Raw genomic sequence first — 121,713 nt, 5'->3', positions numbered from 1 at the left:
GCCTTTATACCCCTTCTGTGCAAACTGTAGCATGGTAGCAACAATATATCCTTGAGGTCACCTTTATGCAGGATGTTGATCTTTAGTAAAGATTTTGTAAATACTTGTTAAAGTGAAATTTGTTTTAAGTATTTAAAAATAAGTTTGCTTGTAAATGATAAACTATGAACATAATAGACATTTACTTATTCTGCAAACACAAGCAATTTTGCTGTGGAAGTTTTGTCTGCTTCAGGGCTGCAGAACTTGCCTCTGAACTCTGTGTGTGTGTCTGTGTGTGGTTATGATGTATTGCTAGAAAGGGGAATTCAACTTGTTTTGATTAGTTAAAGCCTTTATGGTTAAACAACTATTTGCAAATTGGATTTCTGCTAAAAGGGAGGAGTTACAGCAAGAGATTTTTCTTTGTGAGATATGACATTGGAATATCAGATGTGTGTTCTTCTGTGCAGTTATATTTTGTGTGGTTTTAATTCAATAAATACAAAAATATCAATGTGTCTCTTCATAATGAAGTCAGCCTCGTTCTAGTCTGGTTATTGAAGAATGGTTTGTTTAGTCACGTGAGCTGTTAGATGATAATTTCAGGACAAATAATGTCCTTTACCATATAGCTCACCCTCCTAAATGAGGCCTGTGAGAACTATTTGATCTAGTTGTGCAGTCAAGCAAACTGTATTAAGATTAATATGAGCCACAGTGGTAAGCCTTCACTGTTCTGAGAAGAGGTGCCAATATGCAAGTCTGCAGGTGGACTCCACCTGAAGTTCAGGAAGGCAGAGTGCAGACTGCATTCACTCTTTGCCCTGAAGTTAACATATTAGCAAGTTCTTGTCAAGCATCCTACAACTTTTCCTCAAGTATTCAATAAACTTCACAAAACTTCTGTCAGTAAAGACTTGACAGATCTCCACTGTGACAGATGCTGTTTCCTATATATCAGCTTATTTATATAGTTTATTGCTACCTCAAAGCAAAGACTTTCTGTAATGTTAGGATGGAAGCAATATAGGATGTTACATTAATTTACTAAAACTAGAAATAAAAATTCAAAACTAGACAGGAACTGGTATTTCCCTCGAGCTTGCAGGAACTCAGATACCCCAGGCTCATTCAAATCATGTCTAGCTCTGGTCCTAAAGAGGAGGTCTGCAGTGGCACACAAGTTAATAAGAACAAGGAAAGCTTAGAGTGAATAAAAGGAAGCATTGATTTTTTTCTTGATGAGACTAGTGAATTAATTTTAGGTCTTGTATCTTTCTATAATTGGAATTTGTATCTATTTCTTACAGGATAGTAATTTCTATTGTTGTCAGCTAATTTCGGTAGGACCTTACCAGAGCCAGAATAAACTACTTTTCCAAAGGCAACCCCAGCTTCAAGCCCAGCTATATTTTACAATCCTACAGAACAACTTAATCCTTTTCTACTAAAGGCCTGCTACTGTAATACCCTCCCCTACACAGCACCCAGGACCAGGGTGCTTTGCAGAGCAGGTCAGAAGCACAGCTTCCCTTGCCCAGCAGGCACCCTTCCTGCCAGCTGCACAAGCCTGGCCAAGCTCCTGACAGAGCCACGTTTCACTCCATCCTTCCCAAGAGCGCTGCTGTACTCGTGGGCCAGAGGACTTTGAGGACAAGCAACAGAAGATCGGTAACACCATTTACATCTACTGTTCCTGACTGAAAAGGCCACACAGAGGCCAAGGGAAGAAGCAGCTGGGCCAGCCTGGAGACATGGCTAGGCAGAGACCCACCACCCCACATTCTTAGATTTCAGCCCAGGCCCACAGCTCAGGCCAGCAGCACGCCAATCGACCTACAGCATCTCTGGAAACCCCACCACACCAGCACTCAACATGGCACCACTGCAAAACCATTAGCATAGCCCAGTAGAGACATAACCCATCTGTTCCACACAAACATTTCCCACAGGGAGGATTTCAACGCTACCGTTAACTACAACAAAGGCTGCCTGCAAGAGGCCCTACCTTGCGGGCTGCGGCCTGGAGCAGGCCTCCACTCCTCGCCTGCCCCACAGATGCTCTTCACAGTGCCCTAAGGGCACACCGCTTGGCGCAGGGCCAGAAGGGCCTTCATATCTGCTTCCATGCCACCTTCTTGGGCACTTCCAGCCCCATTTACCAGAACCACAACAGCCTGCCACAGCAGAGGCTGCTCCTTATGGCCGCAGGGCCTCCCAGCAGGCTGTGGGGCCGGCCCAGCCCAGGCACAGCTGGGCCCTCACGAGCCCCCGGCCGCCTGGGTCCCCTCGGTGGGGCGGCAGCTGCGGGCGACCCGGTTTCTGCCCGAGCGCTAACTAGGCAGGAGCCTCTTTGTCCTGCAGCCTATTGCAGTGTGGGCGAAAAGTTAGATTCCATTGTGTTTAATTAATGCCTGTTCCTGGCTTAGGGTAGATAGCTGTGGCGTTTCATAACCCCTGGGGCACCGAATGCCCATTTTTTATGTATAGGTAAAATATTTTCAGAAATTGCTTTACCGTGCCTCCGCAAATTTCTGGCACCCCTTCGCTGGGGGGAGGGCCTGCGCCCCCGCGCCACGGCTGCACACACCTCCCAGCGGGCGCCCCATGTACCCTGGCTCTGCTCAGCCCCACGCAAAAGGGGGCAGGTGAGAGAAAATGGTGCCTGGAAATAGTCTATCTGTAATACATCCAGAGTGATTCAAGATGGAGTTTTCCTACTCTGTAAAAAAGGGTTCTTAAGACTCTGAAATAATGAATGTTCTAATACCTTAATCCACATTGTCATATTATTACTCAATAAAATGACAGTCTTTCCTGTATATTTTATGTATTTTTTATACATTATCCTGTATATTTTGCTTCTCACTCTGCCTTTATTCTTCCTACACTTCTAACTTCATTATTTCTTTATATATTTCTACCAGTCCTACAACGTGTGGTTTCGGGCTGGAATAGGGCAATTTCAGAAGAAGTGAAGAACACAGTGCAGATAAATTCCATGTTTTGCAGCTATTCTGTGGTGGGGAACCTGCACATTTGTAATTTTGTTTACATATTTCTTCAGTCAGAAAAGTCAAAACCTGAGCAGGCTTGGACTAGGATCTTTTTAAATGAAATGTGGGACATATCTGATAAAAAGTTTTAATTTGGGACTCATTTGTAGTGTGGCTGGAGGCCACTACACCCCTGTAAATCCAGCTCAGTCAGCCATCAGGTGCTGTAGTTGCATCTAACACTCTTGGAGGGGCATCCGCCTTCCTGCCGACATCGCCACAGACTCCTACTGCTCCGTGGCACAGGATGTCCTCAAAAAGCTGGGCAGCGGATAGAAAAGATGGATTCTCCTTAACACACAAAAGCAGCCTTGTACTACTGTAGCTTGTAGTAAAGTGTTTAATAAAGTACAGTATCAGAAACAATAGTCTAATAGAAAAGCTCAAAAGGTGAACACCATCTATGTTGTATTTGTTACATTTTCAGTGATAACTTAGGGAGTGAAAGATTTCTGAAGGATCCAGCAGAGATACAAACAACACAGAAACTGATTTTTGTCAGTTCAGAACCAGAAAAGTGCAGGTGTTGAAAATGCCTTTCTCGCCAGGAAAAAGGAAAGCACTGACAGAATATGATTTACTAAATATGTAGTAAACACACTAGCAGCAGATGTCCAATGCTCATGTGCTCCAAGTGTTCCCTTCAAAATACAGACTGATCCGTAGTGCAGGTTGAAATTCATGTCGCTCGTTTTGATTTTATTTAGCATCGAGTTAGAGCCATTTAGAAATGCAGGGTGATTCATCAGGCTGGCTGTGTTCTTACTGTCTAGTTCTGAAAGGTGTGATGTACTGGTAGATGTTCATTTGATGTACCAGCAATGAAACCAGTATTTGAAGCTTTCACATAACAAGTTTAATGGGCTTGGGCAGGATGGGAAGTGAATCCAGTTTGAAGAACCATAGCGCAGATGATTGCTCATCTGTCCGTCAGAGGGCTTGCTCTGTTCTCGGCTAGTCATCGGGTTGGTCTAATTGGTGTGTGTATGTACCCCAAGTGATGCAGAGCAGCAGGGTAAGCACGAACAGGTCCAAGAACATGCATACTCTGAACTAGAATCAGGTCATACCCATTGTTTGGACTTTTTTCTAAATGATGTCAGCTATGCTTTGTTGAAGTTATAAAATTTGCAAAACTGAGAGGTTAAAAAACTTGCACCAGTCTTTTTGTGGACACATACTGTTCATAATCACAGGTCACTAGTTGATGGCATCTTTCCATCAGTACCAGACTCCTGAGAGGCCAAATTAAGAACCTAACTTCCAAGGAAAATTAAAAATAATGTTATACTACTCATTATACTGACAGGAGAAGAAAGTTTGGGTTTTTTTCTTGAAGTAGCATTTGGGGAAGGAAAGTTTGTCCTTTTTGGGTTTTTAAGTGCAGATCCTAGATCACTACCACATCCCCAGCTATAAAGGTCTATGGTTAGTCATCTTTCTCCTAATTTCCTTCATAAATCCAAACTTGGGAAACAGTCCCCTTTTCCAGTGTGATAGTCACATAAGAAAGTAAGTCACAAGCTGTTGCAGAAAATAACTCAGACCTATAGGGACAAGAAGAAATTCTGATCTTTGGGAACATTAAATAATAATAATAATAATAACAATAATAATAATAACAATAATAATAGAAGGTTTAGAAGAGAACAAATACACTGATTCAAAATAACAGGAATTCTTTTTTCCTAATTATTTTCTCTAAAGTTTCTAAGGAACTATTTTTCAAACAGGAAGGTTACATTGACTACATTTCTGGATACAGTTTTTACCCTAAAAAAAAAATCACCATTAGTGACTGATACTGCAATTCAATGATCCATGTCAGGATGTGTATGAGCAGGCAGTGACGTACTTTTTGTACGCTAGAAAGCATTCATTGGCTTATGTATCATCAGTTTTCAAATGGATATGCTGTTACACCTCATTGCTATCACATTCATTTAATATTTGTTACCAATAATGTTCTGTTGATAATATTCAGTTGATAGTTTACATTTTGCAGGGATTCCAAAGTTTACTTCAGTTGGCTAAGAAACATTGCTCAAATCTCCTCCTTAATCTGTGCTGAGAAAATGAGGAAGGAAATTATTTAAGGAAATGATGTAACATTTACAGAACTTTGTGCTGGGCAGGCAGAGCTGTAAGTCAGCATCTCCCTTCATTAGCAGGCAGATACCAACCTCTGCATCAGCTAATATTTTTTGACTCTATCAATCTCAGAAGTATCATGAGTTTTTTAAAAAAATCGGAGGAAGGGTAACCTCAGTTATCAATTAAGAACCTGTAAGTAAAGAGAACAGGGCTTTCCTGGAGTTCATTTAGACAAACGACTGCTACAGGGGATAAGTTGCAGGACAAAACATTTTTACCTTTGATCTTGCGTCATGAGTTCTTCATACATAAAATTAACTATTCATTTGAATATAACAGATGTCATAAACCATTCTTAAAACTCTCTAAGTGGAGGAAGAAGAATGAGGGTGACATTTTTGTTTTCCTTTTTCATCCTTTAGGAGGTACCAAATTCTTGGCTAATGATAGCATATATATGCCCAAAAAATAGTTTTCCAAAGCAATACTGCTCAGCACAGATCAGAAGTCAGTAAACACACCACAGCCTTGATATTCAGAGGTGCTGAGATATGATGGGTTCTTTAAGTTAAGTCTTTCCGAAAAGCAGGGCCCATCTTCCTAAAAACATCTCCAGTTGCAAACTCCCCTTCCCATGCAAAATGACTTGGATTGCATTCCTTTTTTTTTTCTTTGAAGAAAGTAATAGCTATTTACACTTGTTAATCAGGCTACTCACATCAGGAATTCAACTAATTATGCATGCAGAATCATCAAATGGTGCACCAAAGAGAATGTTTATACATGCTGAGTGAAGGAACAATGGGGAGAATACAGCTCTGTAATATGGAAGGCAGCTGTAGTGTCAACGATGTATCAGTTAGCTAAGGACATTATAGTCCAAGTTACAGAATACTACATAAAGAAATAAAAAAATGTCAAGAAGAAAACAGGTATTAGGATTTAAAAACAAGATTTCTGGATATAAAATCATATTAAGATTAATGAAAACTTTAATAGGTAAATTATTTTCAAATACTTTATTCAGAGAACTATGAACTATTTTCTAATAATGCCCTTTACATATTTGCATCTATAGAAAGCTAGTGGAGTGAGAGCAAAAAGATGTAGCATTAAAAGAATTTTCCATCAGAAATGATTGGTTTATCTACAAAAGTAAACCAAATAAAAATAATAAATCAAAGAGAACTTCATGTAAATATTTACCCTGTCAAATAGAGATCCAGTGTCAGAATTTGGCGTTTAGGGTTGATTTGCGAGTGTAGGAAAATACAGTATGCAGTCAGTGTACGGAGTACTACAGCTCTTCATTTCTGTCTAGAAAGTTGTCAGTACAATGTAAACAGAGCATTTCTAATGATATCCTCAAAATAACAGATCAGAAGTCATTGAGCTGGGAGTGGGGGAAGCTATACTAGTTTTCTACATGTTTGGTAGCCGCCAGCTTTTTACAGGCTGCCATATATGCGTTTAATTACATCAGCCTCTTCCTTGTCCAGGATGCCCTTGTCCACGTAAGCATCAGCTTGCTGATCAATGAAATCTCTCAGTTTTGAAAGATCATAGTCTGAAAAATAAGAATTCATTTGCACAATGAGTCATTGCCATTATACTGCTTCAGCTAAGAAACAATGTCATTGTAAAGTTTATCCAACACATGCACTTTATCCAACGTGAAGGGAGTTCACTCGAAGTGCAACCTGTGAAAACAATTTAGAAAAAAAACCACACCTGCACAAAGTCTTTTTACATGTCATGGCGCTTGCACTGTTCAAGAGGAATAATCATCTCTTGCTCTAGATTGCTTGCTGGAAAATGCTAAAGTAAGAATATTCTCTGGTCCAGAGATTTATGTTCTAGTCTGCATGCAAAAGCTGTTCTTAAAACCCTATTATTTTCACAATTGTCATGGGTTCAAAAGAAAGTATTAAATTGACTGTTTCCTATTGAAATCCTAGTAAAATTCTCACTTACTACAAACACCTGTAGTGAAAACTCAAGAAAGCAACTTCCTGAAAATAAATCGAGATAATACAATTATTTAGCTTGATACAGAACATAATATTCTGACGTGAACAATATTGCAGTGAGTACTCTTCATGACAGTGTTAATGTCAGGGTGGTCTCTGACAATCTTTGTATGTCAATCTGCAATACAGTGCTGAAAGACTCTTGCTCCTTTTCTGATAGATGGTTGCATCTATGCGGCATGATTCACACTATACACACTAAATAGACTTTCCCTGTGCTGGAAAACATCACTGTTTTCCATGTAAAGAATTCTACTTTCAAATAACTTAAAAAGGTAACCTATTGTGTAGTCATAACTCTGGCAACAGATCCAGTATATTCACACAAAAACACAATACAAGTTTCAGTTACATAATTTACTGCATAAAATGTAAAGCTTAATTTTTTAGAATCACGAGTTAGTAGTCTGGAAAACATCAATATTTTAAGGGTTCGTACTAAGTTAAATGAATTAATATCTTTCTCAGAAATAGCTACATCCTGAATTTTTCAGTATAAATTACTTATTCCACAGAAGACCCTTCAGAATATATTAATACTGATTTTGTAATGTACTCCAGTGTGTATCACCATACAGCAATAAGTGGAAGGACCTTCTTTCAAACTGCACATTCTTAACAAAACAGGCAATAATGGCTTTCTGTCTTTTTATGATTGAGTGACCAAAATTGGATAGAAATAGAAAGACATTAAGAAGCAAATTAATGCTTATGATAATTTTTATAACAGTATCAGGCAATTTCAAGTAAGTAATACAGAAAATTGATATTCAAAACTCTCCACTCCTGCAGAGGTGTCCTCTCCGTGTCTGAGTTAATAGGAATTTTTCTGTTTGCTCTACTGAGGCCAGGATTTCACGTCTGGTCTGTTACCAGCATCACTTAAAAGACTGTAATCTGTTTGGCTCTTCATCCTATCTGAGTAATAGGAACAAATAGCAATTTCATAATAAGGTTAGGAGATTTCATTCATGTTGACAGAATGAGAGTCTCCAGTTAAAAATACCATGGAATGGAAATGAATTGAACAACAAATACTAAATTAGTATAATATCCACATTATTCACAGGAAAATTCCTGAGCTTATTTTTCTTGTAGAATAGTATTTACAACTCTAAGATGATTACATGAAGATGTGAAGGTTTAATTACGAAATATTCTGTATGGGATTACACCCATTAAGATACTCTCCGATTCTGGCTAATTTGTATATCTTGTGGCAATTAAATTTGGGTTTTTTTTCCTAGAAATTGTTAACTGTTAATTTCTAATACTTATTTACAACCTATTAATTTGGGCAAGTAATTAGGAAAATCAGCTTTGGTTTATATTCACCTCAATGGCTGCAGCATTGAGCTGTGAAACTGCTACAGTAAACAAAGTGAGGTCTTATTTGCATATTCAGATCAAGCCATTTACCATTGCAATTAATCATAGAATTTACTTTCATTCCTAAATGGCTACTCTTAGTGTTATGAACCTATAAATTACATTAAAAGTATTTTGTGAAAAATCCGAACATGCTATTTGCATGTATTAGTTAAATGACTCACAGTTAAGTGCTGTGGAGACTAAATGCAATAGAATACCCAGCAGCTGACGTCTACTGGTGGGAGCGATGTTAATTTACACAGGAGAGGAGCTGGTCTTAAAGAGCACCGGCTTCAAAGATCCAGCCAGGTCTGGGAGATACTAAGGATAGACCCACAGAGCCTATATACTGTATATATGCAGAACAAACTTTGGACACAAAAAGCAATCAGGCCAAAATCTAGGCTTTTAACATGTTTCTCTTTAAATCATCCAGACCACTCAAGTTTACTTGCCTTCTTAAGAGGCAATTGATATTTTTAAACTGGGAAAATGCAAATTAACATTTCCAGGGTTATTAGTCATTGAATGAACAATAGTTTCTACTGAAATCCATCCAAAGTTAAGGATCCACAGACGTTTACCTGAAAAAAACCTAGACCTCTTCAAGTATATTCAGTGAGTAAAACAATTCATGAATAGGGGTGGAAAAGACTGGCCATTTTAATGCACAAATTACTTTGCGAATCACTTTTCCGCTGGCTTCCAGGTGCTAACTGGAGTTGGAGGAATGATTGATGAGCACATCGCTAACACCTAATCTTGTTCTGAAGAAACACGGTGCAATGCATTCACGGTTAGATAAGCTTACCCTGACTGCACTTCCTTTAACATCATCCCAGGAGAACTGAATTAGCATTTTACGAAAATAAAAAGTGTGGAAAGGCACAATAAAGATAATGTATCAGAAGAGTAAGAATACTATTCTAATTTTGTCATAACTCACACTCCCTTTAAGGCCCATTTCCATTGCCAGAGGACAATAAAGATATTTTAGTGCAAATGAAAATTCATCTACGCAGAAAGCGTACATCTTAATGCATTCACAGGCAGAGGAAATGTTATTGATCTGCAGTCACAGCCACTTTCAGGCTGCAGTAGTGCAGAGGAAAGTTTACTATGAAGAGGAGTGAGGGGCTGCCCAGTCAGTATGTGTTATACAGAGAAATAATCACACTTGACTGAGATCTAATTACTGTAATGAGTACACTGATAAAAAGAAACATTTATTAGAACTGTCAGGAAAACTCTTGAGCAGATATGTATGCCTGCTGCTGACTGCCATTGCTGCCGTTGTATGGAAACAATTCTAAGAGGGAAAAAATGAAAAAAAAATCCTTCCTATTATGGCGTTTTTATATAGAAAAATGAATGTGTTGGGCTGTAGGCACGCACACATCTCTGAAATGAACTTCATATACACTCAATTCACAGAGAGGGTGGCTAGATTACCCAGAGCTAATCTCATCTCAGATCCTCCTCTGCTTGGCTGGTGCAAGAAGGATCCTTCTCGCCAGGTGCCAGTCATACCCCAGGGATGGATCCCTTGGCTAGAAACCTTCACTTACAGAGCAGGTGACAGCAGAAGACCCAGCAATGGCAGAGAGAAGGGATAGGAGGCTGGTTTTATGTGAGATCTTCAGGGCAAACATGATATAGATAAATAAAGATCTGTGAAAAACAAGCTAGAAATCCTGCTGCTGTTAGCTCCCTCCCTCCAGCTGTCATACAGCCCTGTCTCCGAGGAAGAGTCAAATGGTGAGGCAGCTGGTGAGCATACCCCGTGCACTGCTTCCGTCACTGCTCCCCTTCTACACAGCTGTGTGTCTGAGCGCTACAAGTCACTGGAGTTGATTTGGGCTGTAATCTAATATATTACGGTGCTAGTGACATAAGTTTGTATCTTAACTATTATGGTTATGAAACAAAACTCATTGCTATTTGTGATGGCATGCACAGGGCTAGCCTGATGCTCTGAACTTTTCTAGACACATCCCGACATTTACAATACATTTACCTCATGTATAGGATCATAATTAAAAGATATGTTGAACTAAGAAATGAAGCACTAGACAAAATTTACGCACTGCTACCTGGTGACATGCAGACCACCATGACCATCTGGACAGCACATGACTAATTTCTAGCTGGTTAGTCATTGTGTGTTTTGTGGCCCATGGCTGTTTGGGCCAGTTTACAAGAATTTGCCTTAGTTTACTATTTTCATTCATTGATTTAACTTTTACATGACCTGTATTATTTAACTCTAACATTACTAATTATCACTATAATCTAGAAAAGCACAGTTTCACATTACCATTATTTAACTTACAACATAATGCTAAATTATACAACACAATTTAAATTACATGCTTTGTAATATATAGAGTGCCCACCCCAATGTCAAGGCTTTTTACTTCATACCTTCTTTGTTACCTTGTTTGTTGTGTTTTTTTAGCCATTCTATGTTCTTCCTGATTGCTTCCAAATATGCCTCAGCTTTCCCTAGAGGAAAGGATGAGAGAGAAGTCAGGCACTTATATCAACGATTGATGCAGCTTGATTAACTAAGTGAAGTTGGTCACAGTGAAGGCAGATTAAAACTATTCTTAGTTTCTTTTTCTTTTTAGACAGAGTCCTGTCAACTTTAGTCAGGCAAAATTCCCACAGATGGCTAGCAGGTTTTGTCTGTGCATGATTAGACATCCTCAAATTTAGGATCATGGCTTTTTTGACCTTTATACATAACTTTTGGTGGTATCCACAAATACCGCATGTGTGAACTAAAGGCAACCTGTAGCTTTTTGATCATAATAATTGTTCAGCAAAGATGAAGCTGTTAAGACAGCAAGGAATGACCTAAATAAGACTAAGAGCTTTGAGTATCTCCTATACAGTGTCAGAGAACTCCTCCATTCAGTAGTACTAACAGCATACAGCAAATCTAAGATGTGATATTTTGGAAAGACAAGCTGAAATACAGCTACTTGTATTTACTGAGAAGAAGGATGTATTAAAATTACCATGATAACTCCTTGTTATAGCTGAAATTTTAAAGTGATGGCTATTTTTGGACCAGAAAGCTCACAGGACAGAATTAGTTCAAGGATTACCTAATAAGGCCCCTAAGGAAATATTCCAGCTAATGGATTTTGAATTCTTAACTTGGCTGCAGCTTTATTGATGTAATGTTCTTACATTTGTCAGGAAAAAAACCCTAGTGTGATTAGCATCTAGAAGGCTGCTACTGCCAACTATGCATGTCTGGTCCCATCAGTAACTGGATATAGTATTAGAAATACTGCAATTTTTGAGCTGTGAGTGCAGAGTTAGCTTTATAATAAGTTACTCTGTGAAAGAGCAAAGGTTATTGCATGATGAGATAAAAAACTAAACACGGATCCTATTTAAATTTTTAAAAAGCTATTGGACTGAACACTTTTCTGAAAGTAAAGGAGCATAACCTGAACCAATCTGAACAGACAAATCTTCAATAGACAAGCGAAATATATTATTTAGCTCCTCCCATGGGTATTGAGACAATTTTTCTTTACTGTGAAACTAGACAGCCATCTTGAGCTATTTTCCTCTTCTATGCTCAAATAACCACTGATGGAAAAAAGGCCACCTTCTATCTGTGAGTGGCTAATAATTTACATGTCTGCACTGCCCACAGGACTGAAGCAGGTGGCCAATGAACTATAAGCTACTGTAGCCTTGATTACTGCAATTCATTAACAAACATCTTGCATTGAAAACACATGCATCCAAAAAAGTATGAGCATAAAACAGCATCAGTGAAAAATAGATTCTAAGCAATTTTTTTAAACCAACTGACTACAAAACATAGATGCTTATGCTGAATCCTTAGCAGTAAGAACGCACTGAAAGGTTTCTGCCCCAGCAAACATCCTCCTTCAAAAGTTCAGCATTCATTCCCTGACAAATCTCCTGTCTATACATCACTTCCTAAGAAAGTCCATCAAGTCTTAGTCAATGAAATGTTGATGAACAATTTTTTGTGTGCAGGAGGGAGAACTTAGTCTGGAGATGCAGCCAGACCATGGAACTCACTCTATCAAAAGACATGGCTGAGCCAGAAACATTATACTGTAACTGTCACTTGCCAACTAATTTCTCCAACTTTCCTTCCCCTCAGTAAGTTCTTCATCCACACACTGACCTAGAATGAACCCACTACTGTGTTGTAAGTTTACACACCAACCACTTCTAAGATTCACTTTTTGTACAAGCTGAGAGAGGCATTTAAATATTTAAGAGCTGTGCTGGACACCACAGAAATGCTTGGTTATACAAGATTAGCTAAAAGTATAGCAATGCTTGTCTTTGGTCTTTGGGACACAGGTTCTGAAGTATAGTATAAGCAGGCACACTGTCCTCTGCAGATTTGTTTTGAGATATAGCTGCTTATTCCTCGAATACTGTCTTCAGTTTTGGGCCCCTCACTACAAGAAGGACATTCAGTTGCTGGACCGTGTCCAGAGAAGCTGGTCAAGGGTCTGGAGAACAAGTCTTATGATTTGAGGCTGAGGAAACTGGAATTGTTCCGTCTGGAGAAGAAGAGGCTGAGGGGAGACCTTATCGCTCTCTACAGCTACCTGAAAGGGGGTTGTGGTGAGGTGGGTGTTGGTCTCTTCTCCCAAGTAACAAGTGATAGGACGAGAAGAAATGGCCTCAAGTTGCACCAGGGGAGGTTTAGACTAGATATTACGAAAAATTCTTTACTGAAGAGTGGTCAAGCATTGGAACAGGCTGCTGAGAGAGGTGGTGGAGTCACCATCACTGGAAGTGGTCAAAAAACATGTAGACGTGGCACTTCAGGACATGGTTTAGTGGGCGTGGTGGTGTTGGGTTGACGGTTGGACTTTATGATTTTAGAGGTCTTTTCCAACCTTAATGATTCTGTGATTCTATGATTTGCACCCCATGGGCAGAGCGACTTCAGCTAGTACAGTCTAATGTAGCATGGAATGTGGCATTATGTGTCATGCTGAGGCAACTAGGATAATAAAAGTACCACTATGCTAAGTTTGCTTATTGAGACAACAACTTACTGTAATAGGTTTTCAAAGTTATGTAAAACAGGTTAATTGCTGATGACCCTTAACCTCTGACAGTGAGTAATGCAAATTATTCAACTTTGCAGAACTTTTCAGTACCTTTCAGTACCAGCTTGTTCTAACACGAGCTAGAGAAATCAATGGCCTCACTGAGAATATTGAATATCCTGATGATCTGATTTCATTGAAAAGCCACAGATGCAAAGAGGCAGAATCTCACTGCACTACTGTGTCAAAATGCATTTCATACTGCTCTCAAAAGGGGCTATGAATTCTGTGAAAGATTATGGCCTTACTCAGCAAGGGATATAATTTAATATATTTAAAAGTAAGCAAATAAGTACACTTGCGAATCGAGCTGTTGTGTACTGACTCCAAGTAACTATAAACTGAAGATATTTATGCTAACACAATGGAAAAACAATACCAAAGATAGTAAAAGATTCCAATGACTTGGAGCATATATATGTAGCGAAAGCAATGGCTATTTTGTACCTCTGGGCTCTCCACTGTTTCCTGCTGCAGTTTGTTCTTCATTTTTTGTAGAATCCTTTGAGATTTCATACTCCTTTTCCATTTTAGCTGCTTCTTCCTTCGTACTGTCTGCTTCTTCAGTACTCTTGTCTAAAGAAATTAACAATAAGAGCAATTTTGTATCAAATGTACCAAAAGCACTTCTAAATCACATCAGTACAATCTTCAAGAAGTAAAACAATTTGACTGATGATTGAGGAAGAACCTCATTGGAGTCTGGCTCAAAGTGGTTTCTAAAGGTCATCTCTACCCCAGACCTCTGGAAACAGGAATGCCTGTTTCTGGTCTTACAAACAGCAGCTGAATACAAGTGATTAAAATGCAATAATATTTAGTTCATAAAGGCACATCCCTTTGTGCAGAGAAAAATGATACGAAATCTGCATTCACTAGATCCAAAGTTGACAAAGAATTATTGTTTTATCATTTAAGTCTTAAAAATCATTGATACAGCTTGCTTCCGTATATCTGTAATGTCTGGACTCCACTAAAGAAAAGGACAGTGAATATACTTCTCAAAAATGGGACAATTAAGTAAAAATTCCTCTCTTCTTGTGTGTTTAGACATCCAAACTGTGGCTACAGGTCCTTGAGGGACTGTATCTTTAACTAGCAGTCTGGCTTCTATAATTAGCATGCTTTTAACCGAATAGCTTAAAAAATGTGTTATTCCAGGACAGAAAATTGTAGGATAAGTACCTGTTGGTAGCTTTGTTCTAGTTTTAGTGGAAGGGCTCTCAAGCTTCTTCTTTGTCTGCTCAGCTATCATTGTATCTAAGTTTTCTAGAAATCAAGGCAAAACAAAACCAAACCCCAGTTATTCTTCAACAGATATGATGCAGAATCTATACTATATTCTCCACAACACCAGTTTGAATAGTAAGTAGAAATCTAAAAGAACAGTCTTTATCCTTGCCTCTGAAGAATTATTGCAGAGCCAACAGTAAAAGAACAAATAGCTATATGGAACTTTGATCAATCTTACTTAAAAAAAAAAAGAACCACTAAATCATGACAATAGGTGTACCAAATAGAGCCAATATTCATAAAGAGAGCAAATGTGTGCATATATATTCTAATTATTTAAGTCACATAAGTCACAAAATATAGATAACTATCTGTAGCAATTTATTCTGATGAAAGCAATGAAAGGGTTTAATTAACTTCACAAAGTATACAAGACTATGAAATGTGTTCTTCATCCTGGTGGGAAAATATTATCTCAAACTGATTATCTGTCTGGACTTTATATGGTTTCATTGGAAAAGAAGTCTAATAAAAGGTTTTAAATTATATGTAGATGAAATAAATATGTACATTGAACTGATTAAAACAAATATTTTTTTAAAGTTGCTGAGGTCAAGTATTTACCTGAAAATCCAGTAGACAGCTGTGGCTATGCATACAGCCCTAGAAGTCTAGAAAATGTTTTTCTATGCAAAATTCAGAGCTGAACTCATCTAATTTGAAAGTAAAAGCACCTTTTTCATCAAGATGGATGTTTCAGATATATACATTGTACGCTTACATGGGAAAAAACCCAACACTTAATAGATATTCACAAATACAGATCATCATACAATCTGCCATAATTCCTCAGTCATATTGTGGACATGTCGTAGAATTTTTTTCGCTTTACCAGCTTTTTTAAAGTTTCAGTTAAACATAGACCCAAAATTTGATAGTTGTCAGCTAGTTGGTGGGCTATTTTGAGAGACTTCGTTTTGAATTGTCGAATTCCCTTTATATAAACAGCTAAAATATTCAGTATGAGATGTGTTAACTGTGGCAGAATAGATATTATAGGGCTAGTAAGTATTTTAGATCATATCTTCTGTGTAAGGCCAACATTTTATCCATCAGCGGGGAGCATTTTTTTCCATCAGAAAGATACTCAGCACTGAAACCTAAAGATCAGTTTTTTAGCAAGTGCATTTCTCTTCATGGCAGATCACCATAAGCAATTCTGCCTGCCATCTGATGAGAAATCACATAATCCTGTCTGCCTGAGTCCTCTATGTTTTATTATTTACATAAAACTAAAACGCAGGCAGTTTTTGTTGGCACCCTGCCTGATTGCACCCTGTCAATTCTACATCACATTAGGGTTTTTTTTGTGAAAACAATTTTCATTTGGTATATATCCTTTTAATGTGATTTCTGCCCTTGCCGTATGCTCTAAACTAAGCAGGTCTGGGCTGGGTTACAAGCCGGATCAGACATGCTGCTGAAGAAAAAAACAAGCTAGAATTACAGTGGTGGTATTGATGCCTCACTAATCACTTGATCCAAAGCTTATTGAAAGGACTGTAAACATTCCTTTCAGCTGAGCTTAAGATACTATTTTTTACCCTGATTCAGTATCATCCTAGTATTCCAGCAGGAATACAAGGATTTCTCTGTTGCAAGAGGCACAGTTTTTAGGATAAGATTATACAGCTAAGAACTTAAAAACCCTTTGTAAATTCAAGTGAATAGATTATTCTCCTTCACTAATTCATGCAAATGCAAAAATCTTGCTGACTTTAGACTTTAATCTAGGAAAATATATTATAATAGGCTTAATTTTAAGTGTAAACACAGTATTTTAAAATAAATAGGAGTATTTAAATGTTTAAAATGCCACACACATCTAAGTGCATTGATGCGTAAGTGCCTTTCATGTTCTGTCTTAAAAGTGTCTGCATTTAGGCACTACTACAGTAAGATTGTAATAGCAGAAAACAGACCCCACCACAAGATGGATTTATAACCCACTTAGACATCTTTAGATTTAAATGTCTGCATACTGATAATATTTCCAAATGTTTTTGTTATGTTGATAGACTGTAGTGTTTAAAAGTTGTACACATAACCACATACTGCATGTGCTACTGAAGGCAATAGGATTTATACACCTCCATTATTCAGTTACTTCTATAAATCCCATCAGGAATTCTGCAGTTTCTCGGAGTTTTTTGATTTGGCTAAAAATTTCATTTGAGTTCAATATATGAGTAACAAACAATATTTATTACTACTTTGTCAAGTACAGTAACATGATAATATGCATTGTTTTCCAGCCAAATGCATTGAACAGCTACATCTGTATATGAAGTATAATATGGCAACATTGACCACTAATGATCCAAGCTTTGCCACTAAAGGCAGATTGAATACGGTAACAACTATATTCCATTTTCAAAGCTTTATTTTGTCAGTAAAGATATGGACAAGTTTATATTACAGGCCTTTTAATAAGGACCACAGGAGAAATACTGAAGCTATCTTGCTAGCTGCATGGCATGTCAACATGAACCTCAAGATTTCATAAGCAGCTGTATTTTCTGCGTGACAGAGTTAACTGTGTAACCCTGTTCATGTTTACGGGGACTACCTGGTGTACCTACATGTATGTCATAAAGAGAATGTTACCAAAGAATCCCAATTCTTCTTGAACGGGATTTATTGCCCTTTTTTCCTCTTCAGAATGTACATCTTGAACAGCTGGTATTGTTTCAAAACATGTTTGTACTTGTCATATGTGGCTGGGCCAGGGCTGAACAATGTTTGCTCTGAGTTACACTGATGGAGTGAGTCATCTTCTGAAGTAAGATGTGCCTGGCCAGCAGCTAAGCAACTGCGTGTTGTATCTGGAGGTCTAACAAGAATTGATTACTTTTCCGGTATCGTTTCCCTAGCAACGTAATTTTTACAGAGGAAGAGTTCAGAAAAGTACTGACCTTTCCACAGAGCCAGCCACTTATTTGAAATGGCTCTAATTAAAACAACGGAACAATAGCTACTGAGCTAATAGAAATGACCTACGTTGGCAAAATAGGTCACTCTGGCGGCCGGCTTTCCGCAGAGCAGTATAATCTCATCACTCAAACCAGACACCAGGAGCCAGAAGACCTCGTTTCTGCCTTGCCTCGCTTCCTAACCTGCTCTTTGATCTGGGATGACTCACTGAAGCATCCATGCTGCAGGAGGGCTCCTGTTTCGAGTACGCATTCTGAGACGTCCTAGGCCCAGTTTCTACAGGTGCTACACCCTGATAGATCCTACTAACTGCATCTGAAAATGCAAATTCACAGCACTTTTGAAACTCTGATGTCCTTCAAGTTGGGCGTCCAAAAATCTGAATCGCATAAATGCAGAGTGCTTATCTTTACCCTGTGAGAATGCACTGTGGTAACACCCTTTAAATGCACATAAAAAGATACTGTGTGAAAAAATATTATGAGTTAAATGATTTTGTTCCTATTAGAGAGGCAGAAACTAACGTACCTATCTGAGTATTTAATGGACTTGGTAATGAAAGCCTGAAATGGACCCTTCTCTATAGACAGACAGGTTTGCAGTGTTTTCTGGACTCTTGCAAATTTTCCTGCAAAGGGTTTTTTCATCTGCATAATTGCCTTGCACCCAGGAGGCAGTTTCACATTCTATCCTCATCAAATTGACTTCTGAAGATGAGATTTCATGTCATTAAACTTCCACAGAAAGACCTGCTTTGCTGTTCTGTTTTCATACAGCGTAGAAAGGCTGTGTTTATTAAAAGAGAAAAAGGGATGATCATGCTACCTGAAATCAATCTTAACAATACCTAAACATGAGTTAGTTTAATGAGTTCACACACTACAGTAGCTTCAGCCAGAAAGCTTTGTGCTGATGGCTGCTTGTATGAGATGCACATATTTCAGGCATTAAAAAAGCACAGATCTCCCAAGGCTCTTCTGTCTCCTGCAGTAGATGATCTGTTAGAGTCTGTAAGGCCTTTTTCCATCTGTGACAAAACTCAGGACATCTCAGCATTTGCTTGTGACTATTCTGTGGGGAATAGAATGACTGATTAATTCTTTGGGCAAATCCTCCTTTTAGCTTACACGTCCAGGAACTGTCACTATCCAGTGGATTTTCACCAATGTAGCCAAAAGCAGAGTTTGACCTTTAGTCAGCTCATACATGTATCATGCAATATGTCACATAAACTGCTTAAACTGTGACAAGCAAAAGAAATCCCTCCATTGTGGAATTACAGATGGGTCTCAGCCTTGCAAATCTCCTGTTCCTTTCCAACTCCCTGCCTTACATGTCAAGATATGGCATTTTCTTTCTGAATGTTCCTGTTTGACTGATTTGTCATGATGGTGTGTCTGAAGCCTAATGCTGCCATGAGGAATGACATGTCAGGTGACAAACCCCAGGTAGTGGCATCACTTGTAAATGGATTACAGGCAAGATGGTCACAATGATTTGAAATAAAAGCAGCAGCAGTATCGCTTGGCAATCAGATTAAAAGCAACTCAGGAAGTAAAACACAATTAAATTAGATTAGTTTGGAGCTGAACAAAGCTCTGACCAACTCTCCTTTATTGTCCTTATTAAATTCCCTACCTCACAGACTATTTCTCAGATTTATCTTTTCCATATTCTACAGGCATTTCCTTTGCATTACTCCACATCTCCTAGAGCTGGGTGGTGCAGTCCTTTCATAATCCTTTCCCATCCTGAGGCTGCTACATGGCCCGCACACACATTTAAAGTATTTTGATAGCACGCACTTTATAAGCATGATGGTTTGGGACTGAAGCAGCACACAGCCGCCTTTACTGCAGGAGTGGGATGGAGCTTAGTTTTGAAAGTTCAGTGACATCTTCTTTACCCCGCACCCACATCATCATCTCAAACCATAACTTACAGTCTCAGTGCTCAGCTGCAACAGAGAGACACTGAAGTCAGAAAGCAAGGGGTTTTTATGCAGCTTTTAAATACAGTGAGAAAAAATATAAGCATTGCGCTCCTTTCTTTAGAAACACAAGCCACTTGGTAGGATGCAAACCCTAGATTTTCAGAGTAAGCACTATACTTGGCAAAAGAGACACTAGAGGAGATGGAGATTTCTTACAAAGTACCCAGTTGGGAAAGCATAGAGGAGGCAGTGAAGGGAAATGGAAGAAGAGGCAATATATTTGCAAGAAATAGCTGCAAATTTAAAGGGTAGTTAGTGATAAGCAAAGGAATGAATTGTAATATTTTAGTTTTGGTTCCTGTACACGTGATTTGATAGTCACGTAGTGTGGTGGGAAAAAGAATTAGTAAAACTAAAGCTACTGGATCTCTCCCAGAAAGATACCTGAGAAAATTTAGATCCTATGGATACTGGAAATACTAAGCTCTCACACATATTGCCACTTTCAGGTGATTCCCATTTTACTCTAGGGTGTACTGGTCCTGTTTTTTAAGAACTGTGAGGTTAGCTGTCATAGACTGTTCACACCATAGCTACCCATTTTTTTTCTATGCAGTGAGAGTCTGAATGGGGAAAAATAGGAGATAAGATCTAAGCAGTGGGGGCAAAAAAACATTCATGTGTTTGTGCAAATGCAGAAGTAGGATGGGACAAACATGGATGAGACGTGGGATGAAGTTACAGAAAGCCATAAAATTGCAGTGGGGTCTGCAATCACTGTACTTCCTAGGTTCCAGTCTGGGACCCTTGCACACTCTCTGTCCCCACATCCTTTTATCTGACCTCCATGCAAATTCATCTTGGGTTTAACTATTCACATGTACTTTATACCATCACTGCGGCTCCTCAGTATTTGACACCCTGCCCCCATCTGAGGTGCCCCCGATTTCTACTTTTCGGATACGTGAGAGTCCTTGATCTTCCTAAGAACAGTACAGTATACTGGCATCTGTGTCACCTTGGTTCATCAGATACAAAATAAGTAGCAGAGAAAAGAGAGCTGCCTGAAATTAAGTAACTCCCGCTGGCAGCTGTATGCATCAGTCACATAATAAAGTAATACTGGGCAAGGAAGTCACCAAAGGGAAATTCAGGCAGGGAAAATCGATTAAAGATTTTAATGCTTATGAAGAAAACCTACAGTAGCAACGAAGAGCCCTTTGAAAAAAAAGACATTAAAAAAGAAAAAGGAGGTACTATGCATGAACAATTCCCTGTATGAAATAATGTCAGTGCCCTTCATCTCCCAGGTCAGAATGAGGAAAGGAAGGAAAGAAGGAAAGAACAAAAGGTCCACATGACACTGTCCATATATCACTGGCAGCCTCTGGCACTGCTTTAGCCACACCTTTCCTCATCCCTTTCAAATCACACAGTCTGCATCAGGGAGCATCTGCTTCTGGAGACAGCGAGTAGGGGAAGGGCGATGCTGGTCTGTGCTCTGATCTGCTCTTTGCCTCACATTGTTGGCTCTGTGCCTGTTCTTGCCTAACTAAACAAGTATCAGGACCAGATCTTTGGCCTGCGGCATCTGTGCTGATGAGAACTTCAGGGATTAGACACAGTATTCCTCCTCTCCCAAGAAAAGACCAGGTTGTCTCTACTATGCACTGGCCTGTGCCAGGGAAATTGCAGAACGTTGCCGTCATCAGAAGTGGAGCTCTGGAGGCTACCAAGCGTGAATGCGCGAGCCAGAACAGCTATTCCATATTCCTGAGCATGGAGTGGCAGGGACATGTTAAAAATCAACACAGGGGACTTTCTGCCTCCTCTATTTCGCCTGGATTTTTTTTCATGCAGCCTCAATGTGTCTAAAAGAGAGTGTTACAGTAAAACAATATCCCAACGGTAACTTTAGAAAAGGGCCAAGCTAACGTGCGTACGTATACCTCAGCGGTAGCTCACCAATGAACCATCCACCTCCCTGTTGCTAGTGTGTCCTGCAGTTTGGTTTTCCTTCCAATTGTCCATGGAGAACAAATGATGAGGGGGAGAAGAGATAAACAGAGACATCTGTTCATGCCCATTTCTAACCGACACAATCTCCTACTCAGTCATGGGGGAGAGTGTGGATTCTGACAGTGAGTCAGAGCCAAAGGGAGGCGGTGTGAGAGGTGGCTTTGGTTTGGTCTATGGAAGGAGGCAGCTGTGACTCAAACAATGCATACTGATGAGCTGGAGCAATTTCTCTGTTTTCCCTCCTAATTAAAAGGGGGTTTGCTGTGGTCTGTGTTGTACACTGTGGCCCCAGTAAGCTAAATGCTCTACTACTGAGAGGTGAAAAGTGGGATCTCCCTCAGAAAGAGCAAAGCTACAGGGTGCTTAAACTTAATTTTCTTCCTACTCCTTTGGCTCTTTCTCTTCTCCAAAGTTGTTCAGTTGTGGAAGAAACAGAAGCCCTGATTTAGAAACTGAAAACAAAATGACCAACTTCAATCATAAGATGCAATAAAATATGCATTATACGCAGTATCATGGTGAAGCTTCTATATATCTGTGAGGTAGAGAAGTACTGATTGCAAAAGTTCTTGCCTCATGCACTAGTCAATAAATGAGAACTCCACACAAGAATACAATGTGCACATAACTAATTCACATTTCTAGGGTAACAGTTCATTGGATAATACAACTTTAATTTGCTTGGGGTGGCAATGGATAAATTTGCTACAAATCTACTCTTGTAAGCAGTGTGCAGCAGGAGAATATAATCAATGTACTGTGTAAAAAGAATCCATACGTACACACTGGGCCTCTTAATAATTTGTCTATCATCTCTGAAAGCTCTATTTTTGTTACGGTCCACTAGGTTCTAATTACAAATATTTCCTAGAATCGTTCTAAAAATCACCCATTATTTTGGTCTTATTACTGGGAGATGATTTATAAATGTATCTGAACAAACTGGCAGAAACCATTTGTTCCTGCTTCTAAGCTGACAACAATATTATTAAAATAAATGTATTACAAAACTATAGCTTACTTTACATAATTACTATAAAGAGAACTTTTGCCAGGATGGTAGTGGACTGATGTGCTTTCATTTTAAAATTAGCTAGATAGTCTGACATACACAGGCACTCAGCACACAAAAAATTTCTCTTCTTTGTGTGGTGTAGATGAAGGTTTTCCTTAATATTTATCTGGTCTGTGACAGAGGGCTCTGAAAGAAAAGCTATCAGAGTAAATCTCCACTATGACACTACTCAACAGACAGAAGGAAAATGAAGGAAAGCATGATACAATTCACAAACTAATATTCAAACAGTACAAGTATCTATGCAATGCATTCCTTATTCCACTCTGCTGAAATCAAAGTGAGTTTTACTATTGGCCTGAACAGCACTTTTTCCCTTGAAGCACTCAGCACCATGAAGGATATAGTCCTTTCGGTTCTGCATGCAAAATTCAGTATCAGCTATTTATGCAACAGAAACTGTATGAAGCCATGAATAATGAAATATTTTATATTGAATCAGTCATAACTTCTTTGAAAGCTGCTTGCTGCTTTCCAGTGGTCATTATGTGGAGGGATTCCAACTCTTTCATTCCACTCCGTCACTGCACTCTTGCCAACAGCAATCATTGTTTCAATAACTGTCCTAAGTCCTCCCAATACTCAACCTGTTCAGTGATAACAGCCTGTGTCTCTAGAGGGTTGGGGCAAGCAAGGAGAGTTCAGCTGTTTGGGCAGCATTTGCTGGATGCTGACAACGAACCCATAGGTGGATAAGTCGATACCACAGTTGGATCTAATTCACAAGCCACCTGTGGTCCTGTGTCATATGATTGATTACATTATGCTTTCTGCACCAACTATGTTTGTCCATTCTTTTAATTGCAAAAATGATTTTAAAGCAGCTTTCCATCTTCAGAGGGCAGATAGGCTTTCTAGAAAGATTTCTGAAAGCTTTTGAACAGGCTAGAAACATATCATGAGGTTTTCACTCCGCAGAAAAAATTGCTACATCAAAATACAGCGTTCATAGTTAAGAAAGAGTGATAGAAGATGGTGGCATTTTGCCACCAGCAGGGCAATTATCAAATATGATGGATTTCAGCTGAACGCACATTTTGTATCAGTTTGTTACAGCCTCTCTTTAATGCTTCCAGAGCTATACTTTCTGAATACATACTGTAAAAGGTAGGCGGTACTTTTTCTCCTCTATCATACATACGGATATGTTGGTTTTGGCTTTCTGGATTCTGTGTTACAGCTTATATTTAGCATATGGAAAGCTTGTAAAGACATATTACATAATATTGAATATGTGTACTAAAACACGAACTTCCTCTTCCTTGCACTTGTGTGTGCATGTGTGCTTTTCTTGCACCACACTGCAGATAGATCCTGTGTAACTTAAAGCTAAACCTAATAACATCATTCTCTGCAGCAGCAAGATACTTTCCCCTAGAGTAGGGTACAATGATGATGACATAATGCTGTGGTTTCCAAATCCCAAACCAGCTGTTACTGGTATATGCATTCAAATTCAATGTCTCTGCATCCGTGTGAGAGGCGCAAAAGCTTGTGACTTGATTCAGTAAATTATTTATTATTTTGAATGTATAATTCAGGGACATAGCTTACACATGGCTTCAGCCACAGAGTGGGGAAAAGTAATTTAGGCAGTTTCCTACTGTAATAAGACATAGAAAGCATATAATCCATCTGCACAGACCCAGCAGTATTTTCCACCAACTAGCATGGAATCTGCTCGCCAATTCTGGACTAAGGGAACAACTAAAAGCTGCCAATTTTTTAATTGTTTCTGCTCTCTAACAGACATTCATACTAATTCCTTTATCTGCTATAAATAAACACAGCTGGGCATCAATCCCCTAACCCAAACTGCACCAAGAAACACAGTACGTATTCAAATATTACTGGGTATATTATGATGTAACTTTTAGTTGAATAAGGGTGGCAATAAAACTGCTGCCATGCTTATGGATACTGCAAGAAGCTAAGATTTTCCTGTGCTTGCTGTTCTTGAATATTTGAGAATATTAGCTCAATAAATGAAGGTCAGCTTTAAAGTTATTTCTCAACAGCAAGTCTAAAAAAAGAATACCACAGAAGCAACTTGAGACCTATGAGAAAGCTTTTTCCACTACAGTAAGTTGCTTTGATGGAGTACAAAATCCATCTCTGCATAAATCACTCATTTGCAAGGCAAAGTCTGGATACATCAGTTGATAGTCTTACTCTAAATCCAGTCTAAATCAGACTTCTGAAACTCTTAACCTAATCCCTGCCCTCTGTACTATGTCATCACGGCAATTTGTTTCCAGGGTTACAGTATTTATTTACTCAAAGTAAAGCCAATGTGAACAACTGCCCTGAATTTTAGCAGGAAAAATGCATCCCTAGTGTAATTCCGTTATCTGAGTGGTCTTGCATCAGGGATGAAGTTATCTTATTAAGTTTTGGCACAACACTATCAGTGAGGGCAACATCTGCTCAAGCCATATTATCTTCACTTGTAGAATGACACTGAGAACACTCTGCTTGTAATCAACCATTTCTTTACGTGCATCTTTCCTTAAATGTACAGGCAGACAGAGAAATAAAGAGCTGAAGTGTAGCATAAGTTGTCCAAATATTCCAAAATTCAAGGACTTTTCACAGCAAATAAAGGGATAATCTGGTCAGAGTTATAATGAATTCTTTAGAGAGGAGGTGCAACCATGCACTGAATGTGAATCATGATCCACGGGATTTTCTGTAGCCAAGTAATTGATAATCAATCCATACAGTTACAGTTGCATCAATCAATCATGTATCTGCAATGGCCCTTATCAAACAAACCAGCAGAAGTCATGAAAGATCATTGCCAGTCCTACCTCTGTGACAGGCTGATTTATGAAGCTGAGAAATTGCCCTGATGTAAACAAAAACTTCTCAGGCTAACCCAGATCATGAATAACTTCAGGAAAATGAAAGGGTTGTGCAAAGCATATGCAGATAAGCCCTTCTTCTGCAGCTTTGTTTGTTTAACTAGAAAGGCTACCATCAGTTAATATAAATGAGTTTGTAAAAGCCAGGAGAAGTGTGTGAGAAAACAGAACAAAACACCAAAACCAGGCTGTTCCAAAATCCCTCTTCAGGAAATTATAACAATTTTACAAAATCTGCATAGCCACAAACTCTAAAACGGATCCAGGAAAGAGTGCTTCAAAAACTACTCCTGTGCCAAGATGTAACACTTTCCATAGGTGGAAGGAGTTTTACTTGGTAGAAGACCATAGCATTAGCTCTCGTCTACTCTAGCTACTTACGGATGACAGATTAAAGGTGCTGAAGTGCTGGATTCTTTTTGGAAAATGCAGGTACGTGATACACCTCAATACACCTGAGCAAAACACTAATCTTCCCCTAACATAAAGTCATTGAAATCAAGTGCGCTTCACAGGTGTGAAAGTGGAATAATCCTCTAAATACATATCTGATAAATAACCTTTCCTTCATTAGATGGAAATATTAGAGCAGTATGGAATTCAACATTGCTATAATGAATGATCAATCATTTAGAAGTACAGCTTTAACATTTTGAATAAACAAGTCTGAAACAGGACTCAAGAGCAAAGAAGATGAGAATATAATTATCACGGTTGGTAGAGTAAGAACATAGCGTGAATAACACTGTTGCCTAAAGTATGTACTCTCACCCAGATAGGAAACCCCTTCTTCTGGTGTGATTGTTCCATATTTAACCATCATCTTCACAAAGTCAATCAGGGTTTTCATAATCGTTATCAAGGTCTCTTTCTCTTTTGCCTCTGTCTCTGTGTGAGGGGATAAAGCAAAACTAGTTAAAGACATCAGGCAACTCGGAAAAACTCAGTTCTACAAACTCTGCACAACGTTCATGCATAAAAAATGACCTACTCACTAAAAAGAAAATGCTGTGCTGGATTATCAGAGAACTATATAAGTTTCCCTTTAAACTGCTCCTGCAAAGTACAACTGAATATACTTCAAAACTTCAGGGTTTGGTTCTTCTTTATAGCTTTTTATCTTGAAGGTCTATGTTACGGAAGGCAAATGGTATTAATTCCATTTTACAGATAAGAACACTAGACACACTGAGATGAAGTGACCTGACAGAGTTCAAATTGCTGGGTAGAGGGCAGATACAGGCAGAGTTTTCTACAGTCTCTGTCATCTTCTTTTATTTGTCTGTGAACTATTCAATAGACCAGTCTGGTTCTGTATGAGGAATACAGCTCTGAGATCCTTCCTCCTACAAGATCCATGGGTTCAATGACAAAAATATGAAGCGTCTTAAATGTGATTGTTATCGTGCACAAGACCATGATTCAGATACTGGGAAAACATGATATTACATGGTTGCGAGGATCATGACTCCAGAATAGGATAGAAACAATGATTTTTCGTTATACAAATCCATCTTTCTTGCCCATATGTATCTCTGACTAGCCTCACGATCACTGCTTCTTAGCTTTCTTTTTCCACTGTGTTTATCTGCTGAACAATATTACTGTTATTTCTGTATTAGCAGCATGAAACTCCCCCATCACACAGTTACACAAGCTCTTCCTGCACCCCAGGTTGTCACTGAAGGACCCAACAGGGGCACTGTTAGACAGGGACAGTCAGAAACATACTCCCAGCCTTGGCAGAGCGCCAGCCCCTTTGGAGAGATGCTGAACAGGTTTTTTATTGCTGTTTGCAATTTAACACACATCTGTAGGATGCAAATGAATCCCCTCTCCTCCAGCTTGATACAAGCCGGCAGGTGAACAGCATAAAGCAGGATACATGGCAGAGATGGGACCTGGTTCTATTTGCTTGATAACCTGTTAAACCAAACATGCCTTTCTGCTTTGTGAGTAGAAAAAGGAGAAGAACTAGCATGCAAAACTACCATGGGAAAATGAAAAGAACAGGAAGAAGAATATGAAGTTTGTAGATTGGACTGGAGCAAAATATGCCCTCAGGTTTTTCATTCTAGCTCTCCACTCAGGTATTTATGGGGAAAGTTTGATGAAAGACTAAGTCTTCTGCAGGACAAGGAATCCACAAAATAAATTGTTGCTGACTGCCCTGGAGAGAAGCAGAAGATATGCTGGCTGCAGAGGGTGAGAGTGGGTGTGCAGTAGAGCATGCTGACAAAGGGGCTGTGGCGAGGTGCCACAATCTTGCCTGCACTAACTGGAAGGCAATGATGTCTAGCACCGGAATAGGAAGAGACGTGCAGAGCTTTCATTGCAATAAACAGCAAACATGTGGTTTGTGAAAAGGCTGGGAGGCTCGGGCTCATTTACTGGTACCATCACTGTAAGGATTCTACTGTGGCTTACTCGTATCTCTGTTGGCTTAGAAGACACGGATGTTACTGGAAAGATCCCTGGAGAAAACAATTTTCCAGTTTTTCATCATGCCCTTACAGGAATGAAAATAATTCATGACTCCTGAATCATACAGCACAAGATGGGAAGGGCTGCGTAGGTCACACAGTTTGCAGTTCTCAGTGCTGTTCCTCCCAATGTTTTGCCATACTCACTACTCAAATCAGTTTCTGTTATGCATCTTAGAGAACATTTTTAAAGCACATGGACTCTTGCAACCAGGGAAACTGTGGGGAAGGGAAAGGGAAAAACAGAAAGAATCTTAATTTTCTAATTTTTTTCCTAAATATTCCTGTGAACACATGATGAACTTACCTGAGTTAAGACTTTTTAATAGTGCGTAAAAGTTTGGAAAATATTGGAGGTCTTCGAAATTATCTTCAGAAGGCAGCTCGTTTCTTCTTTCCAGGATATTAGATGATGACCATGTGTTATCCAGTGTATCATCAATTTCTCCATTAATGAAACTATCCTGATCAGCTTTGCTTTGTGTCTCCGCAAAAGACATAAAAAAATAATACCTATAAGAACATTGCTTTTGGTGATAGAGTTAATAGAGCAATAAATAGTATCATAATCTTATGTCAACATTTTCCTAATCACAAGGTGAAGTCTATACTATTTTCTCAAAGTTATTTCAATTTGGCATCTGGATTAAACCTCAAAGTAACTCACAATTTGTTTTTCTATCTGATGGAATTTCTTTAAGAACATATTTAGTTTCCAGATTAAACTAATTATTCCCTAAAGCAAAGCAGTGTATTGGTCTGCTTGTACCATTTGGCAAGTGAGTCAAAATGATTAGCTAAGAAATTACCATTCTTTCCTGCTGCTTTTCTTTTGTATCACTGTCTGCTCTGCTTGGAGGGTAATCAAAATCTTCAGACTCCTTCTCACGATCCTTTGCTTCATTTGCAATTAGCTGTTGTAAAACCTCTGCCACTTCATCTTCCAGGGTATAGGCCTGACTCTCTGTGATCTGTTAAAATATTTGTGCAGAGTACTTATAGAATATTGTGTTTTTCCTAGATTAAACATCAAGATGAAACCTGAGCTTTGTAAATAGGTTGCTTCAAATATGTTTGCTTCAAACCTGAGCACAACCAAATTAGGTGTAATACCTTCACTGATGTGTGTGTGTGTATACATGTATACATAAAGACATATATACGTCTATATTTATATAAATGTATATATACACGCATCCAAACATGTGTGTATACATAAAAAACACCCATCCACACATACAGCCTCCAGTAGGAAAACAAACCCAATAGAGGGTTTAACACAGTGGAGTCCAGCTTGAAAGATGGAGCTGCAAGTGTGGTATACCTATATGTCTCTATATGTGTGTGTATATATATATGTTCTGCAACATACCTATGTACAATTTAATAACTACAACAGAATACAGTATACAGAAAAGGAAACAGCAAATAGCTTTCTACGGCATCATCAAAATGTTTTCTCTTTGCTTCGTAACAGCTGTCACTTGAACAAGAACTCTACCATGCAGCTGTCCCACAGCTCCCTTTCTAATCAGTGGGATTCCGCATGCAATAGCTAATTGCAAAATCCAGTGCAGAAAAGATAAAGTTAGTATTTTAAAATATAAGGATCCTGTTTGTAATGGCTAAAACCACGGAGATATCCAGAGGTCAGAGACAAACCCAGTCTTGCTAAAGATCTGTAACAAGGAGAAATGCATCCTCAACTAACCAGCATCATTATATGTCCACTGATGACAATAATTACTAGGTGGATAGGAATGAGCTCAGACCTTTCCCCACAAATATCCAAAAGAAATTGATAATACAGAAGAACTCAATGAGAATCAGACGAGAAATTAAAGGAAAAATGAGGGCAGACAATGGCAGGGGTACAATCAGTGAATGTTTTCTCAACATCAGAAACATTCTGCAGGTTGGTCTATTTTGTTGCAAAGCCATCACAGGAACAATCATGTTACTGCAGAACTAAACCAATGTGCCCAAATGAGTTAAGAAGCTTGCCTAAAGCCTGAAACCCAGTCAGTTTCACTCAGGTCAGCATTATTAGCTGGACAGAGTGTTCATCCAAATTGTTTTTTAAAAGAGCATTAAACCAACCCACAAAACAGTTAAATGAAGTATTAACAAGATACTTACTAGCCCCAGATTTAGAAGTTTTGAAACAATCTTGTCAAACACTCCTCTATCATTTTCTTCATAAATTCTTGCAGCAATTTTTTGAACAATGTCTTCAGCAGTCAAGGGAGTGCCATCTAACTGATGGAGGCCATCTGGATCATCTAAAAGGATTACAGTTTAATTGTGTGCTGACTGTCCTAACTCATTTGGGTTAGACATCATGTGAAAAATACCTGCTCACATCTTTTTCTCTTCAGAACAAAGCTGCACTTTTTAGACACATTACGAACATATTGGTACACACTTTGGAATCCATTATATCAGCCCAGTGAAAAATTCCTTGTGTCCATTTTCTACCCATGAAAAATGTCTTTCTGACTGGCTCTTTTGAAAGAGCAGAGATGAACATCAGGAGCATACTCTCTTGCTTATAGAAAAAATTGTAAGAATGAGAGAACACTGCTCACATATCTGCTTATATTAATCTTCCTGGTATCTACTTTCATTGTATGGCCACTTAGATCAAAACAGAAAACAGCATGCTACCTTCTTGTTTGGATTTCAGCAAATGAAGTTTTAATTACATAACCATTACTTATGGCAAATAATATCATCATGACCAATGGAAAAGTGAATATGATGAGTAAGCTTTGGTCTGTGATCAGCATACTTTGATATAATTAAAAATATCCTGAGCTAAATGCTGCTCACAACTCTCAGAGGACTCAAATTACAAGTCAATTAACTACTCCTGTAGTAAAGGCAAGTATTCTTTGGCCTTTGGTAACTTCTTTTAGCTTTGTGATGAGGAGAATTATCTAACATTGCACATGACATTTGGAACAAATATATGTGATTTAGCTCTATATAAAAGTGCTTCTTCCTTTAAACCAGAATAAATATATTTTGGCTTAAAAATATGTCCCATTTTCCTTCCAACAGATCTAAATTGCTAAAAAACATAATGCAAATGACACACCTGGATTTTCCTCCATGGAAGAAGACTGTGAAAATTAGCAGCAATTCTTTTGTATTGCATTTCAAAACCTAACTGTAATATGACAAGCTTCCACAGCTGGAAATAATTGAAATTGTACTCCAGTAACAAATAGAGCTTATCTTTAGTGGTGAGTACAACATTCATGACTGCAATCAGTTTGCAAGAGAAGTCCAACCTAAAAGTCACTGAAAGATGATTATAGAATACCTTGGAATTTATAATCCAGCCCACTTTTAGTGGAGTCATAGTCATCCACAAGCCTGCGGTTCTTGGTGGAGTCTGCATCATCAATGGCCAGTTGCTGTTCATACAAAGAGCTTCTAATTGACTCCCTCTCCTTTTCATTCCTCTCTCTTTCTGCTGCTGATTTTAGCAGGTTCAGGTCATCAACAAAGGAATAATTCCTGAATTCTGGCTTATTTTCTGGAAAATATATCAAATGCACACATGACAAAAAATCTTATACCTCTTTGAATACCATGATGAATATTGCTATAAAACCAGGAAAGATGTTTTACCTGTGGGAGCTATTTTCCTATGCTTGTCTGCTTCAGCTTCAGCAATCTGATATACAAAAATAAAACAAACAAACAAACAAAACAGCAAACAGGCAGAATGAATAAATACACTAAAATGTGTGATCTCTTAATTTATCAATATCAGCAGAAGCCTTAATGCCTGATCTTCACTCTTAGTAAGAAGTTTGCTTTAATAAGTAGAACATGATTAAGCACTTGGCACTTTTTGTCAGTACCACTGCATCCTCTGATCAGAATCGGACATGACGGGAAGCTGCGACAGACTTTCCATTTTAAGATAAATGCCAGTTACGTTTTCCGTCTCCAATCCAAGCTCCCGCTATATTCCCGTAGGATGTCAATACAAAGAGATGACACACCTGTGAGCTGTTGGAGCTCATGACCTGCTTTTGGAATCCTGGACAGTAAAACTCTATATGCCAGTTCTTAAAAATTATTGAAACTCTATTTTGTACCCAACCCCATCAACATTTACTTTATTGACAAATCTATTTTTAACTCATTTCTTAAGCCATTAGGATATTCATGGATCTGGTACCTGAAGGAATATTATGGGAGTGCCAAAACAAAAAAACGTTCTAAATATTTTTTATTTCACTTACCTGTTCCTCCAAAGGTCTTTCTACACTTAATTGCCTGTTGTGTATAGCTTTATCTAGAATAAACAAACACACATATACACTTCAGTTACATGATGCATGCGACTACAAAGAGACAGCACATTTTGTCTTAGTTTATAGTTTTCTCCCATAAAACACGGTGTCTTAAATATGATTCCAACTGCTAGTTCTTGTAAAGAAATTCAGTGTTCCTAGAAGAATGAGAATACAATAAAAAACTCAAACATTTAAACAAAGCATGATTGTTTGGGGCAGAGGGACAGGTTCTGCAAAAGATGTAATAGACATACAGATATAGACTCAGTAACCCCTTTCTGATGAGAAAACTCGTAAACAAATTGGGGGAAAAAATGCTGTGAGAGATTGACTAAAATAGCAATAATCGGATTGGCACAACCAAGAGATTAAGAATCTCTTACATTCAGAATACCAGGGGACACAGGGAGCGAGCGAGCGAGTGAGACTTGTGCAGAAACTGCTGTAGAAAGGATGAAAACATTGCTCGGAAAAGACTGAAAAAATTCAGAGCTTTTCCCTTTACCAGCACCTATCGCTTCACTTCAATATTAGATTGCAACTTCAGCCATTCAGCGTCTTGCGCCACGAATCTTGTTTCTTTAGGATCTAATTGCTTTTAGCCAAGTGGAAGGAAAGTTTTTGCTTTTCTCTATCATCTATACCCTGCAAAACTTTCCCCACCTCGGAGAAAATGCGCTAACGAAGGCGCCTACCTCTGCCCCCAGGTTTCGGGAAGCCGTGCACCCCGCTTGCCAGCAGCGACAGCACCTGCACCACGACCGCCAGCCTGAGAACCATCCTGCCGCTGCCCGGGCGCCTCGGAGGGCCAGCGGCCTGCTGCGGGGCGGGGCGCGGCGGCTGCCCGCGGGGCCGCTGCCCGCGCCGGCCCGGCGGGCGCTGTCCGCCGCCGCGGTGCTGAAGCCGCCGAGCGGAGCCGGCCGAGGTGCTCGGGAAAGCCGCTGCCGCGCGGGCTCGGCCCCTCGTCCCCGCGCCCGCTGAAATGGTCCAGACCGTCCCCGCGGCCGGCCCCGGGCAGGGGGAGGAGCCGGGGAGGGCCGCGGCCGGCGGAGCATGCGCGCCCCGCTCCGCTCCCGCCGCCCCTGCCCGCCTGCTCCCGGGGGAGCGCGGCCGCCGCCCCGCCGCCTGCCAGAGCGGAGCCGAGGGGCCTGTGCGGCGGCCGCCAGCGGTGCGGGGCGGCCTGGGGCGGCCTCGCCCTCCCCCCCGCCCCCGCACGGGGCCGGAGGCCGCAACTTACCTGCGAGGCGCGCGCTGGGAGCAGGCCGCGGGAAAAGCCGATCGGCTCCACCACCCCCGGCAGCGCAGCCGGGGACAAAGCTCAGGTTTGGGGTTAGCTCAGGAGGGCTGGGCTGCACACGCTTGGTGAGCTAGGAAAGGGACATGCCGTCCTGGAGAGGAGGCCTGTGAACCACTTGCAGCCATTCCAGCCCTTCCCACGGGGCTGAATTACACAGTAAAGGCACAGTCATCAATGATTCTGTTTACGACAGAGAGGACATCAGAAGTTTTATTATAGTCCATCTTGCTCCTTAAAATTTAGAAATGACAATAAGCATGTAAGCTAATTCTGAACATTTTCATAAATTTAAATTTAGCCCTTGCAGACGCAGATCCCTAGGGATCCGGGGAAGACATTTTCACCATCTTACGGCAGAACAAAGGATTGCAGCGGCAGCTCTTTTCAGAACTATAGGACATGCTTCCAAAATGGGAGATAAACCACAGTGGGTTTTCTTCCGAAAAGACCTCAGCATTTTGTAGGGATAAATGCATACATGCAGGGATCAGCTAAAAACACTTCAACATTAGAAATCTCAATACCTGCTAACTGCTAAAAAAAATGGCTTAAAGCTCTATTTGAAGAGATGAAAACGATCAGTGCTTTATACACCTGAAAACCAGGAACACAGTGGAACTGTCCAATCTCTTATCAATGTATAATATTATTATACTACAAGCTGGGAAGAACACAAAAAAGTAGAAGAATGATAATTAATTGGACCACAAGCACTAAAAAAATCACAATTGCTTTTTTTTCCCCCTGCTAGCAGCCACTGTATTTGATACTCAAGCCTTTCCATATAATTTAGATGAAATAGTGATAAAACCTAATGCTCTAGTTTACATGAGACTCACTTCCATAAATTAATCTGCTTGTGATCCACAGATCCAGAGCAATGAAAGTAACTTTCAGAAATACACTGATAATCCCAGAATCTTTGCCTATAGTCGGGGTCCTATTCTTGGATCTGTACCTGAGCTGGGAATTATAGGATATTTTGGATAAAAACCTTCCAAGCATAGTTGTATATAAGAACAAAATAGCCTTATTTACACATTGCCTGGTAACCTACAAGGAAAGCTGTTATACTAAACAGAACCTTCCTTCACTTTAGAAGCACAGAAGACAAGCAGCTTCCACAAGAAAGTGTAGAGTAACCTCTTCCCCTGCCATCTTTAGCATAGGTATACACGCCAACGGGAATCTCAAAACTACAGCATATTACTGATGCAGAAAAATGAAAAAATCAACTCTTACTTCAATGTGGCTTGATATTCTATCCCAGTTTTGCAGTAATTCAACAGTTCATTGCCTATCTAATCTTCTCAATGTTCAAAAAACGTGTACTTCCTCTCCATTTACCCTTCCTGATATTAACTTCTATACTGTTTGAACATTTCCTGCAATGCATTGTAAACATGCATCCATGTATAGGACCCCACACAGTTTGTCATTCAGACAAGAGTCACTATACAATACAAAAGCAGTAAATGTATTTTAAACATGCTGAAATCAAGATAGCTGTAAAGCAGTGAGATCAGAAAAGGAACTCCAATTGGTGACAATAGCGCAAAGAAGTTGCTGGTTAAAAATGCACCTATTTATATGCTATGTCTACATATGGCTATTTGTGTATAATGATATGTCTAATTGTCTTCACATGTATTTACTTTACATTATATGCTTCTGTTTATGTGACAAACGTTTCTATTTGTGTGAAATCTTTTCTGTACTATTTCCCAGTCGATACGGTTAGTTATTTCCTTAGTGCTAAATTGCCTCCTGCTTTGCCATACCTAGCAAGAAATGATGCAGAAGGATTCTGTAGGGGCTGGGACTTAAAGTGCAGAGAGAAAAGAACTCAAAAACCTGCCATCATCAAAAGACAGTATGACTGCAGTAGCCACTCTAGTTCTTGAAATTTTAAGTAAAAACCATGCCAGGAAAGCCAAGCTTAAAACTTGAGACACAAACCATTTCCCCATTCAGGAAGACTTCACATAGGGGCAACACACTCACAGATGCTTGCTGTAACTGGCAAGCACAGAGCACACCTGCAGTGCCATGCTCTGGTTTTCCACATTTGGCCCAGTACTGCTTGCTTGTGCACTGATAAGCTTGTACGACACATGTGACAGATAATACATAATCTCTGCTAATTATGACAAAATATGTTTAATCATCATAGGAAAATGACTGGGTAAAAGTGCTGCCTTTTTTTCTCACTGTATCTCTGTTTTCATTTGGCATCATTTACATCATCTACTACTACACACTCCTCTTCCCAGCGCAGAGACAATACAGTGAAGAGCATAAGCTCTTCTATGCTGGATTCTATTTTGGCTCATCCACAATCAACCCATTTTCTATTCTAGTACTATTTATTCCCAGTGATGATTCATGAGCCAGAAAAAATACCACTTGCCTATCTGATGCCAAGGAGAACTTACAGGAATGGCAATTAGAATGTTTTTTTATTGTGGTGAGTGCAGTTGATATGGAGCCTAGAGAAATAACTGAAATGCAGTCTTTCAGTGCTATTTTTACAGTTGTTTTATAACCACACTTCAAGGTTTTTGGTCTAGCTGATGAAAACAGAAGGCAGATGAAAGCAGGAAAAAACCAAACAACCCAACAACCCACCTTGCCAAATATATGCCTAGGTGGTAGACACACCTTACTTTTGTGGATCTGCTTTTTCTACTTTATCTCATATTATGCTAAATGATATACTAAATATTCTAGTACTAAAAAGAAAATAAAATGTTGGAAAACAGTTACTGTCGATCTTTAGGCAAGGCATTAGATATATCTATAATCATCTGACAATGTCATGTATTTTGCACAGATGTGTGCACTATGAATAGTCTTCTCAATTTCAGTGCAATCATCAAAAGTATGAGAAATTAATCATGCACAAGCCTGAGGGTTTGTACTCTACAAGTCATTTTACATGCAGCATTTATTTGTACACCACCTAAGGTGAAGAGAAGGACTTAAGACCCTAGAAGCAATAAAAATAAATAAAAGTTAGGCTATTGAGATTTTAGCATTTATTCAAGTTCCGTTAGCTTTACCAGCATCTTTTCCTATGCTTACTGAGCTTACATTTTTGGCTGCAAAGCTTAAAAATTTTTCCAGCTTCTACAACAAAATATGATACCTTTACATTAGGAATTCTTAACTGAGATATTCTTAACCAATTAATTTTGTAAAATGAACTTTAAAAAATACCAGTACAAATCTTTCAACTTAGTTTCAAGGAAATACCAACTTTTAAATTCTTCTAAAACTACTGACCTCGGTTTGTTCCCATTTGGCTTTTTTCCTGATAATTAATCAATTTATAGCTTCGAACTTCAGCATCATTTTCTGACCAGACACATGTTGGAGATGGAGGGATATTTTTCCCTTGGAAACACATAGCTCAGAAGGGATTACTTCAGTTTCTCCCCCACCCATACTAGGAAAAAAACCCCACCTTTGAACTGAAATACAAACCAGAAAATGACAACTAATTTTGTTCCAGCAGAATATGTGTAACTGAAAAAGGCATACATGGGTTTATAGAATGGGATTAAGCAACCAAAACTACAGATACAGTATTCTTTTAGTCTGCTGTCTTTTAGTAAGACAATTGACTTACATATTTAAGTGGCACTATGCTTTTTCCTTGTTCACAGAAAAACAGTAAGAGAAAAACAAGTCTTTTAAAAAATACAGTAAAGACTATCGGACTGTATCTTGTTGCAATTGGCTGAAGATTTCATTACACAAATTTGGAAAGGCATATCCTAACAGATCAGGTAAACATGAGTGGATTTGATGCACTTTTTCTATTCTAGTGTGAAATATCTACAGAAGTCATCTGGCACCCTTTTTTCATGTGTTCATTTCATTGCTTTGCCAGTGAATGCCCAGTTCCACCCCAGCCACACAGCCCTGCGGCAGCCACGTACGGACCAGAAGGCAATTCACGGTGTTGCAGAGCAGAGCTGGGATGCGGCCTGTGTCTGACAAAGGAGGAGCTTTTTCTGTTAACTGAAATCACTTATCTGGGTACCAAATGACCAAAAGCAACAAGGCTTCTGTTCATTTAGCATCTGCAACTACTACTCTTTAGCTACAGTGACATAAATCTAACCTTAATTTTAAAGGCACAGTATTACAAAATGTCAAAAATGGTATCTAGAGAGTCAGAAAACCCTGTAATCTTTAGCCTTTATAAATTCACAGCTTACTTGCACACGGGTAAGGAATCCTTTGTTTCACTTGCAAGAGCAGTGAAGGCAGAGGTAGCTCCCAGCAGCTACGCGGTGACAACCTTCCCAAGGCGCCAAACCCCTGCGGCCAGAGGGGCAGGAATCGCCTCAGAACAGCTCCCCCAGGAGCCTCTCGGCCAAGGCCGGTCTCGAGGCGTTCCCGCCCACGCTTTAAGAATCATATTTCTCATAAGCAACTACAAACTATCGCACTGCTCTCTTCTGAAACCCACCTTTAAGTGTCTTTGTTTTGCGATGCTGACAAAAAAACAGCTCCCGCGGGCGGAAGGCGGCTAGGCCGCTCCTGCCCCCGCAGCCCTCGGCCGGGCAGCGGTCCCCCAGGGGGGCATGTGCTCTTAGCTCGATGCGATCTGTGCCCGGCAGACGGCGAGCAGCAACCCCCGAGCCGGGCAGGGGCTGCCGCCCCCCTGCGCCGGGCTGACACGCTCTAAGCGCTGTGTTTCAGCTCCACCTTCCGGCTCCGCCGCGAGCGGTAAGCGGGCGGCGCAGCCGCTGCCCACTCTGGGAGGAGGGCAGCGGCGGGCAGGCAAGGCCGGGGACTCGAGGGAGCGCCTATCGCACAGCCACGGCCGCCCGCCGGCGCGGCCACGCCCGAGGCGCCCGCCCGCCCCTCACGGCGCGGCGCCATCACGGCGTGCCCCCGCGCGCGGGACCCTCAGCGCTCGGGCCCGCAGCAGGCGGGACGGGGCGGAGCCAGGCCCCCGAGCTCCTCCAGCTCCGCCGCGAGCCCGGCCCGGCCCCCGCTGTCGGTGCAGCGCCTCCTGCCGCCGGGCGGGCGCGCTCCGGAGCGGGGGCGGTCCCGGAAGTGCGGGACGAGGCAGGCAGGGGCCGCGGCCCGGCGGAGCCCTTCCCTTCCGGGCGGCGGCGGGAGCGGGCCGAGCTATCATGAGCGACGTGGTGGAGCGGACGTTGAGCGTGCTGCCCGGGCTGCTGGGGCAGCACGAGCCGGGCGCCAGGACAGGGGGTGCCGGCGGCCCTGGCAGGGTTTCGGCCACCTCCCGGCTCGGGAGCCTCATCCGGAACATCACGGCGCTCACCTCCAAGCATGTACGCGCTGCGGGCGGCCCGGCCCGGGCCTCCTGCTCCTCCTGTTCCTCCCGCCGCGTCTTGCTCCTCTCCCTTCCCGTCCCCAGGCCTCCCTGAGGTGCCGGCGCGGTCTTGTGGGCGCCGCGGGCCGCTGAGGCGAGGCGCGGGGTGCTGTGTTGTGGGCGCTGTGCTGTGGGCCCCGTGCGCGGTGGCGGGGCGCCGGCCTCTCCCCTCAGCCGCGGCGCTGGGTCTTGCTGAGCTCCGGAACCCGACGATAAGCCTCACTGCAGTGCATATTCGTGGGGTGCTGCGTTACGCAGTTCTGTGGGAGGGCACGGTGTGGGAAAGCAGGGCCGCGAAGTACCGCCTTCTGTACTTACTTGGAGCGAGCAGGCCGGTGTTAGTACCATAAACGAGGTATACGCTGGTTTTGAAAAGACTGTGGCGTACTGTTAACGTGTCTTTTTTGACTTTTGTTTCATGTTTTGCCTCCAAAATTAAGAAATTTAATTTTTCTAGGAGGAAGAAAAACTAATCCAGCAGGAGCTAACCAGTTTGAAGGCGACAGTTTCAGCCCCCACCACAACACTTGTAAGTTCTGTGGAAACAGCAGGCCGAAGGTGAAGAAAAACAATGTTCTCACTCTTTTTGCGAGGTGGAGTGTACAGGTTGTCTGCATTGTAGATGTTTAATCATCATCACTAAAAGCTACCAATGTCTGTGGTTTTGCAGCACAGTTAAAATAGTGAGGACGCTGTGATTCTTTTTGATGTGAATAAACTGTAACAATCTGGTGCCCAGAGTCTGTCATCCTGTAGTTTCTGAAATAATACAGACAATGAAGCTAGATGATGAAATGGTTCCATCAAGTAATGTTTTTTGCAGGCTGACATTATTCTTATAATTAATTTTTGCTGTATAAGAAGGTGTGCTTTGTTGTATGGACTGTTGCTCATGTCTGAGTTGCAGAAGTTGATATATTCTGGTTTGAGTTAGTTAATGCATATCTCAGTCCATGAGTGAGAGTTTTTGAAGGGAAAAATAAAATTTTACCTCACATATAGTGAAAACCCATCCTAGGTCAATGTAGTGATTGGTAAAAAATAATTGGCATTAGCAGTGTGATCATCTAACACTTCAGATAATTAATATTTATGTTAGTCGTAATTAATCTACTGTTGATCACATGCATGCTAATTAAAATAAGATAACATTTGTAAGGGTGGTATATGGGGAGTTCTGCTCTTACAGAGGTTCATAGCAAAGGAAAATTGTGAGTACCCTGATTCTACAAAATGTGTGTGAATGCACATATGCTTCTATTAGATAAAGTCCTCTACCTCATTAGAGCAGTGAAGAACAACATATAACATGTCCGACTTAAACGCCTGAATAATTTATTTTTGGTATTTCAGAGACTGATGAAAGAATGTATGGTGAGACTCATCTATTGTGAAATGCTGGGGTACGAGGCTTCCTTTGGATATATCCATGCAATCAAGCTTGCACAGCAAGGAAATCTTTTGGAGAAAAGAGTTGGTATGTGCGTGGAGCTGTAGCTTTACTACTATTCTCAAACTGTATTTTTAAGTTTCTTAGGATTTACAATTAATGTAACAAATACAACTTAAAATGTTGTTCTACTTTCTTGGTCTTGTTTCATAGTCCCTCACTTCCCTGAAAATAACTAAATCCCTAGTTTGTGAGCTGCTCTTTATCTGCTTGTAGAACAGAAAGCATGGGAAATTATTTTAAATCATCAGTTGTTCTTTCATTGTTTTGAATTGTGGCACCAATAAGTAAGTAATTTATGAGAACTTCTGTTAAAAAACACATCAAGCTGAAAATTAGTTTCTGTCAGGATCTGGTTTCTTTTTCAAGTACTGTAGTACAAGATTAGACAAAGATGTTAATGTCAGATGTTTTGTCAGACAAATATTTTCTGTTTTGGTGCTTGAAGGATTTTTTTTTTTTTTTTTTTTTTTTTTTTTTAGTTCTAGGAAATGAGGCAAATAGGGAGATCCTCATAGCATAAGTGCAGACGTTGCTGTGGAAATTTGAAAGGCTAGTTCAGATTTCTTTGAAATTTCATGCTGTTGTGATTTCCTTGCCTGCCAGTGTGGCTATTAACTTGTTTCCAGTAGATTTGTTTTGAAGTAGTTGTCAGCCTGTCTCGTCTGGAGAATTTCCTTGCAGTTGCTGATCAGCTGCCTAGTGAAGACATTTCTTCTTGTTTGCAGAGAAAATGGTTTAACTCCAAGCAATACTATGTCTGCACACAGAGAAGGAAGGCAATGTCTTGCGGCATATGCTTGTTTGATATCCTTTGTTTGAATTTCATCTGGATCATCCACTCAAGTATTGGAGTTTGAGAGAATGCGGTACAAGTGATGATTTAAAGTTGCTTTATCCCTGAGTAATGAAAGCCAGTGTGCAGATGGTCTGGTAGGGATTAAGAAATTCTATCTTCACCAAACCTGGGAGGGCAGGTGGTAAGCTGTTTTGAAGAAAACTTTGTGACCTCTGTTAAGTGTCAAGAACCAATGTGTTTTGTTATTAATCGGTTTGAGACCTTTCCATAATGGGGCCCTTTTTGAGAAGGCTTTGGTGAAGCAGCATTTTTTTTTTTTTTTAACTTTTTTGCATTAGGTGGCTTAAAGTTCTCTGGACGCAAAGCGCCCTTGAGCTTTGATCTGGTAAAAGGCTGTTACCAAGCATGTGTGTGTGTTTTGGTGTTGTTGTTCTGCAGTTGTTATATGTGATATATGAGGATGACCATGTCTGTTCTTGGTTCAATGTACCAAGGTTTGTATTAAGGAATTGTTGTCAGTTGATCCAGTCAAGATTGGTTACTCTCGTACCCAATGTGAGCCTCAATGAAAGAGTGAACTACATTTTTGCAGGTGTGCTAAGCTGGTCAAGTCCATAGTTTCGTAAGCAGATAGATCAAGCTGATAGCCCAGGCAATACAGTTATTTGTATCTAAGTTGTTAATTTTGATTGCTAAGCCCTGAATGAACTGAGACCTTTTTTCAGATCTGTCTCAGTAATACAAATATTGCCATGAGTTGTGGCACACCCACCCGCCCACTCTAAGTCCCTTAGTTTAAAAGGAAAAGAGGTCTTGAAGAAGAAGGTTTCTGGCAGGTTTCTTTTCTGGCGTTCTGGATTTGTTTCCTCCTCGTTAAGAACTAACAAGGGAGTTTTTGGCATAGGATGGTGAATTTACTCTTCTCTATTCCAAGTTGAATATAAAATTTATTTGAAATGAAATTTTATTTTTTTAAAAAAAGAGAAACAGAATTAAGGAAGTGCGTTTGTGTTGTGTAGTCTAGAAGCAATATACTTTTCTCCATGCAGAGAAGATACTAGTTTTCCAGGAGGTGTTTTCTCATGGTGCTCTTAGCTGCTCTTTAGCTGGAACAGTATTCTAATGTCTTATTTCTCACAGCTTGTGCAACTTAAGTTGCAACTGCAACTTAATTATAACTGGTTTGCCTGGAAATAAAAGAAAGTCTTGATATTTAACACGAGCAACTGTCATCCAGCAGTGGGGTTTTTTGTTGGGTTTTTGTAATTGTTTGAGTTAACCCTTCTTGTATTACAGACAGTCTTAAGTTTTCTATCTTGAAGTTGCATATTGCTTGAAAGTAGTAATGGAGGCTGCTTTCTTTTATAGGTTACTTGGCAGTTTCTTTGTTTCTACATGAAAATGATGAACTGTTACTTCTACTTGTGAACACAGTTGTGAAGGTACAGTGTTTTTGGAGGTCTGGAGGTAAACTAAACTTGGACCAATTCTTCCTGTTTTGTGTCACACAACATCTAAGCTATGTATTCATTAGTTCTATCGTGCTCTCAAGGTTGCTGTTTCTTTGGTTAGCAATAAAAATTTGAAATGGCTTTCCCTGGCTTTTTAATTTAATCTTGGCATTCCTGCTGTTGAAACCATATTTTAAAATTTTTTTCAAAGGAGATATACTGTAAAATTTCCTTTATAAAATGTACCAGTTATATACATTCTCAACTCTGGGAGGAGCCATGCATGCATTTTTCAATGTAAACTTTTGCTTTTAGCTGCCAGCAAGTATCTGTTGTCTTCTTTGAGTTCTTTTGATAATTTTGATAGAAAATGGAAATATGCTTTGGGGTGGCACTGAAAATCTATTAACTAATAATATTTCATACCTGTCATCTCCTGTATTACTGCCTCTCACATGGAGCAATTGTGACTTACTATATGACTCTTTCTGTGTAATGATTTCTTTTATATTACAGTAGGTCAAAGTCACATAAATTACAGACTGAAAGTGGTGCTTATTTTGTTGTGATTGAAAACTATTTTATAATATTTAAAAATCTAACTTGAAACTAGTAAGGATATAGAAAAAAGTGAAAAATGAGAGTCCACAAAGAACTAAACCAAAAAGAGGATGAAAACCTATCTGGGACAAATGGCCAGAGCAAATAATGATGTAAGCTGAGAATCTTACATGTTTCATTCGTTTTGAAAAATAATTCTAGTCTTGTATTTCATGAATTCATCCTTTTTCGGTTTAAGGTTACAGTGAGCTATATGTACTATTTTTAATTGTATTTGGAGCACAGTGTGAAATTTTTTTTGGTAGAATGTTATGTGTAATTTGCATTTGCTGCTTAGGGAGTAGATAATGTCTTATTTTCATGTACAAATATGTAATTGGCAGTATTATTGAGCTTGCTCTTTCTTCTTTTTCTTAATTCTTTGGGCTAGATGGAAAGCACTAGAGTATACTGTTGAGTTCTGTGAGAAGTGACTCATCCCACTGATCCAACTGGGGACTCAGCATAGTTTTGCAATCATCAAACTATTTCAGTAAACAAACATTGGTTGTAGCTCTATGTGTTAATCTTGCATATGTTTAAAATATGAATGTAGTTCTATAACACATGAATATGAGAAGCTGCTTGTTCCTTATTCCTGTACAAGAGAAGAAAAGAACCCCGTTAGCTCAGTAAGAGCTGACACTTCTCAAACACAAGCAGACACCAGGATAGCTGGCAGCAGGATGTTTGCTGTAGGTGGGCTGTGTAGGTGAGCTAGATTCAGCCTGCTTGTGAAAGATTTGGGGTATGTCTGTGCAGATTTTAAGTCCGAATAAAAAACTACTGTCTTATTTCAATGATTGTAACAGGACTTACAGAGCACTAATCTAGTAGAGGTGTGCATGGCATTAACTGTTGTCAGCCAGATCTTTCCACGGGAGATGATTCCAGCTGTTCTTCCTCTAATAGAAGACAAGCTCCAGCATTCTAAGTATGTATTCATTTACAGAATCTCAGGTGGTCTAATGATTTTTGTAGGTAGTTTTAGTAAATTGGTGTGTTTTTCTATGAGTTGGTCTTTCTAATCATTATCTTCAGAAATTGTTCATTTGTTTGCAGTCTTGGCTGAGTATTGGGTAAGTATTAATTTTTTCATAGCTGGTTTTGATGGGTAAATATAATTGACTTTATTGCAGTACTTTTAACAAGTACGTGGATGAAGAAGTGTTTGTGGAATAAGTGGAGAAACAGATTAGGATCCTTGAAGTACTTCACTGATACTTTTTTTTATAAAGCTCTTTATAGAAACTTTGTTAAAAACATATCTGCAGATATCAATAGCCTTGAATTGTTTGATTCTCAATTTATAATATCCCATACACAGAGGATAACATTTTAAGTGTTGTGTTGATTACAAAGGGAACTGCAGAATGAACTGACTCAGTAACTTCTAGACAGGTATTTTTTGGAGTTGCACATGTGACCACAACAGATTAGCAGTGGCCAATTTCATTGTTTATTTGGTGACCATTCTTTTGAATTGTCAATCTGACATCAGGCTCTACTATGCTTTTAAGTTTGCTATGTTATTTCCTCACTTAGATGGTATTGAAAAATCATTTGTTATCAAATATGTAAAACATGGGGTTCTCCTCTCTCTTGAAATCATGATATTCTGATGTCTGGCCACGTAATTTTACATTGCTGTGGAAATAACAAGTGCAAGTTCTTTTGGTAAGACAAGTACTTCAAATACACAAGCAGCTTCATTGTTTTGTGTAAATCTCATTTCTCTTCAGGGAAATTATCCGAAGAAAAGCTGTTCAAGCTTTATATAAATTCTATCTCATTGCTCCTAACCAAGTTCAGCATATTCATGATAAGTTCCGGAAAGCCTTATGTGATAGGGATGCTGGAGTCATGGCTGCTTCTTTGCATATTTATCTTCAAATTATTAAGGTAGGCAAAGAATTAGAAGCACAACTGAACTTAGGAGCTATTTTTATATATTTTTTAAATACACAATGTACTGTACAGAAATTTTGCAGAAAAAACTTACTTGTAACCATTAGAAAAGTTAATTTATGTGATCAATGATATGTGTTATGTTTGGTTTTGCTAGCTTTCCATTTAGCTTGACAGATCCACTTCTTGCATGATCCGAATGCTTAGCATTCAGATGGTGTCCTTAGCTAGAGGATCTAACTTCTACAGTGTGTTAAAGGGTTTGCTGAAAGTTGCTTGTAATTTTTTTTTACTGTTGCCTTCAAGTACATTCACTCCCTTTGCAAATGAGTGAGAAAATAGCATAGATTTAAAGTTGAGAGCTTACAGGCGTTGGGGGATGAGAGTAGAAGTTTGGCTTAAAGAAGTGAAACCATTAGGGTAGGTATTTTGACCTTACTCAGGTTGCGGACTATTTTTACTTTTGAGGTGCTGTATCAAAATATTTGAATTGTATTTCTTTTTCATTACGTAGGAAAACTCATCTGGATACAAGGACTTGACTGGGAGTTTTGTAACCATCCTAAAGCAGGTAGTGGGAGGAAAGCTCCCTATTGACTTCAACTATCACAGTGTTCCAGCGCCGTGGTTACAAATTCAGCTTTTAAGAATACTGGGGCTGTTAGGAAAAGATGATCCAAGGTAACCAGATCTTTCTCTGTAATTAATATTTTGAAGGTACAAAGAATACAGTCATGACTGAGGTACACCTCATAGCTTTCTGGTTGTCTTTGTTTTGTTTTTTTTCTTTTTAATAAGAGGATTTCAGTGTTGAATTTCTTACACATTTGTTGTCAACCAATATAGTAAGCAGGTACTTTTCAAACTGCAAAATTGGTTTCCTAGCTTCTGGATTGGCTAAACAATTGATTATTGTGGAATATGTTTGAAATACATTTTTCTGGGACTTCTGTTATTAGGTTACCAAACAACTGTGTGAAAATCCAGAGTAAGGGTATTTTGAAAAGTGGTGTCATTTTGTGAGGACCTGGTTGTCTATGATTCTTTTCCTGTTGATGTTTTTGTTTTTTTTTTTTAATACAAGCAGTGAGGGAAGTGTTTTTATTCTTGTGATATGGTAAATGTTTCTTTTGAAAGTTGCGAACATCTTGTTAGATGTCATGTTAAAATGAATCTGTGGATATGAATAATTTGTGTTACAGATTCCAATACTAGTGTTTGAGCTGTTCGGCAAAATAAGACTACGTGCTTGTTAGTGCTGCAAATAATTTAAAATTTTTTTCTTGTTAAACAGGACAAGCGAATTGATGTATGATGTTCTAGATGAATCTTTAAGAAGAGCAGAGATAAATCATAATATTACATACGGTGGGTGAGGTTGTTTTATGTAGTTATCAGTATTTGGAAAGATTGAAAATATGAGTAGTTGAACATGCTAAAATACTTATGCAGTACTTTTGAAAAATCTAATTATATTCTTAATAAACAACTGTATTCTGCTGTTTTTTATCATTGGAATAAAACATTTTTATTTACCGGGAATTAATCGTGACTCAAAAGCCTCTATCCTATGTTTGCATTGTCCTTGCCCTTAAATACAGAAAGTTAGCTTCATGAAAGCTCTTAGTGACCATTGCTTAAGTTGAAATAAATGATAAAGGAAAAATCCTAATGACACAGCTCTGTTTATTAGGAATGCTTAGATCTTCTTTTCACTCCCCTGAAAAAGGTAATAAAAAGTATGTGAGTGACAGCATCAGTTCTTTACAGCTGTGTAGGGCTTTTACTCTATCCACAGTAAATAAAAAATACACCTCCAGGGTTCAGTGATAGTGGTGCTTGTGAAAAGATGTTTTTGGCACACATCTCAATTTAAAATTTCTAGAACATGGCAGAAGGCTATATTAATGTCACTATCTTCTCAGTAGAGAAAGCTGTATTTGTTGCTAGAACAAAGCAAAAGGAATAATTGCACTGTAAAGTTTTTTCTAATAAAAAGTTGAGCAATCTATTTGGATTTTTCTTTGCCTTCCCTTCCCCAGGTCTTAATACCTCCCTAAACACCCAGATCTGATGTTCTTAGAACCCTACATTAAGAGCTGTTTCACTATTTAAAAAAAAAAAAAAAAAAATCTCTAACTCCCCCTCATTATTTTATTGTTAAAGTAAAGCCCTGTAGATATTGCCAAAGTGCCTGTGCTAACGGAATAGAAAGAAAATTGACACTTTTTTAAAACAATCCTGAGAGAGAGGGAAAAGGAACGTGGCCCAGGGCTCTAGGTGTCTAATGCTTACTTGATACGTGTTTTGTAAAGCATTGTGTAAGCTTCACTTGCACTAAAGAGGAGAGTTTTGGGCAAGTATTCTCTTTCAGTAAATAATAAATGAGAAACCGTCTGTCAGATGTTTAGTGTATTCGGTTTATTGCTTCTATTCTTTCAGGTAAGAACATACAAGATATTGGGAGGTGTGGTGCCTTATAGTACAATTTGCACTTGCAATTGCTAAGAGTTAAACATTAAATTTGTTTTAAGCACTTAAGAGGCCGAAGTGGGCAGTTTTATTATTTACAAAAGGACATAAAATTTAGGCATGTAGTTTTTGTTCACACATGATAAGCTTTTTATAAAACTTTAGTTGATGATCCCAGACAAAAGAAAAACATAATTCTGTGTGATTACTCTTTCTTACACAAAGTCCTTGATTACTGTATGTTTCTTGCTTCTTGCAGGCAGTTGAGTTGTTAATATGCTAGTCTTTCTCAGATTTAGTTTTATAATGCTTAAGAAGAGTAGGTGGTTGTGTATTGGACAATTCAGTTGGAGACTGAATTACAGGAACAACTGAAAATTACATCATGATTTTAAATGCCAATTAACTTGGGGAGAGTAACTTGGTCTGAATTTCTGCCCGAATTGCTGCCACAAAGGATTAATTACTTTTTGTGTGTTGTTCAGTTTACTTATAGATTTTTCTCAAACAAATATTCAAAGTTATTTTTTTAATAAGAATGTTCTTGGGATGATTTTGGCTGTTGGTAGTAGCTAAGAAATCATATGAATTTTGAAAAAATATTTTGTCTCAAGTCCTTTATAATTCCCATTGGCTTTTTAAAGACCGTCCCAGTCCAGTCCCTTGAGCAACTATAGGACCCTTCAAGGCTGGGAGAACTTTTAACGACAGGAAGTTGTATGCACAATGGCAAAGGCTAACTGAAATTATGTACATATTCAAGGAGATAGTCTTTCATCCTGTTTGTACTTATGCCAGTAGGTACTCTGAAGTTAGATGCAGTGGGGGTGAGACAGCACTGAAATTTCTTGATACAGTCAATGACCTTGTTTGCTTGTTAAATTCTTGCATTATAGAAGTCTTTAATACACACTAATTATGTGTCTTCTTTCCCCCTGCAGCCATCTTGTTTGAATGTGTCCAAACAATTTATACAATTTATCCCAAATCTGAACTACTTGAAAAGGCTGCCAAGTGCATTGGAAAATTTGTTTTGTCACCCAAAATTAATTTGAAATACTTAGGTAAGGATACGTGATTTCATTAAGATGTCTTTAATTTGGTCATGGTAGGATACATTTTCTTATATCGCTTTCAATCGCTTATATTCTAGGTTTAAAGGCTCTGACCTATGTTATCCAGCAAGATCCTAACCTGGCACTTCAGCACCAGATGACAATAATTGAATGTCTAGACCATCCAGATCCCATTATTAAAAGGGAGGTCAGTGAATTTCTAAACATCAAAACTTAAGTTAATTTTTAAGGTGGGTTGTAGGTTTTCTAAAATGAGTAGCATAAAAGGCATATTATGTTTAAGTTATGGTGAGATAGCAGTTACAAACAATATTAATGTGACAGGCTGTGTAGATAACAGTATTTCATGTAAGAGTTGCCAAATAAAGGCAGTTGCTCAATTTGGCACCATACTAAAGTGTTTCTGTTTGTCTGCTTCCTTTTTTGAGTCATCAGAGCAAATTAAATATACTTTTTGCTTTCTCTTTCAGACTTTAGAGCTTCTCTATAGAATTACAAATGGACAGAATGTAATTGTCATAGTACAGAAGATGCTTGACTATGTAAAAGAAAGCAAAGAAGAATATGCTATCATCAACTTAGTTGGCAAAATAGCAGAACTAGCTGAGAAATATCCTTTTTTTCTGAACTAGCTGAGAAATGTCCTTTTATTGTTCTGAAACTTTGGAGTCAGAGCTCAGGCAAATGTAGCATTCGTACTTTTCAAAGCATCTTTCATGATCCTTTGAAGTAGGAAGTGTTACAGCTGTGCTTTCCACTCTTTCAAATGCAAAAAAAAAATCTGCAAAAGAAAATGCATACAAAAATGACCACAGTGTTTCTTGTATTTCACTGAGAGAAGGTAATAGCACTCAAAATACTTTATTTTGACTTGTGAGTTTAGCATTAAAACTTTGTGTTTTTAAATTAAAACTTTGAAGTCTTATGCCACTGCATGGAGAGAGATGCCTCAGTGCTACATTGAGTGCTGTTCTGTAATTGTGGGAGTGATCTTGCTATCAGAGAACTCTTCGTTGGTATATGGATTTTAATAACACATTTCTGTAGAAATAAAAAATTCTTTAACTATGCCAAAAAGGTGGAAGTGATGATTAGTCATTTGGCATATTGTGGGTGTTGCTGTTAGACTTGCCACTGCCTGATTCGCTGTATGTATTCTTGTCTGATAATTTGAGTGGTAAGCTCAAAGTAAGGTACTGGAGAGCTACCTTACCATCCTATTTGTACACTACTTGGCACATAGTAGTGTACAAAAAAAAGCTGTGTTGTTATGAAGTATGCAAAAATGAGACAATAAGTAATGTTTCTGTACTGTTGAAAATTTCCATTCAGTAAGTGCATTTTCAGGATTTATATGAAGGAAGGCAGAAACTAACTTCCAAAGTTAGCAAAGGCTGATCAAACTTTAAATGTGGTTAAAAAAAAATTCAGTAAAACAACAGAAAAACACTGCTGAAAAGAACAGCTAGTCTATCATTGATCAAGTGATACTGGGTAAACAAACTCAAAAGATTATGCTGGAAAGCTGGCATGGAACAAGTGTGAACTTAAAATACAATAGGACAGGTTTCCACAGCTAAATCCTTGTGCAAACGTGTCTGTTCCTACTGTGTGAAGGCTACTTAAACTCTTATTTTTCACTCTGACATTTATTTATGAAGAACTTAAGGTGTACTGATTGACAAGCCAGCAAACTGCACATAATGGATAGCTGTTAAGTTCATGCACAGGCTTTTGCAACAGGGCAGGAACTGAAGACTTCTCTGCCTGACCACCAATTTTCATGAAGTTTACAGGAAACATTTTACAAAAGATACAGGAATATTCCTCTTCAGTTAGATTGAGCTGATATTTGGCCATCAGGCCCTCACCTTACTGGGGAGAGCAAGATGGGTAGCTTATTTGTGGAGAATTGTTTCCTTAGGAAATGCACTAAATAAGAAAGAAAAAGTTATGCCTTAGCACTTTATTCCTTAACATCTGGACACATATGCTCCTGACAATGAGTGGTTCATCCAAACAATGAATGCTGTGTTTTCAGTTGGAGGTGATGTTGTGCATCCTGATATCCCAAACAACTTCCTGAGGCTGTTGGCTGAAGGTGAATAACTCCCCGAATGCTCTGATGAATTAGATGTGTTCTGTAATGATCTGGCTTTTTTTCTTAAAATGCACTTTGAAGTATTTGATGGGAGGTGTTATTTGTGTTTCGGGCAAAGTATGTATTATTTTTTGTCTAGGATTTGATGATGGAAAAGAAGATGATCAGCTACGGATGTATGCAGTACAGTCTTATTTAGCATTACTTGAAGAGGAAGATGCGTTGTATCCACAGAAATTCCTTCAAGTCATGAGTTGGGTAAGGTAGACACATGGTCAAAATTGAATACAGGCATATGAGGAAACTGTCAAAGATGGTGATGTTTTTAATAAATATTTATTAAGTGTTTTATTTTTATCTGTGAATATTATGCTTTTACTTAAAGTTGATATAATATGCTGAAATATATTTTTAGTGACCTCTTTTGGTGCCCACTTAGCTTGTCATAGTTTGTGGAAAAGCTGACTTCCCTTTAAGGCAGGTGACTATTGGAATGGCTTAGCAGACACACGAATCTCACTGCATGCTGAGAGCCTTTCTGTCTTCATCAGAATTAGGCCAGATCTGGTTGTGAAATGCGTTTTTAGCCTTGAAGGTGACTGGCCCAGTGCTGTGCTAATACTGTCTGGTACCTGGGTATGCTTCAGCTTCCACCCAAGTAAGAGGCTGCAGTATGTTTTGTAAGGGCCTAATTACTACGTTCAGCTTTCTTTTCAAGCTAAAAGTTGGAGTCTGCTGAGGTAAACACAAAGATCGTTTCAAGCCTTTGACATGTAAAACACAAAATCATGAAATAATTTAGAATATGTTTAAATAATAGTTTCTTGAATGTGAGGTCGATTTTATTGTGTTGTTATTTAGAATGACATTCTAATTTCAAAACGGAAAGCGCTGCTCTGTGTGACTAAATGCATATTTTGTCTGTTCTTTTTGAATAGGTGTTGGGGGAATATTCCAGCCTTGTGACAGATGTTGATCCAGAAATTACTTTGACAAAGCTACATAGGCTGCTGAAGAAGACTTTTGTTACTTCTGAAACTAAAGTGTGGGTAATGGCTGCAGTCACCAAGATAGCATCACATACCTCCTGTTCGAAAACAGTTGACATACTAATCCAAGAATTCAGCAACTCTCTAGATACCTGCATGAGACAATTTGCCTTTGAATTGAAGCACCTGTGTGAAGACAAAGCACTGATGAAAAACTTGCTTCCATTTGATGCTAGTTGCAATGACATGGTGGTAAGACAGCTGCAATATGTGTTCTTCATGAACCTCTGTAGTTTGGGGGGGTTGAATATTTTGTTAAAGTGTTTTCAAAATGAATGATATTTGACAGTTCTGACTGGTGCCAGTCTTTAGTCTGCTTAAAGTGAATTTTCAGAAACATACTTTTTCAGACATATGTGATGAATCATAATGTTCTATACTGAAAGATAAAGAGCCGTGGTGTTTGGTTAGTAAACTGGAGTAGATTTTAACAAAATTATTTCATCCACTGATTTATTTTTTGATGTCTTTTTTTTTTAAAGAAAAGTTAGGCCTTCTTTAGTGATATGGTCATGCTTTTTAATTCAGAGGGTTTGCCTCCTATTTAGAAACTACTGAGCTTGACACTGAAATGTCTAAAATAAATGATGGAAAATAATATTGCTGAGGTTTTTGAGGGAGTTGTTTCCGAGTTAAATATTTTCATACAAGTGTGGGATCAACCATTGTGGGAAAACTCCACTCTGCCTTTTCCCTTTTTTTTCCTTGTTTAGATTAAAAAAAAAAAAATCAATAGCAAAAGAGTTAAGTTACAAATCTGTAGCTCAGTCTGTTTCAACATACTTGCTTAACAATTTCTGTTACCTACCAGTAAAGCTGCTGTATTATGGGAGATGTGAGAAGATCTTGATTTGCTGATGACACACTATTCTGCTGGTAACATCAGGCTCATGTATAGAAAATATTTTCATTGCTTTGTCACTTCTCTTAATACTGTGTAGGTAGATGCTTCCTTATCTTTTCTGGATGGGTTTGTGGCTGAGGGACTTGGTCGTGGTGCAGCACCGTATAAGCCTCATCACCAGAGACAACAGGAGAAACTTTCTCAGGAAAAAGGTGACTTAGTTTACTGCATTTATTAAATAGCTGGTAAATTACCTGATAAGTATTCACAAACAATCTATACACAGTTATTATTTTTCTTAAAGTAATGTTATCTTAATACATCTCTTGTCTGTAGACTTAGCTAAGTTCCACTTAGATTTTAGGTCCACATCTGTCTAGCTGGTATATGTAGCTGTTCATTTACCATAAGTTGCTGTTCTGCAGATGAGAATGTTTTACTATAATCTCTGCTGGTCTGTAGGATTTTAAATTTATTTGGGATTATTAAAGTGAAAGCAAAGTGTTCCTAACTTTACTAAGCACTTGGTCTTGACTGTGAAATTATAGTTTGCAATAATAACCATTATGAACTTATGACACAAATCTTACATTTCTTACCTAGTGTAGGTACAGATAAGACAGCGGTATGTGCTTTTCTTTAAAAATAACCCATAACTTTACCTTTAGTACTTTTTTTTTTTTACTTTTGCCAGAGAAATACTAGTTTACTTCATTGTAGCCTGTCACATAAGGATTTCTTTCAGACACTTCTGAATGATTCAGTTTGAGGTTGGAAAGCTTTTCTAAAACATTCCTCAGCTGTGTTTGCAGTGTTCTTACAATGGCTTCCCTGCAAAATTGTAGGAACCGAATTATGAATTGCTGTTTTTTCTCAGTAGTCAAGAGTACTCATTAGCATCTTTCACTGATACACAAATATTCTAGGAGGTAAGATATTGGTGGTGTAGAATATTCAGTGGACTCCCCTTCTAGACTTTGTCTGAGTTTATTGAAATTCTTTGTTTATAGATAACTAAATTTATGGGTTGGTAGAGTTTGAATATCTTTATGTGGATGCTGTTTATCACAAAGCCCCTTGGATCTCTGTTCCTTCTCACTTCTTTATGGGACAGGACAGTTCCTTAGCACTGCCTCATCCTTTATCAGGGGATTTCTGTCCCCAACATCTTTGCCCTGCTACTTCACTTTGCTGGGAAGAAGAAAGTAAGGCTGGGATGGAGATGAAGGGGAAGGGACTGTACCCCTTGATAGTTCCAGGGCTGCAAAGGATAGTCTGTGCTGTGCTTTGTATGTAACAGTAACTGCTTATGTTATAGTCCAAAATAATTTTTAGAAGCTATTCAAACTACAGTTTGATTTGTAAAGCATAGCTAAGGTGGCTGGTTCTGAATCCTGATTTGAAAGTCCTAGTGGAAATGACTTTCACTCAAAGTGTCAAGTATGTTTGCAAAGCAGACAGTGATATATGGACAAAATGTTATGGACTCAAAATGTTATTTAGGCTCATGAACAAATGGAAAAGCCCACCTATTTAGATCCAGTACAGTACTTCTGTCTACAAATACTAAGCATTGTCAGATGTTTTAGTGATACGCTGTAAAATCACTATTTCTCTTTAATTTCAGTATTTAAAACCAAATACCAAATGAATACGTGTTTTAGATAAATCCTCTGTGTGTCTAAAAAACTTACTTGAGTAACAAGTACCTACGAACAGAAACATCCATTTTTAATGAAGGCAGGATTCTGAATGGGAAGCCTGAGAAGTGCAGCAGTACAGCATATCTATTTTCAGAAAATAGATTTCTTTCTTACCTTTTCATGCCTCATTTTAATTTTAAGATTCTGTCTGTCTTGCAGCTCTGAATTTTGAACCTTATGGATTGTCATTTGCTTCAAGTGTGTCTTCATCTGGTGTCACCGGCAGGCAGTCCCCCACTGGTTTATCTTTTGGTTCCGATATGTCTGGTAATAGTGCTGAGACTGGGCATAAAGAGTGAGTTAATTTGTGTTTGAGGTGAAGTACATTTAAGCTTCTGTTCTTGTCAGTATCATGTGTCTTTGCTTCTTCATTACATGGCACTAAAAAGAATACAGTTAAACTTGGAAACCTCTATCATGTAAAAAGAAATTCAGAAGACACCTTCTTTGAAATACCTAGGAGAAAAAAACAAATGCAGTTAGACTGTTTTTCTGCTTTCTTCACAAACTACAAATTAAGTGATAGTTAATGTGGTAAAGTTGGGACAGGAATACCTGATGATTACATGATTAAGTATTTTTACTCTGGCTTCTTTCTTTTTCTTATGGGCCACACTTTTTATGAGCTTAAAGTAACGTGCCTTTTAAGGAAATTTTTTTTAGATAAAAGTGAGGCTAAGATTTGCAGTGTAAGATACTCCTTACATTTTAGAACACTACAAATAAATTCCATATTCATAGTTTAATACAAATTAATAACTTAATTTATACTCTGGTAAATTGGTATGCAGGAAATCTTGGAAGCTTTTTTTTATAGGACTTTCAGCATTTAGCCTGTGTCTGTTGAATTAACTTCTGCTAGAGTTTAGGGTGTCTGAGAACATGAACACTTTTAATAAGAAAGAAAAATACTTCCTAGGTCTCTAAATTTCGCTCTCTTATATCAACTTAAATTATTTTTTATGGAATCAGCAGCAAAACTATTTAAATATATCGGAGATTCCCAGAATCTTTTTCCTGTAGAGAAAGATAGATACTGTGTTGCTTGTATTCGCTTTAAAAAAAATTATTCAAATACATTATAAATGTAATCTGAAACTCTCAATGGAGTTGGCAAACACAGTCTACTACTGGCTGCAAGTGTCTAATGCTGACTTAGTATAGGTCTATACTTAGGACTATATAGCTTAGTCCACGTTCGCATTTGTGGTGTGTTTTAAAAGTAATGAATGATATTACTAACATAGAACTTCATGCAGATGCAAAAGTGTTCATTTATATTCCACTACTCACTGTGTATGTCAAAGTACCAAAATAGTGAATGGTGTTTAAAGTAGAGTGTTGGCATATTTTTATGAATGTAAGTATGTTTTTATGTTCATACAGTTGATCCTGCTTTGTTTTGTTTGCCTTTTTAGGACAAATACTCTGAAACTTGAGGGAGTACGCAAGCTATGGGGAAAAGAAGGCTATCTTCCAAAGAAAGAAAACAAAGTAGGGAAAGAAAATGAGCCACAAACTGTTTCTTGTGGCAGCTTATTAGCAGGACAGGTGGATGATCCTCCTGCATTGCGGTCTGATCAAGTTGCCAGCCTCTCTAAGGAAGACAAAGAGAAGCAGCGGTTAGCATCAACTTTGTTTATTGGGCTAGGAGCGAGTGCTGGTGTCAGTCTGGTAAGTGGTTCTTTTGAGACTTAACTGGTTTAAAGTTTATATATTGCCTTATTTACAATTATAGACATTTATGTGCAAGTGGAGGTCGAATTAGCATTGTAAAATGAGGGGGAAAAAAAACCACTGAGTCATGAAAAAACTACTGAAAAATACTTCCGTAGTCTGATAATGTGTTAAGAACCTGAAATAGATTGGGTATTACCTGGTGAAGCAGCCTCTGGGAGCAATCTGATGGAGTAACTAGAACTTGCACTTCAAGTTTTAGTCTCAGTTTTCCCTAACAACTGTTCCTTGACCCAACTTTGCAGAGCTGTTGGCATTCATTAGTCAGTAAGGCTAGAGTTTGATGCCATACGTCAAGACCATTTTTTATTTATGGTAATATGTGGAACATTAAAGAATTCACCATTAGGTAATCTTTCTAAGACTGGCATTATCATATTAGCCAGCTCAAATCTTAGCATTTATCACTGGTTTAACCAGAAAATGTTTACCTGTGCTTGCTTTTTAATAGGAGCTTTTAGTTTATCTTTTAAAGAACCTGGAGTCTTTCTTGCATTATAGGCTAGTCCAATACCCTGTAAGAAATACAACAAAAGTCCATTACTGGATCCATTAATACGTTTGAAATCTATTTATTTGTCATATGAATTGATTCCTTGGGTTGTTATTTGTCCTTGCTCACTGTTTCATGCTGTTAACAGTAACACAGCTGGTTATTAGAAACTTCCCCACCCATTTTTTTTTCTTTTTCCTTTTCAGATGGGGAAGGTGGACACATCTACTCAGAAGTTCAAAAGAAAATCAAAGATAAACGAAACTCAAAATAATGAGGAGGCATCAGACTTCCAAAATAGTGCTGCTTCAGATTTTGGTCCCTTACTTGATACAGTACCTGTTAACATGGAAGACTGTGAGGGAGATATAGACACAAGGTTAAGGAAAGCCTCCCTGTGTTCTTCAGATATTGTAGAAGATAATTTAGCATTTGAAACACCTCAGTCCCTAAAAAAATCTGGGCTGGATGACAGACTTTCAGATGGTAGGCTGTCACAGTCATCTTTGTTTGCTGATAGTAATATTGAAATTTTTCAGCCTTCTCCAAGTGCTCAATGTGAAAGTGCCAGTAAAACACCATTGGTCCCTTCCTTGCCAGAAGAGCTAGAAGAGCTCACTCACTCTGAAGTAGTGGAACTTTGTCAGAGTGGTGCCTTAGCTCTGTATTTATGTAAGGTGTGGACAGATGACTCTCTGTTGCTCACTGTTTTTGTTTCGAATAAAACCACTTCTGCACTTAGTGCTGTGAACTTAGTGTTTGAAGAAGCGGAACATTTTCAGGTAAGAAACTTTGTTTCTGATTTCAAGTTCTCTTGGAACTTTTGCTTTTCGCTTGCATTTAAGTGTGCAATATTTGGTTTAATCTAATAGCCATGCCTTTTTCCCAAAGCACTTCTTTAAAACCTGTGATATGGCTATTACACACATCCTAAAGTGTAGTGAAAGAAATCTCTGCTAAACTTAGTGTCATTTGGTGTAAAAGTTAGCATCTCACTTTTTTTAATTCACCTTGATTTTGTTTTGTACTGCTTGCCTCCGTATAACAAATATGTATGATATTTCAGTTCTGAATTCAGCTTCTTCCTGGTGTGTAGACTGAATGCAAAATTAACCAGTCATACTCAGAATAGTATGACTTGAGTTGCAAAGAAATCACTGTATAACCTTTTTTGTCTGGGTGTGACTATTGGGTTTGTGCATTCATTTGTGTTTATCTGATAGACAGACACAATGCAGTTTCTTCCTTCACATAAAATATGTGTAAGCTTGCTTCAAGTTTTGTAGTGTTTTTGTGGTTTGTTTTTTTTTTTTAAGATATCAGTCATATTTCATTCTTGTTCTCATGCATTCACTTGATGGTGGAGAGGAGTTGGTCAGTTCATTTTTTGACATTGGCTACATTTGGGGTTTAGCCATGGCTGGTAAAAGCATGTGATAGTCTTGATTGAAACGTCACTTAAATAATTGGAAAGCTATTTAGGAATTGCTTATTGGCATGACTATCCATGGATAGTCATGAAAGAAGCACAGAATTATGAAACCTTGGAGACACTCAGCAAGTAGTAACTGGATAAAGAGAATTAAGCAGAATGTTTCTTTTAGGATTTACTTAATCAAGGAACTGCTAATTGGTTATGAAGTCTCCTTCCTTCCCATTTCTTGCTTGAATCAAACCTATCATGACATTGATAGAAAGTGGGCATCTCATGTCTAGTTTCTAGCAATTCACTTAAGTTTCCACACAGACTGCTACCACAGATAGAATCTGTGTTACTAGTTTGTTTGGAGAGGCCAGGGACTACTGAGTAATCTTGAAATTATCCTTGTTATTAGGGATGATTTCTCAACTACTTTGTTGTAGCGTATAGCTTGGGGTATGTTGCAATGTTGCTTGCTCTTGTATATTAGTTTATTTTGGGACTGAACTACAGAATTCAGGTTCTTGGTCATCATTTCTTGGTGTCTTTGAGCAATCATTTGGGGTGAGGGGTGGAAGCCATTTGGCAGAAAGAGATCAGTTTCTCCAGTGTTTTAATTCTCATAGAACATTTGTAGATGTTAATGATTGATTTATCCTCAATGAGAGCTGAGAAATGGTAGCCCTGTTCACTTGCCAAATAGTCCAAGAAAAATAAATTGAAATAAATTTTAAATAAATAAATTTAAATATTTAAATAAATAAACAATTTTATAGCTGTATCTTAGCCACTTACACAGCTTGACAGCAAAACTTACATTTTGTATTCCTTTTAAAAAATTATATAGATTTTGGAGAGTCCCACATACCAGTTTCCTGTAATTGAAGCTCAAAGTGTGGTGTGTTGCCGGAAGTGTGTGTGGATGCACAAGATATGTACACAGGGAATTCTTTCTGGCTCCGTTAGTTACCCGTCAGAGATGGAAACTTGCCTTGAATTTTCAGTAACTTTATCATTGTTGGACTTCATCAGGTAAGTGAAATAAGCTGCAGTTTTTTAAAATGCATGTACTCAAATAAGTATTAGTCAAGGGCAGGATGATTTGGGTATTGACTATGAAAATACAAGGCTTCATCTTGAGCAGCTGACTATAATTTAATTGAGATGTCTGGTAAAGATAGTAAATGGTTATTTATGCACTTAGAAAAAAGGGGCAAAGTTCCAGGAAGAAGTACAAATCCAATGAGAATATTGACAGTAGCTGCAGGTTAGAAGAATATTGAACTACAGAATGCATTTTTGAGGAGGCTAACAGAACTGAGTGAACAGAAGGGTGTGCTGTTTTAAAATACGGCATAATATAAACACGGCAAACTGAAGTAAGTGATTTGAGTACAGTCACATACATTATGTGAAAAGGCTGACAACTTTTGCAGGGGAAGAAGAAAGCTCGTTCTCTTAATTTTTGAACACTGCATTTATTTCAGGAGTAGAAAAAGCAAGTGTTCTTTTTCCAGCAGACTTTTCTGTTTTGTAGCAAAATCCACCTTGTTTGCCATAACAAAGTCTACCTCTCATTGAACTAATTTCATCTCTTTCAATGGGCAGATAACTCAAAGGCATTCACTTTGGTTTTCCATTTACATAGAATAATGGGGTTTTTTTTTCAATTTAGAAATCTAAAGCAAGGAATAGAAACTTTTTTTAAGTGTTAAGTTGGGAAGAGGAGGGGGTTGTTTAAACTAATTTGTGTTTGCGTATTGCTTGCTTTATTGTGCAGTTGCTTCCAGATACGATTTTTTGGGAGACTAAATATATTCCGCACAATGTGTCATCTTATTTTGCTAAGATATGTGCTGAACTTATTTTTAGGCCAATGGAAATGACTACAGAAGACTTTGGGAAGCTGTGGTTGTCGCTTTCCAATGATGTGAAACAGAATATAAAAATGTCACCTTCTCAAGATTCCCTTTCAGCAGCTCTGAATACACTGCAACAGAAGCTGAAACTCCACGTAGTTGACATTATAGGTGAGTGAAAGTATACTGTAAGGTTGCTTACAACCTATAATTTGTCCCAGGAAAATAAGTACACATAAGCAGGCGTCTTATAGTTTAACACAGGGAATGTTTAGGAGTATAGTAAACACAGGAGTGTTGTCCTATGGACTTTATTTGCCTTACTCGGGGGTCTGTGCAAAGATTGATGTAGAGGTACAAGTGTACAGCAAACAGTAAATTTTACAAGGGAGCAAACTTGCACTGTGAAGAGTTTTGGACAGGACAAAAAAATGGGAATGCAGCTATATAACAAACAGGAAGCTGGGATTTCATGCAGGAGGCATGGTTTTTGGTGACGTGTTAGAGGAGTACGGGTAAGAGAAGAGAACAGCAGAAACAGAGTTTGAGAGAAAGATACATTTTTTTTTTTGTGAACTCTACTATAGCTATTGCTACTTGTTAATTGTTACTTCATTTTTTCTGTGGTGTCTGTTTTAAGGTAATGAGGGAATACTGGCATGCCAGCTACTTCCATCTGTGCCCTGTCTGCTGCACTGTCGTACTCAGTCAGGGATGCTGGCTTTGTGGTTCAGATCGCCTTGTTCTGCTCTTCCAGATGGTTTGCTTTATCAGTGTCAAAAGGTGATGGAGGAATCCTAGTAACAATAGTGTCTGCCTTAATCTATTTGGTGTGTGAAAAGCAAATCGAAGATTTATACAGTTGCACAGATAATTACCAAAGGTAAATTAAGTTACTGCTTCTCAGAAGTATTAAGTTTTCTTCCAACTGGCATATGTCATGTGGACTTGTGGGGGAAGAATGATGACCTAAACTACACCTGCAAAAACATGCTCAGGACTGTACAGTGACTAACAAGTTATCCATTAAAGTATTGTTACCTGTTTAAGTGAAATGTATATTTCTTAATTTTGTTGTAAATGACTCAAAGTATTTATTTTTATTATGCAGCTTTTATAGATGCCAACAATTATATTCCTCATAGCAATTACTTAAATATGATTTTAAAGAAAACATATCTCCGTTATGAGGTCAGACTTGATCAGGATCATCTAATTTTATTTTGATAATTTTTCTAAAGCTATTTTTAAGCACTGTTGATGACAAGACCTGTATTGGTGATTGTTTGAAGTAACTTATATAGCAACAAATGCACCGATGTGGCTGTATTGTGTGTGCATGGCTAGGAACTGCAGTAAGGCAGAGAGATCTAAATGGGAGCAGCATACATGATAAATGTGTCTGTCTAGATTGTCTCCTGTTCTTCCTGAAATAACTTCATAGTCTTGAAAATCTGGCAATCTTAATTTATTTAGATGTTAAATGAAAACTTTCATACTGTTCAATATTATTTATAACTGGTCATGTTTTTTATTTAAAAACATCAAAGATTGTACACATGGTTCAGATGTGGTATAAGTGGATTCTACAGCATTTAATATTAACAAAGAAATTCTTTGTTATATTGATTCTCAGTATTCTTGATTCTCACCTGATAAGCACTGGTTGTAAAGGAAAATAAAGTATTCTGTTACTTTGCTAACGGTTTGGTAAATGTTTGTGAAATCATCATAAGAATGGTAATGTGCGGATAGTTTTGTTTCTTTTTTAAGTCAAGCCACTTGTGTTATCACAAGTATAATCATATAAGCAAAGCTCATTTTTTTTTTTTTATATTGCTGTTTCAGTACTCTCTTACTGAGGAATTTAAAGTGCACTGAACCTGTAAATATACTTAATGTTCTGCATACTTTAATGTTTACTTGGCACTTGAAGACAGTTTATATAAATGAAAACTGACTTATAGTGGAATAATTTCCAGCAAACTATTTCCCTGTTGGTAAATCAGACTTGTGTTATGTAATTGGACTTTTGTAATCATATGAACTATAATAGAAGTATTTATTTGTGGCCTGTGCATTTAAACCATTTCAGCAATGAGCTGTTTGATGTCCTAGTGTTTAAAAAGAACAGCAGGAGACAATAATACCTTCTATTTTTCATGTAGTGCTCTTTATAACCAAGAGCTTTATGGTAACATCACATGAAGGAGTTTGCAGGGAATTGCACCTGTGTCAGTCTATATTTTTAGATTGCCCAGCAAATACTCTTCTTAATCTATTACCATCTTTGCATTTCTTGTAGTTTAAAAAAAATTGTTTCATTTAAAAAGAAAACAAAAACCAAAACCAACAAAAATTTGCTTGATACTTGTTAAATATTCTTTGCTACCACATGTAACAGTATTTCTGCATATTAAGAACTAGGTTCTACTTTAATTGTTTCTCTTTGCATCTGAACAGTGATGAAGAATATAACGTTGCAGAAGTCTTGAATCCGTTGGTGATTTAAATGTCCTATGTCTCTATTGGAGGTATAAAAAGAGTGAAAGAGTAGATCTTTTGAACAGCATTCTGTGTACTGGCTCACATTATCTGATACTCTTTTTGGAATACTGCCAGATAGTGGGATTTGGTTTTAGCACCACAGGAGACTTTAGAGTCACTTTGTTATTCATAGCTGACAGCAGTAGCTTTTTTTTTTTAAGTCCAATGCTAATGTAACATCATTTGCTATAGTATTGAGAAGGAGTTGGGAGTTTGGGAAGTTGGACATAATTGCTGAATTGAAGGTGGTTGCAGGCCTAATCTAAATCATGAGGCTGTTGTGTTATGGCATGGCTGTCGGTGTGTAATGAGGCCATGCTACACTGCAGTTCTGGCTGATGTGGGGAGCTTAAGCCCTTGAGAACCTCAGCAATTCAGTGCTGAGAATCCCTCTGATCTTGATCCATCATTCAGTTGTCTCTAAAATGAAATATAGCTGCTTAATTATACAAAGGAATATTCTTCCATCTAGATCTGTGTTGAGAATCCTTTAGCAAACATCTTCATCTTCTGTGGTGTTCCCCTTTACTTTTCTTTGTGACTTAACTAGATCTTGAAGGATTAACGTGTTTTCAGGGAAAGGGAACTAAGGTGCATAGAAGTAGGCTAGAAGGAAGAGAGTTCATAATCCAGTTAGCACGAGGAAGTTTACTTTCAAGAGGCAATCAGAGGCTAGTCAGAGTGTATACTAACCTTTCTGGACTGGCAGGCTAACAGCATTTTGGACAAAAACCCTAGGTACCAGGAGATGCCACTGTTTTACTGCTCTGTGCCATAGACAACCTGGAGGTCTGGACGTTTTGGAGTCAACAGATAAGTGATTGTCTTGGATCCATATTTCAACTCTTTTGTCAGGTTCTTCCCCCTTACCCCAATGATTTTCAGATATTTTTAATTAAACAAATACTTCAGTAGGAAAATTGGAAGAGCAACATGGCAGTATGATGCAGTATGTTTTCCTAAACATAAATCAAATCTCCTGTTCTGTTCTATTACTTTCTGCTAGTTATTCCCAACCACTTTTCATCCTGTAAGGATCTGAGAGAATAAATTTGTGTAATGGATGGCACTGTCTTGAGGTTTTCCTGTACTTGCAAGTAGCTCATAAGTGACATTGCCTGATGGTTTCTAAATATTGGAAAGTTTAGTTATCTCCTACACAGTCCTACTAGTAGTTTTTCAGCATAAAAATCTCTATTTTCTCTGTGGATAACACAGTTGTCTTTTTCTGGCATTGAGGTATGTAAAAATGGATGTAGACCTGCTTAAGTCATCCAGTTAAGACCTGCTTTTGCATTTCTGTTGCTGTGGTATGAGTTAATTGTGCTTTACCTCTTGGTTCTCTTCAGGGTCAGCTATTTATATGCCTTTCTGTGAAAATGTTGCTCTAACATAAGATGACATGTTCAGTGCGATGTAGTGTTCTGTGGTACATGTACAGTTTCATTAGGATGCCAGAAGTGATCACTCCTTAGAGAGTTTCTTGAAAATTAACATTTTTTTTTCTCTTTATGTAATAAAGTTGGCAGTGATGAGGCAATGAATATTGTGCCCTGCCATGATATGATTCATAAAATTAACCTGATGGCAATATTTTACCAGCAGTTTGGCTCAAAACACCACTTATGAAGATTACTTTAATTTTAAGGTAGGTGGCAGTTTTCTTTGTCCTGATCTTTATTTGCTTTCAGTATAATTGCCATGTGAGTTGTTTGCAAATCCTGAGCTCTTTTGGCCAAAACAGTTTGCCTTTTCCAGGAATAAGGATAGGAGAATAAATGCTTGCTGTCGTTAAAACATTCTGGTAGGTTCTAGCATCACCATGTTTAGGGCAGGGATTTGAAATCAGGCTAAATCACATTTAGCTGAACTGAGCTAAATACATCATGGGAAACTTGCAAGAAGGTGCTTGGTAGAGCGCTAGATCTTAGCATGTTAATAGGCTCTGGCCCTGACACAGGCTGCCTGCATATCTTCTAGGCACCGCTCAGGCTGAGCCTGGGGAGAGACTGGTACCTGAAGCAAAGAAGCTTGTGCTGTTTCCTCCACATGTCTTGTGAGGGTGTTTCGGAGCCTGGTGACTGAACCGCATTACTAAACACATGGAGTCAGCATCACTTGTTAGTTCAAGTGCTTGTGAACTTTGTGGAAAAACAGAAATTCATTTGCTGCTGACATGTTTGTATTGCATGTGTGTGATGCAAGAGAAATGTGTATTTCCAGTTTTCTTTTAAACCCTTAAACTGTCCATCTACCTACCTCCTACCTTCACAATATCTGGTTGTCAAAGAGCATTAAGATTGCAGAAGTTGAACATGACAAAACAGATTACACTAATTCCCTCCTCTTACTGCTTAATTTCAGTTTACATTGGATGGTAGAATAAATAAATCAAAAGGAAACACAAAGGTCAGTAATCATATATTTTTAATCCACAAATATGATAATACATCATATATTTAAGGTGACCTGAACATTGCCCATATTTTAGCAATGTTATTACATACCAAGCTACAAGTACAAAAGTAAACAATGAATATACAGGATATGCAAGTATGAGAAATACTTGAAAACATTCTCTTTCCTTAAGGCTACTCAGATTTATAAATAAAACAACAGGTGTTCAGCTGGTGTGTCTAAAATACCAGAATCTTAATATTGATACTTGCAACACACAAAGTCACAGATACAGGATATCCCTTTCCTTTGGACATCTTGAATGTTGAATAATCTCTATTTTTCTGGCTTTAAAAAAAGAACTTAAATTTGTTTGCCACAAGTGAAACACGCAAAATCTGATGTGTGCACTGGGACAGGAGTGTTGAATAATAAATACTGTTCAAAAGCATCAACTGACAAGTACGTGCTTGGAAAAATTGCAGCTAATGGTGCATGTAAATATGGCTCTGCAAATAGTTGAACTTGCAACCCCAAATGTTGGTATCTCATTACTATGCTGTGTTGCAAAGGAATTGTCCACCTTCATTGCTATGAAATATACTTTTTATGGTTCAAGGAAATGTCTGGGGAAAATTTAGATCATTACAAACTGCTCTGCTAATATCTCTGCTGCCATTTTTACTGTGTTCCAAAATGAGTTGTCCTGGGAAACATAAAAATCCATCTAAGCACAACCCAAGTGAGTACATGATCTGGGTATGTGTATTCTCAGCTCTATAAAGGTGTGATAGTCAAAACTGTTGTTGCAACAGATAAAATATAGTTTTTCAGGGGTGAGGAAAGACAGAAGAATAATAATAAGATTTTGAACAGTTTTCTCTACTACCATAATATTTAAGAGTTTAAATGAGAAACATAATTTTTTCTTATCCAAAAGTAATGAGTGATTGACACTGGAAGTTTTGCTTGGAGAGGAATGGCTTTCAAATATATTTTCTTGTCTTTGTTAATTTTCAAGTACATGCATCTCTATATTATAATATATGTGATATGGAGGGTGCTACCTCCAGATAATGGGATTGTTTGCTACCTGTGTCAATGAAAAGGAGGTAGTATATGATACTGAAGTGTCAATAGATAGAGGTGAGTCTGGAGGATAAGATGTAGAGGGCAAGGAGAGGAGATATTTCTGAACATACTTCTTTTACTTGGGGTCAGTCAGCACCTACGCCAGCTTGCCACTTGCAGAACTTGCAGCTGGGTAGGTGCTCTGCTCCTGTTCTCCCTTAATCCTAACAAAACTGTATAGAAACCAATATTTCTTTGCAAAATGTTTTCAGTTTGAAGAAATCAGTGTATTTTGTTTAAAAAAGGGGGGAAAAAAAAGTCACTGAAAACATTCCGATCAAAAAATCATTCATGAAGCTCACCAGAGTCACTGAGACTGTTCTCTGAAGACTTCTGTGGATATACTGCACTTGGGTGGCACTGCAAGCATGGTGGATGGGGTTCCTTTGTTATTGCACCTCTGTTACCATAGGCACAAATTAATGTAATGGACATGTTAAATCAAGAGTTTTTATCTTGGCTGAATATTTTGAGCATAGGGGATGTAAACGTTGCTTTGTTTTTTCCATTAGTGTCTTAGTTGTGTGCCTCTTCACAAGTGCCATTTCAAAATCTTCACGAAGAACATTTTGTTGTGTCAGGCAAAACAGTAAGAGCATGAAGAGCAGCACAACCTTCAGCTGAAACTGGTCTGATGTTACCAAATACATAAACCCTGAGAGTGGGGAAAATTATGTACTACTATATCTAGTTTTCTGGTTACCCTGGAGCTTGAACCACTGAGCTGCTTTTCAAAATGAAAATGAAACTGTCTCTCTTGTTATTAGCAGGTATAAACCAAAACTTTCTAATGAAAATACTGCTTTGTAGAGCAGTTCTAAATTTTCTCCCACTTCTACTCAGTTTGTATTATTTGTTACTCCCCTGTTAGACTTAAATATCATGTAAAGACAGAGATGCCTTCTCATATTGATTCCTGATCCTTTTGAAAGGAGTAAGCTTAATCCATTACAGCCCTACATTCTGTCTAAGCTTTTTCAGTTAGCGTGGAAGTAATAAAAACATACACACCAAGGGCCTGGGGGTGGATTCCATGCGTTGCTCTTTTGCCTTCACATGTCTATTTTTACATAACTATGCATTTGAGTTCACTTTCTTTTCACATGTTCAGCCTTGAACACAAAGCTGGTAAGATCGTGGTGTATAGCAATCTGTTTCTGAGCAATATATATCAGCAGCCTTGTTCACTCTGCTCCTTGGGAAAGACTGAATTATCTGAACAAAACATTAAAATTGATAGCCTTCTTATTTAAGTTTTCCACTTCCATCATGGGCCTGGTGAGCACTTTCTGGCCCCTGCTGGAGACTAGTAAGAGACCAGTGGGAAGGAAGCTTGCTTGCTTGCCATGGCTCATGAAGGGTGGCCAGTTCGAAGTTTTTGGTTGGTTTCTTGTTTTTCAGCATAGTTTCAAAGGACCTTCTCATCAAGTAGTTTGTTGATGCCATCACAGATCTTTTTGAGGTACGGCCGACAATCCCCATCAAGACTATACAGGGCAGTTAGAAATTCCACGTCTGCAAAGTGATTGAAGACATGGTTGATGCGCCCGTGGGATCTCGGTGTCAGATGTCGATCTACTAGTTCATGCACAAGGTCTTTACATTCATTCAGAAGTTCTGCAAGAACATTTCTGTCAAAGGTGTATTCTACTTCGTAGAAACTGACAATTGTCATGGCAGTTTGGTTCAGCTTCTTCCTGAACTTGTCTACAATTTCCAGCTCTTCTTGGTTGAACTGATTATTTCGATAGAGGATCCCGATTTTTATTGCCACTTTAATCAGGTCTTTCATAATTTTATGGGCTTCCTTTTTGTTTCTTGTGTGTTCCTTTGTTACTTTGTACAGCTCATCAAAGATTTCACTGCTTGTGTCATCGATTAGCATGTTAGCCATGGTTTTGGTTGCCATTTTACTCAGGATCTTTTTCTGGGCTTGCAGTGCGAGATTCTTGGAACTGAAACAATCGGGTCCTGTTTTGGGATAGCAGAGAAGAGGGGGAAAATTAATTTTTTTTTGAGAATAATTTTCACAATCGGTTAAGAAAAGTAGTGCCTATGTGCTTAACTGAGACATTACGTGTATCACTGGTCATTACATAGTCATGGTTACAATAACAGGAATACTTCTAACACTGTATTTTCAGGTATCCTTGGGGTCTCAGACATCCATGTTTCAGGTCTTGCTGTCACTGAGGTTTTTTGCTTACAAATTAAGAACAGAATATTCTGGCAGGGGATATCCATGCTGGTTCTTTGCTAGTCTCTTAACTTTGAAGTTCAATATTAAAGCTTCCTTGGCAGAGACATCTGTTGAGATGTTGTGGTTGAAATAAATACATAAGTTATCAGAGACAAACAAAACAAGGTACTGACAAATACATGAACCTGAAAGAGTTACACTTTGGTCATTGGGCGGCACTGTTGTTCCACTGTTAGACTAAGCAGCATCCCAGATAAGGGCTAATAAAGCAGATCTGTAAGTGTGCATTTATTTTGCTTTAATCTTTAGTAATGATGCCTTTCCCATTTGTTACCAATTTGCATCATTATAGAATGTGATTTTTGTAAAACGTTGATGCTTCAGTGCATGCGGTTCCTGCCAGATAAAAATACCTGAGCTCTTTATATTTATCAAATTAGTATCTTGGATTTTTTTTATCTTTTACCTGTCTGTGCAAGTTTCATTCAGTATAGCACCTGAGTATGTGGCTACTCCTGCTGGACTTTATCCAATGAGCTTTCATAATTATTGGTAGAGATTAATTTGATTTTCCTCACATAAATGTTTTTTAACTGACATTGTACGGACAAAGTAAAGGAAAAAAAATATTATTTCATATGAAAGAAATTCGTTCTTTCATAATAAAAGATTATTTCATATGAAATAATCATCCAGTTTAATACTAGGATAGTGAAGTCCCTGTTGGATCTAAAGGGCGTTTTATCGTAGCCAAATGGTGATGAGTGTGTGTATGACTCAGGTTACAGCCGGTGAGGTGGTAGAGAGGCCTCTTTGGTACAAGACACCCTCCTTGCCTTCCCCTCACATCTCCTCTCAGTAGTTGCTCATGCGAAGGAGCTGCCTGTCTTTCCCTGCCAGCTGGGGACCTCGCTTTGCTCACCAGACCAGAGCCTTGGCTGGTGCGAGGGGGATGGAGGTAACGGTGTCCTTCACCAGCTGCTGGGAAATCAAACCTCTAAGAGATTAAAAATAACAATAAAAATCAAAGCTTCCGCTGGTGCTTTGATTTTGGAGTCTGGGTGGGTCTTAGGCTGGTTGGGTGAGCTCTGGAGGCCCTTTCCAGCATTCAGCATATGAATGCTGTCACCCCGCTGTGTAGCCGTCATCTGCCAGTGTTTGCGATGCAGTGTGATCTGCGGCCTTGCTCACGCTGCCACGGGTTGACCGCAGCCTCTCCTTCCTCCCGGTGCTTCCTACATCCTTGCGTAAGGAAAAAGGGCTGCTGGGTGCCAGTGCTCACTTCGAATAAGTAATGCTCTGAATTTAAACAGTCTTCTGTTTAAAACTTATTTTTCAAGTTAGAATATTGAAGTTGTCATCTTTCTTTGTGCGCTACAGCTGTGCTACTGAGCAATATGAAAGAGTAACATTTAATTTCAACTGAACCACCACCTGGAAAAAATAATTCCATGTGCTTAAGAGAATTGCCTGTCATTTGGAGAGAAAATCGTGGGGCTGAGCTGCTGACTGGAGGAAATAGAAAAACTGATTTAATCTAGAAATGATAAAACCAGGATGAAAGCATTCTTTCACTTAGCAGTACATGGGTATATAAATAGTATCCATGATGAATAATTATGTGCATTTGACACAGTAATATAGGAGATTAATATTAGTGTCTGTTTCTGTAGCAAGTGTTTGCTATTAATCAAGTGGATGCAGTTTCAGGACATGGTTTAGGGGACATGGTGGCGCTGCATTAATGGTTGGACTTGATGATCTTGAAGGTCCTTTCCAACCTAGTGATTCTGTGAGTTGTTCAGTATCTGTTTCGATCAATAACTGAAAATAATTGCAGTAGATTTTTTTTTAGAGTATTATTTTTACCCATGTCCATGACACTTTAGCCTTTGTGTCATTTTCACCAGGTGAGAGCCCAGTTGGCTCCTGCTGTGCTCGGCTCTGCTGCAGGGAGAGCTTTGCAGAACTGGTGCGATTCTGCAGCTCGAAGCAAAGCCAGCAGTTGTGGTGCACAGAAGGAGGTGGCTAGCAAAGCACCGCATCCCCCGTCGCACGTGCCGCATCCTTGGTACGTCAGTGCATCTGTGGGAGAGCCAGGACCAGCACAACTGCCAGCATGGTCTCAGACAGACACACATGCAGCTGACCTCCCATCTATGTGATTTGAGAGACAAAATTTGATGCTGAATTAGCACATAAAAGCTTCTACTAACCTTATCAGAAGAGAGGTTTGTCTGGCACAAAAAAAAGCGGTTCTGAGATATGTTCCTGTATTCAAGGTTCTGGCTCTCACCCACAAAACTGAACACAGTATGATCTTCAAAGATGGGTTTCTTTCCCCATGACACTGCTGGGTTTGGTACCTCTAGTGACAATAACACAGCTCCCAGTGAAAGGTGCAAGCTATGAAATGGGCAGCACAGCCAGAGAGCATCAGCCTGAGGTTAACTGAAGGTTAAGGCTGGAACGTTTTTCCAGGGCAAGTCCTAAGTGTGGGATTTGCCATTTAACAGCATGAGACTGAGCTCCTTCTCACCTTTCTAAAAGTAAAATAAAGAAATCTGTTATTACATTGGAGCTGCTGAACTTTTCTCTAGGAGCTGTATTCCTCTTTCCTCTATCATTTCCTTTACCAGGCCCTAATGCTATATCCTCCCCTTCCTCTCATGCCTCTTGCTCTCCTCTGCTCAAACGAGGACCCCAGCTTCATGGCCTCTATCCTTTCTGTGGCCCCCTTCACCACTTTGTGCTCCCATCCCTCCAGCCTGTCTCACCATGGCATCTCTGGCACCTAAGCCGCGCCGGCCACCAGTGCTCAAAGCCCTCAGAAACTAGGCAGATCCAAATACTTTGTGCACACTCCTTTCCCCTGCCTCCTTCCATGATTGGTGTTGCTCTGTATTGTGAAATCTGTAATAGCTGGTAATTAGTTTCACCACCATGACTGCCATATGCTCTCTCCCAGTCAGCTGTACCAAGAAGACATGGTCCCAGTGGGGAAGGGCAGTGCTTGGTGGGGCCACAGGACAAGCATGTGCATCTGTAGCATACTGTGGTGCTCTATGTTAAATACAGAAGCTGCAGCCTGCTGCCACGGTCCCTCCACGACATCAGGGAACCACTGAGAAGCTCCAGGAGGAGGACAACTGGTGCATCGCAGCTGCGCTAGCAAGCTGCCAACCTGGGCGCCGGGATCGGCGCTTTGCAGAGCCTCAGCCCGTGGTCTCCAGCTGCCCGAGTGCCGGCTGGTGGGGTCAGATGACGTGTGCGCAGTGAGGAGGAGGCAGACAAGAGTCATCAGCCCGTTTGTGCAGCCTAGACAGTGCCGTGGGGGCTGTTGCAAAGGGCTATGCTCACCTTTGCTTAAATTCAGGGTGTGCACAGTTTTTACAGTGGTGCGTGCTGGAAGGAGTGAGGGACACTGTTTGGATTGATCATTTCGATTCCTGCCTCCAAAATCATGTAGCGCTCAGACACCAAGGTGACGCCTTGCCTTTCAAGGATCACAAGTGTTTAGCCACATGATTAAATTCAGGCTTTCGTGGGGACTGCAGGTTTACTGTGGCAGTCTTTTGTTAGTGCAGCACAGAGCTCGTTGCACAAAATCCATCTTTGCCTCCTACGTAAAGCAGTTCTATTTTCTGCTTGCTTTCATACCACAAATCAGCAACACCATTAAAGATGCTATTAGCTTTCAGAAACATTACACCAAAGCTAAAAAAGAAAAATCAACCTCGAAGCATACTCCTTTGCTGGGTAATGATTAGCTGCCATGTTAGAAAGCCTGACATCTTAGTTTTTACTAAAGTAAGGACCAGTTCTGCCTTCAGATCTGTTCTCTCCCTCTCTCTCTCTGTGTCATCTAGAGTTGTGTATGATAAAAGCTATTAAAAAAGCCCTTTGCGATGGGATTGATCCCATACCAATCTTCCATCCTTCACAAAGTGCAACTCTTCAGACCTCTGTTGCCACAGCTGTGGTACCCGAAGATGGAATGGCGCATGCCCAGCTGCAGGCGGGACGGAGGGGAGAGGCTCCCTGTGCCTGGGCAGTCCCGTGGTCAGGGTGCTACACCACTCCCCCCCCGAGACGGCCCAGCTTCTGGCACATAGCGCTGAACATGACAAAGATGTCTCACATCTACCAAACTTAATAACAGGATTGCTTAATAACAGGATTGCTTAATAACAGAAGTGTGGAAAAAGTTTGGCTCCACTCTAGAGAGCGCATGTAAGAGTTTTATATTTTAAGAGTTTCTCAGACTAAAATGCAAGAGGATCTGTAATATTCTCGAAATATGATTCCAGATGGCTGTACCAAGTACAAAATGGTTAGAACTAAATGCTCAGCAATACTATTTTCATGTAAATATCCGTTCAGCTGCTCTGTAACAAAACACAGGGCAGAACCAGTGAACCAGAACACGTTCCCACATGTGCCCAGGAGAGAGCATGGTCAATGTCTTCTGAAAGCAATTACATGGATGTGGAAACAAACCACCCAGGCACCTGAATCCGTGCCCCTCCCAGTTAGCCGGTTCTTCGTCAAAGCCTTAAAAAAAGTTTTGCAGCCAGGGTATTTTCTCCCCTGGCAAATGGCTAAAAGACATGTTGAAGCGAGCTCTGGAGGGAGTCCTGCTTCATGGATAAAAATGGAGAGAGTAGGAGCTAATCTGGAGTTTCTGTGGAGTTCGTCCAGTGCGTGTTTAATTGTATTAGCAGGCTTGCTTGGAGAGAAAGGTTACAAAGCGATTTCTTGGGTTTTGTCACACCCATGGCGTTACGGCTGACGCTGAGGGTTGTTCCTGCAGTGCCTGCTGCAGCTTGTGCTGCCTGGTCCCTTACCTCAGCCCTGGGCCTCACCTGGCCTGAAGGGCATCTCCTGGGGCCGTGTGCCTCCCTGCCGCCTCCACCTGCGCCCGGCCCCAGCTCCCTGCAGCGGCTGCTGGGCTGCGTTTCCGAGCCACTGCCACGTAGCGCAGGGCGGGTGCTGAGTTAGCTTGAGAGCATCCTGGAGAGGTGGGTTGAGCTGTCGCAAGTTAAAAACATGAAGAGACTGCAAGACTGCAGTGGGCCCCTGCAGCCTGGCAGGAATGGGAGGTGATGGGAATCAGAAAAGATCCCTGCATCTGTGCTCCAGCTGTACTGTAAGTAAGGAAAGGGCTGAATCTTAACTGAAGAAGATGGAAATCCATAGGAAAGTAAAGATGATGAAGAGGCTGAAATATTTTTAATACACCTGAATCCTCAATTTTCAAATGCAGTGTGGCCTCTGCAGCAGAAAACAGGCTTTAAGGAGTCAGCAATGCTGCTGGAAGCGTGGGCATCCCTCCAGCTGCTAGCAGTTGCTCAGGCTTGTGGGAGATGGACTAAGCTAAGGGACCGGCATGCTCTCAGAGTCTGCTACAGAATGAAATAGCTGTGTTGTGAAAATTGTTGTAAGAATGTGCTGGTTTAATGATTTGTGTGACCCAGTTTGAATACATCTGTATATTTAACCTAGTGATATACCTGCCCTTGAGCCTGGTGAGTCTGGGAATGCCAATGCAAAGGAATGAGGTGGCTGCGTAAAGCTCTTGCAGAGAGTTAAATAAGCAGTGGGTATCTGAGAGGTTAATCCAGTGTTCCTGCTGGTGTTGATAATTTACTGGGCGGGCAGCTTGTTTCAGTATAACTTGGAGTTACTGGTAATGTCTCTTTTTTTTCCTTGACATGAATAGTTAAGAAAGCATAAATTACCTTTGAGGAAAATAAGAGCTGGGAGTTTGATTAAGCTGTTATGTAAAGCTGTAAGGACAAGAAAAACTTAGTGCAGATTTGGAAAGGAAAATGTAGAAAACCAAAAAAATCTAGTCATTTAATTTGCAGCACTCAGGCAAAATGTTTAGAGGTAATGAGCTGCAAACTTGTGTGTTTTATTTATCCTTTAACTATCACTTACATGCTATAAGATTGATTAGAAAACTGAACTGCAGAACTCAGGATTTCAAAATAGCTCTAAAAGCAGACAGGAAAGAAAGTACACTAAAAGCACTTCTCACATATTTTAATACTGAGCAGCTGGGGAGCTAGCTCTAAGTGTGCGTATTGCTCTTGGACAGCTACAGGATCACTGCCGAAGAAACATTCAGTGTTTCCAGTAACTTTAAGCCAAGATATCCAATAGACCAGATGGTATATATCAGCTTTCAGGGAGGGCCAATTTAAACATGTGTAAGCACTGGGCGCCCGGCGCTCAAACTTTTAACACTTCTAAATTGTTACTATGATCATAAAAGGGTTGCTCATTTCCGTAGTGGAACAGATTACAGACTGATAATTATATGATCCTGGGAGAATGTACCAGTATCCAAACGTTTGAAGGCAAAACTTGGACATGCTGGAAATGGCAGCAGCAGCCCTGTATAGTGGGAACACGACTGAATGGAAAAAGGAAAAAGACTGCTTTTCCTTTCAGTGCTTTTTACGAGCAGCAGTCGTGCTGCAAAAAAGCACTGTCTGGGAATCTAGTGACTGGAGATTCCTAATTATAGTCTTATTTCAGCAGCTGGCTTGTATTTGGCTAATAATATATTGTTGCTACACACTGGAGCATGCCTTTCAATACCTGGCAGAGGGGGTGGTGGGCTGGGGAGCCCCTTCTGTAAAGAGAAGAGGAGCAATGCAGAACAAGCGGTTAAACTGTCATCCTCGTCTCCATAATGCCTCCAGAGACGATCTCTGGGGGTAGAGGAGCTCAGCTGCGGTTTCATCCGCTCTGCTGGAGTTGCCAAGAAAGGGGCTGGCCAAGCTTTTCTCCTGCTACCCCCAGTAGCTGGCTGGGAATTGAACTGCACCACTATGTTATTCTCCCGTGTCTAAAAGCAGTAGCTGGCAAGCGGTGTCTGGATAACAGCATTGTCCCGCGGCTGAAACTGGCCCGCGGTGTGGAAACCTTCACAAGAGCTCCCTTGATTATGTGGCACAGCTGACACGATGCTGTGATTTTGTACGGCTGCTATTTGACATGACAAATGAGACATTACGCTCTGGTCATATCCTGAAAACTTGCATCCAGCTTGTGAGAGAGGAAGCCACTCCCTGACAAAAAGGCTCAGTGAGCACCATCCTCATGCACCGTGCCGTAAACCAAACGGAGGTACCAACAGCAGCTGCTTTGCTAAGGACCCAGCCCTCGGGTCTAGCCTGCCAAGTACCAGCTTGGCACACGCAAGCAGCAAAGTCACCTCTCTGAAAGTGGCTACCAAAGCTCCTAATTTTTTGAATCTGATATATCGGAACCAAAACCTAAACCAGGCTGAAGCACAGGGAATGGTATCCTCAAAGAGTGACTTTCAAGTGTTCAGTCTAAACTTTGCGTGTCCCACTTTGTAGCATGCAGGGAAGCTCTGCCAAGGCGGCAAACGCATCTGGTGAACTTTTGGCAATTGGTGGCGAGTGCAAACAATGCAGAGCTTGCTCATACAGCACCCCGAGGTAAACATGCAGAAGACGAACAAGGCTCTGCTCTTAACTGGAAGTGCTCAGGTGTTAGTAAGTCTGCCTGCTAGGAGTGGTAGTAAAACACAGCGTTTGGTTTTTTTAAGCTTTACTGTACAAGAGTTTTTGATAAACTGACCACTGTATTTTATAAACAGGCTCCAAGTCTTTCAATGTCAGCTCATTAGGTTGATAGCAAGTGCAAAATGCATTGAAAAGGCTGAACATCCCTACCCCAGAAAATGCTGTTTAACTCTGACTGACACCGCAAGACAAAACGCTTGCGCTCTGACAGCAAAGATTAGACAAGGGAAGTATCTGCAATAGATTGAGCCATATTAGACCAAGACGTTGCCTGTGCCGATCTTTAGGGGGATGCAGGAGGATTGCTGTTGCAATTACCTATTGATGCTGCTCCTGTATTTTGAGACAGATATTTATGATCGTATTAGTGGCTTTTTCTTTAAATGCTAGCTTTGGTGAAAAAAAAGTCTTTCAGAGTGGAGAGGCATGCTGACATATCCATACCACTACAGCAGGATCTAGGTAAACATGGATAGCTGACAAAAGCCAGCAGATAGCACTTTGGTGGCAATAGGGGACATCTTGAATCGGTTAGGATTGTTTGGCCTTCAAACTGTCAGTGGTTTTTTTTCTTTTTCTTTCCCCCCCAATATATGCTATATAGCAAATCCTGGGCTGTAACTATTGAAGAGTTTTAACTTCAGTGTCTGAAACATTTTGTGTTTAATCTCCTTTGTCTTCTCCACAATTACCACATTTCTTACACCTTCCTTTAAAAGACACTGCATTTAAAAATAAGGTGCATGGTGACTATGTAGCAAAAATGTCTAATTAGATGAATAATTATTATCTGTATAAGAAAATTAGGCATGTTTTAATGTCTGCCATGTAATTTTCACAAGAAGACAGTAACAAGTTCTTTGATACGTGCTAAGGAACTGTGTATCGTTTAGATGGGACAAAGTCTCTGGGGGAGCATTGGACATAAAATGAATGATAAACCAATTATCTTGTTAAGGAAAAAAGTCTCGTAGGCTTCTTTAAAAGGATTCAACCATCATATTCTTCCACACAAAAGTAACAATTATCTAGAAAAGAAAGCATTTTCTTGCCAAAGTGTTATTTGCCACTGAGACTCTGATAAGCCATGAGAAATCTTTCAAGATCTTGCAGCTATCCTGTTTTTATCCAGCTGCAATTATTGTAGCAACTTCTCTTTGTAGGTGATCTGTAGAACTTACTTGCAGTGCTACTTTATGATCAGTTTCCAAACTCTTAGATTCTTTTTTGAGAAAAAACTTGAAGGGGGGAAAAGAAACTGCAAGCACTGAATACTAGAACTGCATTATGTTAAGCATGGGGGATATAGCTACGCATCCTGGAAGGCAGCAGCTAGAACTGCCTCAGCAATTCTTTAAAGCTGCTGGGGCTTTGTTTTCAGTACATACAATCTCTCTTGCTCCAGGAATGTAGTAAGAACTCAGCCTCTCCCCTTGCCTCTAAAACAAACAAAAACCCCCAAACCACACCCGCACAGAGAAGACAGAGCCAGGACAGACAGTGTACCACTATATGGTGGGTTATGTGTTGTATCTGTGCTCTAGTATTCACTTGCAGTGGCCCAGAAGCAGACGTCCTGGTTCAGCCTCTGGCTGTGTTTTCCTGGTGTAGATGGGGGATTTGGTGCCCGGGAGCAGCTACGCCCTTTTTCTGATGTTCGAACTCTGAAACTCGCCGCAGGTCCTGGGGAAGTTGAGTCCAATTTCATCAATGATTGGATTCTTGTTCAGGATGCATGAACTTTTCTGTGTATCCTTTCATAGCCTCCGCTGGTAGGGTGAGGGAAAGAGAAAGGCTATGGAGGCATTTGTGCTTTTCTGGGCTTAGTGCTTGGTAGTTACCACAGTCAGTGCTCCTGGTTAACAGAGGTGCAGATTTCCCTGTGCTTCTGTAGCTCAAATGCTTCCTATTCCTTCCACCAAAGTCTCTTTAGCATGCAGGAGCCAGTCGTTTTCACTAGGAACGTAATAATACGCTGTTGGTAAAGCAAGGCCTGGCAATATCAGCCCTAAATATTAAACAAAGCCTCCATGCAATATGCGTGCTTTAAACCGATAAAGTGCAATTAAGAGACAGGCTGTTGGGTACTGGTTCACCAATTTCTTCATCCCCTCAGGAAGAAAATTCTGAGCATTTATTTTTGTGCCTTGAAGTTGCTTTTTGTTGCAGCATGCTGCTCTTTCTCCAGGGATATAACGTCTTGCCTTTTACATAAAGTAATTCTATTTTTGACTCTAATATATTAAGAATGGCATGAAAAATAACCACGTCTGTGCTCTAGGGATGTACAAAATTCCATGAGAAAGCAAGGACCCCAAGGATAGCTGGTCCGAAGATGCTGTGAAACTCCCAAGATGGCATTTCTCTGTAGCTTAATATGAGGCTGAAAGAAAAGGGGGGGAAAAGTATTTCTGCTAAACCAGGTCAAGGTGAATAAACTTTCAAAAAACACACAACAGGCTGCAACTGCAGGTGGTGTCAAGCTGCTGCTGCCCAAGTGGGCTCCCCGTCTGCACAAGGCTGAGCTCTGCCACGTCCAGGGGGAGAGGAGGGGGGTCGGCAGCTCCAGCACCCCATCCCTGCAGAGCTGCCAGTATCTCTGCAGAGCACACGGTTCTCTTCACCATCGTCCAGCATGCTGTTCAGATACACCCAAAATAGCCCACCTTGTCCCATGGAGGGGGAGGGATAGGAAGCACAATTGCAATTCACTCTTGTATGGTTTTGTGTGTTTTTTGTTTTTTATTTTTAAAAAAAAAACACTGAAAATACTACTTAGCCTTCTTTGCTTGAAATGCTTTGAGGACGCTGACACAGTGCAAGTGCCGGAGGGGTAAGGGATACCGCTGAACTCTTGTGTGTGTAAATGAGAAGAGGTCAAGGGGAGTGGCAGGGTGGAAGGGAAAGGCAGGTTCTTCAAGCGTGGAATTGATTTAAGTTAATGGCATCTGTGTATCTGGCAAATGAGGGAGTTTTTTTTTATGAACACTATGTGCTATTGTTTTAGAACCTTGGTATTTGCTTGCTTGACCACTAGGCTTTGAATTAAGAAGGTGATGGATAGGAGGGAAATAAAACAACAGCAGAGATCGGGGACATCTGGAACGACATACTGTGGGTCCCTGAATAAAACACCAGAGGAGCTGTTAATTTTCCCAATTAAGTCCAGCCATGCTTCCAAACTCTGTTTAAGCCAGAGAAGAAAGTCGAATAAGGGGAAGATGAAGAGGACAATAATGGCAAGAAGTGTCTGACAGCAGTTAACTTTCTCAAGTCAGGAGCAGATACTCGCAGACAGAATCACAGCGTATTTAAAACTATTAAGAAAAGGCAGTTTGTTTAACCTTATGCATAGACTATTTATTGTCTCATTTTTATTCTTTGCTTATGTGCTTTGGGGAAGTCAATTAATTAAAAGGAAAAAAATATTTTGAAGAGGCTGATCAGTGCTTACAAATCAGCTACTAGTCCCAGGGCTGTGGAAGAGGAGGTCTTACAGGTGATACCACGTTTGGACCTGCTGTTTGGCAGTCAAACAGGCGCAGCTACAGCTATAGTACAGCTGGAACAGTAGGGCATGATGTGTCTGTCACTAAAGAAAACAAAAGATGTCAAACCTGCTCCAACATGAGGGCTTGATAGGTGCATAAGGGAGTTTGAAGTGTGGCTTAACCTATGACTGATCAATGTTCTTAACCAACCAACCAACCAACCAATCCCCTAAAACCCAACAAAACAAACAAGCAAAAAACTCACTAAAAAAACCCCGAACCAAAACTCTCGATAGAAGGGACTCTGCAGGTGTGTAAGTCAAGTACTGAGGAAATATTTTTCTGAACCCTCACCTTGAGTCATGCCTGGTTACAATATTTTGTGTGTCACAGCATCATTACTTAGAAGGTATGTGGGTGCTACCTATGTCTGTGTCTTTGTAACAGCTTTCATTCCCTCCATGAATGTAAAGGCCTGGATTTGTAAAGGCACCTGATGTATTACTAAGTGCAGTCCAAAATCTTAATTCCTAGTCTGAGAATATGTGGGAGGGGAAAAAAGGGCTACAAAAAATCTGGGAGAGTTACTGCAAGTGAAGTCTTTTGGGGTAAAGAAAATACTCCTGATTAATTCACCACTCGCCATATTAGCGACCCTGCTTCTGCCTCCTGGCTGCAGAGCAGCCCTTGCTCTCTTCGCCCCACGTCCTTCTGCCCCAGCGCGCGGTGCCTTTGCTCTGTGCCCCGCTGCAGGGTGGAGAGAGCATGGGCTTTCCCCATGCGGGAGCTCGACTGCACCCTCACCTAGGGCAGCAGGTTCCGGGATACAGGTCCGTGCTCTGCCCACGCAGGCCTGGCAGTGAGAACTTCACCGCCGTTTGACGCAGTTTTGTTTCGCCCAGCTCCAATTAGCTGATGCTTTGTGCTGCAGCTTTACAGCAATATGCCAGATGGGAATGGTGCTTGTGCAAGTCCATAAAAGACCTGAGGGCATCCTCCCTTTCTGAGTAAGAGCTGCTGCTAATATCAGTGTCTGACTTTCTCTGGTTTCTTTTAACTAATTTGAAGTATTTTTTTTCCACCACTAAAAGTTTAAATATTTCTTTAGAGACTTCTAACAGACAATCCCACTATGGCCTTGCTGAAACAAAACCTGTTTGCTGGTTGATTATAACCATCAGAATTGATATTGTAGAACCCATCTTCAGTGAGTTAGTTCAATGGTGTTACAAGTTTTTTAAAAAAATTAAATTTTTAAAAAATGTAATCTGCCTTATCCTGGCTGACGAGCAAATGAGTAAATTCCTTTTCCCTGTAGTTTAGGGGTTTTTTTGCTTGTTCAACAGAGAACACATTGAGCACGTGCTATACTGAAACAGCTGCCCACACACAAACACTGGTGCTCTGCATACCTTTACAAGAAAAATCTAAACTAAACGCATCCATACTGTTGATCCAGGGTGAAATCAATGTCTTGGTTTCGGTCTGAAAGTGCTAGAAAAGTATTTCTTAATAACAGCAAAGCTAAAACTGAAAAGGCAAAGACATGAATGCTTAAAAAGAAAGAGAGTTTGCTTATGCCTGTTAAATGTTGTTCCCAAAAGAGGACAGCAAAACTAGAAGAGTCTCTATTTGCTTATTGTTTTAAACAATGCTTTACTGTTTGCCTGGTTATTAAAAAAAAAAAAATTTACAGTTGCAGAATATTAGACTGTGTGGAATGCTTGACTTTTTTTTTAAATTTTTTTTTAACCCCCCCCGCCTCTAGAGAAGGATTAGCTGCTGGGGAGATGGCCAACCCAGATTCTAAATGGAAAACTCCTCACCAAAGGAAAAATTAATGCTGGTCAATGCAGCTGGGATTCATCACACTCTCCATCTCTTTCAAGTTTTTGTGCATCTGATTGGGGATTTATTGGTAGGAAGAAAGCACATGTTGCCTCATGCCTCAGATGTGATCTGTAACCCTGTTTTCCTTTAAGATGAAGCCTGATTTGGACTTTAATATATCCTTTGGGTGATCTGCTCTGCACTGCTCATCTGCAGTGTTAGGTCAAGCATCCGACCAAGATGCACAAAACACAGTATGTGATGGCTTCCATCCCTGTGAAAAAAAGACACAGACTAATATGTATCTGTCCATCCCCCAGGAACTAGACCACCTGCTGTATTCTCCACACTTGTTTGCTGTAATCCTGTCATAAAGAATGGCCGCTGTTTACCCAGCATTTTCTTCAATAAAAATGAATAACTTTTAAACCATAAAAACCCAAGTATAGCATAATGAAAATATAAGCGGAGTCTTATAGTAAAAGCAAAAGATATTTCCTGTGGGAAGATACCAAACTGAGTAAGGTGGTTTTGCAGGTCAGTTCTGTTCCTCTTTGATTCAAGATCTGGATGAATAGTATCAGCTAAAAGTTACAGTGTCTTCTTGCTCTTTTACAGTAATGAAAGAAAAAAATCTGGAGGTTATGCTGGAAAAAAGGAGGAGAAATGATGATGATTGTTTCTTTGTTACGGGTTTAAACTAAAGTGCTAAACATGGCGTCAGTACTTTCACGGTGATGTAACCGACCCAAGTAGCATAAATGATATCTTACAGTCAAAGCTCCTGTAGAGGATAAATGCTAATGCAGATAATCCGGTTTTGTACTTTTACCTTGTTCATTGTGTGTCTACATATTGCAAAACATATCATGCCAGGAGGAATATCCTGATAACAGGGACACTTTCTCTGTCATCAGGGAGTCTCTAATAACAGTTTAACAGCAGTAGCTGTAATCACCCATGGTGTAGAAATTCACTCTAAGTGCAACTCTTCATTTCAGGAAAGCAGAAACGGAAAAGATGCTGGAAAAGTACTGAAATGGTCAAGACAGTTTTTAGGAGGTCTGTTTCATTATTCTGAGGCATGTGAGTAACAGCAATGTGTTGTGTTTTTTTAAAAAATACATATATATATTTGTATGTATCCTCATTATATGATATTGCAGCTATATGGAGTCAGGATTGAATTTGCAGAGGAAAAATCAGTGTGCATTCCCTCATGAGGCTTCAGTTCTGTAGATACTCAGTTCTCTGAGTGCATATGTACAGAGTTTATTTGTGCTGATACCTACACGTACTGAAAACATCCAGATGGATATCCAGGGCAGCGCAGAAATGTTACCCCTGAATACAGCAGTCACAACAGTCTCTAGAAGGAGACTCCCTGTGAACTGAATCGGGCCCAGCCTGATGTGGAGGGAGAGAAACGTAGCACAGCCCACGTGCTGTTACCATCTTGCTGTTTCAGATGCCAGCAAAACTGCTGCCTTTGCAACTGGTTAACAGGAACAGGATAACAGACAATTCCACAGCTCTGCTAAAAATTGTGCTTAGGAACAAAAATTCAGCCCACCAAAACAACTGCTACTTCTGAAGGTAATTTTGTCAATTTTGCTGTTTCTTAATCTCGAGCATGAATTTTTAGAGTGTGTCTGGTACATGCTGAAGAAGCAGAGCCAGCGGCATGCTACTTTTCCTTTCCAAAGCCTTTCTAAACATAGGCAGCTTCTTGAGGCTCATAAAGTTTCCAAAGGTGAGTTTAGGCCCATCTGATCTCTCCTGGATTTGACATGGTACTCAAAGCATGGACACCCTGTGGAGCTTCCTCAGATAGTCTAGCAGGTGCCCAAGGGGAAATACTGCTTAGTTTCCTCTTACTGCTTTTCAGGACTTGGTAAATCCTTCTTTCCTAGAGACCTAATCTTGCATTTCTTAGTCCTGCTCTAAGGTTCTGCTGGGTTCAGTACTTTTCTGCTTGTAGAAGCGTGACAAAACCTACTTCTTGCTCAGCTCTCACCAGTCCCATAGGAACAAACTGGATTCTGCCCAATCTCATGGTTCACATTCAACATTTTCTACAATGAAGAAAAATGTTAATTCCTTTCTTGAAGAGGGACTTGAACAATTCTGGTCTGTAGTGCTGTGGATGGGCAACCCACCAGAGAGGACTTTGTCAGGTAAGGATGGGCCAGAACACTTGAACCCCAATTCTGATAACTGATCCGATTCCCTTTAGCAGAAGGGTCTAACAATCCCTGTCATGTGCTTGTCTAGAGAAAGACGACGGCTGTGCTCATGCATTTTGTAGGGTTCAGTTTTCCTGAAAAAACATCTAGCTGTAGCACAGATGTGCGGCTCTGTGCTCCTGCAGTTGCATGGCATAATGCGGGACATTCACATCTAACTATGTAAAGGACGAGCAGAAAGCGACAACTGCCACAGACAGCCCTCAATCACATGATACATTTGTATGCTTTTAAATGGAGACTGGAGCCTTAAAAAGGAATGACTGTACACCTGTCGTTCATTACTATTATTTCATATGCCAAAATAATCTGAAGAGTTTCCTGTGGGTTTGCACCACAAAGCCTAGAGAACGATAATCCAGCGTTTGTGCTCTGAATACAGATATTGCTATATTGCTTACAGGGAATAAACTGTTAGCAGGAACATTTAAATAAGCTCTATCATCAAATTGAATGATACGCTAAAATAAATCATTTAACTTTGACTAACAGTCATTATTAATTTAATGACACTTCCCAGGATGATTTAAGGCAAAAGGGAGAGGGTTTGCAGTGCCCCCCATAGAGACATAGCACATTACATATTCAATATAAAAAATCTGGAAGAGGAGCCCTTTTGTTTATTCTCATTTCATTTTAATTAATGCTAATTTGAGCTGCTAGTGTTGTGCTATTAAGCCCCACACTACAATATATTTGAAGCTTCCCTTAGCAAAAACTGAGCAGAAATTTAACTCGGCTGATCTCACCTTAGTGGAGCTGGTTTTGCTGCCAAACTCAAGAGCTGGAATGCTTTTTTTTTTCCCCTCCTCCTCCCCCATCTATCCAAATAGTTGCTTTTGCAGCAATCTGTCCTCGTCCCCGGGCCCGGTGGGGTTGCTGAGGACCGCTCGGTACAGCGCTGGCTATTCAGCTTGCTCACCTGCACTCTGCAGCCTCTGGCAGCACTGGGACCTCCCTAACTACAGGTCTCTCAAGGTTTGTTGGAGGAGCAACGCTACCAGCATCTCCCCATCAGCCAGCTGTCTGTCTGTCTGTCCTTTCTTCAAGCCTAAAGCCTGAAGATGATTTACCACTCGCTGCTTTTCGATATTCTCTCCCCAAATACAGAATACTCTCATGCTTACAGAGAAAACACATGCAGAAGCTTCACCCTTCCAGGATGCTCAACAACCATCTCTCCAATGCAAATTATGCTCATGATAAAATTGCATTTTCTTACAGCGAATGGGCCCCCCAGTGAGGCTCTCAGACTAGCTTCCCACTATGTGAACTCTCATTAAGTGCAGCCCAGTGGTGCAGGCGTAATGTTGCATCAGTTGACACTTATTTGACTTTAATTTACACAGGAATCTCTTGTGGAAAGTTTTTACCCAAGAAATAAAACTCCAAATGCCCAAACCTGCCTCTTATATAGTGAGAGACTGCCTAGAAATCCAAGCAGGACATTACAGCTTGCAAGATTTCTGACAAATAGAAACAGCGGGTAAAGAAAAAAAAAAAGAGCTGTCATTGCCTACGTTTTGGTCCCATGTTCATGCTCACGGTTGGCTGATGCATTTTCTTCCTGGAACTGACACAAAGCATGCATCCTAAGGTAGTGGCTGAAGGGACATTTGTATCCAGTGACTTTTGGTTAACTGAGAATACTAATGCTATAAACCCAAGTCTATAAATGTGATGATACGCCAAAACCATTTATTCAGGGCAGCACTGATTTTCTTAATCTAGATAGCTGTAACAATTATACTGCTTTGCGAACTGATAAATCTCATTAACATTGTGATGGGTATGGTCCGTAAAAATCTAGAGATGCCTGACAATTCCACAGCTACCTGCTTTATTCCAGAATAAAAACCAGACCTACATAACAAAAGCAATTAAGCATACTTCAGTATTTTAGAAGTGTATACTTGAATGTCTTAATTTGGATACACCTGTAATGCTGCTTCTAGTGTCATTTAATTACTTTCTTCTTTTACACTTACATATGAAAGATCTTTATTTTAAAAAGCAAACATTATCTAATACCTGTGTATTGACAGAAGAATCAATGAAACTATATGCGTTTGGAGGCAGTGCTCTCCGTTTTCTTTCAAAAAAAGAAATTTTAAAAAATTGAAATAAATGGCCAAGGTGTTGTGGGAAGAAAAAGTTATCTAGATATCTGCTAAGATAAACTACAGAAAACAAAATGTTTAAAGAAATTACTTGCTCTTTTTTTCTTTACAAAGGTAAAGAAAATGCTACCTTGTGGAGGAGCATTTGCTGTATGAGGATCTGCCTCTGAAATACCTGTAGATCCTAAGGTTGCACATCAACAAGGAGATTTAGGACACGATTCTACCTCCTTTTCATAGATCAGAATTCTTTGCTGTATTCAGCGTTTCATGAAAGAAAGTCTATACTGGTATCAGTGATAATGGCCTAAACTGGCCATGTAAAATTATGATGTCATGTATGGTGACAGGGAGATTATTTTTCCAAAGACGCTTCCCTACTTTCCATGATGTACTCATGTTTGACTCCAACCGTTTCTCATCCAAGACTGACTTAATATCCAGCAGGTGCTCTTTCCTAATTCTTTTAGAGGGAATTTGCTATCTAAAGGGGACGTATTCCAATCGACTGTATTCTTTTGAGATTCCCTACACCGTGTTTCTCAGACTGTATTGTCTCTACACAGGATATCTGGTGTTACCATTCTGCTTTCCCACAGCTACCAGAGGATAACCATGCATCGCTCAGTGGCTACTTCCTGAATTAATGTCCTGCATTCAAAAAGCAAGTCTTTCTCATACTCGGGCTCTCATCCTCCAGACTGGGGACTGGATTATAAATGCAGAGAGTGACTATTTTCTGATTTCTTTTAGTTATGTTTATTTTTCACTGTGACAACTTCTCAAATGGAGAACAAGCTGAAATCTTACTGTGTCTGTTCTTGCCTCATTCCTCCTCCTTTTTTTTTTTTTTTCTTTTTCCCCTAAAATGATTATGCAATTTATCTGGAATATGGGAATATAAGTTACTTGTGTCAATGGCTAGATTTAGGAGTGACTTCTAATGGCATTATCTTTGCTTTAGCTTCAGAAGTGAAGAGACAAAAAGCATAGGTCACCAAAGCAGTAAATGAAAAAACAGCTTCAGAGATAGTAATGGAGAAATATGTGCAGTGGATGATTAAAAAAACACCAAAGTTTTGAAATATTATAGGCTAATTCTACCAAGCTCTCATGATTTATAAGATCTCTGGAACTCTTAGTTCTATGTTATTTCTTGGCTGTCATTCTTATCACATATGCTAGTTAATGTGTTTTGGTTAAATATGGGCAACTATGATCACACTCTGTTCTTCAAGTGTTGCTTGTGTAATCTTTTCCACTTTCTTTGATACTTAAGAAAAATGGTCTTTCCTCTTCGAATAAAAACCCATGACAAAACCAGTTTAGACCTCTGACAATGTCTCGTGTGGTCTAAATGATAAGGGTATATTTCTATGAAATTTTGATTTTATTTATTTTCCCAGTTGTTTGTAGGTATTCATTTGACCTGGAAAATCTACAACACATCTCTACTTGGGGGAGGAAAGATTAGATGGAGAGAGTTTAACTACACATAGTACATTCGCTTGCTCTTTGTTGTTTAATAGGCATTTTGTATTGCATTAATAGCAGCATCTCCTGTTTTCTTCATCCCCTTTGCAAAACATACCTGGTTTGTTTTCTCTAGTAGCAAAGGTACAACCTAAATGGACTCTTCCTTCCTCCTTCATTTCTACAAAATAATGTTCTTTCAGGTATCTTGTTTTATAGTAATCGTTCAATAGACACACCAACACTCCCCTGCTGTCCTCCCTGCTTCAGAATAGATCTATCCCTGTGCTACTCAATACGCTAGCAGCAGTGATGCAGAGGTGGAAACCCTTCATCAAACACGGGACTACAGGTTACGACACTGCACCTTCAACTCCTCTTGCCATAGGAAGGAGTTGTGCTATCACTCTAGGGGCCAAGGAAAATTAACGTGGCCAGGGACTGCTTTGAGTAATCCTTGTTTCGCAGGTAAGTACAGGGCAGTATGAGGTGTTTCAATAAGGTACCTTTCACAAAAGAAGGTATCTTTTGTAAGGACCTCCTTATGTCCTTTAAGCACCACTTTCTTGGTTTCCTCAGATAAGACACTGTGCCTGCACAAAATCTAACAAACGGGGCGTTCGCTGCACTTCTGTACCTCTGGAGCACGGACACCGCAAAGGAGCCGTTTGCTGCATGGGCAAGTAATCCTTACAGAAACGTTAGCATGGGGAATGGACTCAGAGATGCAACTCTTGGGATAACATGGAAGCAAAGCACCCGATTCAGAAGGGTCATCGCTTCCCTTTCACGACTACGTTTTTCTTTCTCGTGCAATATAGAGTGTCGTATTTTCCAGCAAAATTGTTTTGTAATTATAGCAATTCCCAAGCGTCAGTTAGTTCTAATTCCTGCCTTTTGCTGTACTTTTGGACTTGCAGCATAAGATGCCACTGTTGGATGAATGTTTCAGACTTAACATTTACTTGGGGAGGGGAAAATGTTTAGCCAACAGACATTTTTACGTGGAACCTTTAAAAGATTCAGTGGAAAAAGTTTCCTCTGATTGCTTGCAGAATTTGCAACATGACGTTGCAGCACACTTAATGAATGAGTTCCAGAGAGTAAAGCTGTTTGGTTTGCTTTCCCTAATTGAGATGTACAGAAATGAAGTGAATGATTTAAGCGGTAAGTGGAGCAAAGTAATGCTTTTGAAGTCCTAACTAACTGCAAAAGGTTAGTTACACCAGCAAAGCCGCCTCCATGTAAAAATATAAAATCCTTGGCCTTTGAACAGGTACAATACTGAGCCTATTCTACTTGGTTAATCCTGACTAACCCACTGAAGTGGGAAGAAAATGAATGAAAAGCCGTTTCTTTCTCCATTGCCAGGGAACAGCTCTCAAAACAGAGTTTTTCAGCGGTACCCTGATTAGAATGGCTGGCGGCTTGGGCGACTCCCAGTTGCCAGCCTTGGCACCTCGCTGATTTTCAGCACTATTTGTTACTTTTTTTAAACCCAAAGCAAGTTGAAACTAATCAAAACACACTTTAACAGCCAGGGATTTCACAGCCAAGCCCTGCTTAAACTTATTCATGTAAATGGCTTTATAATTTTATAGGTTATGTTCTCAGTAAAATTAACAGGCCTTAGTGCGAAATTGAATTTTAAAAAATCTTAACTTTTTTTTTTTCCTTCCCCTCTCATATCTTTACAAATGTGTCCTAAATTTTTGCCTGCGCTAAGGTAACCTTGTTCATGCAATCTAATGTTTGATAGCTATATTGAATAATATCCCAAAGATGAGTCAGGGCCTTGCTGAAATTTGCACTGAAGTCATAGAAAAACATAAACCCTGAATCAAGAAGAATTTATGGTCTTGCCTATATCTTCTGTCCCAAGGTACAGATCCAGCCTCTGAACCTATTTGCTCTTGTTTAAAATAAGAAGCTAAATTCTCTGGTGTACACTGGCATAGTTCCACCTGCACTGATAAACTGGTACAGTACTATACCCAGGGACGGAGCACTCCCCTCATCAGATTTATTTCTAATAGATTGACTGAAGAACAATAATCACTCTGGACCTAAAGAGACTTAAGTCTGGACAAATGTTATGGCTGTGTCTACTTATGCAATTGAGAACGGGGAAATTAATGAATTATGGGCTATCCCTAGCATTAATGTAATGCAATGTTCTTATGAAGCTATTTTGATGGAAAATGTTGACTGGTTGAAATATTGTTGGAAATGCATGTATTTTTGATAAAGTTCCATAAGATTTCCTGTCAGTCTCCTGGGTTGTCAGACAGCTCTTTCTTCCAGTGTCTGCCGTTTGCATTAGCTTTGCTGCATAGATTTTGGCTGAAAAAGTGAGTTGTTCCTGTTGTGCAATAAGCAATCCAGCTCTCTGCTCCTCTTCAAACTAACAGAGCTGACGTTGACCTTGTTTTTGTAGACTCAGTGTCCTTTTGGAAAAAAATGAACAAAACCAAAACAAAAACCCAATAAAAAGCTGTGTGTATATATATGCATAAATATGTATATACACCCATATATTTTTAAATTTTCTAAGGAAATTTTTCATTCTTAATGACAACACAGCACCACTAGATTTTGCTAATCTTTCAGCAGTGTAAAGACTGCCTTTTTATCAGGTCTAATCTTGCATACTCTTATGTAGATTTCCCTAATGATATTGGAATTTCATTCTCTGACTGACAGTAATAATTCTTTCGGCATTTGTTATTACCTATTGTCCAAAGTCTTTGTCATTTCTTAGGATACCAAATGCATTCATTGGGATACCCTACTTCTAAAATGTACAACAGAAAAATTATTGTTGTCATAAAATGTTCTAAATGTATGAAGTACAAAGGGAACAGCCCTATTTCTCACAAGCTCTGCAGGATTAAATCACATACTTTGGGAGAACTGTTGCTTATTAAGAAATTATTTATGAGTTGAATTATATCACTTCTAAATATATAAAGAGTTGGGATGGCTTCCAACAATCACTAAAGAAACCAGCCAAGTGACGCTTTCCAATTAAATCAGGCTGACTTTTTTTTTTAACTTCTTAGTGTCCTGTGTTCTTTCTTCTGTTTTTCCATATATTAACCTTGTACAACTGAAGTCTCACACATCTCCTCTTTGGTATCCTTTCATGTGGTGGTGATCAGTAGGAGTCTCTCTGTAGGTACTCACTACATGAAAGGTTTCTTTCTTGTCCATACAGCTGCTGCTGGTGATGTTCAGGTTCTTGCTTTTATTTAGGAGCAGTTGTTATACAGAGCTTTAAAGCTTATAACTTCTGATGGCTCGTTTATATTTGTATTGTTCATTCTTTGATAATGACCGTGTTAAAAAAACTGCAAAACAGAAAACAGTGCAGCACAGAAAACACTGACTTCCATGGTAGCGCCTATGCTGTTCAAGTCATGGAAGGAGACAGATGTAACTCCACGCCCTGACTTATTAGCAGGGGAATAAAGACAGATTAATCAAAAACAAAAATGCCAAACAGGAAGCTTCACTAAACCATAAAGCATTCCCCTTCCCACTTGTATTGGATGAAACTCAGATGTTTACAGAAGTTATGCACCACCACTCGTGCTATATAGCACTTGTACCAGCTCTCTATAGAGTAAAAAATTTCATAACTCTCCACGGAGGTTTGAGTTTATTTCCTAGGTAAACCATATAGAAAGTACAGTCTAGCACTCAGCCTAGATAAGTAATACCTTGGTGGACATACCCAGACTAGAGCAGCCCATGAACTCTGTGAAAAAGGCAACTAAGAAAACATAGTCAGTTATCTATAAGCTTAAATTTACTACACAAGCGTGATCAACTGAAGAAGTTAAGTAATCTGCAAAATGAAACAAAATATTGAAAAATAACTGCCGTAGACTATTAGGTGTTTATTCCTCAGCAGATCAGCCTCCCCATAGCTGGCTATAGTCACCGTTGCTGCAGAGTTCACTTTGTTCTATGCTAAGGGAGTATGCCTGCTCCAGAGTACATGGGTCTGCCTTTATTGCTGGGGTTGGAAGTTTGCCACTCAAAGAACTAATCAGAATTATTTATCTTTTCCAGCACTTTGGAGTAGATAGCAAGCTCATTTGGGTATCTGGCATATTTATTTAGCTCTCTTACCAGTTCATCTAGTTACCAATAATCGTTTACAAGATTTAAATAAAGGCATCTCCTTCATTAGTGCTGGAAAATGAAACCAGATTGTACTTGGAAAAAAGATTTAAAATGATGGAAATTATTCTTGTATAAGGAAGACAGAAATAGCCCAACGCAAGTGTATTCTGCAGTTGCCAGTTGAAACAGCAAGCCTATTTTGTGCTATGCCTCTCACTGATTCATTTCTAGGGTTGTTCTCTAAAAAGAATCTACAGTTAGTGGGTCTGAACTGCTGCTTTCTGTCAAGTGGAAACCGAGTAGCTATTCCATAGCCTTTTTCCAAAAGCTCCTTTTGAAAGCTGAAACACTGGAGCACAGAGATCTGCCAGAGAGTGCCCCTGGGAATGCAGAAATGCAGTCCTTGCCTAGTGCCTGCGTGTCCTGCCAGCTCCTCCCTTTCTGCTACAACAATCCATATGCTGTAATAGCAGCTATCGCTGCTCGTGCCATACGTAGGGGCTTTAGCCAGCGGATTCATGAAGCCAAATCCATTTGTCACGCGTCCGCATCTCCACCAGCCTTTACGTGAACTTCCCTGAAATGATGTCCAACAGCACTCAGGCTTGCAGGCAGAGCGCAGCTTGACGCAAACTGCTTTCCTTCCTACGGAGTGGAATTGCCCTGTCATGCTGCTCCATGTGACCATATATGAAGGGGGTTGGCACTTACAGATCTACTGTTTTCAATAAAGGCTTCTTTAGGTTGGTTTCAGGACCTCAAGTTTTCTGGCTGCAGAACTACCATCTAAATTGATGCTTTTAGGACATTGCAACCATCTCTGCATGGAAGACAATATGTTGGTAGTTCTTGCTGACACTGATAGAATTAAGGTAGCAAATGATATGCCTTCGCTAGGAGGAGGATGGTTTCTGACCATCTGCAGAATACCTCTACTTTTCCTTTACGTTGTATATGGGCAGCCAGAGCTCTGGCTACTCCCAGGGAATGCAGTTCTAACTCTAAAAGTCCTTAGGAGCAAGCCAGAAGTGAGGTAGTCTGTGGGGCATTAGCCAAATAACGCGCACAAGACAGTGATTGAGTCTGTGATTATTACACTTGAGCTGCTCTAATTCATGGTTAGTTTTATTCCCAGATTAATTTCATAAAAGATACTTTAAAGCCACTGTGCTAGGCTCAGGTAGGGCTGACAGTCCCTCAGGTATCATTCCTTACAGTCGAGTGATGCATTAGATTTGGGAATCGGCAACAAAATTCGCCATCTCATTGAATTATACCACACCCCACTACATTTTCACAATGACATTCAAATAGCAATGGCACACTAAAATACATATTCATGTACTTTAAACACATGCCCTTAACCAGATTTTTGTGGAATGTCTGCTGTGCTTTTTAAAACGTCATTCTTACAGGCCAGCAAGCTTCTGTAAAACTCTTACCAACCACGATCAACCATGGATAATCTTTCATGGCTAGAATTGAAGATCTTTCTTAATACTATATTATCTGGGGGTAATGGAACATATAAAGAATCCCTGCAAAACTCTGAAAATTGCTTAAGGCCAACATAAGCCCTTAGCAGTATGTGGACCCTGGGTCCTTACTGAGGTGTATCTTAAGGCGATCTTTTTTACACATATGAACTTGACAGAGCTGGGATGGCTAGAGGAAGGAGTGGGAGAAGGGAAAGCATTATCCCTCTTTCACTCCCAGTTCTGTTCAATTCCTTCATTTCGTTACGTGCTTGTGGCTGTACAATGTATCTTCCTCCCCTAGGTCAGGGCTGCGTCCATCCCTGCTGATGATACGCCTTAACCTTCTTCTGCCCCTTTGAGAACAACTGGTTGTTCCGCTCACTCCCAAAATAGCACTTAGCTGCTCCAAAATTTATCATAGCTTCTCTTTCGGGTCACAGCCAATGTGGCCTCCAGTCAAACTGTTTATTTACAACACATCTTAAAAGCCCTCTGACATCCCAATCAGTAGCAAAATGAAATCATCATTGATTTCTTACAAGATGTATCAATCTTTATACCATTATGGAGAGAAAGGAAAACAGAGGCTTGAGAGATAATCAGAGTAATAACTGTTGAATCAGTCTGGAAATAGCAACCCATACATACACAAATATACACATATATTCAACAAATAAGAATTTTAAACATTTTCTACATTTTTGTAATTCAAAAGCTCTCAAAGCATACTGACTATAAACATCTTTCAGTTTTTGGTTGCAGAGTTTATCCTGCTTAATAAACCATCACCACATGTCATGCTGGCTCTTATAAATAACCACTGAAATGAAGGCTGTCTAACAGCATGTAGATCTGGCTGATTATGACTGTTAACATTAGCACCTACATAGTCTATGCGAGTCTCTGCTCAGTAGAACTGAGAAGTCCGTTGCATTTGTGTTAGAAAGTTTTTCTGTGACATCTCTACTTGGAAAAGAAAAAGGAAAAGACACTGAAGCAACTTTTTCTTCTCCTCTCCAAGCAGAAGTTACGAAAATCCTCCTTGTATAAAATTGTACAGAGCAAAAAAAAAAAAAAAAAAAGGCTTTCACAGCAATCAGTTTCTCAGGTATTTAAAATTATCTTACTTAGTTAAAAAGTAGTATTACTGCTACCACAAATTTGCTAGAAAGATAATGACAGATCTGTCCTGAGCTTCAAATAGCAGAGACTCATTTATTGTTCTTTCATAATGAAACACCAAATTTTCACTCATGCTTGGAAATCAAATGACAAAATCCTTTGACTACTGCTCCGTACAACAAAGGCACTAATTAGAAAATTCCCTGGCAAATGACAAAGCCAAGACTTATTTATGTTCAAGACCATGACATTTAAACTTATTCAGGTAAATAAGAAATGCAGAAGACAAGGATAATTAGGTATATTTGTGTAACCTACACATTTTTATTCCCCAATAACTTACACCAGATTCTTTTTTTTAATTTCCATACAAAAAGTATTCCTTCAAATTTTCTAAAAAAACCCAAAACCCAGTAGCATCTTTCACTTTCCAACTTCTCCTAAGCTGTAAACCTGTTCCTCCTATAATGTGCTACCCATGTCAGAGAACAAATTCCCCCTTTTTTTTTTTAATTTATCCAATCACATCATATTTGTCTTTGTACCCATCAGATTTCACACTCAAGCTGAGAATTTTCATTAAGGTCTGCAAAAGGGCAGATTCTGAGACACAGCTAATCGTGATTCCTTTATTCTACCCAAGTATTAGAAAACATTCCAGGAAATGTAAACTTTCCAAAGCTTTTTGCCAGTTGAACATGTTGATTGAACAAATCCTCAGTCTTCAGTTCTATTGGTTTGTGCCTTTAAACATAAACTTTCGCTCTTTCTTCTCAGGCTAGGAATCCCACCTCACACACAGGCTAATTAACTACAATTTAGAATGGAGTAGGAATGATTACTGTAATGCTGCTGTTTCTCAGAAACCCGGAAAAATAATGGTGAAGGATGTGAAAGACAGATGCAAATAACATCATTTCCAGATTGAGAACTTCCACTTAGACGAACCCGCTAGTGGCATAGTAAATTAATTTTAAATTTCCATTTGCCTACTTCAGAGCCTACTTGCAGGCTCTAACAGTGTGATTTTCACAGTCCAAGATGGCACTTAAGCATTTAATTTCCACAGAGCTGATAACACCTGCTAGCTACTCCAAAAAACTTATAAAATTTCATTAGAAAAATACTTTCCTGCTTCCTTCCCACGTAACGACTTATATCTAGCACTAACTCTTCACTTGATGGGAGTTTTACCAAAATAAAACTGCAAGGTTAGGCCTTGCTTCAGTGTTACACAATAAACAAAATTTATTTTATTAATAGCAAAATTTGTAATTATGTTTTTCCCCATAATGCTAATAAAGTATTTTGAGCATTTAAATTGTTTTACTGTACTCTGAAGATACTTATTTCACATATTAACCAATTTTAAGCTTCAAGACAAAAAATACTGTCACTGATTTTCAAAAATATTAGTAGAATTTTACAAGCAACCTGACGGCTGAAAGTCCAATTAACAACCAAATTTCTTTAATACTTGCAGAATCTTTTTATGCCTTGCTATGTAGTTCTGCTCTGCCATTGCTACTTGTGCATGACATTGTTAATACTGCAGATTTAATTTTTGCTCTGGAAGGGATGGAAGATTGGTCTCTGCTATCCTATTTATATTTTGCTTTTTAAGCATGGGAATGTCTGAATGGAAAACCACACAGCAGACTTCAAAGTACCCAAGTGAGGATAAAAATGAATTAATGGCTCAAAATAACGTGAAACTTGTGGTCAGCTTGTGGTCTGTGCACCCGAGGCACGCAGACCGTGCAGTCACGGAAGACGCGCGCGGTAACACTGCTTATCCTCATGGCCTCCGGAGCTGGGGAAGGCCCAGCTGGAGGCGATGGGAGGCCTGTGGGAATACTGGTAGCCTCATGGCTGACCTGCAGGTCACAAGCCCTACCAGCAGGCACAACTCCCATGTCTTCACCCCCGGAGCGTAAGACGGTGCGGCAGCCCGCCGCGGGAAGGGCACTGGCAGAGAGCGAGGGCAGGACGGCGGGTTGAGGATGTGGTAGTGGTGGTAACCCGCCAGCCTTGCTGCAGGGGGGCCTTCCCAGGGGAGGCCAGGCCCAAGGGCCTTGCCGCCCTCTCACCCGCAGCACCAGGCGCTCCCCATCAGCACATCAAGGGCTTTGCCCACCAGCTGCACCTGGTGCTTGAAATGGAGGAGAGGCTGGGGGAGGGCCTGTTACTCGCTGCAGGGGAGCAGGTTGCTGCTGAAGGCTGAAGTGCAGGATAGACAACGTGCAAGGTGAGTGCGCAGCTCTTGGGCACTGCTGGCGTGTCTTCTAGCTTGGGAGATCTTGGGGCTGGTAGTTGTGGGAGGACGTGAGGGATTTTTTTGCTGGTATCACAATGTACTCTGTTCTTGTCTGGGCCTTCACTGCCACGAGCATTTGTGTGCTGGGCTGGAAGGAGCCTTGGTCTGACTTGGTGGCGGTTCTGCGCAGCTTACAGTAGGACATGGGGCCTGCGTTGAAAATGTCCGCAAGAGACTGCAGCTTTGCGGCAGTGCTGCAGGGCACGTACAGGGCAGGGGTTCTCTGCTCCTCCTGCGCCGCTCTGGCAGCAGGCGCGGGGGGAACCGGGGTTCGTCTGGGTGTTCACTACAGTTTTGTTTCTTTATCTCGTGGAACTGAGAATGGATCTGACTGCTTGTGTAGGTTGTTGGTTGGGGGTTTTTTTTTGTTTTGCTGGAAGAAGCCAATCTAAACATAGAGAAATGTGGAGCTGTATTGCTTTAGTCATAAACTCATAGTGGTGTCTGGCAGGGCATTTCCGAAGTCCTGCGTGAACAAAGGAGTCAATTCTGCTGGTGCTGTGTGCAGTAACACATCCACCACTCTGTCCGACTGTGTATTTAAAGGACTCCTATTTACCCTGTGGCTTAGTATTACGGTTAGCTTGGCAGCATTTGAATTTTTGCTTGTTTAGGTTGTGTGGCCTTCTGGTTTTGTGTGCATTTTTTTGTTTATTTTTTTTAAAGCAGAGATATCCTTTAGTAGTCTGAAAGAAAGAGGAAACTGTTGGGTTAACCAGTGCAAGCAAGTACATGCTCCACGCTCAAGTGGTGTCCACAGAAATGGTGTTTTCTTGCAGTGCAAGTTCACAGGGTCCTTGGGAATAACTGCTTTCTGTTCAGGTATTTTATTTTCATCTGAGAGGTAGATGAATGTTTAACTCTTCCTTTAATATTCAAATTAATATCATCAAGGCTTGATTAGTTTATTTCTGGCAGCAGAACAGGTGAACATCATGCCAATTGCTTTCTGTAGTAGTCTTGTTCATGCATTGCATTTTGATAATTTTCTAATAATAGCCCAGACTTTGTAGCACACTCTTTGAGAGGAAAAATTAATTTTCCCTTGTCTCCCCCACATGATAAAACTTAAGAAGACTTTTGTGTTCACCAGTTCCAAACTTGCCACTCCTAAAAGCTGGCTTGCAGGTAAATGGAAGGCAAGACTGTACTTGGTTTGGAGTCCTGGCTCCATAAGGCAGCCTGCATCTCTTGCTCCTTTGTCTGGAGCTGAAGAGAGCCTGTTTTCTTAGCCGTGCCATATTTTGAGGTCATAAAAACTGAATAAAGATTTGGTGTTCCTGGCTATTGACTTAGCAGAGGAACCCAAGGCCTGGTCCTCGCAGTGTTCAGCTGAGTGACAACATGGAAGGCATCTCTCCTCCTTACTTTGGATGGAAACCGAAATCTGTGGGAAGGAGGCTGAAGTGTATTAAGACTTTCCTTTACGGGTCAGGATGAGGCTGGAATTCACAACAGGACTCCGGAATACTCCATCTGTTAAGATGTAACCTAAAATCTACCAAACCCTGTTTCTTTCACCCATTCTTGTAAGTGGAAAAAGTGATCTTTTTTTTTTTCCTTCCCCTCCTTCAGTCTGCTTAGAATTTTCAGGGGGGAAATTACAGCACTACGAAGAAAGGAGCAAGGCTAGTTATAATTCATAGGTTCTAACATTCCCTTCTTTTTTTCTGGTTAAAGATCAGATTGCTAAGATAGATGATCTGTTTAGTCTATCTTAGGTCACTTCAGGAACAGTTCCACTTTTGTAAGACTACTTTTTTTTTTTTTTCATGCTACGTATGACTTTGTTATAACAAGGTTAAAATAAAAACCCCAGATGTTTAATGTATAAATTGTCAGGTTTGTCAGAAAGCTTATCTGCTCCTCAGCAACTGTACTTGGTATTAATTTGCCTCCTGGCCTCATTGCATGGTTAGGATGTAAAACAACACATGATCAATCTGTAGGCTGGGAGTAGATGGTGTATTTTTAATTGAGCAGAAATCCCCCTTCCTTTTTTGCAGGTGTAAATTACACCTGCAAAAGTGCTTCTAGTGGGCAAGTTGCATCTGCAGCTATCTACAGGAGATAGTTATATTTTAGTATTATTTAAGGGGAGGAAGTTTGCCATTAGGTGTCAATAGTGGCTAGTAGCTATACGATATGTAAGTACCAGATAATATGGACAGACCTCCAGGTATAGTTTGCTGGTGACTTAGACTGGCTCTTTTTCTGCTTTCAAAGCCAGCTGGCACAGGAGGTGGCTCCACTTGCCTTCTGGAGGAACGTTAGTGGCCAGAGAGGTGAGGGCAGTCTGTAGGGCAGTGCCTGCTGTAGCAATTAAGGATCAGAAAGACCTGAGGTGATGCTGGGAGGGATTAATCTGAATTGAATCTAGGGAGAGGAGAACGGATTGTGAATATGATCTGATAGCATGAGATACACACAAGTGGTGCACCCTGATCTTGCGGTTTACCACAATCTATGTTTTTTTAGCTTGCTGCAGAGAAGCAGAGATAAGAACATTCAAGTGGCCTTCTTTTAATTTTTTCCAGCTATGTCTTCTAAGCCTCTGCAACTGAGCTGTCTGCATTTACCCTTTGGAAATCAAATGTGTTAAAAATCACCTGCAACTTGGTGACTAGGTAACTGATGAATGAACAAGGCTCAGAAGCTCTAAAGTTGCAGCCAGCAAGGGTGGTTTGGCTAATTATAGGATTGGTGGGCTATCTACACAGATATTAACAGAAGCAATGATGCTCTCCAGAAAGATTGGACATTGTATCCATAAGACTGTATTGGTGTTGAAAATGAAATGGAGTTAAGGACAGATTTTTGGCAAAGGTTATTCTGTCTGCTCACATGGAAAGTAAAATCAGGGTAACAATTTGGTTTTGTGTAGAAAATTGTTTATATTGCTGAACTAAGCTTCAAATTGCTGCATATTGTTTCAGTATCACAGAAACATGAGGCTGAAAGAACAAACTTTTTATCAATCATGTAATCCATTCCTTTCTCTGAGATGTGACTAGCAGGCTAGAAGAGATACTTGTCCAACCTGTTCCTAAAGACCAACATCCCTTTGTAGCTTAATGCAGTACTTGCAGTTCGAAAGATTTACCTGACGTCAGACTAAATCTCCCTGGCTGCAAATATGCCGAGTGCTTCTTGTTCTGTCTCCAGCAGACGTTGATCCCTGTATGCGTTAACTAACTTCAGCAATCTTCCAGTATGCATGTGTGGGGAGAACATTGTCCTGTAGTGATCTTGTTTCTAGATTAAATAAACTGATCTTGAGAAGTGAGAGAAGGAAAATAACATTACCCACTACAACTGTTTAGTCGTAAATCTTCAACCTGTGTTTCTACAGGCAAGGTTACTGTCAGAGCTCTATTAATGAAAGGGCTGTGCCTTGGATGGACCTGGTTTTGGAGTTTGTAATATTTTGGGGCAGGTTTCATCTGGCTTTCTAGAATTCAAGGTTTAGTGCCAGGTTACCAGATCTCATCACCTTAGAATAGGATTTATTATTCCTTCCACTAAGGCATTGCCCGAGATGAAAACAGAGGGCAGACGGCTTTAAAGCACAAATTCACACCCTAGGAAGCCATCTTCCTGCAAAAAAAGTTTTAACAGACAGGATCAGAAAATGTCCATGTTCCTTGGCCTGCACAGAAGTGAGCCTGGCAGCAAGCAACCTCTTGGGAAGATTATGGTGTAGGTAGGTTACATATTTAAAGTCCATGCAAACTATTTTATGTGGAAGAACTGAAACTCAGGTTATGAAGAAAATAGAGTGACTCTACATGCTGTGGGGAATACTTTTTCATTCTGACTTACAGTTGGTTTCTTAAGAGGACTGCGGTCTTGGACCGTGGTGTGTGTATCACAGTTGTGGAAGAAAGCCCGAGCCCTATCACTTGATCAGGATCTCTTTTTGTGCTTGATCCCACCCTGTATTTTGAAAGACTGTTATCGGAAAATGTGCCAGCAGTCATGACCACGTTAATTCTGCCAAACTTCTTTCGTTCTGGTAAATTCTTTTTGGGTGAAAGGCTTTCCTCGTTTCAGTAATAGGCTCATGTATTAAAGGGAAAAACAAAACAAAGCAACACATGATAGTTTCAAATTGTGGGTTTCATTTTTATTTGAAACACGCTTTCACTGCCAGAGAGCTAGACATAAGTGCATTCTCTTTAGTTGAATTGCTAAAAAGTATGAATTTGCTACTGCTGTTTGTAGCATTCCTTTATTGTCTTATGATATGCAGTAGCACCGCTTACTGGGAAAAAAATAATGGCAGTCATCTGTTTAATATGATAAAAAGTCAAGTGTGGTTAAGATAAATTAGTGCTCAAACTGCAGTCTTTTATGAAAGACCATATTGAATGCATATGTGTGTGTCTCATATTTAAGATGTATTAACTGCAGAGGTGCAGCTTCTTTCTTGAGGATGGAAGTTCTGCCATAGTACCCTATAATGTACCTGCAGTGGCTATGCACTGCATTGATACTGGTGTTTTCTAGCTTTTAATAAAACATCTTGGGGTTCTTGCTGTACAAACTTATAATGAAAGACACTCCTGACCTAAAAATAGTATAGGTAAACAGACAAAGCAGACCAGGAACGAGAGGAGAAATAGATACAACTGAAATACTTGCTTAAGGCTGTGATTAAGACCCTGCTGTCAGTCCAGTACTTCATCAGATTTTGAAAGGCTATTGTATGGGAGGTTGCACAAAGAAATTAGACCAGTATCTTTACAATGTCCTTAAATTTAAAATCCAATTTTCTTTGAAGTTCAGGAAGGTGATACTTGACAGAAATCTAGAGTGGCAAAATTTCAAAAGATACAGAAATGACAGACACCTTTTATAATGTATTAAATTGGTGGACAAACCATTAATATGGAAGTCCAGGCTTAATATAAATACAGTATTACTAGTACACACACCTACTGGGATGTTATATGAAGAAAGGAATCCAGCCACTGTTTGGGGTGGGTTGGTTGGGTTTTTTTTTAATGATGGAAAAACTGAAAAGAGAAGAAAAAAAAACCTGAAAAGCCTTACTTGAATATTTTCTTTCCATCTTTTTCCAAATGAGCATCTGGAAACATGGTGAAGCTTCTTAAATACTGCCATTTTCTGTTATTCTGCATGTGTCTATCCTTGTGTACTCTTTTAGAACAGCTCTGAATTAGAGAAAATTGGTATTCCATCTGTAGAAATCTGACATCTGGGCATATCCTAGGAGTCTCCTTCCTACACCCTTTAACTGTAGCCATCTGACATTCCCTCTTTAATGTCTGCTCTGCCCTAGTAACTGTGCTGTTGCAGAACTGGTTGCCCTGTTTTCACTGGCTCAGCTAGTACAATCCTGAGATTAATTTTTGGTAAATTGTTTGTTTTAGGCAAGCTAGCCTCTGTTTTCGTCCTTACCATCATGAAAGGGGGATGTGTGTGTATATATGAGCCCAAGTGAAAGTAACTTCAAATACCAATTTTATGTGTGTCTGCATGTATCAACTGGTTTTGTGGCTCTGCTAAAAGGAAAATGGGAAAACCCTAACAAGAGAACCTGTTCCAACTTCTGGTACAATCCTCGTGTGCTACCCTCAAGGCCTGAGAAAGAGTTGCAAAAAGTCAGTATGCGGATTTTTTTTTCCAGTGTAGCAGTAGTAGCATTGTGTGCAGTTCTCCCTACAGAGGCAGCTTCCCAGCCATGGTGCTCCCCAGGGGCAACTATGGGGAGGCAGAGACTGAGTTATCCCCAATAACAGTTTGCAATTTTGATGGCACAAAAATGCCCTGTAGCATTCTTTTCTTCCCCAGAGCTGTTATTCCACACCGTACTGCTCAAGACTTGCAGAGCCTACACCTTCTAGGACTTATTCAAGTCTTGACTTGTTAAAAATATTTGAAACTTAGCTTTAAAGTCTTACCTACTGCTGTGTGTGCACCTCCCATTCATGGCAACGGGGCATGATCACTGCTAGAGTGAAAAAATGTGAACCAACATGTGAACCAATAATGATTTCCATTCTGCAGAATGGAGTTCTCTTCACTTACTAAGCTGTTTCTGATGTTCTCTGTATTCCTATGGAGGAAACTGCTTTTATATTGTTCGTTGTATTTCTGCCTCTCCAGGGATGATGTCAAAAAACCTACTGAAGTCTATGACTTGAAAGTATTTAGCTTTTCTATATATAGCATTTCCTTACTTAAGGAAAATTACTTTTGTCCACTTTACACATGTCTAAAAAAAGCTTAGTTATATTCAATCACATGCTGTTCATATAAAAAAAATGTTTTCAGCTGAAAAAAATGTTAGACCAAAGCAAATTTCAAACCAAATGAATTCAAGTAGATAGCTGTAAAACTTTCAGCAGCAAAATTGCTGTGAGTTTTATGAGCTTTATGATGTCATGTGTATTTTTATCACTCTATCATGGTAAAGAAGCCACATCGCTTTAAAAGCAAGCTAACTACTTATTTAAAGATTTGTTTTCAATCTCTTTAATAACGTATGATCTGTAGAGCAGACAAAATTTGTATTTTAGTCATGATGAAGTGACTAAGCATAGGCATCAACTGTCCCTAAATTATAATCTCTATTACGAAGTGTAACTACTGCTTTAATGTCTGTAAAAATGAGGAAAGAAACTTAAGGATTCCAGAATTAGTTGTTTCACATAATGGCACACATGCTATCTGAATTTCCATCAAATGTGGCTATGCAGAAAAAGGAACTCTACAAATAGAGAAAAGCTGTATATTCAGTAACGAGTGTATAATAAAAAAAAACCCCTTCACAGTCTTGTGGTTGCCTGCATTGGTTATTTGGTTATGTCTAGTCATCCTTTATTTCAGTGCACAGCCAGAGGTATTTCACATGCATCTTTCTACCTGCTTGTCATTGACTGCAGTAACTTTAAGGAAGTTAAATTCTATTCTATGAAAATATGGCAAACATTGAATAATGGTTCCCCCTACCATCACCCTAAATTCTCTTCCTACACATCACTTGTCTCTGTCTTAATACTGTTCAGCTGTTGCTAAGGCAATGTTTTTCCTAGAGAAGTTCTAAAAGGTAAATACACAGAGCTCTAAGCAGTGCAAGAGCAACTGTTACTCATCTTCTGTACCTGGATGGGCGAGTGTAGACATAGCTCTTGGGAATTTGAAAGCTGCACAGACATCTTGGCTGCAAAAATCATGTAATGTGAGCATGTCTCTCCTGCTGTGTGGCACCATGCAAATAGGGAAGGGCTGCACCAGGGCAGAGCTGTGCTCTCCCTGTCTGCTGGCCAGGACTGCGTGTCCTCTTGTGTTCTGACAGATCACACGCAAGATGCTGCTGACAGGGCAAATGAGGTGGGTCTGGCATTTAGGGCTAGCGATCTGGAGAAATGCTGTGGTAGAAAACTGGGACCCTGTTTCTAGCCACCCTGGTGATGGAAGATGAAATGTGTCGGGGTGGCTGTTGGCCCTGCAAAGGGCAGAGTTGGCTCCGATTTGAGTTTGCTTCAGCTCAGCCAGGTCAGTGATAGAGTGGGAAGGTGGATGCAGGTGCTGTGTTGGTGTTCTGGTGAACCTGCACCTTCCTGGCAATTCCTCAGCTTCCAGTCCTTTTCCTAAAGCCTCCCTTGGTGTAATTCTGTGTTCTCATCCTTGTCTCATTGGCAGAAGAACAATGAAGGAGGCATTCTTGTCCTAAGTGAAGAAGAGTTTAGTTTCTGGAAGCATCTCTCACCTTCCTGGTCTTGTTACAGCTGTTTAAAGCTTCTGCTTGCTTTCTAGAGGCAACCTCTATGAATACTCTTATTATATCTTTCTGAAAAATCTAGTAACTTTTAATGAAAAATATATTGGTATACTTGGGTGGGGGAGATCTGCATGCCATGGTTCACCGCAATACTCTGCGAAAGGGCTAGGCTCTGTTTTCCTAATTCTTTGTAATTAAGCTATGTCACTAGAAGGCAGTGTCTTTCTCTGACCTCATTTGATCAGTGACAGTCACAGACTGCTGTGTCTGGGGAGAAATGCAATTCAAGCCCAACGATTTGATCTTATAAGGGTGAGGATATACTGTTTCTCCAAGTAGTAGTTTGTTCAGGAATGCAAAGGAAGTGACAGGGGAGCTCTTGCTATCTGTGGAGATGCTACTGTGTTCTCACTTTCTGGTGAATATTGCATCTACCTGTTTCAGTATTTCAAAATCAAATTAACTTTCCTGTTCTCAGCATGCTTTACTACTCAAGATGACATCAATCTCATCTGCAAGCCCACTGTCTGTATTGTTTGTTTGCCAGAGGAGGCAGGTTAGTTCCTCGGCAAGGCAAATCTGTTTCTAATACCTCTAATTACTCAGACAAGACAATATATTACTCCCATCAGTTTTCCCTTTCATGAAATACAACCTGACAGCATTTACTCCTTTTCATAGTGGCAGAAATCACAAACCCAAGAATATATGAGAAGAAATTAGCTAAGGAAGAAGAATCGGAACAATACTGGAAGAATTGAGGCTTGCAGAAGAATAGCATACTGGCCGAGGGACAGGGGAAATGAGATTGGTTATATGCTAGAAAGGTGTGGGTACCTGGAGGAGGAACACAAACAAATTGTTAGTGTAAAAGGTGAGGATGGGTGGAAAGAGAAAGGACTGAAAAACACTTTAGAGGTTAGAAAATGAAGAACACAGCTGAAATCTTGCTATCTGCATTCCTGCAAGGGACTTAGCCTCTCTGATAGCATGTGGCAGTCAAAGGGAGGGTACAAGGAGGCTTTTGACCTTCCTTGCCTTTTACATGCCACAGTACACTGCATGTGCCAGGCCTTTTTTCAAAGCATGAGGCATTTCTGCATGCCTTCCCAGGGTGCAGATCCACTCACTGTTCTTGATGTAGTTCAAAACATCCATTTTTTACTGGCACAAGCTGTTGCTTATGTAGTAACGTAACACTGATGGCTATTTTCTGCATCTTGGTAACTATGCTTTTAAATACCTAGCACTGAGTAACCTCAGCACAATTTTCCCTTGAACCTGAAGTGAATGATACCAGCTAGTTAAAAAGAACCCTAGTTCACAGTTTGGAAATCGGCCTCAAAACTACAGGAGATATCCTGGTCTGGAGAATAAATTGATGCCAGCTGATTAACAACTAAGTATTGGGACTGCTGTAACCCTCAGGCATCTGATTTAATCCAAATTTTAAAGTAAAGTTAGATCACAGAATTATGGAGAACATTGGTATTCATCTGTCCATAAGATGATTTGTTCTTGGCTTTCCATCAATTCTGTATGATTTCTGTAAGGGGAAGTGCTTTGTGGAGAAATGCTAGTGGTGACTGTTTTGAATGAATATATTGGTTTGGGTTTTTTTGGTTTTCTGTGGGTGTGTTTGGTTTTTTTTGTGGGGTGGGGGGCATTCCTTATGTCATTCCTTCTTATGCAGGATGGTATCTGACACCGTATCAGTTCTTAAAGGTTGGAAATAGACTCTTAAAAACACAGGTGAGAGTAGAAGCCAGAGAGACCTCATAGCTGAGGTCAAGCTAGATTTATATGCTAGAAGCTGGTTCCTGATAGAGATGAGGTTTAATCACTGAACAAAAACTTCTGCTTTTATTTATATAGACTCTGGTATATTTAAAGGGCAGCAGTTAGTCCAGGTTGCTAAGAACGGGGCATACTGGCACTCTACAAAGTTTGTGGAAGTGATCTTTATGTATACTTAGGCTTGAACTTTTTACCCCATTCCTAAATCTGTAATCCATGTCAACATTCTTCCTTACTGATTCTTTATCATTTTCTAAGAAATCCAGTAGCTATGCATCATAATGACTGTAATGATTACTTTTGCATCTACTACTAAACATTTCTCCTAACAGTGGAGATCACTAATGAAATAATTTATCAAAATACTGACAACTATCAAAATAGTGACGTACTAACTATAACTTGCTTTGAAGTGAACTCGAAGGTTGCTCTTGATACTTTTAACCTACTTCCCTCTGACTTCTGCGAGTGAAGGGGAAACACGCACAAATACACAAAGCTAAAATTAAATGCAAGTAAACAAAACCCACAGACGTTCACCTAGTACAACACTATATGGCACAGAGGTTTTGTTGGAAAAATCATCTGAAAGATGGTTATCTTGATTTAAAAAGAAAAACAACAAACCAACATCAAAACCCCCTCCCTTTGAAAAGTCCAAGAAACTTGTATTTGCTTGATCTGCATCTGTCAGTGATTTGACCATGTAAACTATGTGCTGTAAAAGTAAATGGAAAACTACTTGGAACACAATAATAGTGTTAATATATTTTTTCAAAGAGAAAGAAAAGCTGCTTGGATAATCTAAGTCAATGCCAGAAATTAGATGCTTATGGGTGGTAGTGAGATATACTGCTAATTTTTACTACTTGTGTTTCAGAAGATTACCTTTCATGTTAAACTAGCATCAGTAAGATGACCAAAGGGAATGCCTCCATGAGTGTTTGTTTTGTATCATAGATGGTAATAATCTTTTTGCTCTATTTTTCTGTTGTTACATCAACAGATATTAGCCAAGACCTACATCTGTACAGAGAGACTGGTCACTCTCCTTCTCTGTACGAAGGCTAGACAGAGCCAACTGATAAAACTTGACTTAAAACAGAATCTCTACCAAGGACGGATTAATGACCACTGGAAGGGACTGCAAGGTGACTTTTGCTCTTTCTCAGCCTTTTTCATTAAAGATGGCTGCCTTAAAGAGCAGAAAAAGCACTGGCTGGTAGCCAGTGTCCAAACACAGCTTGGCTTATCAAGATGTTTGAGTCTTGGTATAAAGCCATAGTTATTGCAAGAAGTTAGTCTCAACTTCCCATGAGTGTCCTTCAGCTAGACTTGTAAGCCTGTAAGATGCCCTCCCATAATCTACCTGGCAGAGAGATTTCTGGAGACAAACAGCAAACACTACTCTCTTAAATCAGCAGGGCTACAAACCCCGGTCATGGCCCAAGGCAGCTGTCCTGAGAGAGGTCCACAAGCAGGCCGACAGCCTTGAGCAGTGCACCAGAAGTCACAGTAATAGTGAAGAATCTCTGTGCCGTGCTCTGACTACAGGTTCGAGAATATCTAAAATCTGTCCCACTGTAAATAAAGTGGGACAGAACCTGTTGTACGTGCCTCGTACTGCCATCTGGATGCGAGCTGAATTCTTTCCCACACTCCAAATGTTGTTTAATTCATACTGGCCACTGTTACTCTCTGCCTCATGCCAGGACATTTTGTGGGAGGCTATCTGGCATGGGTTGAAAGAGTGCCAGGAAGTATATTAATAGATAAACAGTTTAGAGGATTGTTGGGCCCACAGCCAGATCCTGCTTAGTTTACTAGGAAAGATAGTAAGCGCTCTTAGAAAGTTACAGGGTTCTCCTACTTTCCTGGGACCTGGGAGGGCCTGTCACAGCAAGGCTGATGCTGTGGGCAAAATGCAAAATAGCAAAATGCAAAAAAAAAAGACAGGCCAGGTCTTCAGGAACTCTTTCTCATCTATCTGGCCTACTGTTCTCCTTTTTACCTGTGATTTACAGCTTTGTTCTTCTGTTACCAACAAAATCGGGTGACTTACTCTTCCTACTATGACTTATTAGTTCTGGGCGTAGATGGGAAGAAAGGATAAAAGATTTATTTCCTCAAATGGGAAGTGTGAGGTTTTTGAGGAGGTGCACTCATTGCCTTGTACAGGTCATCCGCTGTTGCCACAATATCACATCAAATGGAACCCGCTCTCATCCCTGGCCTTTGGCAAGGCAGACAGGAATGGTCAATGATTGCTGTGTGTCAGGATATTGCTTCATATTCCTATCTATGAACATCATCTGGCATCAGAAATTCCTGCCCCAAGGCTTGTCCATATCCATGTATTAGAAAAAGTAGAGGCTTTCTGTTCACTGACTGCTAGCAGCATCTTAATTTCAGGTGGGAACAGCTCAGTTTGGGGTTATGGAGAGCACCTTACAACCCTCACTCACATAAGTGCAAAATCAACCTTTCTGCCTGAGAAACAGGCTATCTCTGACCTAGCAAAGTTGTGGCTGGCTTCTGCGTGCTATTTGTGTGTGGCACTAGTATACCCTGTCCTGAAAGTGAGTAGTTCTGATCAAGGATATTAAATATTTATACACTAAAAATAACTTAGCAGACACATGAAGGATGTTGTGTTATTCCTACTTGGGACTCAGATTCTGCTTCACCCATGATGACAAGTCCTTCTGAGGCTACATGTTTTCATATGTCATTCTCTCAAAAGTAGGAAGAAACTATCAAAGCTGCTGAAGAGTGTTACCTCATACCCTACTGGCTGCTTAGCAGTCTCATCCACAGGTGTTGCTACTGCACAAGCAGGTGAGCTTGGGCTTCAATCCAGTGTTTCATGAAGTTTGTATTTCCACTTGATTTTAAAAAACAGAAGTCTGAACAAGTTGACCTGTTAAATTAAACTGTCTATTCTGCTTGTCCAAGTTGCCTAGTCAACTTGACAAAAGTCGGATTATTTATGGTCTTTACTATCATCACAGCTTTTTGCTTTTCAAAGTTTTTTACATTTTTTTTTCCCCCCTCAGTCAGCCAGGGCTCCCAATCTGACAGTCACTGTGCTGAAGAGGGGTCTGTATGTGAATCAGCAGCCAGGTGCTTCCTGGAGGGAACAGTAAAGAGATGAAAAAAAAATTCACCCAACCAGGTGCTTGGCGCTCATGCATGCCCTAGCTGCTGCCCTTACAGGCGGTTATTGCCTGCTCATCCTGAAATGTCTCTTGCCCACTCTGTCTTGGCACAGAAACTTGGACTTGCCTCAGTTTGCAGTGTGATCCAAAAAGCTCTGTAAGAGTTTGGAGCGTGGGTTCCTATGACATGCTGGTTAATGTCTGTTGTCTGTCCATCTTTTACCACTAGCTTTGTTTTTTCCTTTGTTTTCCAGCAGAAGGGAAGGGAGAGCTCCTTATTAGACAGGTACTAGAAAGCACTTCATAACAGGAGCATCCAGTACAGTCTGCGCCTTCCACTTGAAATAGCTTTTTTGTTGGTTTTGGTTTGTGTTTTTTTTTTCCCCCTAGCTTCCATACTTACAACATGCTGTTACCTACTACTGCTGGCTTGTCTGAAGTCCAATAAATGTTGTTGCGTATCTGACTTGGAACTTTCTATGTAGAATCAAAACAAGGCTTTATTGAATCAAAACCCTCCTTGTTCAGATGCACAAGTATTCCCTGGGGCAAAGTCTATCTTTTGTTGTGACAAACATTGTTCAAATGGCCAGTGTGATACTGCAGAGTTATAAAATGCCTACTTGCACTTTGTATCACAAAAAGATGTTACTGATGCCTCAAATAATTGCTAAATATCTTTCTAACTAATTTTATATTTACAAGAATATATTAGCTCTTGAATGGCACTTAACTCTGAAACAGTAATTAAAATATGTAACAGTCTTAAAAGACTAATTTCATAAAAAGTACAGGCAGCTCACGTAGCACAACATAACTTGCAGAAAAAATTATTTGCTAAGCATTGCAAATCAAATTAATATTACAGCTCAGAAAAATCATTTGCATCTGTCAGGGCTGTCTTACAACAGTAAATAATGTTTAAACTTCTTGTTGATTTTACTAAGTATATATGTATATGTTTATTGTCCAGAGTAGAGTTCAGATAACTTATTAATGCATTTAAAATTACTTGATATTTTTGTGCCAGGAGTTGCTGGGTAGGATCTTGGCCCTACTGAAGACAGTAATAAGACTCACACTGTTTTTATGGATGCAAGCCTGGTGATGAGGTTGTCTTCATTTTGTTATCTCTGGCATTATACAAAGCTGTAGACTCCACAGTGTTAATGTTTAAAAAAAAAAAAAAAAAATCCTGTCACCAGTTTAGAGCTCTACTTGGAGTGCAAGCTGCTCTCTTTTCTAGGCCAAATGTCTTTTGACTTCAGTGGGGGAAAGCCAGAGAAAGGACCAGCAACAGCTTATTCTCCAGGATATGTTAAACTCCATAAAAATAACCTGTATTTTCTTTCAAAGACCATACAGGCAATTCAGCCTCTAGTTATCACATGTTAATAGTGTAACATAAAAGTTCCATTGAAATAAACATGGAAATCTATGTTCTGAGTCAGTAGCTTGTAGAAGGGCTTAAATCAATATGCCATAAAAGCTATATGGTCAAATTCCAGCCTGTTTCAGCCAGGGAACCTAGGACAAGGCAGACCAAATGAAGGTCTGCTGCTGCCTTTCTCTTACATGTAGAATCTCCAAATCCATTGCTGTTGGAGATGACCTGTTTTGGTGGTTTTTTTTTGTGAAGACCTGTTTTTTTGTGAATTCTTACTCTGAAAGATGGCACAGAGGATCATACTTTCATGTGGTAGACTGTACGAAAGATCTGAGAAAAAGTAGTCCATTGCTCTACCGAAAAGTTTTTTAAAAAACCAACCTCTCAATAGGTGGACATTAAAAAATGAGAACAATGTTCTATTTTAAGATAAGCTTTTGAGAACTGAACAGATAATCTATAGGACGAGAAAAGAAATGTGGCTAGTCGCATGTATAGTAAAACTCAAGAAATTTGACTGAGGGTAGTGCTAGTAAGCATGTAACACTTCTGCATGACAATATAGAATTTTTTCAGAATTGTGAAGATTTGTTTAATGCTTCTAATAGGGGTCTGTCTCATGAGTGACTTTTTTGAAAAAAACTTAAACTTTTTGACTACATAGACAACTCAAATGTGAAGCAGTAACTGATGGGTGTGCAGAGACTTATGGAAGCCAAGGCCACAGAGCTGGATGTTCTTGCATGCAGAGGTGTGGTGTTTTTGGTTGTTTGTTTTAAAGTACAGCTAACATCTTGCCCTGCTCACATATAAGGAGCTACTTGTTTCCGCGAGAGAAATACGAAGATGCTGTTGTGACAACACGTTCAGAATAAATACAGAAAAAATACTTCTGCCTCCTTGGAAACTCAGCTTTAAGTGGGCTATTGGAGAAAATGAGGCTGCTGGGATCTCAAAGTAAGACTCCAGCTGGCTCTTGGAAGCCACGCGTGTGTGGCAGGTGGTGGGGGTGTACAAGGTAGCCTCCTGTCCTGTGCACACCCGTGCGAGTCCCAGGAGTGGCAGGGGTGCTGTTCCACCGGGACAGAGCAAAAGACTGAACAAGTATTGTACCAGCAGCATAAACCTTTAAATGGGATAGGTTTTTAAATATCTGTATTGCATTAGCATCACGGGGCCCTAGTAATAAAGGACACTGTATCATGCTGGGCTTGAACAATCGAACAACCTGAGAAGTGGGCAATGGCTACAAGGAGTTTTAACTGTGTCAGCTGAAGTCATTGCTTTACAAGCTTGGAAGTGCAAAGACTGGTAGTGAAGAGAGTAAGCAAAACATTCAAGTTGGTGTCGCTTTCAGTACAAAATCCTTGCTGTTCTAAAGATCGATGGCCAAAATCGAACAGTTGCTAGGACTTCATCCCAAATACCTCTCCGAGGCACTCTGCTTGCTTTAGGAACTGCTGGCAGAGTGCCCTGGGTCACTGGGACCCGTGGGGTGTGGTGACGGAATCCCACCCTGTAACCCCTCAGCTTCTGTGCCTGCAGCAGTGACTGACAGTGTGACTGCGGAACACCCACGTACAGAAACTGCACTCTACATATGGCACAGTACAGAAAAGAGACAAATTGAAATCTAGCAGAAATGTATTTTTCAGAAGAGGATGGGGGATACAGACAGCAAGTAATTCTTTAGTGCAGAAAAAATGATTGCAACTGGTTAAGATAAAACCACGAAGTTTTCACTCTATATCAGTTTTATTCTACTGCATAGGCATCTGCCATGTATGGTGAAAATACCAGATTTTTCTTCTCTTAGCACAAAGAAGGAATAGAAAAGAGGAGAGGAGACTGATGAACATCAACTCTTGGCAGCTAGCAAGTGATGACATAAAAAGCACTTATGGCAATCTCTAAGCGTAGTTATTTTTAATTTATTTAAAAGAAAATCCTTTTCAGAACAGAAGTTGTTGGCAGGAGCTATATCACATTAACTTGTCTATATATGTAATGTTTATAACTTGAGCTTCGTGCACTGCTTTGGATATTTGGATGAAACAGTATAGCTGTTGGTGGTCTTTGCTAGTAAGTTCAGCCTAATGGAACTTTATGACTATAAGGAGCTCCGTGGCCTGTTGCTAGTCTTATTTCATTCTCCAGATTTCAAGTAAGAAATACAGAGCGAGACACAAAAAGTAAATACGCCTAATATTTAAAACTGAATTGGATTTAAGACTATGCTATAAAATCCTGTTCTCCTGGGAGACTACAGATAACACCTATTTATCTTATGATTTCCTACTGTTGTTCATCACTGTTGTATTAATAGGACACTTAAAATATTTCACAAAATATCTGGCTTTTTTTCCTGTAAAATACTGTTTGGTGTTGAAACCTTTCTTTTTGGGGGTAGGGGAAGGTGGCTGCTGGGATAAAGGACATGTCTTAAACTGGACAGATCAGGGTGAAAAAGATTTTTCTGAAAGTAGATCTCATAATGTAACACGGTAACTTTCTATTTGGATTTATTATGATCACTAAGACAATTTCAGGCATCATTCTAATTGCGCTTACTTGTGTCTGATGCCAGTTAAATGGCTTCAGAGAAGGTGCCTGTGCCTTCCACCGTGGGAAGCTGGAGGTTAGACAGGTCCCTGCCACACCTGGCATTGGTAATCGCCTGGTACCCGGCATGTGCCAGCCACGGGCACCGTATCGCTGCGGCCTGCCCTGCCACCGCTGGCTGAAGAAGAGTTGGAGACCCACAGATGTGCATGGGGAAGGGGGTGGCCTTGAGCTGACAGCAGTTCTCTGCCGAGCGGCACTGGGGCACGTGCTGTGCTGGTAGAGTGAACCTCCCTCTGCGCACGCTGGACTTCATACGAGTTTATTGTCCCCATTTACTGTTTGTGCAGGGCAGCCTTTGATTACGGCACATAGCCATGGTTTGTTTTGCGGAGGGCAGAGGAATGTGGAGATTTGGAAATGGCAGGAGATACGTTCCGCCCCCCCCCCCCCCCCCCGTCTAATCTAAGAACTATGCGGGCAGCAGCTGCCAGACAGCAGCATTTTTATGTTTTTTGGTGACAAGTTAGGACTTGACCACAAAAGCCTAGCACCGCGAGGGCCCTGCATGCCGGCCTCTGAGGGGGAGTCCGCCCTTCAGCACACGGGCTCGCCGCTGCGCTCGTGGAGCGACAGCAAAATACCCCTAACCTACCCCAAAAACTTCGCAGCCGCTGGGTTTGAAGCACAATGCATCGGATTCACGCCAGCGCTGCTCGCTGAACCGGCTGTCGTGTCAGGGCTGAAGGCAGCTCCCTCAGGGCGACTCCCTCCCTGCCCCGGGCCGCTGCTGGCCGCGCAGCGCGGCTTCCCCCACTGCTGCCCCCGCGCCCGCGGGGCGCCCCTGGCCGAGCAGCCGCCCCATGGCCGGGCTCGCGCGGGGCCGTTGGGGCCGCGGCCGGCCGGGCTCGCGCGGGGCGGTTGGGGTCGCGCGCCGGCTGCGGGACGGCGGCGATCTCTGCGCGGTGCTGCCCCGGCTGCAGCGAGGGGTAGAGCCCTTCCTTCTCCCCGTCGCTCGCGGGGCCAGGCGGGCACCGGTCCGTCGGGCAGCGGCCCTCCCTTACCTGCGGGTGAGACCAGCTCGCCTTCGCTGAGCTCCCCGGAGTCCGAGTCCATGCTGCAGGTACCGGCGGGGGACAGGGGCCGAGGGACAGCTCGGGGTGCGCAGCGTGAGGCCGGCCGCCGCTGGCAGGAGGGGAGCCCGGAGCCAGGGAGCGAGCGGCAAGCAGAGCCAGCTGTCTCCTCCTCTCCTCCCAGCCCGGGCGCTGGGTCCGCGCCACCACACGCGGCCAATTCGCTTAGTGCCATTGGCCGCAAAGGAGGAGCGGAGACGGGCGGGCTCCGGCGAGGGGAGGAGGGAGCGGGGGCGCGGCGGAGGAGCGGTTTCTTCCCCGAGCCCGTTACACAAGTTCGTCTGGCGGCCGTCGGCACCTCCCTGCTCCGGCCGCGGCCTCTGGAGAAGGGGCCCGCGGGGCTGCCCGGCCGTGGCTGGCGTGACAGCCGGGACCCGCGGCCGCGCAGCTCCGTGGAGGGCTCGAGGCCGCTGCTGAGGCAGAACTCGGAAAGGACCGGGATGACAGTCCTTTACACTGTGTCTCCCGCTCACTTTGTTTTTCCTTCGTCTTCTTTTCCCGCGGGCATCTCCCCTGACCTTCAGTCCTCGCCTTGTCTCTTTTCACCAGCTCCCTCTCCTCAACGATCAGTTCGCTCAAACATTAGGCATTGAAACAGTGGAGACTAACAGGGAAGTGTCAGTTCCTAGTGGATATTGGTGCCCAGAAGAATACTGGAGGAGTGAATTTTGCTGCTGCCTGTTTGCACGTTATTCGCAGGCTCAGGGAGACAGTGCAATACTTGGTAAATGGAGATCATGTTAGAAGATTGGAACTCTTGAGTCTGAAAACTTTATAGCTTGAACTCTGCAGACTTTGCCTGTGTCTTACAGGCTCCTAGAGTCCTGAGCCATCCCTTAATTCAGATGGTTGAGGCCACTTGTTCAGCTCTGAGGTTAGGTAGATCTTTCTTTCCCTTTGCTTTTATTCCCCTCTACTTTTTCTTGCTGATACAGGCTAAAGGTCACTTTAACTGTAGCACAAAAATCCCAGGAAAGTAGTAGCAAGAATACTTTTCTAATTGGGAACCAGATGTCATCGTAAGAGACCTCCTAGATCTCTCTAATCCGTAAGTGTGTCACCTCCTAAGAGCCAGACAGTGCCTCGAACACTTACCTGCAGGTTACTGCAATCTCCAGGCAGACATTTATGCCTGTAGCTGCAAACCACAGATACCACTTTCTTTGCTCTGTATCTCTCTTCCCCCAAAGTCATGCAGACCCTCATGTTGCTGGAGAAAGCAATGGCTGGACACTGCTTTGAAGTTGCATATATGAAGTTACCTATCATTATCAGACTATGGCAAACACTCTTGACAAATGTGAAGACTTTCTCAGTGTATACAGAGACATTTAAAAATATGTTAAATAAAAAAAGAGGAACCTTTCTAAACTCAAAGGACCCTGTCAAAATCTTTCCAGTGATGGCTTATTCTGTGCAATGCTGAGTGTAAGAACTACAATAGTAAAACTGAAGCCAGAGTTTGCCGTATGTTCTAGGGTGAATCCTAGCGTGTTCCCCTGCCCTCAAATCAGGCTGAGCCTGAAGAGATAAAGACCTCAAGCTTTCTGGGCCCTGGGAATACACACATTAGTATGTTGAATTTTGACACAAAATTCTTCAACCTCTGAGTGAAAAGTTAGGTGTTAAGTAATTTGGCATGTTGTTATATCCTAGGCCTGTAAAGACTTTTTTTAATTATTATTATTCCATACAAACAAATTCTGCTTCTTGTTTGTAATTGCTTTCATTAAATTTAAAATGACATTCCAAATACTGCTGATAATAACCCCATAAATTAGTATCATATAAGGAAAAACATCTGAACTGAAGTAATCCTATGATTCTATTGTGAGTGGCCAGTGCAAAATCTGAATGCATGTACCCATGTCGCACAGATTAGCAGAAGGTGTGGGGAATCTACAAGCGTGATACAAACCATGTAGCAACAGAAAAATGCTGAGATTAAGTCATGAAAGATAACCCCATATACCATACCAAGAACAGAATCTGAGAGCTGGAAGGGGTTTAGTCTCTTTTTGTCGTTGTTTGTTGTTGTTGCTGTTCGTTTTTGTTTGCTTTTTACCAGCAAAAATGCAACCTAAAAAACCTCCCCAATAAGAGTATAACAGTTTAAGTCTATTAGGAAGAGTAAGTTTGTATTTGAGTGCAATTAATTAATTTTCTGGACTGTCTTTACTTGCTTGAAACTCTAATAGTAATTTCTAACCTAGCCAAATTCTGACTTTGTAATTAGTCATGGTAACTGCTGGTAGCAGTTACCTAAAAACATTGGTAACAACAATGTTTTTGGCTGGGACATGTGTGCAGTGGAACCCTTCCTGCTCCCCCAGCAGCAAAGGGAGCTGCCCGGACAGTGTATTCTGGGTCACGTAATGAGCTGATACAGTGCAGCTGTGCATGTGTTTCCAAGGTATTCTAGGCACTGGCCTTACGCTATTTCTGTGTGGGCTTTTTTTCTGCATGTGTAACCTGTACTATAATTGCAATTAAATGTTAAACTCTGAATAGAAAAACTTCTCTGCCACTGATCATGGTTCAATTGGTAAAAGGACAGATTATTTTTCATGATCCTTTGAGTGACAGAAGTCTTGGCATGGAATAAAGTGAAAACTGAATCCCACTTATTTTAAGTCTTGTCAGTTATTTTTAATCCTTCTATAACAACAATAATAAATGTTATGATAGAAATGGTGTAACTTAGATGCAATACAGTATTGATTGACTTGTGATCTATACATTGGGCATTTTCATTACTATGCTGTAATTACTTTCTATTCCACAGTAAATGCTGTTTCAAGATTACTTTCCCTCTTTATTGCTGCTAACTGTAAAGCAGTTCTTAAAGTTTTCAGCTGTAACAGAATGAGCATATTGTTTCATTTCAAAAACATATGGTTAGAATTCAGTTTTTCCCTTCTTAATGTTCTCTGCCCAGCAGAGTCCAGCACTTGGCTTAACATGTGACCTGGAAAATTCCATATGCTTACAGTTCTGAACTTCATAGTTTCCGCTCGTTACAATACCAGCGTAGAGAAAAACACAAAAGGTTTAACAGCAATATATGTACTAGCTAGATGCCTATTAAATAAAACTCCATGTGAAAAAAGTTCACATTTTATGAGTTACTTTTTGCATTTAATATGAATAGTGCAATTACATATATATTGTTACAAGCTAAAGCTCTGTGATTGTAGCTCCGCGATGGTTTCCTTTATTACTAGAGTAGACCTAAAGATCGTTTGGATATGTAGAAACTGGAATGTTTTTTTCCTCAAGGCTCAGTTAGTATATTTGCCTGCAAATCTCTACAAATATGACTGACCGGCGGAGCTGGTAACACAGCCGATTGGAACTGCCCCATGTGTTGCGTGTATTTGCAAGTTACATGATGCTGTCTGTAGCGGCTGCATCGCTGTACGGCTTCTCCATTCACATTTTGGCTGCATCTGGTCTTGATCTTCATTCCATATGGAACTTATCTGAAATCCTCCTCTGCCTGTTCATTGTATTTGAGTGCTGGAGATCTGCCTGTGAAAGCTTTGAGGATTCATGCTTTTTCACTGTTCTATCTGCAAATCGTGCTTGCATGTTCACACAAATACAATTTTATCGTATTCTGAGTAGTTAAGTAGCTACCATACCATCTATGTCTAGTATATTTGTCCTTACAAGATTATTGTGAAATAAGGATAATAGTATTTCTCCCTTTCAGAGAACGGAAAATGAGGTACTGAGGAGCTGTGATTTAAAGTCAAATGTGAAGCACAGACTTTCACCTGCATCTCTTGAGCTGTACCTGAACTGTTAGGTTATCCATTTCTGCTAAATGAGATTGGCAAGCTGTCTCTGTGCTTTACTATGCAAGCTTTCCTCCTTTAAACTGAGCCTTAAAACCTATCTCAGGAAGCAGTCTCTCTTTTCTTTCCATTATTAAATCTAACAGAACCCCCTCTGCACTACAGTTTTTGGGTCTGATTTGTCTGGTTTAGGCTGTAAAGACACCTGGGTAGGATTACATCATCTGTTGGTTCTAAATGTAAAAGTGTAAGATTATATTTTTTTCTCACAAATGATTTAACCTTGTTTAAATAAGATCTTACCCTAGGATGTACTGTTTCTAATACTGTTGCCTAATCTCTTTCTTCACAATTTATGATATTATATCTTTCATCCAAGTGCCATTGCTACTGAATATATTAAACAGAGAAACATCTCCCATTGGCTGATATACTCCTGAAATGTACTGTAGCAGACTTTAGATTTTTTTTCTTCCAATTTCTTTATGGTGTCAGTTTTCTTCATGAAATACACTCTCTGCAGCATTATTAGCAAAGCGTGAATAACTGGTATCAAGGATCAGTAGATTCTCTGTCAACAACTTTGTTGTGCCGGGAACTTAGGTTCTTACTGATGTCTGGAAGCTAGTCAGCATGCATATGCATAGATATGTTTTGCATGCATTTTTAATAGATTTTAGTTTTAATAATGCATCTATTGGTGGTCTGCAAACACTCTTCATATTTTATTTAGAAATCAAATAATGAACAAGATATCTGCATTACTTTAATTCTTACTTGTGTCAGTAAAGATCTGGATTTTTTTAATATCTGATTTAGGCAGTGCATGTACATTCTACGTTGGGAGGATAAATATGGAAGAGTGCAGTATTTTCTTCCCTCCCCCCCCTTTTTTTTAAAGTTACTGTTATGAGATGTAGGGCATCAGTTCTGAATACCTACCATAGCATGGACATATTTTTAGCTATTGGACTTGCTGGACTGTGTTCTGTCTTTGTCTGGTGTTGACTTCTTTTGAAGAAGAGCTGAGGAAGCAGTTACAGACTGAGACTGCGCCCTGGTACTGGTGCTAACCTATGCTGTGATGTTTCTGTAATACCAGATTTAAAGCTAGGACTGAGATTTAGCTTCAATCACCTTGAAGAGCCTTGCGAGGTGCTTGTGTAAGATTTAATCCCGAATGAAATAAAATAGAAGAGAAAAATATTGTACTCTTGTGCAACTTGCATTGGGCTGAACTGCATTACTCTTGGTAGGTTATCAGAAAGGATAGTTTTGTCAGAAATTGATATTTTCACCTGTTTATGTAGGCTGGGATTGTGGATTGACTAGCACAAGAAAAGTTTAATAACAGTGACTGATTGGTCTGATCCAAATTCTGACAGCTCGTACTAAGAAAGGAAGAAGGAACAGTATCTTTTCCCTTGAGCTGATGCAACACTGAACAAGGGTGGCAACTTTTAAAGAAGGAGCAGTTAAATTGAGAGGTAAGCTTGCTAACATCTATGCTTACAGACACAGGGAAACAGCACAGCCAGAATAGTGCCCATTTCTTGTGTCTGGGTATTTTTTGTGGTGGTGTGTCCCTGTCCCCCGCAGTAGCTTAACCTTACCCTGTTTCCTCTTACCTTACAGAAACAAGACTCCTGTGAGCACTGAATGGCATAAAGGTTCATGTCCATTTTTTGGCCATGAGGATGTTGTTACTTTTCTGTTCCCTTAGAGTAGGACTTTTCTCATAGAATAAGGTTTTCTATATTGAACTGTAATTTGAATTGTCTGAGCATTTTATAGTTTTGTACTACTTTAGTGATAGCTGTTCTTTTTTTTTTTTTAAAGATACTTTACCATTCTTTTTTGGTATGATGATTGGTCCTGTGCTTAGAAGGATATCTGTCTTGCAAATTATGTATGCAATTTGCTGTAGATTAGCAAACTATTGCATTCATAGCCTTGCATTCTAAGGAATTAAAGAAATAAAAGCTACCTTCCCAAACTGAAAATGCACCTGTTAATTCTTTTGGTGGAAAATCTCTTCTGAGTAAAGTCTGTGTGGAAATTTTATCGGTTAGGCCATGACCCTCACTTGTTCTTATGAGCAGGGAGTTAGGCATTGTTATTTTAAAGCCGTAATAAATTACGTACTTATTTTACTTGCCATTTTAAATTTCATTACAGGTGGGATACTAATAATATTAAAGGATAAGACTGATTAGCCAAAACATGAGCTTTGTTTCTGCTTTGTTCTGGGGTTGGGAAGACAAACTTTAAAGAATGTTTCTCAAGGGAATCACTGTACAATACAGGATAAAAAGCAGGGGATTGTCTTATGGTTTGTCCCTATTCTGATGCTGTCTAGAGAAAGCTAGGGGACGGCTCCAGTCCACACCACTTTCCTGTCTGCCACTGTCTTTGGGAATGATTTTTAATTCTTGTGGTGGTCACTGAAGTTATTCCTTACTTCCCGTGTGTTGTGGAGTTATGCTGTTCATTGTGAGGACTGATTATCTGATGGCTACATTTAAGCCTTTGACCATGTCTAAGATGCACGTAAAATACAAGTAAACCAACAACAGATGCTGCTTGTTACTGAGCTGTGTTTCAGCAAGCTTTGAAACAGTTTTCTGCTTCTAGTCTGGAAGATGGGTCACCCTTGTTTTCATCCCTGATTTCAAAATATGTGTAGGAGGAGGATTCCACAACTTCATGATACTCTTGAGAAAGCAGCGAAAATTTTGTTGCTAGGAAACTATGGAGGACCTACAGTGTGCTGTCTTTCTAGAATGTTTTATAGTTAGCATCAGTTATTAACCTCTCTAATCTTGTTCTTTATGCAAACATCCACGCTTTTTCCAATAGTCATGATGTTTGTTACACACTTAATGTATACTAGAAAATACATTCTTTCTGTGGTTATTTCTGTATGACTTTCTCCCATTCTTCAACATGAAAAAAAACCCCAGCAAGCATTTCAGATTATGTTGTGTTTTGATGGCTAGTATTTATTAACACGATAACGTTGGCTAGACATCCTGAATTATTAGGGTATGGTAGATCATGTTTCCCACCAAAGACAAATGCCGAGATCCATAGAGTTGCATGTCTTGTGTAGAAATTTAATAACATTTTTATTAAGTTAATATTTATTAACATTTATTATCAGGAAAAGTCTTAAAGCATAGGGTGTTTTCCAGCTGACTAGGTCTGGTTGCTCCTTTACAATGGATGCTGTGACTCCCATTTTATAGCCATATAGATGTACCTGCATATTGGAATAGTGACTGAACCAATGCTGTGGACTTCAGTCCAGGAGCGATACACCTGTGACTGAAATAATGATGCAATGTCTGAGATCAGTCTTGGTATAGAGCTGCTGCTAAAAAGTATAGCACCCTTTGGACTAAAGGGAATCATAATCTTTGAGAGCAGTCATAGAGACAGAAAACAATTTTTTTGTGGAGCAATTCACTAACATCCACAGACTGTTCTCAAATGGCAGAATGTTAATATACTCATGTGTGGTTTCTGTAGAGTTTGATGTGATTCTTTTAGAACACTGTGGAAATGTCATCTTCATCTGACAGTGTGTGGGCATTACTTCATGACCATTTCTAAGAGCATGGAAAAAGGGACTCTGCTACCCACCTATCTCTAAATAACTAAATATCATCAACCCAGACATAAAATTGCATATTATGGGTAGTCTTAGGAACATGCAACATAGGCAATTAGATCACATGTAGTCCTACAATAGTCCCAGTAAAGAGAATGAAATTACTTAGAAATTTGCTGTCCAAACCACTTTCAGGTTAATTGTTTCCCTTACACGCACTGAGGGTCTCAGAGTACCTGTAAATACAATGTATGAATGACTTGAATTCAAC

General features: G+C 39.9%; 3 protein-coding genes across 4 annotated transcripts; 1 reads left to right on the top strand and 2 right to left on the bottom strand.

Annotated features, from left to right (window-relative positions):
- Nucleotides 1-6,472: 6,472 nt before the first annotated feature.
- Nucleotides 6,473-33,374, bottom strand: SCG3 (secretogranin III; the record flags this gene model as incomplete). 2 transcript variants are annotated; one of them, XM_082005436.1, is made up of 12 exons in its annotated part: nt 6,473-6,699; nt 10,958-11,038; nt 14,110-14,238; nt 14,848-14,931; nt 26,552-26,668; nt 28,571-28,748; nt 29,073-29,234; nt 30,403-30,545; nt 31,592-31,807; nt 31,903-31,948; nt 32,526-32,578; nt 33,275-33,374. In XM_082005436.1, 12 exons carry the CDS (start codon nt 33,357-33,359, stop codon nt 6,581-6,583), a joined length of 1,413 nt encoding a protein of 470 aa, XP_081861562.1. In that variant the 3' UTR covers nt 6,473-6,580. The 2 variants fall into 2 exon arrangements, with proteins under 2 accessions (XP_081861562.1, XP_081861563.1); XM_082005437.1 differs by having other exon boundaries at nt 10,970-11,038; nt 33,275-33,359.
- A 5,655-nt stretch (nt 33,375-39,029) lies between these two features.
- AP4E1 (adaptor related protein complex 4 subunit epsilon 1) lies at nt 39,030-61,131 on the top strand (the record flags this gene model as incomplete). Its single annotated transcript, XM_082005119.1, has 21 exons — nt 39,030-39,191; nt 39,690-39,761; nt 40,586-40,709; nt 42,850-42,923; nt 44,345-44,466; nt 45,275-45,434; nt 45,955-46,121; nt 46,735-46,808; nt 48,854-48,976; nt 49,066-49,175; nt 49,459-49,598; nt 50,977-51,089; nt 51,229-51,347; nt 52,028-52,330; nt 53,080-53,194; nt 54,845-54,980; nt 56,104-56,359; nt 57,122-57,697; nt 59,183-59,367; nt 60,208-60,365; nt 60,835-61,131. 21 exons carry the CDS (start codon nt 39,030-39,032, stop codon nt 60,993-60,995), a joined length of 3,450 nt encoding a protein of 1,149 aa, XP_081861245.1. The 3' UTR covers nt 60,996-61,131.
- Nucleotides 61,132-67,677: 6,546 nt separating this feature from the next.
- On the bottom strand, nt 67,678-114,410 carry TNFAIP8L3 (TNF alpha induced protein 8 like 3; the record flags this gene model as incomplete). Its single annotated transcript, XM_082005250.1, has 2 exons — nt 113,961-114,410; nt 67,678-68,240 (listed from the first exon to the last, which is right to left on the bottom strand). Exons 1-2 carry the CDS (start codon nt 114,202-114,204, stop codon nt 67,678-67,680), a joined length of 807 nt encoding a protein of 268 aa, XP_081861376.1. The 5' UTR covers nt 114,205-114,410.
- Nucleotides 114,411-121,713: the final 7,303 nt, after the last annotated feature.

This window comes from Phaethon aethereus, assembly GCF_964289735.1.
Source record: "Phaethon aethereus genome assembly, chromosome: 12".
In the NCBI taxonomy this organism is placed as follows: domain Eukaryota; kingdom Metazoa; phylum Chordata; class Aves; order Phaethontiformes; family Phaethontidae; genus Phaethon; species Phaethon aethereus.
The sequence above is the reverse complement of the archived record's forward strand: the minus strand, read 5'-3'. Positions and strand labels throughout refer to the sequence as shown.